Consider the following 139,230-nt stretch of genomic DNA (forward strand, 5'->3'; position numbering starts at 1 on the left):
CTCTTTCACTGTTAACTGATACAACCAAGGTTATTGAAACGCACATAAAACTGGAGGACATTACAGTCAAGGTCTTCAAGAGGAACATGTGTTCCCAGAGGAAATGAGGGTGTTTACTTTGACTATGAACAGACCCGAGGAGAGCGGTACTAATCCTACTGGAGTGAAAGGTCAAATTCTGGAGTTACACTTCCTTGGACCAACTTGTTTGGATGTTCACCCGGCCTCGCTCAGTTTGGATGTTCACCCGGCCTCGCTCAGTTTGTGGAAGCTGATGCAACAACCTCCGTGTGACAGTGAGCTTCTGATCATCCCTGTTCCCTTTGGGACTACAAAAGAAATGAAAAGACGTAGCAGTCTTCTTCAGGGTATGAAGACTGCTATGTCGAAATGTTGCTAATTTTCTGTAATAAAACTCACTGACTACTACTATGAGTTTGTGACTGCAATTCATTCACATCTGATTCTTCCCTGTGTTCAGCACCTCCCTGTGCATTCCTTTGACATGCGGCAGTGCGGCACCTTAACTCAATTAACTCAATACTCGGCAATAAAGTGATTCTGAGCTGGAGTTTTGAGCTTTAAAAATACACTAAATTATAGTTCAAGTTCAGTAAGAAGAGAACTTGGTGCCAAACTTTAAATAGCTATAAACTGTGCTGCTGTTCAAAAAGCTTACTGAAGCTTACTTACTGTAGTGATCCTATAGTGACCCAATTTTTACTTGGTGTGACTTGGGCAAAAAAGTTTGAAAACCACTGCATTATAACATACACGGTTTTATACCGATAAACTGCTCCGATCATATGCTTTCTATAATCACAAAACATTCTAGTCTGTACTGAGCCGATAAAGGGACAGATCAAACCCTGTTAGGACATGTGTTAGGTGATGCTTAGGTAAATTAGTTGTGGTGATAATGCGCTTGTTTGCATGTGTGGTGGTCCAGGCGGTCTATCTGTATCTAAACCTCACCTCAACACTCATCCTCCTAATCCTGTCCCCAGACAGGCTGATGGCAGATCAGTAATGGCTGCGGTCTGCAGAGACCCCCCTCTCCACAAACAAGCCTCCTGCCAGGGACCCCCTCCTCCCCCAGTCTTCTTTTGAACATATATTTGCTGACCATGCAGTCTTTTCCTAATGGAGTGGGCAGTCATTTTTATTGTCTTTATAAATACAGACAGGAGGAGATGTGAGAAGAAGAGCATATATACCAATGAATGGCTTTTGAAATGACGTCATATGGCAGCCAAGTCTATGGACTTTTAATGTTTGTTTAGGGCACTAAAAGACGGCGTGAGACGACATGTGGCCAATATAAATACATATCGTGACTGTCTTTTGAGGGGCGCTAGCCGCTCCTATGCCCAGCTTTCCGGGTTTTTGTGAGCACAAACATTGGCTTGCGATTGGCTGATCCCCCCATAGCAATTCTATTGGATGAGCAAAGTACATATTGAAGATAAAAGGGAGGGCAGAAAATTGAAGATGGAAAAGTGAGGACGCAAATTGTGATTGGCCGGAATGAGATGACGTATGATGATGTATGATGATAGGAGTGCCCCTCACTTCAAACGGATGTGATATTATAACACACTGCATTTATGTCTCGTAACGCATATAGCGGCATTGAATGAATGTCCCCCCTGACGTCATGTGGCAGCCACAGTGGGCGCCCCTCACTTCACATGAGTGTGATTTATTTTTACAGCAAAGTCCTCCTAGGCTCCTACACAGTCCTACAGAGGCACATATTCCCACCTGGGTGCAGCACAGTACATCAGTGTCTTCTCTTGGTCTAAATACTAAATAAATTGGTCTAATACTAAATCTTACAACAAATAGCAGAAAAAAGATGATCTACCAGCTCACAACACATTGTGACATTCGGAATTGTCACATTGTGATAATGAATTATGATTATTATTATTGATTGTAGGTCTGCTATTCCCCTTTTTTTTAAATCTGTGAGAACTTTTTACATGCACAAAATAGGGACACAATGTTAAAAGCTAGCGTATGAATGGCACCTGAAAGGCAGCTTTATACTCACAAACACTTTCCAGGCACAAATTTTCCAGCCGATTATAGGGATTTGAACCAGTGACCTTTCAATAACAAGCCCGCTTCTCTAACCTTTAGGTTCTCCAGGTTAGCTCAGGGGACCCCATGCTGCTCTCCCCAGACATCCATAACATCTAGAACCTGACAGACATCTAAATCAGCCAGAACACACAAAGCGTTCCATACCCTTGGATCAATTTCACCTCCTGACATTTGGCTCTAAGAGACGTTGATTGGCTGGCTGGCAAATAAGAAATGACACTTCAAGTCAGCAAGAAAGATTGAAATTGAGAGTGGAATCACACCCTTAGACTTGAACGCAAGAAAGAGCAAGCCCTGCGTGAGCGAGAGCACAGATCAGACTGGCTATAAGTCATTAATATGGCTGCAGTGCAGTGTGCACTGTGCTCATTAAAAGTTCCAGGTACTAAAAGTACATCTGGAAGGACTGGGGGCTAAGTGACCTTTGGGAAAAGCTGTTCTTTAAAAAATATAAAAATAAAATAAAACCAAATGGCAGACTTTTTCGCTCACGGAATTGACATTATATATTAAAGTGTCTGACAGCTTCTGTTCTCCCTCTGTCTTACTCTATTTCTCTCTCTCTCTCTCTCTCACACACACACACACACACACACGCATGCACGCACGCACGCACGCACACACGCACGCACGCACACACACAGTTCAAAAGAAAAAGAAGCTTCACTGGCAATTGCATGGTAAAATCATATCCATCTTTGTATTTCTCTATTGCCATCTCTCTCTGACAAACACTTCAATTATTTATTGACAGCGATAAAAATCTTTCTGGACTTGCCAAAGCATGAGTAAGTATTACAAGATGCTGCTGTATACCACATCTCAACTAAACACATAAATGACAAGGAGGCTGTAAATGGCTGTTTGTTTCTCAAGGTTTTATTCACAGCACACACATCGGCTGGGGATTCAATATCATTCCGGAGGCATGCTTGGAATTTCTATGAGGGGCTTCAGTGAAGCCCCCCCACCTCTCACACACCATCCGTCACCTCAATTCGACACAAATCTCACTCAGCGCCTCATGGTCGTCATCCCCGCCACATGCCACCATATCACCATCCCGTTATTATAATCCATTGTTTGATAAGCACACAGCAAACTCTCTCAGATCAATGTCTGATCACACTGCACACACAGAATAACATATTGCACTGAAAAACCTCTGCGTTGAATGTAAAACTACAGCTAAGAGCCTAAGAGTTTTAATCTGCTAATCCCAGTCAATGAAAATAAAGGGGTAAAACACAGCACACATGCAAACCCTTTTTAGGAATGCACCTCCATCAGTAGAAAGTTTGATTGAATACTGCCAATGTGCTAAGTGTGCAGGTGCGTGAGCAGGCACACACCTGCACCCACCTAAACTATGCATAATTTGACAATTTATGAAAACATGGCCAGTACGAGACATGCAGATCGATAGAGTCTGCATCGTGGCATTGTGGTTTTGTCAGCTTGATTAGTGTCCTAGGGAAAGTGGGTTGATGGGTACTGGATAGGCATGACAGCATCAATATTGCATGAGATCAGACATCCAACAGAACCTCCCTTCTTTTATGTTTGAAAAAGATATGGGTCATATTCTCTTAATACTTTCAAATGAAACCAGGCACTTTTTTCAGAAACAGTTTGATGCAGATCAATAATTCTACACAACTACCCAAAACAACCCTGAAAAGTGCTTTGCACGTAATTTCACAAAACAATAAATTACCATCGTACAAACAAAATAAGCAACAACTGAAAATGAAACAGCTGGTGTATGCCTCATAACTTTGCTCGTACAAATGCATGAAAAGAAAACAAAAGTCTACCTTGTTCAGAAGAAGCCAGAGCACTTCAATGGCATTGTCAGTGCTGTATAGCTGAAGGGTGCTTGTGATTCCCTAGTGAAGTGAAGCAGATGTCACCACAGACACCTGCTCCTGCCTCCAGTCTCCTCCTCTGCCTTCCTCCCGGCCTGCTTTGCCCTGCCCTCAGCTCTCGGGGGTCGATGTCCTGCCCCAAAATAGACCCCATCACTCATCCCACCACTGGCATGCTATTGTCTTAAGCAAGTCCCGGATTAATATGAGCAAAAAAAGTCATTAAGCCATTTTCACATATTCTTTACCATCAGTTGGTGAATATAATTAAATGCTGATCAGGTTTGATGTTCCAGCAAAGATGATCTGTATCGCTGTGAAAAATAGGAACATAGCTTTGATTGCTTTGATGAACGTACTGAAATTAGGAATAGGCAGGGGAAAAAACTAAGGAGATTACAGGCTCTTTACCAAGGGACTGGCAGTGGGGGCTGTGTGTGGGGGGGGATGCACGCTCATGGCATTGGCCGGCCATCTGTTTGGTATGTTTTATGTTGGGCTTTGCCATCAACACCCACATGATTGACTGGCAGTTGGGTAATCCAATCTCTGCTGCCGCAGGCATTGGGGGGTGGAGGGAGCAGGCCTAAGCTTCTGGGTGGTAAATGATATCAAATCACATGGCTCATCGACTACAGAGCAAGCCCCAGCATTTGACCATGCAAAGGGTTGAGGGCAAGGTTCTTTGAGTCTCCACAATCTCTACAGTTAGGCCCAGGCTGACTTGACCAGCTGGGGGACCCGCTTGGAATTCAGGGCCCTGCATGTGACGACACATCACACTATTATTCAATCAAATCTATGAACCATGGCATGTTTGAGGGTCCTGAGATTCCAAGGGATGGATCGTTCAAAGTTTTCATCCATATTCAGCGCCAGTGGGCCTACTCCTTTTTCTGTAGGCATCACAAGGTGATAGATTGCGGTCTTTAATCACGGCATGCTCAGCAAAGCCATGAGGAATAGTGACCTACATTCCCTCTTCAGCTGAATGGCAGATGTCCCTTGTGTTCTTTACTACAAAGTAGTAGTACTGTATGTGCTCATTCTGTGGTGATTAGAGCTGCTCGCCACGCAATTCAGAGAGTCACTCACTTCCGCTGCAGGATATAATTTGAAGTATTAGTAAATGTGCATGCAGTGCATCTAGAGTGGATGCACTGCATGCTAACTGTAGAACTGTGTAACAATCTCTCTAAGTCGTCCTCGGATGATCCCTCCAGCAGCAGTCTCATCTCAATCCTCCATACATCTGGCTAGCTCGGCAGTACTTTCTACATGTGTCTTTCTTTAGTATAGGTAGACAGGTGGGATGCTCCCGGACCGGTGTCCGTGTGGCAGTGACCGGCCAGCCTCATTTTCCTATACTATCTTCTCACTAACTATACTGGTAGCGCTAACGTGCTAACATCCTACCGGGGAAATTAACTCCCCCTGTCAGGTGATAAGAAGCAGCCTGCTCACTCCCCATGCATTTAAAGAAGCATGAGCTCACTTCCAGTGTTGTTTTTGGCAGCAAATTTCTATTTTAGTTTTAGTCATAGTCTTGCATGCAACCACGTGTAAAATTACTACTGGAGAGACAAGACAAGAGATTAATACTGGATCTCTTGTCCACTAGCCCCTTCCTGACAGTTTAGTCTAGTTTATATTTCTTGACGAAATTGTCGATACAGTATATTTTGTCTTAGTTTTAGTCATCGTAGCTTAGTTTTCATTTAGTTTCTATTTAGTTTTTCTCAGTGAAAAAAGGTAGTCGACGAACATTTTTCGTCTTAGTCGACGAAAACAACACTGCTCAGTTCGAGGACTTCGGGGCTCTCCCCAGGTTGGCAGAGGGAGGGTATTGTATCCCAGGATTACAACTTCCAAAAATGGGTTACAAAATCGTAGGATAATAATAAAAAAATATAAAGTAAAGTAATGAGACATTATGAAAAGACAGGTGTCTTTCATCAGATTAAGGTATAATAAAACTGTTGGTACAGAATACTCCTTTAGGCCTCCTATCTCTGCAACCACACAAAATCAAGCATTCATGATCTCCTTTATGGTCTTCCCTTATATCTGCAACCACACAAAATCAAGCATTCATGTTCTCCTTTATGGTCTTCCCTTATATCTGCAACCACACAAAATCAAGCATTCATGTTCTCCTTTATGGTCTTCCCTTATATCTGCAACCACACAAAATCAAGCATTCATGTTCTCCTGTATGGTCTTCCCTTATATCTGCAACCACACAAAATCAAGCATTCATTTTCTCCTGTATGGTCTTCCCTTATATCTGCAACCACACAAAATCAAGCATTCATGTTCTCCTGTATGGTCTTCCCTTATATCTGCAACCACACAAAATCAAGCATTCATGTTCTCCTTTATGGTCTTCCCTTATATCTGCAACCACACAAAATCAAGCATTCATGTTCTCCTTTATGGTCTTCCCTTATATCTGCAACCACACAAAATCAAGCATTCATGTTCTCCTTTATGGTCTTCTCTTGAGTAGAATCTCACTACTATAACACTCCCTGCATACACAATTACAACATGGGAGTGTACCCAGTATCCATGAAAATGACTGGGATGACTAAGAGTATCTAAAAAGTCACGTTGTTGTAACAGCATCATGTGACTCATTGTTTGATGTGGCTGTACTTCTGTTGTCTTCTTCACCTTTTTGTGTCATTCTGTGAGTGCCAGTCGAGACATCACTGTATTCACCAGCTGCTGGATGTGACAAATGGCTGAACTCTTTCATCAGTCTCAGGTCATTACAACAGAAATCTGTCTGTGCAGAGCGCTGACTAAACTTTGGGTGGATAATGTAAAACGATCACGTCTATCATGTTCCTCATTTTACTTGTCCTGCAGCACACCTGTGAAGCTGTTCCCGGCCATAAATGCAAGGTCAGGTTTCACTGTGCTGCTGAGCAAACTGTACATGGACACTCGTACACACATAAGTGAGATAACACACATACAATAAAGATGCACACACAGGCCTGTAACACAGACATTTACAGTACACACACAGTACCATTCAGCAGCATTTTATGTTTCCTTCAGCCTGCAGTCTATTGGAGACAAGCAAGAACCACAAGCTGCAGAAGTCTTGGACGGGGACAACCCAAGACAGGAACAATATTGTTGGGAATGCATGCCTCACCGAGTTAAAGTATTACAGAGTAGTTATGCTGTCAGAGTACTTGCTGTACACGGTGCGGTAACTGTTGCCACAGTACTGCTGCCAACTTGCGCATTCCGCACAAGTAGGCCATGTATGGCCTACTTGTGCGCAAGCAGAGCACGCCATGAGGTGCGCTCACCACTGCTGGTACGACTGCTGCTCTGAATCCTAAAGCTCTCTGCTGCTGTCTAGGTTTGAAATACAGCAGTGGTCAGTGGTCCCTCATTGCCTGGTGGAGTGACCTTATACCAATTTTGAAACGTACTTTAGTTACGTCATCGAGAACAGTGGTTTCTCATTGGCTGGTGGAATGTACCGACATACTGTACATACCCAGCCGATCGCTGTTCTTGATCCCTGATTGGCCGAGCGACGCCACCGACATACATACTTGGTCCCTGATTGGCCGAGCGACACCACCAACATACGCACCAGATTACAGTACTTGCGCGCTCTGCTTGCGCAAGTAATAACGTTAGATATTACAATCAATGGGTGATTTATAAATGGGCTCCGGGCTACTTAGGAACGATGCAAGTCAGTTAACAATCCAGGTTGGGAATGCATGCCCCACAAATGTATGGAATACCTGTTGTACTTGTCAGAGTACCCGTTGTACTCATTGTCAGAGTACACAGTGCTGTAGTCAGTACCATAATGACCGAGCGACCGAATATGGAGCTCCCTGATGATGTCCAAAACTGCATCGTGCCCACAGTACACCTACCCCCCCACAGACACAGAGATTGGGTGTGTCCTCCACAGACCCCATGGTCATCAGCAACACACACAAACCAAGTTTGAATGTCAATCGTTTAGACGGTGCCCAAGTTATGCTCGGAACAATGTCTGTTCCGTCTGTCTGTCCACCAGACAGACAGACAGATGGTTTTGGAATTTATAGATTATAGATAGATAGACTAGGCAGATGCCAGTTGGGAACGATGCCCATTGGGAAGGCATGCTCCCCTGGTTATGTAATAGCTGTTGTATCTGGTAGCCTCTGTCTGTACAGTATGTGCCTCTGTTTCCCAGCTGAACCCAGCCTGGAATCAGAGGAATCATCTGAAGAGGTGACTCTTCTTGGCAGAGTTTGGGAAAGCTTTGGTGACTTCTCTAATTCATGGCGCCATTAAGTACCTTCCCCACAGACTAGCCTCTGCCAGTCTGGGGAGGAATGCCCCAGCCACTCCCCACAACAAGGACAGAAAAGGAAGAGGTGCAAGCTCTGTGCCCCTAAGGACAATAGGGTGTACAAACGTGTACGTCACCAAGAGGGGGGCGGCGTCTGAATAGCTAGTGGTGCCATTCTTGTGGGCTTTAAACTCTAGCCCAAATCACTCAGAATAGAGTGACGGTGGTATGTTTTTGTAAATATTGAGCTCGTTCTTGGCGACAACATAGTGAACCAACACCAGGATGGATAGAAAGAACGTCAGGCCCAAATACCTTACAAGGACAAGGAAAATGTTGTGAACAAACACAGCTGTGCTTAGATACTTTGTTGAACGTTATGTCTCTGCGCCATAAGCCATTCTACGTCCAAGCCATTCTACGTCTTTTTGTAAACTCGTCAATCTGGGTTCCTTGATGCTGTCTCCTTGCTGGAAAGCTGAAATCCAATTCCGTTTTCTGGCTCATTCCCTCGACGTGACCTGCTGTGGCACTTATTTACTGAGCAAGTCTCCACCATTGTGAGGTCAGTTTAAAAAAAGAACGTATACAAGCACACCGGATAGTCGCTCAATGTAAACAAACCAGACAAGCCAACAAGTATGGCAGCCACTACCACGTGACACATATGTTGACGCCGAAACACACACACACACACACACACACACACACACACACACACACACACACACACACACACACACACACACACACACACACACACACACACACACACACACACACACACACACACACACACACACACACACACACACACACACACACACACAAAATGTTTTTGAAGCCAAACTGTTCAACATTTTATGTAAGATAATTTATATCAGCATAATACAAACCTAAATGAGGAGTTTAAGCCATATTCAATTCAGTATGAGGAATCTCTTGTGATAGTCTTTAGTTGGATAAATTGTTTTTGGCATTGCAGGCTGTTATCATCCTTGTTAGTGCATGTCATTGGTGTCACGACAGTCACTACCCAATCTGCTGAAGCAGATGGTCATTTGATGAAACAAATAATTACCCTCCATGCATTGTGCATACTGGGTAGGGGTTATATTAGCCAATAAAACGAGGTTCAGTCATGCAAGAGGCCTGTTATGCAGTTCATATGCCTGTTAAAGATCATTTAATAGCAGGGTGTTTTTAATGCTTCCTGAAATGTTGGTCTGACTTAGCAGAGCAAAAAGCAAGACATGCCCCCTACAGATGCACACACATGCTCTACCTCCATTATTGGGGGTTTTCAGCGTTATTTGCTTTGTTTTGTTTTCATAAAAAAAGATCATGACATTTCAGGTCATAACATTCCTCAGAATATTCTCAGGTCACAACCTCTGGTGACTCAGTTTGAATCCTGATAAATATGTTTAACAAAACCCTACACTTTATGCTACTGATTTTCTTTACCATGCAGTCATTGGTATAAATATAGATTTCACCATTATCCTTGTTGTAAATGTACAGAAAACAAAATCTAACAAGAACAAGAAGAAAAGTCTGGATTTGACCTTGAAAACTTCAACAGGACATATTTCCAATGTTATCGCTCTCAATAGGTTGACATGTTGTGGTCTTGACAAAGTGAATCACTGCTATCTGTGTGAGCAGTTGCACCTCTGACAGCAAACTTCAGAAGAGGCCATGCACATAAACTAATCTTATCTCCACAGCATTATTTCCTATAGTAAAACATCTATCATTCTTTACAACGCCTCAAACAAAACACATCATCACCACCAGGAAAAAAGACCTCACAGCACAACAATACAAGGAGTGTTCGAGAGAACAAAGCAACCCAATATGTGAAGTGCTCTCACCTTGTCCAGTATGTGGAGCAATTCCAAGATACTCATTTTGGAATTGCAAGCCTATAAATAGGCATTTGTTTGAAATCACTACGATCTCTTCTCCAATTCCATCTTTTTTTTTATGCCTGCAGTGTACTCGCATCAGCATTTCTTTAAACGAGCATGATCGCAACACACGCATATGCACACACACATGCATGCACTGCACGCACACATGTACTGTATGCATGCACACGCAATATAATAAAGGACTGTTGTTGAGCCCCAGGGGGATAAGTTTGTTATCTGGAGAAGCCCAGCTTGTGTTGCCACCAGGGGTTCCCCACCACCGCCACTACATCACAGCGCCAGAATTTCAGCCTTTGTTCGAATGTGGCCATCCAAAACTCATAAAGCATCCCTCCGATGGAAAGCTTATGTTTTTATAGGCATCACAAGATTAAATATTTGGTTGCCAGGGGAACCTGAGCCACCCGAGCATGCACCCTGCCTCCCAGAAGGTAGAGAGAAGCTGTAGGCTGGGGGCTGTGAGTGGTATAGTTAGACAGGACCATTATTCATGTCTATGTTAGGATGTGATGAGTAGGCATCGCTTCATGTTTCTGGCCATCTCAAACAGGAAAGAGTGCAGTTCTGGAACCATCACACGGAATTCACCCTCGTTCTAACTCACAATACAACAGGGCCCTCAGCGCTGCTGACAGAAACATTGCCGAATAAACCATGGCAATGACTGTGATTGCTTATGCCATTGCACTTCCAGATCAGATTAAATTGTGTTGAAGGAAGCTATGGGCGCGTACTGTTTATTGTGGAACAAGGATACGGTGGTTATGGTGCAGTGAGGAGAAATGAGCAGTGACACATGCTCACAGAGGAGGATCATTTCAGGGGCTCATTAAAATGAATGACGAGCCCTGGATTGGATCAAATGTATTTATCTATGGCCCAATGGGAGGACCAAATTGATTGACTGTGCTCAAAGAATGGGAGTTTCAAAGGAAAATTATTGGCGTTTTGTGTTCTTTGATAGACAAATCACTGCTAGCTATATTGCCACTGGAAAATTAATTTCCATTCACGGGTATTAAGGGTCCTTTGTTGAAATGAAAGGGGAGAATTGGATCATGTTTCATTGAAAGACAATGATGGATAGGACCTCTGTTCTTAAGTGGCTATGAGGTCTTGGAAAAAAAGACCCATATATGGTTAATCAAGTATATGCTGCAACCATTGTCTGCCTTGTCAGACCATGGTGCTTTTATAAGTGAGTCAAGACATTCTCATAAGGTTTTCTGCTTTATTTGTGGGAGCTCTCAATCATTTGAGTTACAAGTAATGCTCAGTGACCCAGACAGCACAACCTTATTCTCCCCACAACAGTGACTTCATGGTTTTATGAAATTATAGGCTCTGGCTCTTACGCCTAGGAGTTCTTCTTACATACAGTAGGTAAGAACCATTTCAAAGAGCTCAACTTGCTTCTAGTGGAATCAGTGGTCACACTGTCCAGGCTGACCATGGTTCAAAGACTATTCATGGAAAGGTCCCTAAGGCTGGATACAGAAATTTAATGAACTACTAATTTGAGGACATTTAAATATCTGACAAAATCATGGCGGTTGGACAAGGTGTGAATTACTATACTAAGTATTATCCATTTATTTATCAATTAATAAATTCATCAATGAATTAATATTTTATCCTGTGTTTTATTTTGTTTTATTCAATGTTATTGAGTAATGTTTTGTTATGTAAGTTTGTTTACTTTAGTTAGTTCATTTCTGTTTATGTGAGAGGATCACAATGGAAATTAAGTCCTGTGCACCAAGACTTGTGGGTTATTTGCAATTGAATCTTTCTTTTTGTCTCACACCCTAGGGACCGGAGGTACTAGATGAGACATGACCTCTACATGTCTAAATGTCGATCTAAATGTCTCAATAGAAGAGCAGGAGGACAAAAGTAAACCACCCCAATTGTATAAGTCATATTGTATTAACATACGGTAATTACATTTTATTCATAAAAAAGGTTACATAGTGGCGCTTTAAGTAAAGGTCTTTCACACAATTATTTCACATTAATTGGAACTGTTGTTTGTGTCATGAGTAAATCCACACAGAACAAAGACATGCAGTAACTAGAAAGATGCAATTCTTGAAAAATTGCAAAATGTGGTTGCCGCAATCGCTAATATAGGCCCCTCCCACTAATTTTGCTAGCCAATTGTCACGTCACCCCTGTGAACATTTGTAAGTAATTTGGATGGGATTTATCACCCCAAAAAAAAATCCTTTTTCTGCAACAAACGGTTACATTGTTGTCTCCACCAGGCCGAAGGCATGGGGAGAGAGTATGTTTTGCACTCCGTCCATCTGTCCGTCCGTGTGTGTGTGTGTGTGTGTGTGTGTGTGTGTGTGTGTGTGTGTGTGTGTGTGTCCGTCCGTCCGTCCATCCGTCCGTCCGTGTGTGTGTGTGTGTGTGTGTGTGTCCGTCCGTCCGTCCATCCGTCCGTCCGTCCGTGGACAGCTAATCTCCGGCACCGTTGGCTTGATCGCAGCCATACTCTGCACACACACTCCCTGAATGCCACAGCTGAACCTCTGCCCCAAGGTTTTCACATTGGCCTCTTATAGCGCCACCAGGAGGCCGCTTTGTGCAAAACAATTTTTTGGGCAGTACACCTATTGATGTTGTCCAAACATCACGCAAATTGGTACACAGTCTCTCTAGAGCCATTCAACGAAACGCGTCTTTCAGATTTTTCAGACTCCATCCTGATTGGCTCAGAGTGGAGTGCTCAGTTTCAAACAAAATGCCGCAAATCATGAACACATCGTGTGATTTACGTGAAATTGTGCACGCACATTCCCACTAGGCCGAGGAAAAAAAGCCACTGGAACATTTTCAACTCAGCCTCATGGTGGCGCTATAACTGGCCGATTAGTGTTTTTACCTCTAACTGCACGGATCTGTGTAAAACTTTGTATTCACACTCCCTAGAGACCAAGGAAAAACCTTTGCCTGGAATTTTTCACATCTGCTCTTTATAGCGCCACCAGGAGGCCGACATATGTAAAACACATTTTCTAATATTACTCCTTCAGATTTTATCCAAATTTCACGCAAATCGGTACACATTATCTCTATAGTCATGTGATCAAGAGGGTTTGTTTGATTTCTCATAATCCATCCTGATTGGCTATGATTGGCTTCTAAAGTTTTCAGGAGTAGCCCGCTTTGTACCCATTTTGTACAAATCGCCACAACTCCTCAACGCAGCGTCCGATTGCAGTGAAACTGTGCATGCATATTCCCACTAGGCTGAGGAAGAAATGCCACTTGACAGTTTTCAAATCAGCGTCATTGGCGCTACAACAGGCCAAGTTGCGGCGCGCGCACACACACACACACACACACACACACACACACACACACACACACACACACACACACACACACACACACACACACACACACACACACACACACACACACACACACACACACACACACACACACACACACACACAAAAACATGTTTATATTACTCCTAAACATTTTGCCAAACATCACACACACTCCTATCGTCCTGGTGGAGACCTGTGCCAGGGCACTTTTTCTAGTTTGCATTTGCGGCGCCCCCTATGGATAAAAATGGAATTGCTTTTGGCTCTGTGTTGATTGATTGATTATTAGTTTGAAAACGCATTTTCAGATTGTTTATTCATCATGCTCCTGGGAAGGACCTTAATTCAAAATGAACTTAAAAGCAAGTGAATATTTTACTGAATGTACAAAATCTAGTCTTTTTTTTTTGGACAAACGTGTCATACATATTTTCTTTTTTCCACAATGATACAAAAAACAAAAACAGGACAACAAAACAAAAAACAACAAAAACACCCCACCCACACCCCCTGTACAGTACAAGTTCCATCTTCACATTTGCATGAATGAAAACATGATACAACATTCAATTTAGTTATCACGGTGCAATCTAGTCTATTACTTTACTGATTTTGACTTACTTATATGTTTTATACTTAGGCCGACTTATATTGATTACTAATCAATTGTATAATTTATTATGGTATATCACATTGTTCCAGTCCCCTAATATCCACATCTAAACTGCTTGTCATACAGATTTACTGAACTATTTAAGTACCATGCTATTAGGACTCCCCACAACAGTAGAGACAAGAAACATTGGTCCTCAGGTTGCAAGGAGTAAATCAGTGGCTCTTGCAGTTACTGTAATACTGGACTTCTAGTTGACTTCCAGTCGTATTCTTTCTTTAGAACCTTGAAAGAAATGTTTCCATTGTGATACAGATAAATAGGATCTTAAAGTATACTTTGTTACTGTTAGTTTCAATGATCCAATCAATTGATAGATGTTTTTGTTTTTCCTGCCTATATTGATAGTATACAGTAGATACTATAGACAGAAGAGAGAGACGGGGAGTGACACGCAGCAAAAGGTCGTCGGGATCGGCATTGGAACCTCGGTGCCGGGATAGATCATTAAAACAAACATCTGATCTGACCATGAGTGGTCAGATGGGTGGGCCACAAACACTTTGGGGATTTTCAAGTGGGCCCTAATCCAGAAAAGGTTGAGAACCACTGGTCTAGAAGTCTACTGCAAGATTTATTTTCTTGCGTCTAACTACCTCTCCTAGGTCTAAATTGGATGCCGAATAGATGAAAACCAGAATAATTCTGTATCAGCAGGATTGTAGTAAATATATCTGCAATATATCAATGGTATTTTCTGGAGGGAACAATACAAGTATAATACATCATAATAAAAAACAACCATCAGTCCAGTCAGATGTCCATGTCAAGGAAACTGGAACTAAGGAACCGGGTCAGCTTTGGAGATGAGGAATCCATCTGGACATATTTCCTCAGTTCAGTCGTTTAACAGGTAATACAACACTAGAGTGTCCAGTCTAGCTTGAACAACGTTACACGTTAAAATACCCTATAAAGCTTTGGTGTGTTTCAGCTTTTAGACAACTTGACCCATGTACGATTACCACATTGTGTGAGTCACACATTCACTCAGTCGCTCACACACACACACACACACACACACACACACACACACACACACACACACACACACACACACACACACACACACACACACACACACACACACACACACACACACACACACACACACACACACACACACGACAACGGCCATGCACATCTCATCGTCACACATTTTAATAACCACAAATGTTCCACATTGAGCTCATTCTCTTATGCAGCTGACACACAGAGCGTTTGAACCTATAGCATAAAGGGTTACACTTATATCTGACATACCTTGTAGCAATTATACACAGCCTACAGTATGCCAACATTAACATAAATGCTGGAAGAGCGGTCTTTCTCTTTCCAGATGACTATTTTTGTCACGCGATAATAGGCATGACATGTCTAAGCACATGTGTGATGCATGGATCCTAAAAATACATACATGTGTAAGGAGAAAGGGTCGGGAGTGGGAATAAAACACAGACTGAAAAAAGGGAAATCATACTATTCTTGTTTTATTTTCATTACTTACTGTTAATAACAGTAAGTATTGTTCCTCACGCTCATTTGTGTCTGTTATCTGTTGTGTGATGTCTTTTTCCATGTCCTTTGTATTGTTTTATTATCCTCGACAGGTTGGGTGATGGATTATGTTTTCGCTCCTGTGAGTATTTCCGGGAGGAGTCAAATTTGCACATAATACCGCAAATCATTTAGGCTTCAGTCTCTTCATGTAATTTCAGACTGACTCAATGATTTTGAGATCAGAGCTTTGTGGGGGCCATACTGTACCATCTTTTGCAGGACTCCGTGTCCTTCTGTTCGCTGAATATAGTGCTTTATGACTGGTTTTATGTTTGGCGTCATAATGCTGCAAAAGGATGCCTCGCTGATGGTATTGCATGATGGATCAAAATCTGCCTTCTGTTAGAGCCAACATTCTGACTCATTAGTTGAGAGCACCTGCTGCCAAATGTTCTACACCATAGTTGTCTTTTCATGCATACAGTAGGTGAGTTTCTTATGCTCCCAATGGTTTCTGCCAGTTCTGAGCTGATGGTGCTGATGGACATCTTCCTCTCGTGAAGGGAATTCAGTTTGATGTGTCCTTCATCTGCTGCACTCATTTTCCTCAGACCAACCACTGCCTTTCCGGTCCTCAACCCTGCCCGTGTCTTTGTGCTTCTGCGGAAGTGCTTGGACAGAACATCTGGAAACACTTGTCTGCTTCAAAATCTCTGCCTGTCAGACCTTGCTGAGGCAGGATGACCACCATGTCTGCTGTTGCTATGCTCACTCTTGCCATGGTGTAAGATATTTTAGTCTTCAGCAACCTCACCTTTTTAGAATGGTTGTTCCTTAGCCAGTTTTATTCCCATTACACAACTGTTAATTCATTTGGTTCAACTTAAATATTATTTTGTTGATCATTGGCATCTCTTTGTTAGAATTGTATAATCATGCACTGGGCTACAACATCTGTGTTTTGTTTTGTTTTTAAAATAATTATAATCTGAAATATTTCACTATTTGAAAAAGGAACATTTAAAAATCTAAAATATGCAATAATTCTATGTTGACACCCTAAGGTGAAGAGATCAAATAATCATTTAAGACAAATGTTTTTTGTGAAACATCTAATGCGCCAAAGGCCTTTGCACATACAATTATGTTTTCAAATTGTGTTGTATCCTTATTTGTTGTTAGTTTTGGAACTATACTATATATCTGGTCAATGGAGTCTTGGCCAGGATAGCAGTGCATGCAACACACGAGAGTAGAGAAAGGAAGACCAAACAAGAGCCATTTGTTTTGTTTAGTACTCGGTGGCTCTGTGTTCACACACTTCTCTCTTCTCTCTTGTGTGCACTTTGGTAGTAAGAGGTCAAAGATCAAGGCCAGTGATGTGTCATGCATCTCAACTATGCACACCTCTCCATTGGTATTACAGAAGATGCCATCCGGTCCCGCATTGTTGTGCTCTGCTCATATGGTTTCATCATCAACTACACACCTGCTAGAGAGAGCAAACAGAAGACTCACCCATCATGTCGTAGGGGGACGTTCCAGGATAGCTTGGGGAGGCCCTGGGGAGACCTTCATCCTCAGGTTTCCTCTCCAGGAACAGGCTGAGCATAAGTCTCTTTCAGTATGGATACGGTGGGCCTGATTAAAGGCAGCAGGTACACTGAGGGAGAGAGAGAGAGAGAGAGAGAGAAATAGGACATCTGACATTGCCCTTTCAAAAAGAGCAGAAAGAAAAACAGTAATATATAGCCCTGTCCGGGTGGTTTAGGGGTAAAGTTCCTGCCCACCACCCTGGAGAATGGGCTTGGAGCGCTGCAGTGACACTTTTCAGTCGATCGTCGCAAATTGATAGAACTATATACAGTATGTAGGCCTATATAATTTATTAACCCACAATCCATATATAATTTTACTCTTTATACTTACATACATAATGGGGACATTTTTATTGTTACATGTTTATTGTTATCTGAAATGTTCCTTTATTTCATTAGATATATATTTATGAGTCTATTTTCTAACTGAAGCTGTAACTTGTATGAATTAATTTCACTGCTTTGTTCGTTCTTCATTTAAAAAGTTTGCCACTGTACAGTACACATGACGTCCACCGAGCTCCAGTTTGGCTTTGAATGCAGCAACTTTACCTAACAACTTAACCACCTGGACCCCAGTAGGCCTATCCCTATTCTGGGAGAAACATTTTCGCAAAATAGCAGATCTTCAAGCTGACAACATATCACGTTGCGAGTCTCTTGACTAGCAACGTCTCTTGACTAGCAACGTCTCTTGACTAGCAACGATTGTAGATCAGCTATTTTCTGCGAAGACATTTAATGTTTGTTTAGGGCACTTATGGCGTTAATCGTTTGCCAACCAAGTATATGAACTTTAATGTTTCTTTAGGGCAGTAAATTACAACGTAAGACGTAATTACGACATAAATACATCTTGTAACAAATTTCGTTTCATACAAGAAACAAGCCAGGATGGATAAAGGAAAGAAACACTACAATTGTAACCAATGTTGAAAAAGCTTCATAAGAAACAGTCAATTGAAACAGCACCAGAGAATTCATAGAAAAGCAAAAAAAAATAGCAAAAAGGCATCCCTCACTTCACACGAGTCCAAATGTATTCTATGCTGTGGTTTCACATAACTCACAGGCCACCATGTGATATACAAAATACTCCATTACAAACAAAAGTCCTGCATTAAGAATTCTGCATAAGTAAAAGTACATACGTATTAGCAGCTAAAAAAAAAACCAATTCCATTATCAGGTGAAAAGCATCTGACTGCATGTTAGGCAGAGCTACTGTAGACAGAGAGATAAAAAGAAACAGAATGACAGACAGAAGAATTTCCCATGTCTACCAGGTCACTGTCTGGTCATGCAGACGCAACAGGTTGTAATCCTGCTACTTTATTTTTCATCTGGCAAAGTCCCTCTGTCTGACTAACCAATGTGGTTGGCAAGCATCTGTTGAGTACGTAAAGGTTTCCATTCCATGGTACTCCTGCTCCCAGCCAGGAGACAGTGAATATTTTATGGGTTGTGATTCACCTATCCTCCAATTAATTTAACATACATGTGTTCATTGAATCTTTGGACATTCTGAATCATCTTGACTCAAGATTATTATCAAGAATGTCCAAAGACTCTTGGACACTGTCCAAAAGTACGACACATGCTTTGTGACTCATTCAATGAATGAACAAAGTGCCTTGTTAGACATATTATTAGAAACAAAATAAATATTTGCACACTGTAAGCTCCATGTTGCACATCTATTTTTGGTACCAACTGAGTGGGCTGAGCGACGTTTTGAGCACACTGCTCTTCTTCAGACTGGCATTCCGACGGACCACCTTTCCGAAATATCACCATTCCGACGTCCGCCTTTACGAACAGCCCCACACTCCGAAATCGAAACACTGCCACTCCGAAATTAGGTATAGGTCAACCTCCCCCCATCTGAAATGCACAGGCAAGCGTGCACACATTACAAAACAGGATAATAGCATTTATGATGTTTGGACAAAATGTGTAGGAGTAATATATGAAAAATCAAACAGATCTGTGTTGAACACATGAGTATAGAGATAGTGTTGCGTGATTTATGGATAAAATCTGTGCGAGTAATATAAAGAAATGCGTTTTGCATTTCTTTAATAGCCTGGCACTATAATAGCCTGGTGAAACCACTCCCCCTGCTGGACAACATTTCCATGCAGCCAGAAGGGAGAGTCTGGGCTCTCTCAGGCAGAGACGACTCCGAACCAGTTTTGTTCAGAGTGATATACGGCCGCTTACTCGAAATTATTATGGAGATATCAGATTTTTGTCCCGCTGTTTCCGGTTCATCGTTTCTGCCTGAGAGAGCCCAGATGCAGGCAGGAGGAGGGAACTTGTGAACTCAATACTGCCGCAATCTGGCAGAGTCAGGTTAGCACTATAACTGGCAGATGCAAAAAATGCAGGGCAAAGGTTATTCCTTGGCCTCTAGGGAGGGCGCATACAAAGTTGTAGATAGATCGGTGCAGTAATAGGTAAAAACAGGAATTGGCCTGTTATAGCGCCACTATGAGGCTGATTTGAAAATGTTTAAGTGGAATTTCTTCCTAGTGGGAATGTGCGTACATAAATGTTAAGATTCAAGGCAGGTTCGAGGCAGGCCTGGGCCGGCCGAGCCTGGTTTGGCACAACAGAGAAACCATCTAAATTTCAATGAATGCAATGCACAGGTCAAGTGATCACCTGATAGGCCATTGAAATGATTTGTAACATTTTCATACAAAGTGAACATACAAAAAGACATGAAAATACAATGTGAAACACAGTCAAGCCCACAAAAAAGTATAAATTGAACAGAATGTCATAAATAAAAGAAAATATTAACAGGATATCCCAATATTCCCAGGAGTATATCCTGGAAGTACATATATCAGCACCATCATCTATCTATCTATCTCTCTCTTGTGTGTGTGTGTGTGTGTGTGTGTGTGTGTGTGTGTGTGTGTGTGTGTGTGTGTGTGTGTGTGTGTGTGTGTGTGTGTGTGTGTGTGTGTGAGAGAAAGAGAAAACTACTGATAATGAAATTCATAATTTACATTTTCCTACATCAATGTATCCAGAATCTACAGCAACAAAGAGAAGTGTCTGGCAGTTGGAGGTATCTCACGTTCTGGGCAGACCTTGAATGTCATTGCACTTTGAGATATTTTTAGTACTACATTTTATCATTTTGCGATTATCATTTTGTCATCTGCATTTTTTGTTTAGCATTTTATCTACATTATCAAGCCATGCCTGTAATCAATCATCTGCAGTCTGAGGGAGAAGGACGTTCCGTCACCGCGGAGCAACGTTGTGTAGGATGAACCACAATAAGTAAATTCAATAGGCTGCCTTTTATGTTCTGCAAAGCTGCATTACAGACACATACTGTACTGTAGAACCAATAATGATCCCATGGAGAGCTGCAATTCAAGTTCCCATTCACAGCATTCTCCTGGGATAACGAAATGAACTTTGGTTAAACTGCTGCTCCCCTTCAAACTTCAACTTGATTATCATCATTGCACTGCAAGTCATTTACAGACATGCACTGACTATTCAAACAGTGGCCATTTTGCTCTTACGTCATACTTGAGGGGTAAGTAAAGAGGCGTAGCTTTTTACACCTCTTGCTGTCAGTGTTTGTGTTAAATATCCTATCCTCATGAGCAGAAAATCATCTCCACCTTTGTGGGTGCTGCACTGGTGCACTCAAAATGTCTTTTTGTCAAGGATACTTGTCTTAATCCTTCAGATTTATGAGTTTCAAAGCTTTTTCGTTGAACTAAGCCTTCGTTTAGCATTCAGTTGCACTGTTGACGAGATGGATTATCATAACCCGATTACCAACCTGTCCTGCCTCTGTGAGCAAGGTTTGTACTTATATACACATGAGATAAAGTTTGCAATTATTAATACTTTCACTGCCCAAAGGTTGCTTTGTTCTTATTAACCCCAAAGTACAGAATATGTAGATACAGACCAGGAACTAAACAGTGAGCACATCAGGAGCAATTAGGGGTTCAGCGTCTTGCTCAAGGACACTTCGACACCAACTCTGGGGGAGCTCGGTATCGAACTGGAAACCTCACGGTTTTCGCATCCGGCTGTTCTACCGGCCACTCTACCCCTGAGCCACTGCTGTGTGGCTTTAAGAAGGATGGTTGTGGTTTTGCACTTGGGGAGGCATGGTTTTTGGCCCAAAGGTGCATCATAAGATGTTTTGAATTGTTGATATGCACCTTGAGTCACAACTGGCACACCACTGCAGTTTTTGTGCCATGATTTTGTCATCTAAGAAAATAATTTGGACTTGACAGGAAACTGACGTTGCATAACTGGCACATTCTGATTTGGTTGGTTTCATATTGTCACATTGATTGATTTGTTTTCTGTGATCTTTTCTGTCACAAAATCATGGCACAAAAACTGCAGTGGTGTGCCAGTTGTGACTCAAGGTGCATATCAACAATTCAAAACATCTTATGATGCACCTTTGGGCCAAAAACCATGCCTCCCCAAGTGCAAAACCACAACCATCCTTCTTAAAGCCACACAGCAGTGGCTCAGGGGTAGAGTGGCCGGTAGAACAGCCGGATGCGAAAACCGTGAGGTTTCCAGTTCGATCCCGAGCTCCCCCAGAGTTGGTGTCGAAGTGTCCTTGAGCAAGACGCTGAACCCCTAATTGCTCCTGATGTGCAGGTTGGTGCCTTGCATGGTGTCCTCTGCCATCGGTGTATGAATGTATGAAGTGTGTGAATGGGTGAATGAAATGCACAATGTATAAAGCGCTTTAGATAACTACGCTATATAAATGCACCACGCTCTTGGCTAGCAACCACCAACGCCAAACAGCAAAGAATCTGACACGTCTAAGGCCTTTTACCAGAGTTGATCACATCAAGCTGTTCTGTATATACAGCTCCATCTCAATGAATTAGAATATTGTGTAAAAAAATCATTTTTTGTGCATACAGTGAAGTATTTAAAACCTTTTTTTGTTTTCATCTTGATGATTATGGCATACAGCTCATGAAAATCAATTTTTTTTAAACGAGAAATGCCGACCATCTGAAAAGTATATTAATGTATGCAGTCAATACTTGGTCTGGGCTACTTTTGAACTAATTTTTTCATCAATGTGGCGTGGCATGGAGGTGATCAGCCTTTGTCACTGTTGAGGTGTTATGGAAGCCCAGGTTTGCTTTGATTTGGTTTCTAATTCATTGAGATGGAGCTGTATATACATCACTGCAAGATATGTGATGGCCAGCCCACAACTCAAGGCAGCGCGCCAAATCCTGATCAGGTGACAACAAGTCATATGCACCCTTCACCTGATCAGTGCGGGCCATTTAAACTTCCCTGCCTATCTGATCATTCTTCACTTCTCCGCCTTGCTGCTCTGCTGCTGCTGCCGCCTCTGTCTCCCTGTCTGCCACAGCCCTATGAAGTTTCGCAATCCCCCTGTAGACTCCGTTTCTATATTGTCCTTATTTCACTCCCTGTCATTCTATTTCATTACAAAATGTCCATGCTTACAGGGAATTAATAAAGGCAGAGCCCCGACGCCAAACTATGCTTCAGATATAAAATGTTTTGCTCAACACATTTTTTGCTCAATAAAAGTATTCAATTCAATCCAAGAGTTAAGTCTTAACTAACACAAAGTCAGTATTTGACAACACTATGGGGCACATTGATGATATTTGGCTGTCTCGTGTCATCAGCGATATATCCATATATGGAGGCCATCAGCTGGACATCCAACATTGTGTTGCTGAATGGGAAATAATCAGTGGTTCTCCAAAAATGCACCACAACCCGCTCCTCTGGGAGAGCAGGAAGTCCCTGTCATCACCACAAATGTCTTGTTTTCTGCTTGTACTCTGGCCTCAGTAGTGACATCAACCTGGTTAGCATCTATACTATTTACACTCCATGTCTGGACTACTTCTTGTGTTGTGTACAGGCAGGAAGGAGGTGGTGCAACAACAGGTGAAGGAGATGACACATACAACATCCACTGCTCCCCAAAATCAGCAATCCTAACACCGCAGTCAGACTCTACACAGCACAGCACAACAAGACTGATAATGGCTAAATGCTACAGTATATATTTGTTGTTACTTGTTACTAGCATAATGCTATTTAATTTATTATTGTGGCCTAGTATGTACAGTTGTTTATTTGAGCAATGCATGAATCAACTCACCTCACATACCTAAATGAGATCATGGTGTGAGGAAAGCGGGCCAGAAGGAAAAACGTTAATCAAAGTTTATTACAGAAGGAAACTGTAACATGATACAATGCGTTACAGGGAATACATATACTGTATATGCAAACAAATTGCAAGCATGCATTGTGGTTTTCAGGGGCTTGCAGAATATGCTTGCGAGGCTATATCTCTTACGCTGGGTTTCCATGGAACATCTATTAGAGAAGGAGGTCAGTGACTGTGAGGAGAAGGGCCTTCATGATGCTTATGGGAATCAGGCAAGAGAGAGTGTGCTTAGTATGCAGTACGTGGCTCCTAACTTTCTAACCTTAACTTCACCTAGGAATGTTTTTATTTTATTATTGATGCTCATTTCTAATTCATCGTATTATTTCCCTTACTGTACATGTTGTTGTTTTTGTGTGGCTGAGAATTCTACAAATGCCTCCTAAATCACTTTTTTCTCACGCAGTTTTTCAAACACACAGAAAAAAGAATAGCACATGTACAAGGCACTTTGTGCCGCGCTGTGAGCTGAGCTTGTATCCAAAATGACACAGATGCTTTCCCGGTTTTAATGTAATGCATTCCAGTGCTTTTTATTTTATATTTTTTATGGAGGGACAGACAGTAGGCTGACAGGAAATGGGAAGAGAGATGGGGGGATGACATGCAGTAAAGGCCGTCGGGATCGGGAGTCGAACCTGCGGCACACTGCCAGACTGGGTTACCAGCCAAGGTGCCTGGACCGCTGAGCCACGGCCCAGATTCCAGTGCATTTTAACGTATGAAATCATTCCAGCGCATTCATGTATAAAATGTGCAATATAAAAAGGTTTGATTGATACATGAGACCTGCCATCATTTATCAACATATAGGGTCAACGGATACACAGTGCAGTCGTGTGTGCAACGCAGCGTCCATGGAGAGAATCAATCGGCACATCTCTCCCTTGTTCAATTAAAGGCAGCCCGAGTCTCATTTATCAGCAAAGCACGACCAAGGGCACTTCACCACCGTATCGTTCACTGCTCGTTAAGCCAGTATTTATCTTGTGGGGAGAGAGGGTGATGGTCGATTTTCTTTTCCCTCATCTCCATTGGGCTTAAAGCTGACACCATCGTCAACTTCCTAGAACGTCTGAACGAAAGACAAGCGTTGCCATGACAACAAGCATGTGGACATTTATTTTTCTAAACGCCGTTAGGGGTTCAGACTAGAACCCGGTGAAGGAAGAATCAGAACAAAGGGAGCTATTTGTGGTGTGTATAGATCAGGAAATGGTGGTAATTTCCTCTGGGCTCTGACCAGTAAAGACAGCTGGCTGAGATCGTCCCCAGTAAAAATTGCTGAGTGGCGTGTGAAGACTAGAGCCTTTAAACAGAGAGAGAAGTGGTGCAGTAATTGGACAAGGGTTAGCATGGGAGCTAGTGTCTTTTCTAAGCAGACCCAGCAGGGCCACTCAGAAGAATTTTCATTAGAGATGAATGACTCTTCCATGAGTGCACAGCGTTGGATGGTAGCACGGGAAGAACAGGGGCAGATTGAAGCGTTTTCTTTCTAATCATTTATTGAACCGGCCCCAGGGAATGACCTAATTCTCATTGTGGTTCCCCAGTGTGATGCTGTGTCTCCATCCCTACCCACTGTCCTCCCACTTTTCCCTTCACTCATCACGGCATTCAAACCCTTCACAAAAGCCTGAGTGTTGACAGATGTGAGTGAGGGGATGGGAGGTAAGCAAGCATAAAGAAACGAGAGAACTCTGTGCTTAAGAGAAGGGGATACCACTCTGAAATTGACCATTTGGACCTGAGCTCACCATCAAAGGTCTTCTGTGATGCGACGAGTACAGAGCAGCAATAGGCATTCCTTACTTGGAGAACAAATGAAGTATGTGTGATTGAGTCAATCATATTTTCTTAATGTGCCTCTTACACTTAGGAAAGCATCATCATAATGAACACAAATATGTCAGGAAACATAAGATTGACTAACTCATCAAAGATAATGACTCTTAAAAAGTGTCTCTGTTGTCTCTGTTCATTCAAACATGATATTATTTCCCAATCACATTGGGGATGTTTATGTTGAGGCTTCTCCTCAAGGCACTTCCTCAAGAAATAAATTGCACAGACTCCAGACAGCACTCGTCCTTTCTTCCTGCCTACAGCTGGTGCTAATCCCCTGTCTTCCCAGCAAAATCGTAATGGATGGCAATCCTCTGAGGCATGCCACAAACTAATATTCTCAGCGATGAGACTATCTTCAAAGGGAAGAAGAAAAGAAAAAAGAAAACCGTTGACACCCTGAATCCCTTATGCCCACATTTCCCCCATGAATCACATTAACGTCTATATACTCTAAATCCCATTTTCAGGGGCAGCACCGAAGGAAGGTTGGCACAATTATCGACTGCCACTGACAAAGTGTGTCAAATTGATAAAGAATATATGCATGCAAAATGGGAGAGCCGGTGTACAAAGGTGAGGTATAGTGTATCATAATAATCCTTTCATAGCTGGAATCCCATTAGTTACGGTTCTGTGACTTACAATAAGAGAGGTCAGATCATTGCTGCGATCCCCAGTGTCACAGGCTGTTGACACCACTCTGCCACAGATCCTGCTGCCCTCTGCTGCTGCATTACATATGGCACTGGCAATTTCTTTGCCTGTGTCTCTCTCTCACTCAGGAAGCTGAGAATAGAGCTGCGCCACGCTGTAACACATGCACAGGCTGGAATCAAAGCGTAGATGCTGTGAAGACATTGAGAACACTAGCCATTCACCCACTGGTGCCCCCGCCCCCAATGTTGTACTGCAGAACATCTGTTACGTACAGCACTGTTTCTTGACTTGTCGGCTACAGCCCAAAAGTGAGTTTTGAGTTAGGAAAAACATTCATCTTGTCAGTGTATCAGATTAAATGTATACAGTATACAGTTTGTTTTTGTTAGTTTTTCCTCATTTATTTAGTTCTCGGAGGATAAACTGAGCACTGGGGTCTTTTTTTTCCCAATGGTGTTTGTTTACACAAAATCTAAACAAAAGGAGAAAACACAATCAAAAACAACAAAATTATGTCATAAGTTTAAACTGTCCCAATGGAAGAAGTCTGAATACCAACTGAAGATGATTCCATGCGTGAGGGGCTTGGGCATTCAATTTAACATTTTTCAAACACCAAAGAGGTGAAATTTGGGCCCCAGAATGAGATAAGAGCTGCTGTACCATGGCTCCGTCCCAATGAATGTCTACCTCTCTTAATCCAGGTCGATTCTACGAATGCCTTCTAAATCAGTATTAAAAAAAGAAAAAGAAAATGACCCAGATACTTTCCCGGTTTTAACGGGTAAACTGAGAGGGATGTCATGGAACCAAAATGTCCAAGCACTATGGCAATTGGCAATTAATCCTTCAGAAACAAAGGCTACATCTCTTCATATATATTGTATGTGTCTTGCCTGCCAAATACCTGAAACCAAAGCACAAAGCAGCCTACTCATCTCCAAAGATCGCAGCCCTTGAGACCAGGATGTACAGAATGTAGAGGAGGCATTAGAAGCTAAAGCAAGGAAAGGATACTCTAAAATTACAGAACGATCGACTACTTCAGTAACAAAAGGACGGTCTTATAATAGAAAAGTTGAATTTCTTCTAAAATTGAAACATTGCATATCTGGATAATGAGACTACTGAAATTACCTTTCATTCAATGGGCCTTCGTACCAAGAGAAAGCCTTCAGGAAAAATGAGACATGAATAGCCAATTTACCTGCACGTAAGCTGCCTCACAATTGCCTGAACTCAGTGCACCTAGACAGAGTTTCACGTAACAGACTGTGTCACTCTAATAAGACCGGTTTCTCATTCACAGTGATGGCTCCCTTGATGGCTGTCTCAGCCTCTGCCTCTTTCCCAAGACCAGAAACAAAATATGGAAGAGCTACTGTAGTGGTTTGGTGGCAGCCGAGTCGGAAGCCCTGCTGTCTTGGGTGAGATGGAGAAGATGATTTACAACCCTCTATTCTCTCTCTGCTGGGATAATCACTGGACCAGACCTATGTATTGGGCCAAAGGCCAGGAACTATTAACCTGACTCCGCCAGATGGGGCAGCAGAGAGTACACTGGGTTCCCCCCTCCTGCTCCCATCTGGGAACTCTCAGGCAGACTAGATGCTCCGGCCACAAAACGGCCTGGCCAATCAGCGGCAGCTAGAGGCGGGATCAAGGCAGCCTTGGCGGAGTCAGGTTAAGGAACTATACGAATAGTCCACAACATTTTGTTAAAGTGAGATGGAACCTGTGTATTAGTATTTTCTCACTTTTAATTAATTGAATTCATTCATATTTACGCATATCATCATAATCATCATCACATACCTACTGCACAATACCATTCGATGCACCTTACATTAGTTTAAGTCAAATGAGAGGTTACCACTGGCTTCTAAAATGTGACCCCCATTAGATCTGCATATGACCGGCATGACAAAGCACATCAAAATGACAACTCATGATGCTTTGCCCACTGATAAAGCTGAAGCAAAGTGATTCATACAGTGATACATTTGTAGAGGCTCAATAAAATAAAAATAACTATAGATGGGTACAGAAAACATTTAACCTCAAAGAAGGGAACAAATAGACATCAACACAGAATCTAAACAGCTACCATATCATAGGTCCAGACAGAGATATAGATATACATATATTGTATGTCTGTCTGTTTGTGTGTGTGTGTGTGTGTGTGTGTGTTTGTGCGTGTGTGTGTGTGTGTGTGTGTGGCAAATTGAGTGGCAAAGTGAGTTTAACGTTGTTTAATGCAATCAGATTTCTTTCTAACCCTAACCCTAATTAGCATTGAGCTGCTCCTCCTTATTGAGAGCAAGTGGGCATTCAGCAAGTAGTTTTGTATAGGGGCGCTAGCCCCTTCAATGTTCAGCTTTGAGGGTTTGTGCACATTGTGTTAACACAAATATTGAATGCCATTGACAATGAATGGCCAGCTTTGAGGGTTTGTGCATTGACAATGAATGGCCAGCTTTTAGTATTTGTGTAAACACAAACATTGTGTAAACACAAACAATGAAGACGAAGCTGAGGACGCAAATTGTGATTGGCCGGAATGAGATGATGTATGATGATGTAAGGTGAGGACGCAAATTGTGATTGGCTGGAATGAGATGATGAATACTTTATTAGTAAAAAAGAAAAAGTTGTAACAGCACATTTTACAGGCAGACATATGGTTCAATGTCTTGCTTAAGGATACTTAAACTACATGGCTGCAAACGTATGACTTATTGTCATTGTTCAAATAGTAATTACATGACCCTTAGTGCACGTGTAGAAAAATAACAAAATATTAAACAATTAAAAAAGAATAAACAAGAATTAAAACAAACAATTAGAGCAATATCACCAATCCTACTGTAATTAAATAAAGTCAATATAGTTAATCGATAAATTATTGCAGATATGTCCGGCAGTAAATTACATATAGTGCATTCAATAATATAAAACGTATAGGCTTGTGGGTCAGTTATTGGGGCGAGATGATTGGGGGTAAAAGCAGCATTTTTTAATTGTACGACAGCCATGGGAAAGAGTCATTTTTTTTCCTGGAAGTCTGAGGTGTGATGTTCCTGTGTCTCCAAAAGGTGGAATGGATATTTAATGATACTAGAGCGGTGTCCGTTGGGCACCGTTGGTCTACTTGGAACGATGCAAGTTGGAAATGCATGTCCCACCCAGTTATTATGTCTGTGTCCCTTTTATGCCCATATATGGAGTTCTTTGTCAGGCATGCCCAAATATGGAGTCTATGCAGATGTCAGAACATATTGTGATGTCAGAACAGGCCAGCTCCATATATGGAGATCTAGGAGGGCCACTGTCCAGAGCATGGGCAGAGGCCTTTTGGGGCACTTCTGAACAACCGTGGGTCCGACCGACACTGCATTCCCTGTGGTGGTGTGTTGAATTTGAAGTCGGTGGAACGAACGGGGTTCTCGCGTTACGTGGATTATAGACGGACGCACAGTCGCACACACACACACACACACACACACACACACACACACACACACACACACGAGACATGGTGCATTTATAGATTGTGAGCGTGTTTCAAGCATCATGATTGAAGTCCAGTAGCTGGGTCCCAATGGTGTCCTGTGCTGTGTTCACTGTACGCTGCATGTGCAAAGCATGTGTCCTTTTGTGGGGAGTGTTCGCTTTCCTGGAGTCAAGGGCCACGTCCTTCCTTGTTTTGTATTTTGCCTATGTTGTGATCATTGCATGTCTCTTCTCTGTGTTTCATCATTCTTTGTTATCCAATAATTGTAGGGTAGTCTTTATTGAATTGAAACAATAAGCGGGGACAGTCATCTGTGAAGAGGGTGTAGTGTAGAGGGGTCAAAACACAACCCTGTGGTGCTCCTGTGTTCAGTGTGAGGGTAGATGGTGCACTTGTGACAGTCTAGCCATTTGGGTGCCGTCTGTTTTTGAGACTGGGATACCAGTTAGACGTTCTGAGATTGACGTCACTGGATTCCCGCAAGCTTTTGAAGATTGGGCCGATTGACAGCCAATGATGCTTGCAAATGTTCCCGCGCTCTGGGCGGGCGTATAAGCGAGCCACAGGAGGCTTTTGCTGGCCGGTGCTGGGAACTGGGAACAGGCAGGACAGACAGGACTGTCGCAGCTTGTTTTCATTGTAGCCAATAAATATATCACATAGTTGTTCAGTATTGATTAATATTGCATACCCAGCCTCTTTGTTTTCGCTGTGTCCACTCTGCCGGATGGAACTGTCTTTGTCACATATGCTGAATGTGACTGTGAATGTGCAATTCATGAAGAACAATATGCTACCTTTTTACAACTAGCAGTTGCACTAATTCTGGCTTTTAAAAGTGACAAAGTGTCGTCACTCTGCAGTTATCCATTGGATTTAACATTAATTTGAGCGCAAACCTTTCATTTTATAATGGAAAATGTACTTTTCAGTCAACTGGGCACCTTTTGGGCAAGAGCGCCTCTGGCTCTAAGACCTTAGTGTCAACCCCTGCATACAAATTGTGAAATAGGAGAAGTAGTAGTAAATTATGCAAAAACAGTACATTTCTTTACTGTTACGCATCTCTCACTTAGTATCTCAGAATATTCAACACAGTATATCGAGATGATCCATAATCTCATATAATCCCAAAGCTCTGTGGTTCTTAAGTAAATCCCTATTCAATATACCTCTAATCCTATGCTCATTGGTCTCAGAAGAACACATGGGAGAGGTCAACACACTAGAAGACTGAAGACTGAAGATTGGACGAGGGCCACAGACTGAAGAAGACTGACCAGCCACATCTTCCTTGCTCGTTTTTTCACTCTTAAGTGGATGAACAAATGCCTGGCCTGCTATGGCATGTGGAGACAGGGTTCAATGTCTTTCAAAGGCTGAGGAAGACACTGAGATTGTGGCTGGAAGCAGCAGTTAGCCAGTCAGACCTTCAGTAATCCCATGATATGTGTGTGAGACGAGGGGAGTTGAGGAAACAAGGTCTCGGAACAGTGACACAGGGACAATGGTGGCTCTGTGAGGCAGACAGCTGGGCTCCCCTGTCCCTCTCTGTGTCCTCCCCACCCCTTTCCCCGACATGGCTTTGTTCCACTAGCTTAAGACGGCAGACCAAGGGCTTCCCCCGGTCCAGTGACATCACCGCCCAGCTGATAGGAAACAACAAAGGGGCGCTGCTACAGAATGGGATGCCTTCTATTTATAAACCATGAATGATCAAGCGTTGTTATTTTGCTGCCTTGGCCATTTGTGCTACACCTTCGGGCACCAAACTAAGTACAGTATTTGGAAAAAACTGCCATAGTTGAGCGGATTGCAAACCAAAGTCACTTTCTCAGTACTGAATAGCTGGAGTAGTTCTGTTATTTTCAATTACAAGTTAAGTCATTGAGGCACATAATTGATAGTCATATATAGCACACACATTTCAGAAAAGGTTTAGTTTGCATAGAGAGAAGAGTGAATTTACGATTGTTCTTAAGGTAAGGCAATAGCCCAACATCAACGTGCCTGCATTTTCAATACGAAGAACAATGCCTGCTTCCATAAACACAGATTGGTACTTTCACTTGGAACAATACCATAGGAACAGATTGCTCACCAATAAGATAGATATATTTTAATGAACAAGAGCAAAACAAGAGCAAATATTGCTGAATCTAACAATCTGACACAGCTTGCATGATACAAATATACCAAATGCTTTTGGAATGTTTTAGCAGTGCCAGATCACTACAATAAACAGACCCAGCTGGAGTGCCTGTGTGTTCCCGATTTGAGAGCTTGTAAAAAAAGACAAGGGCCCTCCAGCTATTCACTTGTCCCTCAAAAATACAGTATGGTGAGAGTAAGTACAGGGCTGGTCACGGAGCTAAAGCTGGCTCATCTTCAATTACTTCACCACGTGAGGGAGGGAAGGTGAAGGCTGATCAATAAAGCTCATCTCCGAGTCGTCCTTCTTGGTAGGATGTAGTGCAGCAAGCCAGGCACTCTAATGATCTATCGAGGGAATTCATGCTCAACTTCAGACTGAGTCAATAGCTTTTTCCCCCCTGCTTCATTCTGGTATTGACAGAAAACCAGTAGATTTGAAATACAACAGAAACATTTGATGACTCAACAATCCCACAGTGCAAGGTGCAGTTGTTTGATTCCATTTGTTTCTTAAAAGTGTTACTTTTGTGCAATTGCAATGTGCACCGATCGCATCGCTCCACAGGCTGGGAGCGTCTGTTGCGCAACATCGAACAGTGGGCCGTCATCGAAAATGCCCCCCCCCCCCCCCCCCCGTTTAGCCGACGACTCTTGATCTAAATCATTCCGTCCAATTCTAAGCAAAGATTATGTGTTAAACGGCCCACCACGGTCCCATCGCTAGTCGCGTTAGAATTAATCATACCTCCCGTTGTTGTCGATCGCCTCTAGAGTGTTTTGGCTATACATCTAGCTGCTTCAGCCACATCCGGGATAACATCCGGTCCGTCTGTAAAAGTGCTCCGCTGCTATAAATCGCTAAGGCGCTATGATTTAATGGATTAAATAACCCCGGGCGTTCGGGGTGGTAACAAGAGTTACCTTGCAATCTGACTAGTGGGGCAATAAATGACCAAAAAAGGAACGTCGGAGGCCAGTTGGGGGGAAATATTGTACAGAAGGAAGTGATGAGCGTCGCGCTTGGCACAGACATGCGCAGAGCAAGTTGTCAGGAAACCTCAGTGCAGTTGTTAGCATTGGACCGCCTCAGCTCCACTCATGAGCAGTCCAACTTCCAGTTTAAATAGAGCGGTCTAAGATTGAAGTGAATGTGTAAATGACATTCACTTCAATCTTAGACCGCTCTATTTAAACTGGAAGTTGGACTGCTCATTCCTGCTTTCTACTGTATGCTGCTGCTCATCACTGCTGTCTTGCTCAAACACCAATGCCTGTCTTGCTCAAAGACCAATGCACTGCCGCGGAAGCAAGCAGGGTAACAGGCTTTAGTTTAGACATACTATTGGTCCGACTGTCATTAGACCGACAACCTAGCTCAAACCCTAACCTTTTACCTAACCCTAACCGCAAGCACGGGAGCAGCGCATTTTTGACCGCATGTCCGACTGTTGTTCCCGCATGTCAGTCCGTTAGTGTGTCTAATCTGCGTGTGCATCCCCAGCGAGCGGCAGTGGAGTGTCATAAACCCCCCACCTTCCCCAGCAGGTGCCGCCCCTCCCTGCGGCAGCGCCGCGTCTGATTGCCGCTGCCGAAGAATGCACTCGCTCCTTCTGCACTGTGGCTATCACATGACGTCACTGCATTACACACACAGTGTGTGTGTGTGTGTGTGTGTGTGTGTGTGTGTGTGTGTGTGTGTGTGTGTGTGCGCCCTGGGATCTTTTGGCTATGAAAAGTGTGCCCTGGCAGAAAAAAGAGAAACACTATACTAACATAAGATAATCTATTTGTTTTTTTTCTACTGTGCTCTTGTTTGTTCTACTTCTTGGATTGTTGTTTTTGTTTATAGTCTTCTGTCGGGGTCTGTTTGTCCTTAACATGCTGAAAAAATAAACACGTTGCTGAATATAGTGGCTCTGGCTCCATCATGTCCAGTAAATTCCAAATGACACAAGAACAATTCAACACATCCATCCAACATCCATGAATGTTTTGGAATGCGCATATTGAGAGGTCAACAATCAGTTATTGTGGTTGCATGGCCTTAAGTGGTCTTTCGGGTCCACATTTTAAGGGGAGTTGCCAAAGAGATATCATTATAATCATTTATTTCTGAGACATAGTGTCAGACAAATGTCAGACACCAGTACTCAACACCAGGTCCTGTCCCTATAGCACACCACGTTTAAAAGATCTGAGACCAACAATTACAACATATTCCAGCCCTCACTATTATTACTTTTCAAGAGTTTCTTTGCTCCCAGGAGAGTTGAGGAGAGAAGCCGGTTGGTCTCTGCTTAAATAGCCTAGAAATTCATCTCAATTTCACAAGAGTCTAAACTACAATTGCAGACGTGGGGAGAAGGGAGAAGGGAGGGCAGGCAGATTGGATTCCAGGACACCCCCCACCTCCTTCTTCCTCCCCGTAGGCTCTCTGACCTCCAGAGCAGTGAGAAAGCACATGACATCATCCTACATGGAGCTGTGTCTGCCACTGCCACGTTAAAACATCTAATCATTACAGAACTATCCTACATGGAGCTGTGTCTGCCACTGCCACGTTAAAACATCTAATCATTACAGAACTATCCTACATGGAGCTTTGTCTGCCACTGCCACGTTAAAACATCTAATCATTACAGAACTTCTGAAAATGTTTTCTGATGGCAGGCAATACTTTTGCCAAGTCACTGTACGTACGTGAGTGTAGACTGGAGGCAGTTATACGACTACCTCAACCACTTTCGACCGGGTGTCCCTATTGTGGACATAATTCATTATACGTGATATTAAAAGAAAAATCTGAAAAATAAATTGCAGGTCTATAAGCTCACAATGCGACACATTGTGAATATTGTAGATTGGCTATTTTCATGCAACTCCATCGTACAACAAAGTATCAACTATCAAGTAGAGCTGCAGTGGTTAAAACAAAGGAAGAATTGCCATTGTAGCACTAGGAAGATGATTGGAAATCTGGACTGCATGATAATAAATTATACTGACTATTTATTAAATAATAGCAATAGGCCTATAGGCCATAGCACCTTTTAGTAATAGAACTGTTACTTCTGGCTTATTAGCGCAGAGGTGACTGCTCAGCCTTGAGTGGAGGGTGTGTAGTTAGTGTGTGTGGAAGTGGGTCGGGGAAGGGGGTTAACTGTGATTAATTGCCGCAATTAAAGAGATGAAAAGAAGCTGGACGTGTAATGAATCCATCAAGCTTTTGGTTTTACAGTGTAGAGGGAGGCTTTGAAACAGGTCCCAGTGCCTGCCTCAACACTCCTAATTTGATAAGATAAATCACCTCAAGGCTAAAGGCAAGTGTTTTAGAGCCCTATTCAGCTGTAATGGTCATCATGACATGCCTTTAAACCTCCCCCAATTAGTGTTTCCAATTGTGAGAGGGTGATATATAATGATTAGATATGTTGTCTTCATTGTCTTGGAACTCTATTTATCCAAGATAATTTGACAGGAATAGCCTGCCCTACGTATGCAAACTAATTAAATGGTACAATAAAAGATCATCACTCAAATTTTAGTGAGGACAACATTGATTTACATTGTTTGTATCGCAAACAATGTAATAATAATAATAATAATAATACATTGAATCATAAGGGTTTCAGACCCTTAACCGTTACATTAAGGGTTAGTTACATTTACACTATGGATTGTAGGCTACTGAATGAGTATAAATTCCTGACTTTCAGATGTAAAGAAGAACAGCAGGAGGAAGATGCATCTTCAGAGAAAATGGTTATATTCTCCCTCAAAGAGAATTGACCCCTCTCTCCACTCTCCAGAGACTTTTGATGTAATGGTAAAAAATACTAAAGTTAGGAGGAGGTGCCACAGAGATAGTAATCAATCATGCCGTTCTGTCTTTGGGGGGGAATGACAACAGTGAATGGAAAAACAGACTTAGGGGAGGCCACAGGTCACTTCACATAGATGCACGAATAGGAAATAGTAGGAAATGACTAGCTGGATGGATGACAGAAGGCCATTCATCTCTTTCTCTTCATGAATGAGCTCACCATGACCACTTCGTCTAAACTGTGTATAGTGTTATGATGACATCAGCTAGCTGCCATGCTATTTACATTGCTAAGAAACAACATCATTTGGCAACAGATTCTGGGACCACTATTGGGGTCAGCGTTCCATTGTTAAGAATTTAGAAACAACCATATTTGGCCAAACAGGCCAAATATGTACCACATAAAATACGTCAACACATCCAGTTCTTTAGCCTTTGTTTATGCAAGGATGGGTTTGCTGAGCATGCTAATTTCAGTCTTTTCAGTAATGCCTCATTTATATTTTTTCATTTTACCACATTCACATCTGGAAGCTTCCCAGTACAACCACAGTTGGCCAGTGAAGAGCACCACTGACGCAAAAACAATCACTGCAGACATTTAACAACATCAAAATCACATCGTAAAACCCATCTGTTTATGACCTGAACCGTGTTCATTCCTCCCTACCGAGTTGTGTTCCTGTGTCATATTTTGTCCAGTTAATTATTACACTTAATTTCTGTCAGTGACCCTTGGATTCTGCCCTCCGGATCTCAAAAGACCCATTGTCACAGGAGGGTGAAGCGTCCCTCAGGGGATTAGGGGGCAGAGGGTCACTGTGTGTTATGTCACAGTTCACGGTTTACAGGCTAGAGTAACAAACACACCTCACACAAGATGTCTCCCATCACTAACCACCGGCCTTGCATAAGAGAGACAGGGTGGCAGATGCAAAGGTGAAATACCAAGACACACTACCCCCCTCATCCCAACTCCAACTGGGGTTAGACGATCCCTTTGGAGCTGTCAGCATATACAGGCTTATAAAGAGGTCACTTCTGGCTGAGAGGATGGAGGAACTCAGAGAACAGTGAGCCTCTGTGCTCCAGCTCCAGCATTGACCACAGGATTCTGTGGTGTACCAGAGGGTGTGAACATAAGGTGAGTGCACCCATGCTATTGCCACCACTCACTTTGTGGGTACAGAGCAGTGGTTTTCAAACTTTGTGTGCCCAAGGAACACCATTGGGCAAGTCAAAATCCCAAGACACACCTGTATTCACAGTGAAAATAGCAGATCCACAAGCTCACAACACGCAGCATCTCACGGTTCTCACCAGTGCCTCAGCACACCGTTTGGGATCCATTGATATAGAGAGCACCTTGCCATGTCATTGTTTTCTACTTACATTTTGTGTCCTAAAAGAGTCACTCATCATTACAGTAGAAAATGTTATTACAGTAGGCTACAGTATGTCCAAAAGGGTACCCAGAATCAGATTTTTGACCAGCGCAAAAACATGAATGCAAACAGATTTTTGTGAAGTAGATTTATTTTGAACCACATTCATAGGGGGTTTGAAATGCGATTCAAAACAGATTTCTAACGATGTGTGTCTCAGTCTGGATGCATAGCCACTACATTCGAGGTTAAACTAACACATAATGTAGATAATGAGGAGGATGTCATGTAATGTGAGGACGTAATATGATGTAATATGCTGTAATAAAGCAGGGGTGCTGTAATAAAGCAGGGGTCCCTAGTGCAGTTACGATCGCTCACCAGCTTCCCACCCACACAAACACTGTTAATTGTGTTAATTGGAATGCACCCATCTTGTAGGGAAACGTGGACAGAAAGTTATATTGTGAACCAGTGGTTCCACAAATGGTTTCAAACAGGGACCAGAATGTTTCCCCCACTGTACCAAATATTATAATATTCCTCCATTAAGTTGCTCTTTAACCACCATCCTATCCGAACTTTGTGACCCACTTTCCCTTGCAACCTCCTGTTTGAGAAACAATTTTCTATAAAAAGGTTAACCTTGCCTGTCTAGACTGACAAATGTCCCTAGTATGTACCCAAAATATCCAAAGAGACCACTGTCACAAAGTATATGCAAAATATAAGAAGAAATGTAAACACCTTCAATGGGGATCAAATCATTTCTCACACAGCCTTTACCACTTAACACAGCATCAAATTCATCAGTCTCGCTACACGCTGAGAGAGCGCTGCCAAGTCATACGTTTTATCATTGGAGCACAGGATGAAGGGGCTCAGCAAAGATAGCATCGCTGACGTTTTGACTGCTGGAAATGGTGCCATTTGTTTGGTCTGGAGAGCTGCCAGAGTCACTGGACTCCTAAATCAATTTCTACTGAGCGTGAGAAGTATTGCAACATGTAATCTCTCCTGGCAGACTTTGAAAATGTTAGTCTATCAAAGACAGCCAGGTACATCATGTATAGGTTGGACAGCATGGAGGTCAAGTGGAAAATCACAAGTTCAATAGTTGCATCTCCAATGTGTCCATCAGCAGATGTGTGACTTGATCTACAATCTGCTCACTGATTCAAGTTGCTCTGGATGAGCGTCCCTCATTGAATGAAATGCCAATAAATGGCGACAATAAATGGTGCATTTAGTGCCTTTATCCAAGGCTGTTACATAGATTGTGCATTGCATTCACCCATTCCCTCACACATTCATACACCTGGAAAACATGCAAGGCACCAACCTGCTCATCGGGAGCAATTAGGGGTTCAGCGTCTTGCTCAAGGACACTTCGACACTAACTCTGGGGGAGCCCGGATTCGAACTGGGAAACTTGCGGTCTACCGCTGAGCCACCACCGCCCCATGTCACATCTGCGACTCATAGTGAGCTTATAGATGGGATATATTACGAACACGACAACCATTGTACAACAAAGTATAAATCAGGCTTAAGTTGGCCATCACCTTGTCCTAAGTTATGTAAGCTAATGGTCATTCCCAGTTGTCTTCATTCCATGATAACACCTACCTTTCAAACAGACATAGATGTAAATAACTATTATTATCACTTTTGCCACATAACTTCAGCTTGTAAAGAATGAGGCAGATCCAGGTGCTCAGAGCACAGGAACCTTTAAAAACACAAGATCAAAGTCAACAGGTGGGATTCAAAACAGACCAAGAAGACTGACCCTTCTACTGTACAGCAGCATCATGGTCGCCAGGTTCACTGTACCCATTAACATGTACCCATTAAATAGAAAAGTAAAAGTTATCTCTGTGGTGTGGTGCAATACAGCACCGGCAGGTTTATTAACAGCAGTGCTATATAATAGTGGGACGGCCCAGGCTCGTATAGGTATGTTTTACTGGAGCTGTTAATGCCCAGACATGGTGATTTACTGAAAGTGGTGTAACCTCCTCAGACTTGTGGTGACTCTACTCTCCTGCTATCGCCAATATTTGTTCCATCAAATACGTTCAGTCTGACCTACGCTACCCGTCTCCACAGTACTCACCTCTGGAGCACCCACATATCACTGCACCCTTTCCCATAACCTCATGCTTCAGATATGTTTGCAACCAAACCACAAAACAGTGGGGAAAAGGCAAAGCAAGAGCCTCAGTGGTGGTGATAGTGAGGGGTTTGTGGGGAGAGTAGCATGTATTAGTAATACAAGTGCCCCAATGACCTAATGATTTTCCTGTCCCCTTGAGGACATTGCGTGTTAATTTTCAAATAAGCTGCACGCAGACATCACATCTGAAATATATAAAACACTTGGATGTGTCACGGGAGGGCAGCCATATTATGGCCTGACATCTAATTATTAGGCAGCTAAGGCCATGGAATAGGATCTCCTTTCAAACTACACACCACGCAACAGGACATCCATTCAACAAAATGCCAACATGTGTGGAGCTGCAGTCCATGTGGTGGTAAAGCTGGGAGAGTGGGTCATAAATTGAGTGTTTTTAATACAGTACGTGTGATAATGAGAACCATACAGTGGGGGAGTGTCCCTGCTCGGTGTGGTGTCATAGAAGGGAGTGCATTGGTGTGGGGGGTCATTTAGCATATGGCGGCCCCGCATCACCACCGCTCCATCACTGAGAGCATAATCCCCCTCGAAAGAAAACAGTAGCACCGATGACAAGGAAAACATGGCCCCCGCAAGAGGCCCTTCAGTGCTTCATAGAAACCCTGCAGCCAGGAATGAAAATAAAGACCGTGTCCAAGTCCCCAGGACGCAGACACAGACACGGAGGCCTCACCGCGGCCAACCACAAGGCTCTCTCTGAAAGAGATGAATGTTCTTATGGTTATAAAACCCACCAAAAGAAAAGAGGCATTGTGAGAACACCAGAACACAGAGAATGTACATTATGGGATTGTCTGTGGAATGGTATAGCTACCTGCAGACAGAGTGAAGACTCTGTCTTTTCAACCGCACACACATTACCCTCGTAATACAAACGGACCCTTTGTTGAGTGCAATTGATATGGGTTATTGATTGTGAGGTCTACAGAAAACTGCAGAGGTATGACCTTTTTTCACCATACAGGCGAATTAGATCTTAGATCAATACAGACCATCTAATATCTTAAAATAAATTAGTCATATGGACACGAAAATAAATATTTATTCAATTGATTATAGAGAAGATAGCATTGCAGGTTTCATCATTACAACCATGTCAGTCAAGGAACAGTGAGACACAGATCTATAAGGTCTGTTATGTAAGAGACACCAGTCATAGTGTTTCATTTAGTACCCATGGAACCTCACACTGCAGACTCAGGGTGAATAGCATTTTTTGCATGACTGTAAATTCTGTATTTCCTCTCTGGAATAAAAATACTTACTGAACCATTCATATTTTTAAAACACAACTGACTCATGTTCCACTCCAATAATACAATGTCACAAGGTCAATTAGTCTGCATCTAACTGCCATCGGTGTCAAGTCCAGTTATTCTAACCGCTGGCATTATGTATATATTCTTCAACAAAATTGTCTAAATGAGACTTCTGGCCTTTGGATTACTTACAACATGCACTACAAAGGGTGGGTTGAGTTTTACAACTAGAAATAAATTAAGGTAAAGTGGACCTCTAGGTCTTAGTAATTTAATAGCAGGTTATACACACAAACACATTTGGTTTCTGACAGGCGTCATTGAAATGCACACATCACTCAGGGGGTTAGTTCACAGACCATATGATCCTAGCGAGCGTGAGGACCAGGGTTTGAATCCGACCCCCATATCTCCTCTCTCTCTACCCTTGGTTTCCTGCTTCTCTACATTGACCTATGTGAAATAAAGCATACAATGAAAAACTAAATAATAAAATATGTATCATTCAGACATTTCTGTATTTACATAGGCCAGAATAAAAGCAAGCCAACTGACAGAGACCATATAATAAAAATGTCAGCTTGTCACTTTTATATTTCATAAAATGTGGCAAATTCTAACCACACTCCTTCAGTTCACACATGGGTCGAAGATTTTGACCTCTTCAAAAGCTTTCTGACAAGCCGCTCTACAAAAACCTAACATATATTGGTTCGTATGCACTCCAGGTATCTATGCAAATATATCCTTTAATCTGAATGTAAATTTGCATAATACTTAAGCACTAAGTATTTTGTTTATTTATTACTTGTGCAAGAAGAGTGCGCAAGTACTGTAATCGGCTGCATATGTCAATAAGGGACCACCATTAGGGTGCATCAAAATTTGCAAGTTTAACCTCCTGATCTGTTCCTTTGATAAAATGTGCCACTTCATGTTTTAAGAACATGTGCAAAATATTTTTTCAATATATGGTGATTTACAGGTCCAACGCAGCATGTCAAATTTGGGTAAAAGTGCAATTTTCGGTCCTTTTATAACTCCCATTTGCTATTAACATAACACGTCAATTCATCAAGTTTACAACAAATAGTTTTTGAGAAGATGTTTTTGGAAAGAGCTAAATGTGTTTACTTAAGAATAAACATTACATTTTCATTTAAATCATCACTGAAAAATGTTTGAAAATTGAGTCTAAGGGCCGATTCATACTCCTATTTTAGAGCTGAATAAAAGTCGGTTCGGCGCTGTAGAGCCTACAATGTGACGTCATTTGGGGTTCAGGGGGGCGGGTACCGTCCTAAAGTCGGCTCTTCGGTGCTACTGAAAATTTCTGACGAGCCGAAATCATTTCGGCACAACAGCAGTAAAATAGGAGTATGAATCGGCCCTTAGTCCTTCACTGTGTTCATGTTCAACTGGCGCTTGCAGCAGCGAAGATTGGGCTGCTCACAGCGATAATGCTCAACTGCTTGCAGGACCTCTGCAGATCTTGCTCACTCTTCACTTCTGCCACAAACTGTTGTGAGTTTGACCCCATGCTCGGCGCAGTCATTGACAACGTTGATAGCACACACATTCACCAGTCACCACACCTGCCTGGAATGGTAGCCTAATCCTCTGGTAGCCCAATCCTCCACATTGAGTGAGATAAATGCTGGATCGATCTGCAGCCGGTGTATACCGAACCAGTAGTCTGGGTTGGCAATGTCAGACAGCCTGGTGGTCGGCGAGAGGACTGGAAACTTTGGCTTGCACCAGTGCCAAAGCGCTGCTGTTAGCATGGGAAGATCATCCGGCTTGTTATCCAAGATGGCATCCGCAAGTACACGTCACTCTTCAGCTGGTACGTGTTGAAGAGTGCCAGGGGCAGCATCTCAGCAGTCAGGTACCAGAGGTGCCTCTCCAGTGCTTTCATGGCTGATATTGCAATGCCCTCATCAACAGACTTGTAAGCAAGTGTGCAAGTTGTGGTAGAGTGTGAGGTCATTCCATGCAGCATCTACGGCCGAGTCTTATGTCACTGGCTACACGGTTGAAGATCACACCAATGCAGCAGCAGGCTGCCTTCATGTGCGCCCTGATCACAGAGTCGGGTAGTAATTGTGAAATGATTTCAGCATCATACACAACAGTAGATCGATCACAGCGCAAAGTGCTGGAGGCTGTCAATAAAGAACACCACAAGCAGTGGACACCACCTCCTATGTGCACCCTGCACTGGGACGGCAAGTTGACACCGACGCTAAGCAATGTGCGCCAGTTGGAGGAGCGTTTGACAGTGGTTGTTGGAGATGCAGCCACATTTTCACTGGCCTCAAGGTGGAGTCCTCACGCTCACCAGAGGTTACCTTGTTTAGGCATCTGCAGGATTGCCGCACAAATACAGTGACCCATTGTACCGCTGCATTACTGCCAACGCCGAACTATCGTTCCTGGGCAGGTTACGTGCTGAACTCACTGCATGTGCTGCGGCAATGATAGACTACAAGCGAGGCGACTACCACGAGTTTGTGCAGCTGTGTCTTGTCTATCTGGGTGCAGATGATGCAGCACAGACTCCAGTAAACTTCCAAAGACCGGGAGCGCTGCACAAGGCATGCTGGATGGCCAAGTTACTCTACACTCTCAAGTTGGCTATGCTGGAGCGGCATATCACCTTGCTTCCCCAAGGCACCACCACCACACGGCAGCAGGTGCAGAAAATTTGGACGTTTGCCAACTTCATTACGCACATCTACGCAACATGGTGGCGGACCTGTGACACGGCCGTAGATGCTGCATGGAATGACCTCACACTCTATCACAACCTGCATACTTACAAGTCTGTTGATGAGGGCATTGCAACATCAGCCATGAAAGCACTGCAGAGGCACCTCTGGTACCTGACTCCTGACATGCTGCCCCTGGCACTCTTCAGCACCAAGGTGCCAGCTGATGAGCGACGTGCACTTTCGGATGCCATCTTGGATCACAAGCAAGATGATCTTCCCATGCTAGCCCCACAGCAGCGCTTTGGCACTGGTTTCGGCAAGCCAACGTTTCCAGTCCTCTCGCCGACCACCAGGTTGGCTGACCTTGCCAACCCAGACTGCTGGTTCGGTATGCACCAGCTGCAGATCGATCCAGCATTTATCTCACTCAATGTAGAGGATTGGGCTACCAGTGCATCATTCCAGGCAGGTGTGGTGACTGGTGAATGTGCGTGCTATCAACGTCGTCAATGACTGCGCCGAGCATGGGGTCAAACTCACAGACTTTGTGGCAGCAGTGAAGAGTGAGCAACATCTGTAGAATGTGCTGCAAGCAGTTGAGCATTACCGCTGTGAGCAGCCCAATCTTAGCTGCTGCAAGAGCCGGCTGAACATGAACACAGTGGAGGACTAAGACTCCATTTTCAAACATTTTTCAGTGATGATTTAAATGACAATGTAATGTTTATTGTTAAATAAACACATTTTGCTCTTTCCAATAACATCTTCTCAAAAACTATTTGTTGTATTTTTGATGAATTGACATGTCATGTTAATAGAAAATGGGAGTTATAAAAGCACCGAAAATGGCACTTTTTGGCATTTTACCTACATTTCACATGCTGCGTTGGACCTGTAAATCTGAATGAATCTTCCCCAAACTTTGCAAAGATCATTTCTATAGCCATTGGAACAAAATTCCAAAAGAACAGATTGATAATTTGTTGTTAAATTTTTTGCATTGAATTTTGATGCACCCTAACCACCATTCTTAACTAAGGTACGTTTGGTGATCGGCTGGGTATGTATGTATGTATGTATGTACATACGGTGTAAGAATGGTGGTCCCTTATTGGCTGTTGATGGTGACGTCACGTAACTAAGGTACGTTTCAAGGTTGGTATAAGGTCAATAACGGGTCTAATGGATTTAGATCAGCAGTTGCAATAGACATTAGTTAGTAGCAGTACTTGCGCGCTCTGCTTGTGCACAAGTAGGCCATGTATGGCCTACTTGCATGTCTCACATATTGTGTATGTACATCCAGTGTATAAAATATGCTATACAATACGGGCAGTGTCATTTTTGTTGACTAAGACTAAGACTAAAAGACTAATCTTTTGATATTTAGTCGACTAAACAATTTCAGATGACTAAATAGGACTAAAACTAAATCAGATTTTGCTGTCAAAATTAACATTGAAGCCGAGGAAAACTCAACTATACTTTAAATTTACTGTAACAGTCAGTGGATCCTGGTCAAAACAGGCCACAAATGCTTGAAATGATTTTCAGTTGAAGGTCTGTATTCTCTTTCCAAGGCCTGTGCCCGTTTCACAGAATCCAAGCAAAGAACATTCATAAATCACTATAACCAAGTGCGCCATTCCAATCCTTTCATTCACTTCTTTTTCCTCATGCTGTACAAAAATAACATTATATTTCATTTGACGTTATTGCCTCCTCTAAGCATACAATACTCTGATTGAAATTCTGCCTTCAATACAAATCCTGGAATATCCTGTGTTACATTTAAAGAGGCAAACACTCTGCGTGCACATTCTGGGAAATGTTCCTTGTTTAAAATACATAAATCAGAAAAATGCACACAAAGTGCACAAAGACCCGCACACCGTTTGCACTTGCAATACGAACTTTATTTAGGCAACGTTTCGGTCAAAGACCTTCTTCAGGCATCTGCTGATAATAGGTAGCCACATATATACGTACACATAGATCCACAATGACCAATCACAGTCGCCCTCTTTAATAGGGATGAGACCCATAGCAGGTGGTGAGCTCATTTGATTAAGTGATCACATGTCTATAAGCTTAATATACAGCAATTAATACACATCTTCAATTACCTATCATATATGAAAACTACGTACAGATCAATCCGTCAATTACAATACACCTCAATATATCACAATAAAGCAGAGAATTGTTATTTTTACAAATGTCAAACATAAAAATAAAATAAAAAAGAAGCTGTGTTCGGACAGGAGGTTATGTCCTAGTGGCTAAATAGAGAAGTGAAAAAAGCAATAATTAGAAAAACTACATTTGATTATAACATCACATTAAGTAGGAGTTCATCATTAAAGGAGCATTCAGTGATTTGGGTAATTTGGAAAACCCCCCAGTCCGCCCCGGTAACAAGTTGTGCACATGCACGCACTACAGTGGGGTGACACGTAGCCTCGGTCCCAGGCTCACTTAACTGCGAAAAAGAAGAGCCTGGTCACAACCTAGGACAAATAAGCTATCTAAGGCAGGACTTCCGCCGTGTAACCCCCCCCCCCCCCCCGGAAGTTAACGTTTTTTGACCAATCGCCGCGTTGTGTTCCCGAAAATGTATTCCCGCTGAAATGATCATTGGGTGGGGACTAGTAAACACAGCCGCACCGCGTGACGTAGTTATCTTACACGCAACACTTCCGCCACTTCCGCTGATAGTCTTTTCAGCTTAGGTCTTGCCCAGGGTGGGTGACACGCGACAGGCCAACAGCACGCACACCAAGGCCCGCCCCCACTCGATCATGATTGGCAGAAGGCCCCTCTCTATCCTGATTGGATGAAGGCTTTGCCACCTAGCCAAAACGAAACCTATGGTTTTTTGACCCCCATGGGGTTAACTAACCTGACTCCGCCAGATGGGGCAGCAGAGAGTACACTGGGTTCCCCCTCCTGCTCCCATCTGGACAGGGAGGAACTCCTTATATGGTCAGCACACTCTATAGTAGGGAGGATTAGTTCCTTGGATCTTAAACTGTTTACCTGTGTGCGGATGTTTAAAGGATGTGGTTTTGGTCGTGCTGTTGCATTGCGCACAATGACCACAGGGATAATTCCCCTTAGGGAGGGGAGAAAGGAGAGTCTGTCCACGCGCAGCCGGGCTGCGAGATTGAAAATCAGCATGTATCAAATGATCCCTCAAATGTTTACCTCTTTTAAAAGAAAATAGGAGGGTATTTAAACAGTTGTGCCAATTCGGGGTCAGACTTGAGAATGTGTCAATGTTTCTTGAAGATAGATTGGATCTTATGCGAGTTGGCAGAATAAGTAGTGACATTATGTAACAGAGAATTTCTTCTCCTTTTTGTAATAATTGAGAGCGGGTTTGTTTAGGGCCAATGTAAAGGCCTTCTTCAACTATTACCTGTGCCTCAACTAGTGTCGTATACCTTATACACTGTCCCTGTGGACTGGCCTACGTAGGCAAAACTTCTAGACAACTCAAACAAAGAATGAGTGAACACAAAAGTTCGATCCGTAGGAACGACCAGGATTATCCCGTCACAGTCCACTTTAATGATTTGAAACATGATATTTCTAGTTTTCGTTTCATTGGGATTGAACAAGTATACGCCTCCTTAAGAGAGGTGGTAACCTTGACGTTCTGCTCAGACAGCGTGAGGGGTTTTGGATACACACTTGCAAACCTTGACACCTTAATGTGATGTTATAATCGAATTCATAATTTCTAATTATTGCTTTTTTCACTTCTCTATTCAGGCACTATACTAGGACATAACCTCCTGTCCGAACACAGCCTGTTTTTTTATTTTTATGTTTGACATTTGAAAAAATAAAAATTCTCTGCTTTATTGTGATATATTGAGGTGTATTGTAATTTATGGATTGATCTGTACATAGTTTTCATATATGATGATCCACTATTTGTTGTATAGGTAATTGAAGATGTGTATTAATTGCTGTATATTAAGCTAATAGACATGTGATCACTTAATCAAATGAGCTCACCACCTGCTATGGGTCTCATCCCTATTAAAGAGGGCGACTGTGATTGGTCATTGTTGATCTATGTGTACGTATATATGTGGCTACCTATTATCAGCAGATGCCAGAAGAAGGTCTTTGACCGAAACGTTGACTAAATAAAGTTCGTATTGCAAGTGCAGACGGTGTGCGGGTCTTTGGGCACTTTGTGTGCTTTTTTCTGATTACATTGAGCCCTGCCTGCGCACCCGTCTCAGAGCATATAGGTGTGCATAAGACTTTGTTGTCTATTAAAATACATATATAAAATATCATTGGATGTATGCGACCCAATTAGGCCAGTCGATCTAAGATTAGACCCAAAATAAATTGCAAAAGTAATCATTCAAGGTTTTTTATGATCCTTAGGGTCATCCAAAGAACTATAAATTGATTATAATATAAATTGTGGATCATGGTAAATTCAGGAGTTGAAAGTTGGGGTACCATTGAAAACCTACATAAGGCAAGAATTTCAAATTTGAATTAAAGCTGCAAGCAGCGAAGACCGGGCCCTCGCGCGTGCAAGTTACAGGCAAATATCGACCAATCAGAACTGGGAGCAGAGCTAAGTAACTCTACTGAATGACAAGGATTTTCAAATGAGTCCAGTGAGGTGACTCATGACTCAAGACAATGGACCATCCTGCTTCATTAAAGTGTGACACGTGGAAATAGCATAAATTGCGCAAAAACACATTCAAAATGGCCGACTTCCTGTTCGGTTTACGTCATGGTGCCAAGACACTTTTTTGTAAGTTGGGACATGATACAGGTGTGTACCGATTTTCATACATGTAGGTGACATCGTATTGTGGAGCTTGAAGCACAAAGTTTTGTAGGGGGCGCTGTTGAGCCATTAGGCTACGCCCCTTTTTGAGACAATTAAAATACGTAATTTTTCGCCACTTGTGATGTGTGTGCAACGTTTCGCAACTTTTCGAGTATGTTATGCGGCTCAAAAACGCGATTCATTCGGGGGAATAAATAATCATTGCGATTTCAATAGGGACTCACACTGTTAGTGTTCGGGCCCAAATAATAATCATTACGATTTCAATAGGGACTCACACTGTTAGTGTTCGGGCCCTAATTATGCTTTAAGTAGCATGTGACATGTCAAACCCCAATTAAATTCTAGCCAACCATGAGCCTTAACCACATAAACACTACCAGAGTCCCAAAGGGTTCTATAAGGTCTGCTCCTTTTGTCCCATCAGGACTCTCTTTAAGACAATTACAATCACAGAATGTTTGTACCAGAATAGGGATGCTAGGGTTCATGTGGTTAATCAAAACCCAAGCCCCGAAGCTCTTCTATCAACAACATCCTATAGCGAATCAAAGGCATAGAGAATTCCTGGAAAAATCCTTGCACAACGTATGGCCTCTCTTTTATTGCTCTCTCTGTATAGTGATCTGGCCTTGGCTGCCTGACTGCCATTTGATAGTGGTCTTCTCCGGGGACTCCCTGGGCCCCCATCACAGATATATGACTGTCTCTGATCAAAGCTGGAGCCCACTGAGGTCAACCACTAGCACTGACCCTAGCATAACATTCCACCATCTGGCTCCAACAGGCTGGCTGGCCAGCCACCACGGTGGGGTGATATAGCAGGCTGACATAGCATGATATGTGTGATTAACATATGCCATGTGGTCAAGGTCAACGCCTTCGTCCAAAGTACCGTACAGTATGATCTATAAATGTCTCTTTTTAGCATGGGTGATCCCAGAAGGAGTCCAATGCCAAACACAGGTAGTGTTTTGCCTATAAATCTACATATTGTAAAATCGGGAAAGCTTCTGTGTTATTCTAGGGTTTTATTGATACTTCGGCTATTCCTCACCTTTGTCATACCATTGGCTATTAAGAAAATCACATTCCGTGTTCACCCAGCCAACCCCCCCCCCCCCCCCCCCCCACACACACACACACTTTGAAAAATCATGAAAATGTATGCAAATCTTTGTTTAGAGCACTTATGACGTAAATCGTTTGCCAGCCAAGTCTATGGACTTTGAGGATATTACAAGTCTATGTGACTTTAGTTTGTTTAGAGCACTTTAGAGCGAGGATATTACAAGTCTATAGACTTTAATGTTTGTTTAGAGCTGCTCTCAGCAACGTAAATCGTTTGCCAGCCAAGTCTATGGATTTGTTTAGGGCACTTAATTACAATGTAACATCATGTGCCCGGTATAAATACAGTGGGCACCCCTCACTTCACACAAGTGTGATTTCTTTACTCAAATATTTGAACTTAGAACTAAATATTTTGAGATAGGGGTCCGCGGCCAAATACATGGATCCATGAACCACTGAAATAGCAACACATTTTTCAGAAAAGTGGGTTAATGTCCTAAGCCTAAACTCTGTCGTACTCCACTGTCACCTGTCTAACAAAAATAGCAGATCTACAAGCTTGGCTATTTTCGGCACATGGTGTACCGTATAAATCAGGCTTTAGACTTAACCGAGCCGGAGAAGAGCATCAGGACGAGTCAACATCAGTCAGAGGATGTTTATGGGGTGTGTACAGTCCGACAGCTTTCACATTGTTATCGTTTTGCATATAGATATGAGGAAATCCTAGAATGTAAATAAATACACGCTGCTTCCATCTGAACATTCACAAATCCAGATGTCGGAGGATGGCCTCTCCACCTTGTGTGTGCAGAAAATACACACAAAGCCTAATTTTAAAAAGGCAGAGTGAGATGCTTACTCAACAACACTGATGCTGTTGCCATGGCACTGAATACAAAGCTAAGAAGCTTTGAAGGTGTGGAAAGATACAGTTTGTTCCATTCCCACAGGCCACCGACAGAGTGTGTGTGTGTGTGTGTGGGGGGGGGTTATCTGTGGTTGAATGTGTGATGTGTTACTTTGTGCTTGTGAGGCTAATGAATGGCATTAGGAGAGTGTGTACCACACCAGCAAAGGAACGAGAACCACATGAGGCAAGGATGGAAGTGAGCTAAGACCCCCAGTATGTGTCTCATACCAGTTAGGCACCACATGAAAGGGGCTTCTCCAGGTTTTTCAGGGAATCACTGCTTCTCCCTCAGTGGGAGTTTTCCAGCCGCAGGGTCGCTACGTTAATCATGGGTTGAAGAGCGTCGGTGAGTGACGCACATGGAAACATGCCCACTCAGATACCGTCTGTCTCACTGTACAGGTCTCCGAAGACCTTCCAATGAACACATTTAAGAACCGATGTGGTTGAATATTACGTATTAACCGCTATGCCTGCAGCGAGGAAGAAGTTGAGGACCAGCTCATTAGTGTGAGAATGACTGTGTGTGTGCCTACAGCAGGGCATGTCAACCTAGCCAAACGTATGGCACCGTTCTGGCTGATGTAAGTCCTACATCATCACCACAAGCTCCTTTCGTGAGTCAGGGCTGACTCTGAGAGGGAGACTTTTTAGAGGAGTCACAACTTTTCCACCAAAGCGGCAGAGAGTAGAGGAAAAAAATGAACACAAACACACAAGCTACTGGTTCACAGCCATGTCAAGCCCTATAGTTCAAAGACAGAGCTGATGGATGGGTTGACGGGGTGCATTCAGAGGCAGCCATGTCTTCCAGAGGGCATCTTTTTACAGTAATGATGAACAGCACAGCGGGTAGACCCCAAGAGCCCTGCAGGATCTAGTGAATGCGACTCACCGTTTCCCCGGTGTAGTAAAACGTTGCATGCCCTGAGCCAAATAGGCAAGAGAACACACACTGTGGTGTCTTTTTGCGTGCCTCTAAAAGCAATGGCAGTAATTGATACTCTGCTGCTGTGACATCCAACGCAAACACACCAAGAGAAGGAAGAGTTCAGCATTCGTCTGTCCAACTTGATAAGAGAGGGAAGATGATATAACTTCTCCCTAAAGGAAAACACTATAGAACTCTTATTGAAGATCACTTAGTTATTTATTGTTTATCACTGTTGCAGCCTCCATAAATCTCTAGTCTGCACAGTATGACACTCTCTTCCATGGGAATGTGTTATCTATTCTCTTACCGCTTGTAGATAAGTTCTGTTTTTAATAAGAACTTGGTGCATCGAGTAGCATTTATTATAGCAGTGCTTGGTAGAGGACCTCTGCCAACATGATAGAAATCAACCATTTCTCTAGTTGCAGGTCAATGGAAATGGTGCAAAACAAAACAAAACAAAAGGTATAAACTACTGTATAGCTCACTTTGCAGCTTGCAGCTTACTCTCACTGTCAAACAAATGGTTATCAGTAGCAGAAGGTTAATGAGGGTCAGGCTGTGCCTTCCTACTAGCACTCAACCCGGCTACCGCCCATACTCAACCACAATACAGGCAATTATTAGTCCCAATAATTCAATATATCTATTCACCATCCACAAATATGCAATGCAAATATAACATAAAATAATGAATGGGTATTGATTGTGCCTCCTATTTAATTACTTATGAAAATAATATTATGAAGTCTTCTGGGTGAGAAATAGTTTTTTAAGTCAACAAAATGTGTGTGTGTGGGGGGGGGGGGGGGGGGGGGGAATCAATGGCACATGAAGTCACATCCCTGGCCTCTCGTGTAAATCAACTCAGTGGGGGAAGGTTTTCAGAGGTCGCCCACTGTTTACTTTTTGAGAACACCTTCTTCTCGCTGAGGACCAACTTTATACTCTGCATCATTAGCTTGAAAATCGGTTATTTTTGGCAAGCGACACAGTTGTGCGATGGAGCATAAATTAGGTGGAAGAATCTTTGTCAGCCCAAACACCTCGAGGTGAACTATGAAGATAATCCAATGCTTAATAGGAAGAAGAGTTGACATTGAGATCATTAAAGGGGGAGAAAGAATGAGAGCTGCTCATCAAGACACACAGGCTTGATGACAAGCCCAGAGCCCATGGATGGATGGATGGAGAAAATGTACGTCAGATTGGGTGAATTATTCTCTTCACATGTCCATGCAATACATCTACAAGGCTATGTTTTCTCCTCAACATATCAAATTGAGAGTATTGAAGCATAACTGGGGACTATAGGGTTGTTTCAATTTCAGTTAAAAAATAAAATGTCACAGCGAAAGATGAATGAAATGAAACACTTCCATTTAATTTATCATATGGGTGGCGCGGATGTAGGTGGTGTGTTTCATAAAATACAATAATGGTACTGTACAGTAAAATCTCCCTGTATTTGCTGATGGGCTGCAGTGAAAACTGAAACAAGCCTGCCCTCTACAGAAGCACAGGAAACATACAGTATCTATCTCCAAGACATTTGGTACATACACGTAACTGCCAAAGTAAAGAAGCTCTGTTGAGTCTGTGATGTACATTTTTGCTGGCAAAGTAGGTTTTCTACCTAGATGCGAGTTTCTTCCAGGATTACAATGCCTCTCTCCGCAGGGCAGGAGAAGGATTTAATATTATACACATCAGTCATTAGATAACATCTCCACAGTAGAACATTAAATATTCACACCTGAACCATGCTGTACACTGTAGAATACCAGAAACTACTAGGCTACTGCCATTGTCCTACAGCTGAGAACTGTCCCACAACACTGTGATTTAAGCCACTTTTTTAATGAGATATTTTTTACTTGTACACACAATTTGTGTACATATGTATGTATTACACAACTTGTAATACATAATTTAAACTAGAATGATGCCATTTTAAAATGGTTTGCCATTTCACTTCACAATGGCCGTATGGGGTCCTCTGAGTGATCAGCATCATCTGATTAGGATTTACAGTTAAGCATGATTATGTGTGTCAAATCCTACCCTCATTCCAAATATCTCACACACCATTAGTGGATGTAGGAGGAAAATCCTGCTTCAGGATATTTATTCCTTGCGCTAATCCATGTATGTACTATTTAGATCCTTAGCTAGACTCAATGGATGCAGAAAGCATTGTCAAGATGCCAATCTTTAGAGTGGGCAGTTCACGCTCCTTTGTATTTTGATATACAGTAGAAGGAAACCTGAGGCAATGGAGAGGGACATAGGTCAGCGGAGTGTGTGTGTGTGTGTGTACACAGTCCTTTGCCTTTCCATAGACTAGTTGTGAAAAAGGCTTCCATGCGGTCTTGATTTCCAATTTCCAACTTTAACCATTTGAAAATGCATTGTTTCATATCTTTCCCCACATTGTGCCAGACAGACAAAAACATGAAGGGTGGTCGTGGACATATATCCATATCCATGCAACTGACCAGAACAACTTCTGAACTGCCCTGAAGCCTCTCCATATTGTTGCTGTCGGGTGGAAACCTCATTATGTCCAAAACATTACTCAAATTCAAATTCTAAAATAGCAAGAAAAGCAGAGCTACAAAAACACAGTGATGACACATTTTGAGCTTGTGGATCTGCAAAAAAGATTTTGTGTGACTGTAGTGCGAGGAGCTGAGGACGTTAATTTACGGATAAACATAAAAAGTTCAAATATGGTTTCTGCCTGACAGCAACGATATCCTTCCCATCTTGTGTTTCTTCACCCTTCTGAAGCACCTGGATCGGAGTACAATAGCAGCGCCGCATCTCACAAAGATCAGCCTGTGAGGAACAACCATGGGCTCATTCATACTCAAGTGAGGTAATGTTTCCTGATCTTTAAGTTGAACTTGACATATTCTTGAGTACCTGTCACAGGTCATTTCCTTGCTGCCCAATGGTGCTGCCTCTCAGCTTGAGGTCTGTCTTTGAACCTATCTCCTCAATCCACCGTTTGTGACCTACCCAAGGAAGAAACCAAAGGAAGCAAGCTGTGGTAAATGCTCTGCTGGTATCATTCATTCATAACAGAAGCAAAGTTTCATTATCAATCATATAACGTTGCTCCTGTCTCATCAATAATCACACCATGATGTGTATGGTATACAGTGTATATATGTAGTAAATAAGAGACTGAAGCCTGGGAAATTAAATACAAGTGAAAGGTTAGGAGAATTCAAAGGTCCCAAGGTTGACTTAGGCCCAGATTCCATGGTTTATGGATTTTATCGTGCGTACTGCGTAGGTATTAATGGCCCAGTCTATATCTCCTTATAGGGAACAGAAAACAGCCCCTCTGACAACAGTTAACAGTTTTCAACTTAGATCATCATCAGCATGTCAACACATCATTAAAAATGGCATCCCAATCCCCAGTGCAAAATTATACAGTAGAGCGATGTCTTAAATCATACATGCAGACGGGGACAGAGGACTAGCAACAAGGCCACAGTAGATACATTTACCACATGAAGATTAAGACTTTCCAGGGATTATTTCTACAGGAATCACTCCTAGCGAGTAATGAGGAGTCAGTGGTCTATGTATGTACAATGTACATCACATTAACAATGGAGAGAGCCATTTGCTACTGTATAGTCTTATGTCATCTAAGATGAGATCAACAAGCACCTCTTCTGGCATTTAGCCCACACACCCTTATCCAGGGTGGGTGAACCAGACCAGTACAGGTTCAATGTCTGCACTGCAGTGAGAACTGAACACAACATGTATGCAGACATTTGAACCACTTGTTCACTCAATATGAATTTGGTTCCTTCCTTCACACAATACGTCGTCAGTGGGTACTGTTCACAGGATTAGGCACATTATGTTGCAAATGGTGATAATGGTAATAATTTAGAGTGCAAAAATGGCAAGAGTGAAAGTGACCCAGAAGAATTTTGAGTGTGCTAGGAGAGGACCCAGAAATGCAAGCACAATGCGCTGTTCCGCTCTCTGCTAAAGACATCAGTGTCTTTAGCTCCTCCCATGCCTAGACTTCCTCTTACGTGACAGCTGAGGTTAAAAGACGTACCTGAGCCAAGACCTGAACTGACAAAATGTCAAAATGGTAAGAATGAGAACATAATAGAAATAGAAATTGATTGATTGGATTTTTACATCATGGTACCTACTACCTATATAGTACATAGCACATAATAGCAGTGGTGGACATTTTCTGGTTCCATCATTTCAGACCCCATTCATTTTTCCCATGATAGTTCCAAAAATATTTATATAAATTATTTTAAGCCTAGAATCAAGCCACCAATGATCCTGGTGAATCATTAGCATAAAACATTTGATTCTGTGAAAAAATAAAATATACATATTTAATTATATTATATCTCTGCTGTCGGGAAGAAACCACCTAACCTAACTAAAATGAAAAATATACATTTTTCAGGAAATTACGAAAACCTAAAACAAAGCAATACTGCCTCATCAACGTTGCAGGTGTTGTGACTTTATATTATTGTCAATTACTTGCATGAGAGGGGGAGAGGTGGTGGAGTTAGTTGCTTTAGCAGACAGTTTGATGGTCCAATGGAGTTAAGAGGTTTTGTCCAAAGCGTTTAACTACTTTCCATTGGTTCAATATTTTCGAAACACACAGATGTAAAGGGTGTTCAATAGCACTGATTTATGCAAAAAAATAAAAAGCCTAAAACATTTAGTTGGGAGGTTTCCTCCCGACAGCAACGACATACTATATTTAATAAACACTTTTTTTTTTATTACAGAATAAAATGTTTTATGGTTCTTGATTCACCAGGATCCTGGATGGCCTGGAAGGCCTAAATAATTCCCTATGGGAAAAACTAGACAAGCAGTTCCTGCATAAACTGCGTGGGCTTACTGAAAACCTGCTATGTCCAGTAGAAAATGTATTAGAGCTGAAGAAAAAAGGTTATGGTCATATACTAATGACATCAGGGATCTCCATATGGACATAAGGGGACACAGACGGGTACATATAACTCATGTACATATGACCATACCTATTGGTCGGCTAGGTGGAGCAAGCAACATACTGTAGGTGTGAAAAATACTAGCATAAATAACTGCATAGAGCTGAACATGTTGAAGATTGAACTAGATTTCTAGCACAAAGTATGTGGAAGTAGTTAGTATGTGGAAGTAGTGTGTGCTCGCTGGAGCGAGTCCACAATAACTGAATGTGGTCTGGTACGAAGGAACCAGAAAATGGCCACTGCTGCTATGCCCTATAGCCGTCTAGATGTGTGTGTGTGTGTGTGTGTGTGTGTGTGTGTGGGTGTCTCCACAGCTAATCTAAAAAACCACTCGTGTGAAGTGATAGGCACTCTTGTCATCATACATCACATTCCGTGCTCAGCCAATCAAATCATCACAAATGTAATTCCGGCCAATCACTTTTTCACTTTTCTCCCCTCACTTTTAATCCTCAATATGTACTTTGCTAATATGAACTAATTTCCTTGTGCATGCCATAATCACATGAATATTTGAAATTGTTTTGCTTTTTAGACGTTACACCTTTCTGAGGGGCACACAATACATATACCGAAGTAGGCCTACTAATATTGAGCATGTACACTCTTCACACAAATAACCGAAAGTTAGAGGTGAAAGATATGGAGATGACTGAAGTCATAGATGACTGACATCATAGACTGGCCACATAATATCAAGGAAGCCATGCAGTTATTAGACCCCATCTTGGTTTTGTGTAAAATGGTCCATCACATTTGCCTCTAGCTTTTGGTGATTTGTGTGAACAATATGCTCAATATTATATGTGTATTGTGTGCCCTCTTGTGGCAAAGCTAGGTTTAGCAGGCGGTGGTTTTGGGAAGAAAATGAGAAGAAAATGATTACTTAACTCATGCCTTTTTTAACTTATCTATTGCTTTTTCTACTGCATTCTATTTACTGATGTAATGTATTTGTATATGTTCATCATGCTCTTTTTATTCTGTATGTATGTTTTACACTGGAGCTGTTGGACAAATCAAATTTCCTTCGGGATCAATAAAGTATCTATCTATCTATCTACTTTCAGAAGAAAAGATTTAAAAAAAAGTTCATGTATTCAATTAATTCCAATATTATCCTGATATCCTTTGAACCACGTTTGAAAGCAAGGCACCAGCTTGTACATCAGGAGCATTTAGGGCCTAATATGCCTATATAACTATAATAGAAAAATATACCAAAAATGAACACTGTGACTGTACATTATATCTAGACACATGCGGCGGAAGGCGGTAGTTAGTTACAACAACTATGAACATCAAATAACAGCCGGCTGCCGACAGGATGTTATCTGATGTTCATACACGAGACGAAGTCGAGGTGTTTAATGATCACCCTTGAAGGGAGCATTATTTCTAAACAACTACCGCCGCGACATATTATCCCGCTTATTACACGGCGAATTAATTCCAAAAAATTATAAATTGACCCAAAAGTAACAAAAAAACAAAGTGATTCCTTGCTTACTCCATAAGTGTTGCGCTGGGCAGACACGGTTTAGTTGGTTGTCTCGGAAATCAAGGAAGTGATATAGAATCAATTTTCGGTTACTGGCACTGCAGCGTCTATTTCTCGCTTCAAATGTTTTCAAAAACATTCTTGAGCAACATCACATTGGATAAAGTAAATAGGCTACGGCATAAAATTCAAGCAGTGCAGCAGGTGCTCCCAGGTCTTCTTTGATTAGACAGCGCATCGGTCATCATCAATCAGCGATTGACCAATCAGAAATGAATCAAGCAAAGAGAGTGGTGACACGCTTTGATCTCACCGCAAAGCGGGTGCCTATGGGCTATAGTTCCAAATATTGCCCGCTGGAACTATTATATTGAGATAGAATGAGCACTTCCGCATTACATTGTTACAATGCGAGTCAACGGGAGTGTCATTACTCTCTTACTAGATTACTCTGATTCAACCAAGCCGTGTAATAAACGTAGACGTAGGTATTTGGTTGGTTAGTAACACAATTAAAAAGTTGAAGTCCAAAACATACATTTCGTTGTCATCCTCCTCATCCACCAGCTGCACCATCTGGAAATTGTTTGTCTGAAAAGTGAGTGAGATTTCCATCTTGCAAGTTTGGGAAATGCAGGCATTAATAATGCCTGCATTATGGTTGTCTGTCTGACTCATATGACTGAGACAGTTACTAGAAGTAAAGAAGAAATTAAAGGACCACTTCACCACTTTTCAACCTATGCTGGCTTGTGGACATTTGTCAAAAAAGATTTGCCACGGACATAGAGCACCGAAGTCTGACGTCACTTTCAGTAGAGGGCGCCTATACACAGGTTCATGTATTTTTTTTATTTGCAGTGAAATCTCCATAGGGCGATTTTAGGTCGCTGTCAACACATTGCGTTCCTGGGATTCCTCGTTGACGTAAGCTCAACTAGTGGTGACTCGACTCGTACTAACCACGGAACATTAAATATCAATAAAATAAAAATAAACGTAATTAACATTCAGTTTCTGTTGTGCGACGGCCAGATGCAGCCACCCTGCCTACCCGGAAATGTGGTCTCTGGGTTGTTTCTAACGCTTATTTTGTTACTCTTTGGGTATATTTGTACAGTTCCACCTTCAGTCGATGCTTCATATCCATATGAGTGAAAAGGCCGGGGTGATCGGTTTATTTTTCAAACACAGTTCTTATATGAGGCGATCTAAAATCCCCCTATGGAGATTACAATGCAAATAAAAAGTACACGAACCTGGGGACTGACGCCCTCTACTGACAGTGACGTCAGGACTTCGGTGCTCTATACAAAACGAGTGGACAATAATATTACCAGAAACACATAAAGAGCTAGTCCTGAATGACCACAGCAGGATCTGTATCTCTGAGTGTTCAAATGGAACCAAATGGACCATTATGGGGTTCTCAAATAAAACATTTGAGAACAACTAGTAGGACTCCTAATGTGTCATACATAGTGTCATAAATCAGTGTCATACTGTACAAATTCAGAAGAAAATCTGGAGACGGGGGTCACGGTGGCACAGTCGGTAGTGCTGTCGCCTCACAGCTAGAAGGTCCTGGGTTCGATTCCCGCTGGGGTCGCTGGGGGCGTGTTCCCTCCTCCGCGTCATGCCCATACCGGAGGAGGGGTGGGAACTGCCCATAGATCCGAAGTCCCGTTAGTCCGAACATGCATTAAGGTTGGCGAACATGCACTGCTCCCGTGCTTGCGGTTATGTTTAGGTTAGGGTTAAAGATGGGGATAGTAATTTTGGAACAATGAACCTTCTGACTAATGACACGGCAACGGCGGGGTTGGCGAAAGGGCCTTTCTGTGTGGAGTTGCATGTTCTCGCCGTGTCCCTTAGGGTAGGTACCCTCACAAAAAACATGCAGTAATCCTGGTCTCTAAACTAGCCGGGGCGCCTGATGGAGGGGAAAGGCCTGATGGAGGGGAAAGGAATTGGTCGGAATAATGTGTTCCTTCCACGCGCTACGTCCGGCCGGGGAAACTCTCCCGTCAGGTGAAAAGAAGCAGCTTGGACTCCTCATGCGTAGAAGGAAGCAATACAGCAATACACCACATATTAGACTTTTGAGGCCATCAGGCAGAGGCTCTGAGCCACTCTGCTACAGTTGCATTGCGATAATGGAAGCCATTGTTCTCACGATAAGAAAAATCTAAACATATATTTTTTTAAAAATCTTGTTTAAAATAAATCTGCCCAATGATGTTACTGGTGGGCGGGTTTCTGACCTGCCCACATCACCCCTACGAGACCTACAGACTGAGTAGAAATACATTGTGGTATTTTATCATGAACATTAGTGAGGACCAATTAAATGAAGATAGGTTGAAAAGTGATGAAGTGGTCCTTTAAAGAAGAAATCTTAAGAGATAAAATAGGGTTACAACAGCTTTGCCCCCCAAATAGTCCACTGTGTTGCATAGACATGTGGAAGTAATATCCTGGGGTACAAAGTTCTCACTATTTTACAATCCACATAATGCAGTAAACTGAAAACAACATTGCAGACAGATTTGTTTGATGACTAAATAGATGCAAGCTCTTCATAAATCTCCCCATGGACTTTTGAGAACAACAAAACAAATGAAAACCTTAAGTTAGTGAAAGGACCTGTTGGAGAAGTATGTTATGCATTTAAATCACGAGTTGTTTGGCTTATACTGTTGGCACATCAAGGCAGTATAAAGCATTCTAATGGTCAATATCTCAGTGGGAAGCAATGATTATCGGTTCTTTAGTTATGGGCTGTGAATAAATCTTGTTTTGATTTAAAAACAATTATTTATATGTACATGTTATCTCTTTGGTATGTTCCATATGGGTGTGTCACATATACTGTCATATTATTTGATTTACTGTATACCCTGAAATCTTGAATAAACAAAACTGTGAAAAAGGTTTTCCGGTTTTATCGATCGCCTAGCAACCACGAGGAATTCATATGTTGCATACGAGCACGATATAACTTAATCTTAATCAATATAAACCCTTATATGACGAGATATCTCATCAATGGCAGGTTTCTGGAGGCCCTGTCAAACAAGGCTGCAAAGCTGAACAGACAACCCCACACCTATAATGGTGAGCAGAAGAAAATGAAAAGAAATGACCTTTTCTCTTTTTAATTTTCAGTTATCACTCTCATTTCACATACAGTATTTTTTAAGACAAAGCAGAACCCCCCACCCACCCCAACTTTTTTTTTCTTTACCCTTTTTAAACTACACAGCATAACAAAAATATGCCCATCCATGTCACATCTCCAAGTGACAACCAGCACAAAGGCCAAGCAAGATTAGCAGCTCTTTTAGTTGTTCATGCAAAATGTGGTCTGCATAATGTGCAACAGTGACAACAATATATTTTGAAGAAATAAAATAAAGGAAATATATTTATGTACAAAACAAAATGTAGAAAAGTATGTAACAAATCATTTCAACAGAAATGGCCAAGCTGAGGCACATGAATTACAACCAATTGAGGTCAGGTTGTGTACCCTGAAAAGACTGCTTCAGTGAATCTTTTCTTTCCAAACTAAAACCAAGCATGCTTTTAAACCGGCTCAACATATAGTCTAACAATGCTTTAAAGTACATTAAAATGTATATCAGATATGTTTAATTAACCCTCCTGTGGCAAACGCACCTCATCAAAACTTGAGCACACCAAAGCTTAAGCTTTACACCGAAACAAAGTTATATACACCACAGTTATACATTCATATATAAAGTATATATTGATATGGAAATAATACAAAACTAAAATGCTGCTTTACAATATAAACCAGGGCTTATATTGATTTTGTTCCCATTGAAACATCTCATGCACAGAGATGTTTCAATATCGGTTGACAATAGTTTAAAAAGCATGCTGGTTTTGCTTGGATGTTGATGTAAAGCCAATAGTTGGGTAGCTTTGACCACATCAAATTTAAATTGAAATAGGGCAATATTGTATAACATTCATCGGTTGACTATCCCAATATAAAGTGGCAGTGAAAACATACTATTTTACATCACTGGCGATTTCAACACCTCAATTAGTCCACACAGGGGGACTAGCAAAGGTACAAAACACAATAATATTTAAACGTTTCACATTTGGATCCATCATATTCACTGGAAAGCACACCCACAGTTAAATGAGTTAATGTAATATAATTTAAACATAACTAATACAGGCACTTCATTTTCTATTTAAAAATAAGTCAGCTCCAAGCTGTGAATAACATTGACCATTACCCTTTTAATACCTCAACTAGACTCTCGTCCTGGGCCATAAACTCTGACTCTCAGTGAGGCCAGGGGCCACACCCATACAGACATACTGTATCACATATGTAAAGACCGAATGGCTGTGTACAACTGTACACACACACACACACACACACACACACACACACACACACACACACACACACACACACACACACACACACACACACACACACACACACACACACACACACACACACACACACACACACACACACACACACACACACACACACACACACACCTCTCTCTCTCTCTCAAACAAGAGAGAGAGAGAGAGAGAGATTTATTTAAACAATCAGCTTTAACAGTACGTTTTGGTCAAATAAACTAATATAGATGATAATATCATATATGTATATGCCACAATTCTTTCAATGTAAAAATGCGGTTCTTGCTAATGTATTTGTATGGTGTAGCACCGAAGGAGCCAACTGTCTAGAACAGATTTATCTGTATCTATTTCTATCCTCACAAAAGTAGACAAATGAGTGCAGCTCATGCTGGCATGTGCATACAGTGCACCAGACAGCTCAGCTGACACAGCCACAATAATCACAGTTCAGCAACTTTAGCACTCGGCTGATGCTTATGCCAATCACAGCTCAGCTCAGCTGCACTTGCATATAGCGAACCACACAGCTCAGCTGACGCTGCCAAGCTCCGTAGGCCACATTATCAACATTGGCACACAAAGCTCACATTAGCACATAATTGGTGATGATGTGTAGGTATTGTTCGTTATATGCAAATCACTATAGCACAATGTAAAAGAATGAAGGAAAGTAATGTCGACTACATGACATTTTTAGATGTAGGCCATTATATGTAGGAGGATTCAAGCCAGTTAGCCACATCTGCTAATTTAGCAAACTTTCTTTCAGTTTCACAGGGAAACCATGCCATTAGTAGAGGTTGTGTCTTGTTAGAGGATATTTGAACATGTATGCACAAATGTTTTGTTGACAAATAGGTCATTACATTTCCATATGGTTATATCAGCACTATTGCCACTGCCATTAGTAACAACCTAGATAGAAGCTGTTGCTTGAGCTACGGTGTATCTTCCACAGATCCAACATGCAAAAACACTGCAACTAAGAGCGAAGTGACACAATGGTAAACACACTCACACATGCTCGACAACATTCACAACTTAAATACTGTAATCTGAATTCATGGAATTCAAGCAATGTCCACCACTACAAACAATTACCAACAGAGGACTTGAGCTTGGAGCCCGGGATTTTCAGAAAAACAGCACACAACTTCAATATTCCTACTTTACTGCAAACTGCATGTGCACTGGTTAAGTCTGAAGGCTAGATGTGTCACGCTGCCATTATCGGAACTCAGAATGCAAAATTGCAAAAAGTAATTGATGTTTAATCAAATGTCAAGCACGACACACTGACAAGAAATAAATCAAGCATCTAGCGCAGCCTTATCTATCGCTTTGTTAGCATTAGTAATATAAGTAGACTATTACATCTAGATATAGCTACAGTGTCAGTGGCCCATGGCACAAGTTGAGCATGAGGCATGAGCACTGGAAAACAATCTAGTTCTTTAAATCAGAATTTTTTAAATACCTCTCATAACAGTTAGTCATATTCTATATCTTGGGAATGCTTTCTGTATGTCAGTCTAAATGCTACACTTTAGACTGGGTGTAGCATGGTGAGAAACTAACACCAGACAGCCTTTAGCTACATGCTGGTAAACTCTGGCTGTGACAGGTGATTGTGTCCATTCTGGACACTGTGGTAAGCAAGGTTAGTGTAAACATTAAAAAAATTAAAAGTAATTTATTTTTCATCCACCCGGTGGGGGGAAATGTCTGTCTGGCAACCTCAAACCCGAAAGAGCTAGGCAGAACCAAAACAGCTATGCCAATTACTATTATTGACACAAAAACAAAGCCTGTCATCAAACAGGTTAGTAGTAGCAACCGTGGTCAGGGTTATAGGTGCCACCCTTGGTGGTCAGTCTATAGCCCGGTGAGGTCTACAATTGCCTTGATGAAGATGGTGTCATCGCGGATGTAGGAGTTTTTAGAGTCCAGTTTGGATAGAGGACAGAAGAGTGGGCAGCCGCTAGCGATGTTCATATCACTGACGGGCCTCTGAAAGGATGAAGAGGAGATGTCTGGCCTGAACGCATCGATGATGTGTTCCCGGTTGTTCTGGTCCAGCAGCATGAGGGTGACCTGGGCATCAAATTATAATATCTAGACTTTACATTCCATCCGATAGGTAATAGATCATTTCATTTCCCTGCTTCCTCGTTTTATTAATTATTAGTGTGGTTGCAGACTATAGTAATTGTAACACTTTATTATTTATGTAATCTTACAAATGAAAATTGCATCTACTTTCCTATATTGTATTCTTAAAACAAATGTATACAAGTATATTTGACTTGACTGCCTGTCATACTGTACTGTACATGGGTGACAGACTGTGGTAATTGGTGCATTTATATAGCACCTTTTTCCAAGGCGCTTTACACAGATTGTGCATTACATTCACCCATTCACACATTCACACATACATTCATACACCAATGGCGGCACCAACCAGCACATCAGGAGCAATTCAGGGTTCAGAGTCTTGCTCAAGAACACTTCGACACTAACTCTGGGGGACTGGCAACCTTGCGGTTACCATCCGACCACTCTACCCCTGAGCCACTGCTCCCTGTGACATCTACTGTATGACTGTGACATCTATTAACATCTAGTGACCACTTCAGGTATGCAAGGATGCAAATGAAGCTACTACACTGTAACTTTTTTAGTAGTCTCTGTTTGACTGTTTATTCAAAGGAAAAGAGGGCGCCGTTTTTCTTTTATTTTTGACGATGGGTTCTCAGATTGCTTTTTTAGTGACTAAAATGCTATTTTGACCAATCTGTAGGACATATTAACAAATACAATATAACTAACAACACAACTGCAGTGGTTGTACTGTATTTGGTCTCCCTGCCCTTCTACTGAGAACTTTAGATCATGAGGTGGTAGGACCACTACTGGTTGACAAGTGGTACTGCCTGAAGGTCAAAATTCAATTTCTCCCCCGAGTGCGCAGGCATGCTCTATTAGCTCTGTCACCGGTCACCTCTGTCAGGCATGTTCTATTAGCTCTGTCGAGTAGGATGTCAAAGTTACAGAGCTATGATGGTGATTAAGGGTTTATTCAATTTCAAATGTATATTCACACTACAAGCAGTCAAGGAGAACTACCTAAGATATAATACATGTAAAAAGAATAATGCATAGAAACACACAATTCTAAATACACGGGGTACAGGTACTTGCAACATAGTCTAAGCTAAGGCAACTTAATACGCGTGAAAACTAAGTATACTGTATATTGAAGAGCTCTCTTGGACATCAAGATGATTCAGAATAGCCACACATGACATAATTTCGGAAAGCCATGCATTGGAGGGACTTCCAATGCATGGCTTTCTGAAATGATGTCATGTGGCAGCCAAGTCTATGGACTTTTAATGTTTGTTTAGAGTCTAATTAAAAATAACCGTTCGCCATCATTGACTGCTGACACCATCATCTGGTGGCTGAAATGTGTACTCCAGCAGCGTCATCCATTCATTTTAAATGGCGGACAGCTTTAGTTTGAAAGCCGTTTCAGCCAGAAACCGAGAGTCTGGAAGTGATTAATCAGTTATTTAATTTACCCAAAACATATATTTTGTAACCGGGGATCATAGCGTTTAGAGAAATGAGGCGCAAATCAAGCTTGTTTTGAGCGAAAAAGAATAATCTGAGATATATTACAATTCTGAAAACTGTGTTCCCAGAGACAGCATAGCCAGCGGAATTTTCATTTAAAGTTTTCTTCGAGTCTTACAAGCGCGTAGAGAACACAGTTGTGAACCGTAATCAATTATTAAAAGGCGAACTCGGTGAGGAGGGCGTTTGGACCAAGAGGCATCAAAAGGCGATATCGGAGGTAAATTAGTTAATGTTTGTTTAGGGCAGTAAAGGACAACGTAAGATGTCATCTGGCTGATATAAATACTGCCCTTGCTGTGCCCCTCACTTCACATGAGTGTGATTTCTGCCCCGTGGTGGACGAAAGTGCCAGCGCTTTACTGCCGACCCGGATCTACTTGATTTTAGTGTGACGCACGTCTGCTTTGCCAGTCCATTTTAGAAGCTAAATATTTAGCGCCAATGCTAGCGAGCTGAAATGAGGCCATCCTTGCTCTAGAACAGCGGTTCCCAAACTTTTTTGGTCGTGCACCCCCTATTTCCCCCTGACCTAGCTGATGCACCCCCCAATGTTCTATTGTTGTTCTATTGGCCGGAAAATAAAATAATATTATTGTGCATTATTAGTCCTGCGCATCTTTTCAGTTTCATTTCGGGGAGAGTGACACACACACACACACACACACGACTGGTGTTGTTCATTACTTAGCTTGCACTGCGCAGTGTTCCTGGTTAACATAGCCTTCTGACACGTGTGGATTACTGGATTTTAGTTAACTAAAGATACAACAGCAAAGCATGGACAAAGTAAGTGGTCTTGTCTTGAGTTCAAAACTAAACAATCTGCCGCTGTGGGGAGGGGGAGGAGCGGGGGGCTGGAATGTTGACTGCACTCTCTCTCAGACACGGAGAGTGTGAGACACGGAGCGGCTGCGGCTCTATACATCTCCATAAACGGTGTTTTACCGATTTTGCTATTTGTGTTAAATCAACACCATAAACTGTCCGCCATTACCCTTTTCATGTCACGCACCCCCTGGTGGCCACTCGCGCACCCCAAAGGGTGTGCACAGTCCGCGCACCACAGTTTGGAACCACTGCTCTAGAAAATGCCAATGTTCCAATCGGATCACCAGACAATCAGAAAAGACCTCCAAACATCGGGCGTTTGGTCAAAACCATGGAGAGCTCCGTAGATTTAGAGTTATTCAGATTTTAAGTCTGCCTGTATACAAGAAGTGAACAGCAGTGCGCATGCGCGAAACCGGTCTAGGATCGCTGAAGAAGTAAAGGCCAAGCAAAAAAAAGAAAAGAAAACAGCAATCCCGTTTGATATCAATAATAAAGCTTATGATGTTGGATTTGAATTGGCGGAACGTTCCGTCATGAGCAGTTTTTGTGTTAATCTGTCCATCCCTGGCTGTTACCAAGTAGAACTTAATAAGTAGATAATAATTATGATTTTTACCTTCTGGTTGAATGGCCACTTGAGGAGCGCATCGCTGTGTCCTCTCATCACCACAAAGAACAGAGATAGGTGAGTGCCACGCCCCGTCCCGTCTCCGTTCAGGTAGATCCGCAAGCACATTTTGTAGCCGTATTTGCTGGTGTAAAAGGCTGTCAAATAAAGAATATCAGCATTTAAATGGCGGAAAGGAGAATTCCATGCTATAAGGCTTTCTTCCCTTTATTTGTAGTTGTTACGTCCCTACCAAAGAGGTCCAGGTGTTATTTTGTGCAAAAGTGCATTATTGGCTATTTCCCCTACCATAACCCCTCAATGGGGGTTGGGTTTTTGTGCTAATTCGCTTATTTCCATCGAAATAAGTAGTAAAGTGTGCCGCTTGGGATACTATTTACATTATGAAGAGAGGATATATATAGAGGAATAATGCGCTTTTGCAAAAAATAACACCTGGACCTCTTTGGTGGGGACGTAACAACTACAGGTAAGAAAGCCTTTTAGTATGGAATTCTCCTTTAACCAAGCCAATGTGGATGTATGTGGATTACTATCAGTAGATTTGCAAAGACATCACAATAGATCAGACATGTATTTGAAGTATTTCACACTACTACATGATATCAATGAGCAGAAAAGAATACTAGTCAGTACAAGAAGTAGTATTTTACACTAACTCCACCTAACTCTGACATTAGATTTCATATGCATTTGTTACCAGGTGAGAACATGGCAGGGGCCCTCCCAGCCACCGCGTCCTGCCTCTTCTTGGTGAAGTCGGAGATCTTCCAGACAAAGATGCCCTCGAATGTAGCCGCAGACATCTCTCGCATCTTACCCTCCATCTCCACGATGGACAGATCCCTCAGCCCCACAGTCCTCTCTAGCTGGCGTACCTATAGCACAGTCAGAAACATTAAACTGATAAGCCTTGAGTAGTTCATAATGAGTAGGTGTCCAGTGTCCTGCTCATTTTGACAATAGGCTACAGCAGGTATAGTATCTGCGTTTGTCCTTGTGTTCATGAAAGCACCCTGCCCTGCATTCTCGATAAAAAGGTGCCATTTTAAGGTAGTACCCAACAAGAATACCAAACAACTCGCCCCATTACCAACTTGCCTCGGGCGTACAGCCGGCGGAACTGTGCGGCCTGGTATTCCTAAACTATGCCTAAACCTAACCCTATTTGTAACCTTATTCTCAGTAAAACAAAATAAAGAATACAAGAACCGCCGCACCGAGTGGTCGGCGTGAGATCGGCAGAAGAAAGCGGGGGCGATGGAATCGGGGCGACCGTACCTGTTACCTAACAATAATCTCTAATCTACTCACCTTGTTGTTGAGTATCTCGATCTTGTCTTGATCCAGGCGATGCTGGCGATTGTAGGCCTCCATGGTGGTGCAGGAGCGCTCCATCTCACGGTTCAGAACACACACAATGTTCTCGAACGTGCTCACCTTCAGCTCCAGCTCCTGGCAGCGTCGGCTCAGCTCAGCTACCTTGGTCTTCTCACTGTGCAGCTGGAGCTCCAGGGCTGCTCCCACCGTGCATGGCAACGGGGTGAATGAAGTGGTGGCAAGGGCAGGGGCACATGCTCCCTGCACGGGGGCTCCCCCGCCACTGCTACACCCAACAGCACCGCCTGTACCACTGCTGCTCAGCTGGCTTAGCTTCTGTTCCAGGTCCCTGAGGGACTGATGGAGCTCTTGCAGCTTATGGCTGGCCACCTCCAGGCTCTGAGGCTGCAGGCTCTCCAGGCTCACCTTGATGCCCATTATGAAGTGCAGGAGAAGGTTCAGGTGCTCATAAGAGCACGCCCGCTCATGGTCATGGATCTTCTCTTTTTCTACCTAAGAATGGATATGGACACAAAAACAGGTTTGTATTACTGTACTTAAGAAGGCCCAGCCACTGATTTCCCTTTATAGCAATAACTCTCATCACTATTATCCCATGGGTCAAATATATTTGGCCCACGCAAGATTACAGTAGATGTACAAGAGCACACAAAGTACACACACACACAACCACACACACAAGCAAAAAGTACTAAGAACATAAAGGATGGTATTATCCAATTAGTTAATAAACTCCACAGGTGAAAAATGAAGTCAACTTACAGACATATCGCAGCCAACGACATGAAATCTGCACGGGGCTTTAAATTTACTGCAAAACTTAATGTGGTCCACATACTGAAAAAAAAAAAAAAAAAAGAAAGGAAAGGAAAGAAATAAAAAGAAAAGAAAAGAAAAGAGCTAATGAGCCATAATCAAATACTAACAGTATTTGATCTCAAGTTAGTGAGTGATGAACAAGGTAAATCCATGACAGTACCATACAGAATTTCTTTCAACTTGATCACTTTTCTTCTTGTGTGTGTATACCTTTTCTCTGGGTATTTTTTTCTTTGCACATCCTTCACAAATCATTGGGTACTTGGGGCATATTTCATCATGAGCCTAGAAAGAAAGAAAGAAAGAAAGAAAAATTGAGACACAGTAGCACAAAGCCATGCTGAATATATGGTGAATGATAACATTGTGTGAAATGTTGCCACTGTGACTGTACCTACTTATGTTATAATTATCATTTAGTCATCCACATGTCCTGCACCAATATCATCAACAGACAAATACTGTTACGTTAAAAGTACATGCTTCTATTCTCAAATGTTAATACAAATGCAATGAGATGATGATTACTGACCTTGATGTTTTTGAAATGGAAGGGCTCTTTGCAGTATTTACAGTTGAGAGTTCTCTCAGGACATTCACGCTCATTGTGACGTTCCTGCTCATTGGCCCTCATCAGCTCTTTGCAGGAGGGACAAAGAATGATCATGAAGTCACAGTTGCCCTCATGGTTGGCCTGTGGGCGATTGAAATGTGCACCATTTTATTATGCAAGTATATTTTAATGACTTTCAGGCAAATAAAGCTGGACTTGACCAGCCAAAACAATAAGAAACATTAACAGGCCTTAACATAGTGCTAAGACATGTTGGCTGGCATCTTGTTACCCGTCAATGTGGGGTCATAGATTATGCATATTTACTAGCCGTAGTCAAAATGTACCATCATCTGGATGGTGGCTACTGATAATATCTCCTACAAAGTAATTTAGCATTGCACACCTCATATTCTTTGATGGTGCCCGTCCATGTGCATCCTTCATTGGGACAAACAGCTGGCAAGGCTTCAACTTCTCGTCGGGCTGCATTGTCTGGGAACGCCTGAATGGAGGAAAAAAAAGGTTGCATTTAAGCCACTGGCTGTCTGGCTCGTGTCTTTGGTTACACACAGAAGGCTAATGTTACAAACAGTGCGTCTTGTAACTGCATCAGTTTACTTAGGACCAGTGTGCTTCAACCTTTCCCCTTGCTCTTATGTCTTTGCCTAGCTATTCTCTACAATCTTATATGGTTATTCAATGGGGATACAGGAATATTTGTTACATCACTTGTCTGGCCTCTGTGGCTTGGAGCCATGAACTTGTTTACTATTACTGCACACAATGTTTACAGGTTTGGAATTTAAGCTCATTCTACTGTTGCACTTGCAACCCACACTGCATGAAGCATCAGCTTAAAGACAACATTGATCTGAACTGAAGCAAACAATGCACTTACACCACCTTGCTTGAGAATGGATGTGGGCTCCTCAAACAAGTCTTCATTTATGCATGCACTGCACTTCTGTGGTCCAGAGCTTGAAGGTAAAAATATGTTATATCATAATCAAATAGTCAGCTGCCATCTATTCTGTCAGTAGAGTGAGAAGACACTGGCAAATATTGGCTATGACAGGTAACTGGTACATTTTTCTATTGTACAGGCTGATTTAGCAAGTAATTAACCATCATTTGGAGGTTCTAGAATCCTCTTGTACAAAATAAAAATACATTTGCAGGTGAATTTTGTAATATATAACTGGCCATATCAGGTTGACAAAAACACAGATTTAGCCTAGTACTGTGAATATGGTTTTGCACTAATAATGAGCCACATTAACTTGCTTTCAGATAATGCAGTTAACGGTGAACATTAATGTTTTCCACACACACACACACACACACACACACACACACACACACACACACACATTTGTTAAATTAATAATTATCCAACAAGACACCTCACTAGAATAGCATTTAACTTTGGGTACAGTAAGCCTGCAACAGACAGACAGACAGGCGCACACACAGAGACAGGCACACAGAATACTAGTTTGCAGATAGAAGCATCAGGAGGAGTGAATACCACTAAAGTCGTTCACAAGAAGGGAAAGTGATGAAAGAAGAGATGACACATTGCATCTTGCTAGCTATAGCAACCATGACACTCACCTCACTATCTTGTTGAAACAGAATGAACAGAAGCGGTGACCACATTGGGCTTGCAATGGCCTCCTCAATATTTTCTGGCACGAATTACACAAATGCTTGTCTTCAAGGTTGTTGGCTAAAATGTTCTTGGGGAACCCGGGTTTGTTGCCCTCCAGTGAAGATGGTGGAGATGGCTCTTGTTGTGCAGCCATTATTCGCCGCGCACGATAGCGGGGTACCCAGCGGTGTGTGTTCAAGACAGCAAGCACAGCTCATTCGGTTTGGCAACATTTATTTAGCTGCAATGATTCAACAGCATTTGTCTGACTTGGACTGCAATTCAAATATCAGACATTTCACTTAAAGCGTAGCATAGGCTGGTGCTATTGCTGTACACTGACTGCTGACTGTACATAGTGGACAACAGCTGTACGAATTTTCAATGTGATGATTGATCGATCGTTGAGGCTGTCTGGACATTAAATTCTACGTTAAAGGCCCAATCAGCAATACAAACGTAAACAAAGGGCCCCGTGCACCACCAAAAATAAATACATAAATAAAATAGAAATTTACCATAACTCTTTTAATAGGACTAAATACTATATAATAGATACATTACATTATCTATGTGTTTATATCTTAATTGATTGATTGATTGACATTTTTACGTCGTGATTCGTGAACCATGGCTAGTAGGGTACATTTCAAACGAAAGCACAGGTCAATACAAAAACTGCTACTTTGAAGGACGAAACCGAAAAGCACTAGACTTGTTTACATCAGGGTAGTCCTCCATCCCCATATCAATATGATTATGCACATGAAACCTCAATAACTTGTTCAATACAAACCCGGATTGTGCCTTTAATATGTCGTCTGCCAAAAAATAACTGACCTACAAGCTAACAACGCGTCGAATCGCGACTCGATTTAATTTGTAGATCTTTTTTTTCGTTGAGGCTGCCAGCAGGGGTCGCCAAAGTGCAGACTGCTAAGTAAGCTTCGGGAAGCAGGCAGCCTTTCTTGCTCATGCGTTTGCTCAGCTGCTTCTGCCAGCCAACCAACCAGGCAGTCAGTCAGACCAGTGTTGTGTTGCTTCTTCTAGCTTTGCGATGGAATGTTGCTGCTACGTTTCCACCGCCGGCTGGATGGTGATGAACTGTCGGATGCTCGGAGACAATTATGCCACGGCAGCAGTAGTCACTTATTTAGTTTGCTAGCCGTGAGTATTTGCATGGTCTTTCTATATCTGTTTATCACTTTGGCAAAGAATCCTAGAGATGACAAGAGATCATGTCATTGAGCATAACGGTGGTTAACGCTAGGCTAATTGGTTAGCTTGCAGAAACTGAGCGGACGGATAACGTTACCTTGTTCCAAGATGGGTAACCAATGCAGTCACCAGGTTCTCTCGTGTGTGTTTTCGCTGTCTTTAGTGACCTGCTATACGCCTGTCACATGAACATGTATGCTAAAAACATTGGTTAGCATTGGAAGAAAATAAACATAGCGGCTGTAGCTAACAGCATATGTTAGCTAACGCTAGGTAGAGTTGACAAATAGTAAGCAGTCTGCTAAATTTGAAGTCTTAAGATATGATGTGATGTGGGCATGATGTAACTAGAGATCCGTACTGAAATGTCAGACTCTGTTTCTGGAAATGGCAATGTCAATCCCCAACAGTGGTGTTTGTTTTTGTTTTTGTTTTACAGATGATGCTCCAGACAGAATGATAGTAACCTCCACTACTGAATGGCAAAAATAGCATCTGATGACTTGAGTTAGATGACTAAACAGAACAGAAGATAACTGTATCTGTATTGAGGAACTATTATTGCTGCGTTAAATGACTATTAACCAGAACAGAAGACACCTGTATATGCATAGAGGAACTGTTGCAAAGCTGCTGCTAAAACATTAACTGAAACCTGGCATGCTCTGTCTGAAGTGCATTCCATTCTGATTTTAAATATGGATCCTTAACTTATATTTCTATTAGTGGTTCTGTGATCTGTTACACTTCCCAATTAGCTGTTGGGTTGTGTGTTCGGCCATTTTGGGGGCTTGTAACACCACATTTGTCTATATTGATTGAGTTAGTATAAGCCTCTTCAAGATGTTTTCAGCTTTGAAGAAGCTAGTGGGCTCTGAGCCAGGGCAGTTCAGGGACAAGAACATTCCCGCTGGCCTGCAATCCATGAACCAAAGTTTACAGAGACGCTTCGCAAAGGGGGTCCAATATAACAGTAAGTATTCAAACTACTGATATCATTTGTATGTTATATCCTCCCTTATGAGTGGGAAATGGTTTCATTTCAGTGTCTTGTTACACTAGGCTGAAGTTAATTGAGCAATGTTATAAATTGTAATGGACGGTATCCTAATATGCCCAACTGAGAAAGTATGGAAATTAATCATTACTGTGTCTTGACATTTTTTGCAGTAATTTGCACAAAAAGTCATATTCTCAGGGAAAATTAGGGATGTGAAATGAAAATTGTGTACTTTCCAGGTGTCATATGACATTTCTCACTTGTTTAGCTACCAGTTGTTGGTTTATTATTATAATTCTTTGAATTTCCTTTCCTCCAAGTGAAAATAGTCATCAGAGGAGATAGAAATACTGGCAAGAGTACTCTGTGGCATCGACTACAAGGCAAGAAATTCCTGGACGAGTACATACCCACGCAGGAGATTCAGGCTACGAGCATCCACTGGAATTACAAAAGTAAGAGTAAAGTCAAGATTTCTATGTCACAAGATTATTATTATTATTATTATTACTACTACTACTACTATAGTACTAGTCATTTGCTATATGACCTGGTTAATTTTATATATCATTTATTTTCCTTGGCTTGTTTTATTTCAGTGGCCCCATATCAAGGTAAACAGCAATTTAGAATCGGTGGCGGCTAACCTGTATATGCCATTTGTGTTTAGTATCGGAGTAGTTCCATAGCGAGTAACTTCCAGTCACCTGCCTCCCCCCCACAACTAAATTAGTTACCCAGCTTCAAACCTTGTGCTTATTGCTGCTAGAGCAACAGAATTGAATTGGTTACGGTATCATAATAATTACAGATAACAAACAAAAAGAGATTGCCTCAGTGTGAAATAACTGTGCTTGTCTCTCAGCTACTGATGACGTGGTCAAGGTAGAGGTGTGGGATGTGGTGGATAAAGGTGAGTGCTGATAAATGTTCTTTTGAAAGGAACTTGTATGTGGTGCTTATGAATGGAAGTTGCTGTAGCTACACATGGATAGTTGGTGTCAAGCAAGGGGGGGGGGGGGGGGTGTCCAGATCTGATTCTGGGCATAGAAATATTTTACATTGCTGCTGAGCCAGAGATAACTTTCGCTGTCCACTGGCGCCTGAGTGGGTGGTCTGTTACAAAATGAATTTACCACTTTATGCGTCCAATCCACAGGTCCAAAACAGCTGGATCTGTGCATTGCAGTAGTGTGTCATGACCACTAGTACAGTTCTTATTGTCTGCCATTACTGTCTATCTTGCTCTTTGAAATTATGTTATATAACACTTCAAATGACTGTGGGACTTACGGCTTGGACCCTGACTACAGCACGCTGGAATAAATAAAAACGCACCCAGCTCATGTTGCATCTCCTGTTGTTCCTTTTTGTCTTATAGAATAGAAAAAGTACACTTGATGGTTAAATAGCCTACCACCAGAATGGCTGATAGTGTAGTAGACAAATGTGCCAGCAGTAGTTGGCTGTTCATTTCCCACCCTGGATTACTAACATCATGGATAACAACGTACATGGTTTGTTTGTGTTTAGAACTTAATGTCTTAAGTATTCATGATGTTTTTCTTTGCACCTCTCTTGCACATGTCGCAGGCCAAAAATATCCTCTACCTGAAGGTGTAGGTGAGCACCATTGTATAGTATGTAGACATGGACTTGCTTGCTGTGCATAGGGATTGCCTTTCCCTGTTATCTGAATGCAAATATTCTCACGGTTGGTTGTTGCCAAGTTTGCAGTGTGGTTTGGCTGGTTTGCTTACTGTAAGTCAAATAAAGCCTGAGTGCTTGGATTGTTTAAGCTATGAACTAAAGTAGGCTGTAGCTAGCTATGTGTCCTCGAGGCTGTTAAAATTTGACTGAAAGATGCTTTTCAATAAGGAAAAGTGCTTTGCTGCTATATTTGTTTGTCTTCTATGATTATCTCGACTAAAGCAAAGAGTTGAAGATCACCGTCTCCAGAGTTCAACTAAACACATTTCTGCTGTCCTCTTGTTGCAGGCAAAGGAAAAAAGCAAGGAGAGAGTTTGAAACTGGAGAATGCGCCACCAGAGGTGATTATCACATGACTATCATGTGTTTTTACAATTCATCCCTTTATGTGGGTCAGTGATGGTGTCGGCTTCAGAAAGTCTTGGAAGCTGTAAATTATATATACAAGTCATGCCCAGTGGTGGTGTGGACTGTGGAGGTGAAGACCCCCAGTCTTGGTGTACCCCTTTTGGCACAGGATTGTGTACCGCCAGAGGTGTCTCTCCTGAGCCTCCACTATTGTGTTTCCCTCTCAGCTTTCCTGCTATCTATCTCAGTAAAGAAAAAAATACTGCCCTCCTACTAACCCTACAGAATGAACAAACTAACTAATGAATGTCGTCATCTTCAGTGTTTTATGTGTTAATGTAGGATCATATGACATAATTTGAGATTTATTTTATTAAGTCTGATGAGGTGGCCCTGGATGCAGAGTTCCTGGATGTCTATAAGAACTGTAACGGTGTCATCATGATGTTCGACATCACAAAGCAGTGGTGAGAATTCTCTGCTCTGTTTTTTCAATGAACACTTAATGCTACTGTAGCATACAAACAAGCACAACACCATTTGATCACAGTCAGCCGGCTAAGCTCAGATTTCTTAGTGGCCGACTGAGCAGAGAATGCTGCAGTTTCAAACAAGATAAACACTGAGATCCCTTCATTTAAACGACATTTAAAACATCTGTGCATCCATTGTTATGCCACACTAAGGGATTATTGTTTATAACACAGATTTGCATGGTTTTTTGTTTTATTTTCTTCGTTTTACAGGACTTTCAGCTACATTATGAGAGAGCTACCCAAAGTGCCCACTCACGTGCCAGTGTGCGTCCTGGGCAACCACAGGGACATGGGCGAGCATCGTGTCATCCTCCCTGATGACATCAGAGATTTAATCGCCGGGCTCAACAGGTAACAATAGCCAGAATCCCGTCGTCATTATGGCAATTTGGAAATATGGGGCTGCAAAGCTGATTGTTAATGGTACCCCAACTTTCAACAGCTGTCACAGATTCTCCTAAGGAAACTGAATTTCAATCTTTGTGAGATGTGTTACTATAGACACCTTTATAAACACATTGGTGAAGAAATTTATTGGTATGGAATTTATTCCCAGATTGTATTAATATCCCCTGACTACAGTATGTGCAGAACTCTTGTCTTAGAAGTTAAGTTTAATGAAAAATGTTCAATCACGTTCATATTTAAGTCGTTTTAATTACATTAATCAAAAGCCATAATGTCGCAACTTTTCACATTAGATTGCACATGAATGTTTCTCATCATATGGAAATATCAGTCTTGGCTGCTGATCAATTATAGGCACGTTAATAATTATAATAAACACCAAAAACACATTTCCAGATTACCCAAATACTCTTTCTCAAGGACACTTCGACACCAACTCTGGGGGAGCCCGGGATTGAACTGAGAACCTCACGGTTTCCATCCGGTCACTCTACCCCTGAGCCACTGCCGGAAATTATGGCCCCAAACTTGATTTAATCATGCGCTACACATTATTCTACACCCTCCAAAACCATAACTTTTCAATGTACTTACCTTTGACCTTTAAAATCTGTGACATTTTCCAGGCCAATGGGGGCATCTTACATTCATTACGCTGAATCCTCTATGAAGAATGGATTTGGCCTGAAATACCTTCATAGGTTTTTCAACATTCCTTTCTTGCAACTTCAGGTTTGTAGTTCTTAATGTTGGGTTAGTGTTACTATTAATGAATATGTGTAATATATAAGAATATGTATTGAATCTGCTGGTCAAATCAGTTAATTTCACTAGCCAATATGTTGGTACAAGAAGCAATAAGTATAACTCAAACTGCTATAGAAGGCAATCAATTTGTACATTCATTGTTGACCAGCATTTTTATCGCTACTTTATTTTATGAATGGCCCACTCCTCCACAACAGGTCTTCATATATTATTGACCCTTGCGTAGCCAGAAGTAAGCTTTAAACAAGCTACATCTGGACGGACATACTGGCATTTAAGGTTGTAATAAGCACTGTACAGCTGTTTGAGTGTCTGTCGTGACTACCAGCAGCACTTGTGACTCTTCTGCCTATTGTAAGCAAAAGTATTAGGTAACATACTGTACAAGGCTAAACAATGCTGATGGTCTCTTTTTTTCTTAATTTTCAGCAGAAATATTGCTCTAGATAGTGCTTTTTTTATCATAACAGGTGGACAGTGTGAACATACCCTAAGCTTGCTTGAGTGACCCACTCCCCGTGCACACTTTGCACAGCATAAAAATAGATCCTAATCTCTGAAGCTGGCAACTGATTCAATTCCGCCTTTATATCTGAGCTAAGTTTAATACGCATGCTGTGACTACTGTTTTCATGCACAGTTTGTCCATACATTTGTTGTTAATTTTGTACATAGTATTGTGCACAGTTTTTACTGTATGTATGTACTGTGCTGTTTGTGTATCTGTCCTTACTTTGGGTTTTGTCATGTGTCTGTCTTTACTGCACGTGTCTGCCCCATACAGAGAGAGACTCTTCTGAGGCAGCTCGAGACCAACCAGCTGGACATGGATGCCACTCTGGAGGAACTGGGAGTGCAGCAGGAGACTGAAGATCAGAACTACGAGATGTATGAGCTTTCCTGCACTGTGTGTGTGTGTGTGTGTGTGTGTGTGTGTGTGTGTGTGTGTGTGTGTGTGTGTGTGTGTGTGTGTGTGTGTGTGTGTGTGTGTGTGTGTGTGTGTGTGTGTGTGTGTGTGTGTGTGTGTGTGTGTGTGTGTGTGTGTGTGTGTGTGTGTGTGTGTGTGTGTGTGTCACGTGCGTGCATGCTTCCCTTCTTCCTCACTGTTTACTAATGGTCGCTTTGGATTCCACAGCTTCCTTGAGAACCTGGAAACGCGCACTAAAGCGTTTGCTTCTCCAGGCCCAGCCAATGGACAAAGTCCTTCCTCAGGCTCCCAGTCCCCCATTGTTCCTCCCAGTGGGGCTTCGACTGGCAGCTCCAGCCCCAGCACCCCTCAACCCCCCATCCCCACCCCCCCCACCCAGATCCTGATGCAGGCCCATCCTCTACCTGCCTCCTCTCCCCCAGGGACTCAAGCTCCTGTAGTCACAGCGGCTTCCCCTCCCCCTGACTCCCAGACCTCAGCCCAGTCCCCCGAGCATCCCTCCCAGTCCTCGGTGGCACCTGGAACTCCAGCGTCTGCCTCCACTGGAGGCGCTGGACCTCAAAAACGAGGCTTCATGTCCCGCTGGTTTGGCTCCTCCCCTGCCACGGATGCTCCCGCCACTGCATCCGGTTAGTACTGGTTAATATATTTATAGTATATACAAGTTGTAATATATTATGCATCCATCCAATATCCATGCTGCTATGACACCTGAATGTCTCTCCGGGGATCAATTAAGTTATTTCTTATTTTGGAAGACAATGAAACTGGGCACTGGACAGTGAAAAAGTATTGCACTAGGTAGCAGATGCTCTTCTTAACTGCAAATTAAAACAGAAATTGGATGAACTTCATCTCCTAGTACACAAACATAAGCGAAGGAGTCGAAGAGTGAGTGCAAGATACTGTATATATTTTTATTTCACCATTTCCACTTCCACTGCATTTTATATCGCTTTTCCAAGTGCTCAAAGCGCTTTACAATGGTTCATTCATTCATACATTGGGAGGTGAAGCAGCGAACAGTCGACGCCAGCGTCCTCACTTCCCACATTCACACACCAATGTTGGCAAGCTCACACCGACCGACTCATTGGAGGCAATGTAGGGTTCAGTGTCTTGCCCAAGGACACTTTGACATGTGGAATAGTGCAATAGTGATATAACTACAAAGCCTTTTTTGAAACTTTGACTTAGCTTAAGTCAATGTTATGATTCGGATCCTTTGTGTACTAACTGACCGGAATTGGAACTGATTGATTCCATAAAAAGTAATCACAAGATTCCAGCCACATGAGTTGAGAAATGCAAAGCTTTGAAAAGGATCGAGTCACCGGCTGGTATTGGAATTTCATGTGATTTCACTTTTTCATTATATGAATCGTGCTGAATGTAAAAGGACACTTGCTCAACCCCCCCCCCCCCCCCCCCCCAAAAAATATACCCTATTTACTTTAAATAGATTGTCAGTTTAAACAATTCACAATTAATTTAGTGATTCACTACATACAGTGTGGTAGTCATTGTAAAGGGCCTCTTTGGTCTACTTTGCTTCAGTACTAACAGTTCTTTGTTATTCTCCGTCTTGGTTTCCTACAATGCATGCGTAGTAGATATCTGCATGGTCAGGGTAAAGATTTAATCCCATTTTTTATGGTCAAGGTGAAGCTTTAAAGTTTAAACCCTGTTTTTGTGTCAAAGATTCAATGTATTATTCTGTCTTCCTCAGAAGATTCGTCGGCGCCAGTGTGTCCTACCAACATTCACAGTGTGGATGAGTTTGTCCCCGACGAGAGACTGGACAAGAGCTTCCTGGAAGACAGCCTGCCCTCCAAGTCTAAAGGGACACGGCCTGCACCAACCCATACTATGGACAGTGACAGGTATATCTCCCTAAATTAATTCATTCATTCAATACTGTTGTCTCATCTCATTAGCTATGGTTAAAAGTCGTAGGAGCTGAGTACTAAATGGGTAACACACCTGGACCATTCATATGCTGCCATGGCTGTTCCTCTTGTTAATAATTCGCTGTGCCACTCCCTTGATATGATTTGTTGGATTGACATTAAACTAGCAAACCTGAGTGTGTTTGTGATTGCGTGCAATATGACGTTTTTTTTATTGATTGTCAAATAGCCCCGTCCAAAAAAGTGTGTCAAGTTGCCCACCCCTGCTGAAAAGTTATTGTTAGGCTCATTTGCATAGATATTACAAGGAATTAAGGGGGGTAATGTATGCTTTATTTTTTTCAGAAGTGAGAACTCCACAAATATTATTCATCAGTTTATTCTTTTTTCTGCTCATTTCCAATTTCACTCGTTCTTTCCTGTATGAGTTTTCTCTCCATATTGAAATGATTTATTTCTACTGAACTTTGTAGAACCACCTTGAGTTGTATAGATCACATTCTTCATCCACATTGTGGCGATCTGCGTCTTTAACGCTACTGCTACGTCACACTTTCCCACGCCTCTCCAGGAATTTCCTGAATAGATCAAAGGAGATGGGCGCGTAATGCAAGCCGGCCCCTGTCAAACACTTTGTGTAAGCCCGAGTGCTGTCTGCTGTACACTGTCCCTAGTTGGCCTACCTCTGGGCTCTGGCCTGTGAAACCAGTCCGTCTTATTATTAATATCATTCCATTGGCCTTAATCGAAACGAGTCAGGGATTGGATCGTTCATCTCTTCCCGGGGAGCTGCGATTTTCTTCTCGCCTGACTGTGTTGTCCAGTCCTCCACAGCGCCAGGTAACCCGAGATCATGACAGCGGAGCTGTCATGATCTCGGTGGTGGACCCCACCACACTCGTTTAGTGGACCCCTCGGGACGGATGATGGGGAAATTAAGACCCCATCAACGTTCCCTATTAAGAAGTTCACAGCGCCTTGACGTGAGTGACTGATAGGCCGACATTTACATTTGACTTGACTGGGTTCCTATATTCACGGTGTAGGTTTAGCAGGGAAGTGAACGGGCCATTCATGTTAACTGCTGACTGTGTTTATTTGTATTGCAAACATACAAACATTTATTTCATTTTGGGTTTTGGTTTCACTGTTGAATTTAACACACTGCTGGTAAATGAATTACCGGTACTCTGTGCGTATTGTCTTTATGGTTTATTATGTGTTTATTGTTTGCGTCAGGGTTTGATATAATCGTTTGTCAGTCCTGTGTACAGGTGTTGGTGGTATTGTTATTTAAACATTTTTGTCAGACTGAGATGCTGACTGGCACCTCAGCAAACTGCTACATAATAAGTTGCACCCCAGATGGCCATACTGTAAAATTATTTACGGTATTTGGTATTCCTATTTTATTTCTAGTGAGCTCCCCAAAACACTTTTATATACAGGTAGGCCTCAACTGCCTTCATTTGTGAGAATATGAATTATTTGAATTTCACTTTATACTGGGTTGTATTGTCTTTTTTCAAAGATTTTCAAAAATGTTCTAAAATACAGAAGAACAAAAATGTGTCAAGCTATTAGATAGGCAATTTTTTTGTGGTTTTGTGAGAAACTGTTTTATGATGAAATACATAATAGTTTAGTCAAACTTTAGTCTATTAAAAACATAATTATAGACATATTTATAAAAATGTGCTTATCAATTATTCAAATATTCCATAGAATTTTCCGCTAAGAAAATACATAGTAGCCCTACTCCCTGTCCTCTCCTATTGCTCTTAAACTTCTCTCTTTTCGACTATTTCTCTATTATAGTGATGGCGAGGGTAGAGGTAACCCCATGGTGTCAGGTTTCCAAGACGAGCTGGACCCAGATGATTCAAAGCCTGTTAAGCCCCGAATCAAGTCTCTGGACTCGCCCAGTAAACACATCACCCTAACCAGTGATGAGGAGGAGGAGGCAGAGTTACAGGCCCCCACCGTCACACAAGACCTAGACTTGGAAAGTGAACCAGAACTGAAAAAGTAAGTTTGACCTGGGATCATCTAGCTCTATATTTCATCTGCCATTACGTTTACGTGACAAACGTAATGACTTGAGCTCAAGTTAACCAGCATAATACTTGTTACCTAATTACTATGAAGTTGAAGTTTTTTCTTTTTCTTTTTCACACTGTTTCAGGCCTGTGATCAATATAACAAAACCAAAGGGGGCATCCAAAGCTCCAGAGCCCAAAACGGCTACCCAGACCATCACACCTGTTTCGTTCACCTTGACCCCAACAACAACTGAGCCATCAGGCCGACACCAGGGGAAGAAGAAGGCAGGTACACCCAAAGCCGAGGACTCTGACACTGACCTAGAGGCGCCTGTTGCCCAGCAGATGCTCTCCTACGTTATGGACGACCCCGACTTTGATTCTGAAGCATCGGATTCACCAAAAATAACAAAGGTAAAAGTAGTAACTCGCTTGTGGTCATTTTAGGTCTTCATTTTAAGATTCCAGTTTTGCAGGAGTAAACTCCTACTGAAGTTCATTACACATATTGCATCAACATTTGTTTAGTTTGTATTTAGTTTTATTCGTCACATGCTCAGCCAGGAGCGTACAAACCGTTGTGGCTGCAGACCTAATGGTGGTAAGGAGAACAATGCAATAATGGTTATTGGTGTGTGTAGAGTATGTAGAGTAGAGTAGTAGGGCATTATGGCCTGTTCATAGATTGAGATGATTATAGGAAATCTTTTAGGGTTGGCATTAGATGATAGGGAGGGATACTTGTCTTAGGTTCTTAGGCAATCAGCCGTACATATAGAATATTAAGATATATTATATAAAATCTTGTACTGTGGCAGTAAGCGCAGTTAACTGTTAGTTGCCTACAAACCATGGCCATTTCCTCTTCTGCCTTCTATACAAAATTACAAATCAAGCATTTGCTAGATTGGTGGTGTTTGAAAGATGCTCCTGCACACCCCTACAGGACACATTCCCAGTCAGAGACGAGTTGCTGTCTGACCTTACTGACGATGAACCTCAACCGGCCACCGTCACTGAACCTTTGAAGCCACTGGGCATCTCTTTCAAACACAAGAACGAAACAGACCTGTTCGGCCTTGGAATCCAGGAAGAGCCTCTTGCAGCCATCAAAGACAGCAGTGAGGAGCAGGAAGGCAAGAAATGCACCTCAATCACTGTCTGTCACTCCATCTGTATGGTTTTCTATGGCTCTGTCCATCTTTCTCTTTGTGTCTCCCTCTTTGTCATTTTAAGTCACTTTCTCTAATTTTAAATGATCTTTATGTGTGATTTAAGTTTAACATATTTTGTTTTCTTCTAGAGAAAGAAAGCAAACCCTCCTCGAAAGAGAAGAAGAAAAAGAAGAAGAAGACTAAAGAGGTAATGTATCTGATTACATTCCATAAATGTGAGAAGCTGCTTTGTTCCTTTGACTTTTTGTTTTTGCTTTTGCCTTTATAGTGATTATTGCAATGCCGTTTATGCCGTTCATTAGTTTTGTGCAATATGAATATGATTATATAATTACAACAGCAATATAAAACCATTCCATTCTTCCCTCAGGAGGATGACAAGAACAAGAAGAAACATAAACATAAGAAAAAGGAAAAAGATGAGCTGGTGGCCGCAGATGACAAGGAGAAAGAAAAAAAGAAGAAGAAATCTTCCCGGACCAAGAAATCTGATGTGGATGAGCTGGAGGACTTTCTGGGTGGTGCAGTGGCTGCAACCAAAATAGAGGATGGTGATTATGAAGAACTCTAAAAGAGATCTCTTTAAAAATGAAGAAGTGAAAACATGCTTTCATTTTAAAACCTCAAGCCGTGGAACATCAGTGGCGACCTTAGTGGTCGCTTTGAATAAACTCTTGTGACTTGTTTGTGCATAAGTCAGCAGCTGCAAGCCATACAGCAGAGGTAACCAACGACAACCCTGTCAAACACCCCAGGACGGTGGTACTTATATGATGCTTTTCATTGGTCTGTCCCTCATCTGCACTACTGCTGTCACTTTCATTCTGACCAATACGACTGAAGTATGGTAAGACCGAGTGCTCTTGTGATATAAAGATAGTGCTGGGTAATATGACAATTATCTATGGACCAAACATCTACTGTAAGTCATAATATTGTCTTGTTTTCTAACTTAAACAATTCTGCACTCCTTCCACCATGCAGGACCCCAACTAGCATGAGGCTCAAAGTTATATGAGCAGTAACGGATTAAAAAATCAAAGAGTCGCAGGGACATAGAAGTAAAATGATAATATACTGTATCTATTGTATCAGAGAACTTAATATATTGCCCAGCACTATATAAACATTGATCATTGTTGGAGCTACCATGAATTCTCCCATATAACTAATTTGATTGAATATATTTACTTCATTTCGTTTTATTTTTCGTCGACACATCCTTTCTTTTGGGACCACTCCATTCCAGCTACTGTAGATGGGGTTGTCATTATGTCTGAATGTCTGTGTGTTTGGTGTAGTAATTGAGAGCATGCTCAAAGTGATGAATGACTCCATGGGCAAGATTAGGTGTTCTATTTTTGTCTCTTTTTCTTACTCAAGTGGTGTGGCAGTTAATGGCAGAAATCTGTTTAGCTCTGGTCTTGTCTGTCTTTATTCAATGAAAATAATAATAATTGCTGTAATTGAATGATAGATTTTGCCCACTATACGAATTTGTAGGAAACCCACACACTATGAAAGCTAGTGATGAGAAATATCATGACATTCTGATTAGTGCAGCACACATTGTGATAATGTTAGTGAGTGCATACATATACAGAGAATAGATTTGTATCTGAGACAAACATGTTTGCTTCACTAAGCTTCCTTGGTCTGCAGACTTCCTACCAATTACTATAATTTTATCATTTGAAACCTACTTAACCACTTAAGTCCTATTTTATGCTTGGGTGATTTGAAAATACGGTAGCTGATCTACAAGCTCACAATACATCACATTGTGAGCTTGTAGATGTACACTGTGAGCTTTTTTAAAGGTTAAAGAATTGTTGGAAAATTCTGAAATTTTAGATCATTTATGAACATTTCTGAGAAATCTTGAAAATGGTTGCCTATAATGAATGTCCCCAAATAGGGCTGTCAGGGTTCATGTTGTTAACCTTAATGGCTAAACGATCATGCTTAGCCTGTGTTGCTGAGGGCCAAGATTGTGGGATGAAAATACCTTTAAACTAAAGTGACATGGAATCCTGTATTTTCTGCCCTTCCCCTACTTGCCCATCAACATCTCCACCATGTAGATTATATATTAAACTTTTGTGCAGATGCCTTAAACGAGGTTCTTGCAATGGAGGGACGTGCCGCTATCCTCACAAATAATTTTAAGTGTTCTTACTGTAAACAAAGTCAGATTAATTGGAATACTAATTTCAGATGAGTTCAAAAATGGCTTTGGTCATTTTTATTGTTGAGAATTATTGCGCAATGCATGGCATCTTCCATGAAGCCTAATGTGTTAAATTGCAGTGTACCAATATGTGTTTGGTTGTGGGATTCTGCTTGTTTGTTTGTTTTTTCTTTGGATGTAAAAGCACACTACAATTTTAAGCAAGAGTATTAAAGAAAGCTGTTGTTAATGTGCAATTATTGTTCTCTGTGCAACTATTTGTCAAATGTTTAGGAGCCGTGTCCACTGATTTTCTTTTTCCCTACTGAAAATCTAAATGCCACGGCGCTTGCCTGGGAGTTGAAAATATTCTAGCTCGGCAGGCAGTCAGATGAAAGCGCCACACATGCACGCAAGGTGAATGGCCAGCGCCATGCCAAGCTGCTGGGTTCTCCAAAAACATGGTGCTCCCAATTATAAACCGTTAAAACAATGCTCTGCGCTCAGGAAAAAACATCTTGGTGGACACGGACACTTATCTTGTTTCTTTATACCTTTATTATTTATTTCTTTATTTTCGCATCTTTGTCTTTTATGGAAAAACATGCAGATCATGTTCCTGAAAACTGTTCTAAAGGTTTGGATTTTTCTCACATTCATACAGACGTTTCATGCTGCTTACTGTGGACTAAAACTGTCATGGGGTCTGACTTGTTATCACCCAAGGTTTACATAAAACATAATTTTCCCTCTCTGATACGGAACTGCTGACAACTTCACCTACCTTCATGCATGTGTTTTTTTCCCCCCTTTGGTCAGATCATGCCTCAAACTTAGTTGGGTTACAATAATTTTAACCATTTTCTAATCATGCTGATTAGAAAAAATGCTTTGCTGTTGATAAAATCAAGCCAGTTTGATAATCTTTTTGATTGAGGAATATATGCGGCGACCAATTACTATGGTGTATGTTTTGACAGCTGACAGATTTACATATGTTCTCTTCCACTTACGGTTCCAATCTGTTTACTCTGAAAGTTATGTTGAATATTTCAGAAATTGAAACTATGCAGCATTGATCCTAAATACTGTATGCTCCACTATTTTGTCTATTGTCACATGATGAGGATAAATGCTGAAAGCAGTTTCAAGTGAAGCATGAGACTTATGTGTATAGCAAGAAACGAATGTATAAAGTGGTACATTGATATGTATATATTGGAAGAGGTTTGTTCCAAAATGAGATGTTCTCCATGGGATATACACATTTTTACATTGAAATGGTAGAAAATTATCACTGAAACGAAAGCCAAACTCATCATAGATTATCAAAGTTATTGGCTGCCTAAAGACATTGGCTTACCAAATACTTAACATCTCTGATGCGCTGACCTGTGCTTTTGTTATTCAGTACTAAATTTAAGATGAGTGCTTTCAAAATGGATGGATAGCATTTTGGAATTAAACACTTCGTTTATTTTTCACCTCATGACATGTTTCCATCTTTACACTGTGTGTGAGTTTGCCGATGTTTGGTTGGTCAATAAATGCAAACTTATTTCTTCATAATTGGTGTTTATTTTAATGAAGAGATGGGGGCCTCCACCCCCTATCTAAGAGTCCTGAATTAATCCTTACTACAATTCCTTGCATTCTTGTAAGAATTAAGAAAGGAGTCAACATTTGACTTGCCACCAGGGTACAGAGGAACGGCACAGAGTTCAACAAACTTTGATTTTGTCACATATATGTCCAAAATGTTACTTTTCAAGAAATGTAAAAACAAACAAAATAACTTGTGTTGACTTAATATGTAGATATTAAGTACCAAGCTTTTTTTGTACTTTTCATTGGTCCAGTATTTATAAAACACTACACTTTAGCAAAATTAGAAGATCAGCACTGTATAGTATGTATGTTAGTATAGAAGTAACAAAGGTGTGATTCAATTACGAGACTTTTGTAAGCATTTCACCTCAAAGAGAAGATGCAACATGTTGTGAGCTTGTAGATCAACTGATCAACCAAATGTACAGTATACAGGGTTAAAGTGGTTAAAATGTTTTTGATGTCATAGTACAAATGGAACCAAACAGAACCGTTTGGTTCTATTTGTACTCTCATTTACAGACCCATGGACACTTATGTGTACACTTTCTACAAGTGCAATAATCAATATTATACACACTGCTAAACCAACCCACTATAGTGTACAGTACATTATACTTATACACTGTTCAGAGCTGGATCCCTGAATTAGCATGCAGGCCCTATAGAGCCCAAAGGTCAGGGGGCAATTGAGAAAATTGGGCCAAATGTTCTGAGACCCACTGAGCCGGTGGACTGGAAACAAAAATCAGCCTAGGATTTATACAGTGGCCCATCATCAAAGTAGTATGTGTTATTGATAGGTCAGTTAACTTTTTATTTTCAAACCATATGTGAAAAGGTAACATTCTATCACTGGTAGCCCGTGATGTGACCATAGGGATGTGACCATAGAGTAGATGTGACCTAAGGATGTGATCCAAACGCGTTTTATTTTGAAGGATAATTTACTTGGCTAGCAGTATCCAGACTTGCTATTGGCTGTTCTTCTTTTAACCAATGAAATCGACGCTTGTACCTTATCCTACTAGTAGCAAATATATTTAGCCACATGTGTGTGACTCTTGCAAAGGAACAACATGGTAAGTTGAAAGTTAAATACACGTATCGCATCGGGCTATTTATTGTTTCCATGCAATGGCATTTAATATTGGGGTTCTAAGGTAGTTACCTAAACAAAAGTGACGTCATATTAGAACTCCTACTTGTGGTTATACAAATTATTAGCCGTATCCATCCAGCTAAATAATCAATGTTAGCGTTTAGCAGTTAGCACACATTTTGAAGAGAGTCGGCTAAACTAAAACCCAAACCCAGAATCGAATCGATAAATACATCTACGAGAGTCTAAATCTTAGGCTAGATCAAGACCTTGTATTTAATAGATTTTGACATGAGTAAGTAAAAGTAAGTAAAGTAAAAGTCAGACTCGATTATGACAGGCTAGTTGAGCGGTATATTGACATCTCGGGTCCAAATCAACTTTCTTTACGTCAACAGTCCATGGTTTAATTTAAATCAACCAGTTGCCAATTTCACAACTACCATCTAGGTAAGCTGATTGTGTAATTATAGAGAGTGTTTCTGTTGGAAAGCACGTTAATTTTAGGTTCAAACTCATACCAGGGGGTCTTCATGTTGTTTAGGCCAAGGACCCTGAGAGAGATGAAGCAGAGACCCCCACTACATATTGTTGAAAACTATTTCGCAGTTGTAGATTAATATTTTTAACCTTGTGAGTCGTTTTGTAAATGTTTTCCCCAGAATAGGGATGCAAGGCTTCAACAACGATTTTTAATAATCTGTAATACCGTTGAGGACCCCCTAGTGTAGGCTATACTACTTGCCTATGGTTCTTTAGCCGACTGATAACGTACTGTGCCTTTGGAATGGGGAGCCCCGGTTCGCCTCCCGGCCGAGGCTACATTGGTGGCAGCGGTGTGTATGGGTAACCTCTACAAGTATCATGGTCCCGGGCGGCACAGACCTTAACCTAGGTAGTCGACAGCTCCGTCAGTCTCACTGTAGGCTATACGGTGCTGCGTTACTACTTGCCTATCGGGCCATGGCTCTTTAGTCGACTGGTAACGTACTGTGCCTTTGGAATGGGGAACCCGGGTTTGCCTCCTGGCCGAGGCTACTCTAGGTCTAGGAGTCCCGGACCCCCTGTTGAAGACCTATGCATTAAACCATAACAACGTAACATTGTAAATCACATTCAATGAGAACAGTTTGTGAGTATACTTCAACAGATCATGTTGGTTGTTTCTTTCCCTTGTCCAATGGTGTAGCTTCGTCGAGAGGTGAGACTGAGACGAGAGTACCTGTACAGGAAGGCCCAAGAGGACAGAGTCAGGACCATAGAGGAAAAAAAACATAAGCTCAAGTCTGCTCTTGATGGTATGGCATTTGCAAATGTACTCCTTATTTGATTACATCCAACAACTTTGATTGAACGAAACCTTTTGGAAGAACATTTCTGAGCAAAATGTAATTGTTTTCTTTTTCTGCAGAAAATCGCCTCATACCAACTGAAGTTCGTAAAGATGCGGTGCAGTTACAGAAACTACTGGAATATGATGATGAGGGAGCAGAAGGTTAGTGTCTTAAGTTTTTACTAAATGAATAGTCTATTATTACAATTGAGAGAATTCCACACCCACAATATTGTGCCCATGGAGTGCACAACTTTATGCGGCGGTTCAGGTGGCCAAGTCATAGACCGTGCCGTTCACGCCTGTGCTTTGTGGTCGTGATACGCCACTGCCTTAACCTCTGCGTTTTCAACCCAGCTTGGAGGCTCTTAGACTACTGGCCAATCACAGCAGGGCTTTCCTAGAACTGCGGTGATGCTGGCCTGGGCCGTGGCTCAGCGGTCCAGGCACCTTGGCTGGTAATCCAGTCTGGCGGTGTGCCGCGGGTTCGACTCCCGATCCTGGCGGCCTTTACTGCATGTCACCCCCCCCATCTCTCTCCCCATTTCCTGTCAGCCTACTGTCTGTCCCTCCATAAAAAAATATAAAATAAAGGCGAAAGCCTGAAAAAAAAAAAAGAACTTTGGTGATGCTCCCTGTACTTTCCCTACCTCTCTATCCTTGCTCTACTTCACCTCTCTCTCTCTGGTATGAACACTATTCTGAACCACTCATCCAATGAACTTGGGTTCTCAGTAGTACACACACAAAGTGTAGAGAACTGGAGATGATTGAATGAACGGTTCTTGATATACTGTGAATGACAACAAGCATATATAGATTCCTGGAATGTATAGAGAGATTATTCAATTATTGTTCCCTATGCAGGTGTTAGCTCTCACATGGATGATGAGTACAAATGGGCCGGAGTGGAGGATCCTAAAGTTATGATCACCACATCAAGAGACCCCAGTTCCCGGCTCAAGATGTTCGCCAAGGTCAGATATATTTCACTGTGACTGTTTGTAGGTAGCTACTTGGAATGATGGGGTGACTTGACTGATGGGTGCCGAGTAGAAAATTAAAAAATTAAAAAAAGATTTGTAGAGACATTAGTAGTTCCCTGAATCTGTGTGTATGATTTTGCCCAATTATCTATTTGCAAAACTGCAGCAATAAATACAATTTTGGCAGCTGACTCAGTGTTCTTGACTAACTTCTATTCTAACTTTTATCTTGTTCTAAAATAGGAGACAAAGCTGATGTTCCCTGGAGCCCAGCGGATGAACAGAGGAAACCATGAGGTTGACTCACTGGTACAGGCTTGCAAAGCAAATAATGTTACGGATCTCGTCATTGTGCATGAAACTAGAGGGCAGCCAGGTAAGCTTGTGTTCGTGTGTTCTTTTTATCAGTTGCTGCCTGCTAGGCAATGTGGCTGATACTTTCAAAGCTAGCTATTAATAAATGTTACAATGCTATAATATTGTAATAATGCCAGTAATAAATTATGTTTCAAAGTAAGCTATTTATCAATACTGTTGCGATGAGTTACCACTTATTCTCATACTGTGTATCTGACTCCTGTATGTGTATTCTCAGATGGTTTGGTAGTGTGCCACTTACCATTTGGACCCACAGCCTACTTCACCCTTTACAATGTGGTGATGAGACATGATGTTCCAGACATAGGCACCATGTCTGAAGCCTATCCCCACCTCATTTTTCACAACTTCACTTCACGACTTGGCCGGAGGGTGAGAAAATGAATTACTATTCCACTTTTTGCAAATATTCTCCTCTCCCAGTACTTGATTATGGATATAACTAATGAATACTGCTTCAAACAGGCATGCAGTATCCTTAAATATCTGTTTCCAGTACCTAAAGAAGATAGTAGACGTGTAATTACATTTTCCAACCAAGAGGATTTCATCTCATTCAGGTTAGTTTGTCATTTCGATAAATGTATCAGACATTGTGCTGTTTCACATTAAAAGGTTAAAGGACCACTTTTCAACCTATCTTCATATAATTGGTCCTCACTAATGATCATGATAAAATAGCACAATTTTTTTCTACTCAGTCTGTCTCATAGGAGGGCTGTGGGCAGTTCAGAAACCCGTCCACCAGTGACATCATCGATGGGGAATCCAAGCTAATAGAAACTGCAGGCCTTCTATTCCTGAAAAAGTTGCAATGCGAAAATGGAAGCCATCGTTCCCACGATAATACAAATCTAAACATATATTTAAAAATATTGTTTAAAATGTGCCTAACGATGATGTCACTGGTGGATGGGTTTCTGAACTGCCCACAACCCTCCTATGAGACAGAGTAGAAAAAAATGGTGGTATTTCTTTCATGAATATTAGTGAGGACCGATTATATGAAGAGATTTTGAAAAGTGGTGAAGTGGTCCTTTAACATCAACTTGCTATTGCAGACATCACACCTACAAGAAAACGGACCACAAGAACGTTGAACTAACAGAAGTAGGGCCCAGATTTGAAATGAAATGTAAGTATAAGTCTCTTTGCTAGTACCACAATTTCAATATTATCTTAAATGTATAGCTACGAGTAGGATTTGGCAGTTGTAGTTTGTAAAAGCAGTATTCAATATTGGCCCCTCCTCCCCAGCTCAATTACACCACCATGACTTACTTACTGCCCAAAGGTTGGTGTCCAGAACAAGTAAAATAAGAAAATACAGGCACTGATAGAATTACATAATTGTTGTATTAGTCTATTCATTGTTTTGAGGAAAATCCTACAGCCCTAAAATCACTCAGAAATCCTATACCTTTAATAACAACCGGTAGGCTAAATTCTTTATGAGCAGTAAACTCGGTTCAAGAACTTTATAAAATTAAAACAAATCAGTTGCCAATGCCCCTGTTCCCAGTGGAACCTTCCCACGACCCCGCTTTGGGACGTGGTCCATAGTGCTGCACTAGTTGAGTGCATTCATAAAACATTTGCTTTGCCTTTTTGTAATCTATTGATAGGCCAATTTAACTTTTACCAAATGTTTTAATATTCACTGTTTGAGACATAGTCCTGATAGAAAAAAGGTTTTAGCTTCGCTCTCTTTTGCAGTTATGTGGCTCTCTTCTGAAACATGGTGCTTAATATTTATTTTTATTTTTTAGTGTATATGATTAAACTTGGTACCCTGGAGAATGAGAAGACTGCAGATGTCGAGTGGCGACACCACCCATTTACACACACGGCAAAGAAAAGGAAGTTTCTCAGTGTGGAATAGGATACTGTGACAACAAAACACAAAATACTTTCATTTTGTTATGTTATTGATGTTGAACACGGTAGTTATTTGAAATCTTGTACAGTGTTTTGTTTAGTTAAAGAACGTAACTTATCCTGTAATACAGGATAACCAACCATACAGGACCTGTATGGTTGGTTAATGCCACAAATAACCCTTTTTACTTAAACTTAAATTTGGTTTTGGTAAATGTGATGGAACTCAGCACCATTGTGGGTTGTTAATTAAAGGAATTTGACATTGCAATATCTATTTTGTAACTTGTGTACTGTACTATAGTGTTTCGTAATAAAAATCTCCAATGAACTCATAAGCTTAATATTTGCATACTAACAAATGTATAATACTGAAATATCAGTGTAGTTGCATTGTCGGGCACCATTTGAAATTAAAGTGATTGGTTTTGTAATCTCAAATTGGGCTTGCATAGGCTTGTCACTTTCACAAAATCAACATTGCAATGAATATAGCAGGGAACGCAGCCGCATGTCCGTGACTTGAGGAAAATTAATGCTTGGCTACAATGTAGGATATTCCTTTAATTTACTGATGTGTTTGTAACTCCCGCCCCTGATGAAAATGTATAACTTGTGTTGACCAATGAGAGGCAATAGCTGTGGAAATAATCCAATGAGGGATGTGCATCACTGAGGTTTTCCGCTTTCCCAGAAATTCTTGACAGATCTGACTTCAGATTGAGAGAATTCAAGATGGCTGCTCCAGGTAAGGCTTTATCTTGGAGATAAACTCTTTTTAACAGTTCATTGGTACTTGATTTTGCATATATATTTGTAATCGGTATTGTCCGATTTGCTGTAGTGTTTTTCCCATTCTATCAAGTAATTATTGCGACTGTAAACAGACATTACAAGTGGCAAACAAACTGACGCATTGGTCAACCCCTCAAATTGGCTAATGAGAGCTGGCTAGCGTAGCATAGCATAGAATTAAGTTACCAAGGATTCGTCACTGATGTCACGACAAAGCGCTAAACCGAAAGTGCGAAAAAATAAAATGATACGTTTGAAATGAAAAAGTGTTATCTTTGTCATGTTTTCGTCCAGCGACACTTGTTTATAGCTATTACTGTACATATCGGCACCTCATGAAGCTAACAGGCTATACAAGTTTACGATTATTTTTGACGTCACTGATCCATCCTGTATGTTCATTCTAGGGATTTAGCTTTCAAGCTCTGGCTAGCTAGCCACAGAGTTAGCTACTAATCCCCTATCCCCATACTGTACTCTGCATTCAGTTACCCAGCGAGCAACATCTTCACTCGAGTTTGCCAAACTAGACAGTAATTGCAACACAGTACAAAAATAGTGCATCGTAGCCAATATGGTGGTACAGTGGCACTCCATTAAACTGTCTGTGTAACTATTAGCAGAAGTCTTCTCACTGGAATACTCAAACATGGCCTCCAAAATTTCGAAATGTCATATTGCTAAGCAGTCAAATCCCATGCTAAGCTAACCAGCGCAAGTATACGAGTAGTTTGCATATTTCACTTTCAAAGGCTGAATTGAATTCTAACATTAACGCCTGGCAAATACTTTTGATGTGTGTGCTAGTAGTATTTGTTTTGTTTCCTCAAGTGCAACTATTCGACGTGTACATCCTTACGCATACATATATGCACCGACTCTTTGATACGATCATTGCAGTCATTTTAACATACTTGATTATATTATAGCAGATGTACTAATATCTTGTCAGTTTACATTTACTTATTTAAACCCTGATACTATACAGGTAGGCTGTTATAAAGCTAAAAGTTACTGTTACAAAGCTTGCTAAAATAACATTGGGAAATAATTGATATTGTCATGCACATGTATATATGGATTGGTTTTAGATTAGAAATAGCAACTGTGTGGTAGTGGTTTGATTGATTGACTAATTTAATTATTAACAGTATGCACTATGCAGAATACGTACATTTCAAGCACAACTCAATACATAAACTGTTAACAGTGGACGACACCATAAAGCATTACACTTGTTTACAATAGGGTCCACCATTTTCAATTCATCAGAACATTTAGAGATGTACACTACAAATATACACTTCTATATAACAAAAAACAGGAAACCATCAAAGGAGGTAAAAAGGGAAAAGATAATATACAGTGAGGGGAAAAGGGTGTGAGGGGGGACTCAGACTTTTATACGGGGGCCAGTTTTGAATTGCAGCTGTCTGTAGGTGCCTTTTGAGAGCGGGTTTGAAGCAGTCAAGGGATTCACATGTCTTAATGACTGTTGGTAGGGAGTTCTCCATTTTGGTGGCATAGGAGCAAAATGTATTTAGTCCCTTGTTTGTGCTGAATCCGGCTTGCACATGGTTTGTTGAACTCCCTCTGGTGTTTTGGTTGTGGACTTCGTTGACATTAAGGAAGTATTGGTGTATTGGTGGTGTAGCGAATCTTGTGGACCGAGTTGTTCCGATACCTTACTCGGGCCGTTACCACCCTCAAGTACTCCGATACTTTGACCCGAGTACCAAAACATCAAATTGACACTAGGCTGAACGAATGCAATGGGAGCAAGTCTGACCCAACACTGCAGCAAATCGTCAAAAACAGCCGATCTACAAGTATAAATGACATTTGAGAAGTTTAGGTCGGAGATCCATCTGCATCTATGAGAAAAAGGGTGTAAAATAAGTCGTTACTCAACAAAAAAAAAGTACTCGTATCGGTACTCTGTATCGGTGAGTACAAAAAATTCTGAGTCTGAAAAAAATGGTATCAGGACAACTGTAGACCAGACCCATTGCAAGATGCTGTACTCTAGTCTGTCGTCAACCCTAAGCCATTCCAGGAGCCTTGTTTTAAGGGCATTTGAGGTGCTGTGGTACCAAGAGGTGCATGCATTGTCGAAGAAACCTTGTACAAGGGCTCCTGTTAGTGTCTTCAAGGTGTTTTTGTTGACGAGTGAGGACATCCTGTATAGGAATCTTGTTCTTTGGTTGACTTTTTTGATTGCTGTTGGTGGCATTATTATTATTATTATAAGCTGTATTCTAGGACCCCAGAGTTCAGAAGCTTTGTTTGTGTAGCACGTAAATGGTAAATGGTAAATGGTAAATGGTACATTTATATAGCGCCTTTATCCAAGGCGCTTTACATAGATTGTGCATTACATTCGCCCATTCACACACACATTCATACACTGATGGTAGCGGAAACCATGCAAGATACCAACCAGCACATCAGGAGCAATTAGGGGTTCAGTGTCTTGCTCAAGGACACTTCGACACTAACTCTGGGGGAGCCCGGGTTCGAACTGGCGACCTTGCGGTTACCATCCGGAAGCTCTACGCCTGAGCCACCGCCGCCCCTATATCACCTTATGATACATTTCCAAACCACCTTATCTTTTTTATTGATTTCATTGAATACTTTATTAACAGTTTGCTATTAGTACAGAGGTACGATTTACAATGATTGTTTTTTTTGTGTAGGGGCTTGTTACCATTGTGCATTTTTGTCCTGTGCATTGTGTTCCTGTGTATTCAATCCATTAACATCCAACTGAATTCTGTGCTGTTAGGTTCTTCTAGGTAAAGGACTATCTCTCATAAGGCCCTTGCGCATGAAGATCTTCTGTGGTTGACGTCTTTAGTGCTGCCTTCCCGTCAGCTCCTCCTGCCCTCAACATGTCCTCCACCTCCTCTTCGTGCTCCTCCTCGGGAGAGACCAGCCCAGAGGATGTGCCCAGAGGTGGGGGTACCATCCGAGCCTACCTCCCTAACAAACAGAAGACTGTGGTAAGGGTCTGCATGGCTACGTTTTGCAAAGTTGGATTTTGATCAGGATCAGGTTTAGTCGTCTACTAGAATTATCTAACTGTTTGGTTAACAGCCAAAGACCTTTATATATATAATAAATATGACTAAATAATTATGACGATTATACAAATAATAAGTGTGATTATTTCAAATAATTGTAATAAAATGTAATAATTGTGACAGGCCTACACCTGGGTACTATTTTGGATTCAGTTCCTACTTTAACCCATGTTATGATCATATTGTCTCTTCGCCTAATCAGAATTTGGAATGCATGCACTACTTGCTCCTATCTTCATGTAGTTGGCCACCAAATGTCATCTCAAAGTCACAGTTGTTCAAATATTGTCTCTCCATTCCCCAGCTGAATGTTCGTGCAGGACAGACTGTGTATGAGAGTCTCGATAAAGCTCTAAAAGTGAGAGGCCTAAATCAGGACTGCTGTGCTGTGTATCGCCTCCTAGACGGGTAAGACTGGCTGATGAGTTTGCATCATTGTCATTTGAATGCTCTCCCACTCTATATAGGGGCAGTAGGTTGCATTCCACATCGCCTACATTGAAGTTCAATTGGATGCTGCAAGCAATTGTTTTGAGTCACTCGGCTGGGTATTCATCTGAGCTTCTAAATATCATACAATACAGTTCATTGAGTTAACTACAGAAAATGTGGTGCACAGCCGTTGTGTGTTTGTGTTTCCCCTACAATTTCTTTCAGACCTAGTGGTATATGTGCCCCCCCCAAATTCTCTACACAACATGCAGGCCCGCGTGCGCAACACACACACACACACACACACACACACACACACACACACACACACACACACACACACACACACAGACAAGTGCTTCAGGATAGAGATCACGGGTACAGGAAGCATCGCCTCCTCCATATATGGCAACTGCCAATTATCGCAGACACTGAACAGAATTTTGCCAATGCCTTAGCTCTTGGCTTGGGCATTCCTGCAATCTACAGGCCTCTCACAACTGATTTATGGACATTACAGAGGCTTCCAAATATGAACACAAGCAGTTTACATTTGTAACCAAGCTGTATAATAGCATCCTTAAGACGTTGGTACTTAAGCACCTTGGTAAGGAATGCCTCTTCCAAACCGTGGTCAAATGTACATGCCACTTCCAAAATGGTCACTTCTCTACTGTCCTCATCAACAATAACAACATCTGGTGTATTAGCTGTGACGTCTGAAAAGGCATAATCTTCATTATTGTGCATGAACATGGCAGTTGAAACACATGAGTGCTTATACATTTTTACAGATGAACACACCCACCGACACCCAGGTCATTCTATACAATCACAGTGATTGGACTGGCAGATTGTATCAGCCAGTAGAGAGTATCAGAGTAAAAGTATAGGGCTCCAGGCTCCTCCTAGCTATGTGTCCTTTAGCAAGACCCTAAATCCCTACCTGCTCCTGATGAGCAGGTTGGTGCCTTTCATGGTTTCCTCCGCCATTGGTATGGTGAGTGAATGTGAAGTACATTGTAAAGTGCTTTGAAGGGTTGGAAAGAATAGAATCAAAATTACACTTACAGATGAACACACCCACCGACACCCAGGTCATTCTATACAAACACAGTGATTGGACTGGCAGATTGTATCAGCCAGTAGAGAGAGTATCAGAGTAAAAGTATAGGGCTCCAGGCTCCTCCTAGCTATGTGTAGGTTTGTGTAAGTGTCCTTTAGCAAGACCCTAAATACCTACCTGCTCCTGATGAGCAGGTTGGTGCCTTTCATGGTTTCCTCCGCCATTGGTATGGTGAATGAATGTGAATGTGAAGTACATTGTAAAGTGCTTTGAAGGGTTGGAAAGAATAGAATCAAAATTACACTATTAAATGCAGACATTTACCATTAAGGTATTTGGTCAAAATAATCATGATAATTATGTATATCGCCCAGCTCTATACGTATGTTTTGTGACATCCTTCTGGTCACATTTATATAGTATATGAATAGTAATAAAAATATCACCTCTTGTTGATCCACTATCCTTTTTGCAGTTTAAAATCACATAATTCTTCAGACCATCACACTATAATAATGTGTGATACAGTCCTTTTGCCAAGCCACTGTTACATTTCTAACACTTGTAGGAAACCTTTGCTCACTTTTTGGTGGTGTTTGTTCTGTTCACAGTCGGAAGAGACTGACAGATTGGAATACTGACATCACCCCTCTTGTAGGAGAAGAACTTCTGGTTGAAGTCCTTGATGATGTCCCTCTCACTATGCACAATTTTGTAAGTAGCACCAATAGCTCTGTTTCCATTGTGAAGATTCACAAATGAGAACTTCACAAATGTTGCAATTCATTTTAATTACAAATGATGTCTATTTATGTCTATATCTATCTTATGTATATATCTATTTAATATATTTAGCCCTTATATTGGTTAAGAACTTGCACATCTCATGTTAGTTGAAAGGTCATTATGGCGGTGTCAGATGCCCAAATTAGCATAATTAACATGTGTCACAGGCAGCACATTGTGAGCTTGTAGAGCTGCTATTTCTGACGTGCGACAAGTAGTACAATAAAACAAATTAAGGCTTAAAGGAGAATTCCATGCTAGAAGGCTTTAAAATGTCCATAGGCTTGTGTTCTTGGACAAGAAACATGCCATATTTATTTTCATTATTCAAATAGTGTAACTATATATATTTTTTTCATTCAAGTCAATCTTTTTGATGAATTGCTATACAATAATAAGAGGAAAAGAGACTTTAGAAAGAGAAGTTAGAATTGTTACTAGAAACTTACTGTAAGTTTAAGTCCAGTGCTAAACTGTGTTAAGTCAAGCCCTTTAAGTTATGTTATGTTATCAGTTTAAAACCCTGTCTAGAGAGCAGGCATCGTATTTGTTACTCTACTCTAAAAGTGCAATAAATGTTATAATTTTTTTCTAAAAAACATTTATGTAAGAAAAAAGTGATCTTAATTAATTTGAGCAAGAATTATGCAGGCCTATATGTCCATTTATCAAATTGTATAATCTAATTCATAATTGATCATTCACAATTACCTCACTTGAAACCGTTTTGAAATTGTTCTTCCACAATGTGTTTCCAGGAATTTAGAAAATAAATATTTTCCAGTTGGTTTCTATGACTATTGATGATGTTATGTTTACTTTAGCTATTGTAGTTCTGTAAATGCAGTGATAACATTAATTGTGGGTGTGTTTCATTGAAGTGTTGAAGCATGAAGTTACCTTTATCTGTCCATGTTGACACAGTAAAGGCTGCAGCATAATCAAAACAAAAAGAAAATTGTTCCTTAATAATTTAGCGTCTGCAAGACCTACCAATGCCAAACAAAGACAAAATCATTCTATACTTCCAGCTCTAAGTTCTGAACACTCAGTAATCTACCTAGCTTCACTCCCTCCTCGCTCAAGCCACAGGAAGTTTTACCACCTGGATCTCCTTCCAATGCACGAGGCAAATTTCATGGCGGTTTTGTGATTTCTTGAGACAGGTTGTGTTTATAATCACTCAGAGAGGGGCTCTTGACACCTAAATAAAACTCCCACAAGTTAATTAATATTAGCTTCTCTAGTGTTTTATGGGGATGTTTTTACTGTGAAAAGGGTCTGTATATACAGTAACGGCAGCAGTACAGTGGTAAACAGTGTATCATTATTGTTATATTAAATGTTTTAGTTCAACAAGGGTTCATCGTGACCTTATTCATCTGCACAGGTACGGAAAACCTTCTTCAAACTGGCCTACTGTGACTTCTGCCACAAGTTCCTGTTTAACGGCTTCAGATGTCAGACATGTGGCTACAAGTTTCACCAGCACTGCAGCAGCAAGGTGCCCACTGTCTGCGTAGACATGGACACCATATCAAAATATAAAACGTGAGTTTGAAGTTTAATACACTCTAATGCTAATCAAATTAATCATGTTTGCATATACAGTGAAATGTGTTCTCTGCATTTAATCCATCAGAAGAACCAGGCAGCGCCTTGGGGAGCAGTTAGGGGTTAAGGCCACTTTTACACGACAACGGACTCCATAGAAAACGGCTGTTGAAAGTGCTGTTGCGTTGTCAATTTTTATTCAGTATTTACACCAGATGCACCTGACCTGACTACACCAGATTAACCTGACTCCGCCAGATGGGGCAGCAGAGAGTATGTAGTAGCTATCCCGCCTCTAGCTGCTGCTGATTGGCCAGGCCGTTTTGTGGCCGGGCATCAAGTCTGCCTGAGAGTTCCCAGATGGGAGCAGGAGGGGGGAACCCAGTGTACTCTCTGCTGCCCCATCTGGCGGAGTCAGGTTAGCCTGGCCTAGCCTGTGTGATTTCTGGTCTAGAGGGGCCGGTGCTGGCACAAAAAATGCGGTAGATCCTATTTGTTCACCGATCTGAGGGCCCGCCCCCCACCTACCCGGTAGAAAACAGTGGAGAACACTGACGTCACCAAATTTGGACCGAAACGCCTCTGCACTGTTATTGGTTAACGAAATACAAGGAAGTGGGCTTCCTGTATGCCAGAATTTCCAAAGCGTTTCCACAGTTTTTTCCATTTTTGAGCCAAATGAAAATAAAAGCCTGGGTACCGAGGCTACACCAGACACAGCGATGATTAAAAACGCTGCAGTGTGCATGCCCGGTCGCTATGAAAGCCGTTGTCGTGTAAAGGGGGCCCAAGTGTCTTGCTCAGGCAAGCTTCGACACAGAGAACAGTGACGTTCTGATTCCCAGGCGACCTCTCTACTCACTCGGCTACATCCGCCCGATTTGTAGCCATAGTAGTGACAGCTGAACCACCGTACTTGGTCCAGTGATATTAACGTTAACATCATCCTGTTGGATTTAATATCAAATGTTGCTGGCCCCCGCAAAGTCACAGGGAAACACATCTTTGTATTCTGATCCCAGTTAAGTTTCCCTTTAGCTTTTAATCAAATACTTTCCTCAAACTGTAGCTAATGAAGAGACAACTAGGACACCCCAAAATGGCAAATGGTGTATTTATATAGCACCTTTTATATATCGTACTGGGGGTATAGAGTTAGGGTTTTTCTTTTTCAAAGATACTTTGATACAAAGCCACAAGGAGCTGGTTATTGATCATCTTCCAAGATTGCCCACTCTACATCTTGAGCCAGTGCCACCACCACAAGACTTTCCTGTGGTTCTCTGTCCTATTGATGACCTCAGTCTTGCCAAAATATGGAGCAACGGTGAATCTGAGATTGTAAATTCACAAAATGTAGAAAACTCCACACAAAAAATATATTAACAAAATATGAAACATATTTGGGTATTGAATTCCATTTGGCGCTGATCTGTGTATTTGTTTGCGAGATGAGACGTGGGTAGATTGATGGACATAATTACCCATGGACACACATTTGGGAGACATGCATAAAAACACTGTTCTCGATGTCTGACCCCTTGGTTCCCATGCTGTAAAAATACCCATCCCTAAAAATCGTAGATCACAATTTCAGTGTACCAGAAAAAGTCTAAAGTGACTGGTATAGCAGACAAAATCAGTCTAAAAAAAGAATCGTTGCATTGGTCCACTTCCCATCGTCATTTGACCCTCGTCTTATCAGGTCTGTCATGCCATGTAATTGTGTCACATTGTCCCCTTTCCCTTCTCATATGTGTGTCGTATGTGTGTTGTGATCAGGGTGGCCCTCGCCTGTCAAGATGAATACCCCCAGATATCCGTTCTATTGCCAGATAATTCCGTGATATCGCAGAGTGACATAGCCTTAACCCCAGATCCTGCTGGGTAAGCTCCTGTTCAACACTGAACTACGTGATTCACATTCTATAAGACAGCAGTATAGTCCTAGTCTCTTTGAGGTTGACTTTGAAATGCACCAATTATATTAAATCAAGCTTCACAGGGGGAATGACTAAAGAACATTATTTATTTTATTGGTCTCCCTCCCCAAATTCCCAAATTTGTGAAATCAACCAGTGTATGTCATGGTTGGTTGGATTAAAAACCTGGCCCTCTTGGTAGGCTACATGATAGGATACAAAGAAAAACATGATAGGATACCCAGAAAAACACTTTTATCTAATCCGGTCTTGTGTACCCTCAGGATGGGACTCCTGTCCCCAACCTCAGCCTTCCATTTCCCCATGCCAGGTGGAGAGTGCCAGTCCCTACAGAGGCATCGCTCCACCTCCACGCCTAATGTTCATATGATCAGCACTGTGGACTCTGCTGGTGTTAGCATCATAGAGGTCTGTTGGTAAAACATAACGTGACTGCACTTTATCAACATTACTCTTAAATGTACAGTGGAAGTCCAGCAAAACTTATCATATATTTCTCTGCATTTCTTTTCTACCCCCAGGAAGCACTAAAATTCAACAATACAATGGGTATGAAATCATTTAACTAAATCCTACAATGCATCCTTCTCTCATAGTGCTCCTTTTGAAATGCTTGTAATACACACACATTCCTTTCTCATTTTGTTCCACTACCTTTTATTCCCACAGGTCCAGAGCCCTCACCGAAACCCTCCACCAGCCCTCCATCCTCCCTAGGCTCCCCAGGCAGGAGGCCACCTAAATCGCCCTCAGAACATAAGGAACGGAAATCCTCCTCATCTGACGACAAAAAGAAGGTGGTACGTCGTAGGACAAGCTTGCCATTGATTATACTAATCTTTTTATGGCACTGACCAAAATACATATTATGTTAAAAATGCATTACAAAGATCAAAAAACAAACGAATCATAGTAAATTAAAGAAAAATAAAAGACTGAGGCTGGGGCCAATAAAAAGGGCCTTGTCCAAACAGGTGAGAGTGATCAACATAGGTGTGTGTCTGCATTACAGCACCGCGGTGGTTACAGAGACTCAAGCTACTACTGGGAGGTCCACTCGCGAGAGGTCACCATTCAGAAGAGGATAGGCGCTGGCTCCTTTGGAACCGTCTTCAAAGGCAAGTGGCATGGAGACGTCGCCATCAAGATCCTCAAGGTGACTGACCCCACACCAGAGCAGCTGCAAGCCTTCAAAAATGAAATGCAGGTCTTACGGTGAGTTGCTCCTGCCTTCAATGTTTTTTTCCACCATCTTAACCCATTTAGACCGTACGACGTGTGGTAACGTCATAACTAATCCAATCCAGGGTTTGATGAGGTCAGCGTCGTGATCTTCATATATGGAGATCCATGTGTTGTACCAACTTGGTTCATTTGCAAGTGTGACATATAGAATTAATTATGTATTGGCCATATATGGAGCGTGTCACAAGGCGTGACTGACTGACGGGAGATGTGGGTTTTCATAGTAAACTGTGACCTACAGTCGCAGTCAAACTCTGCCTGCATCATCTGATTCTGAATTGTTAATACAGCAGGCATGCAAATGTGCTGCTTTTCTATGGAAGTTTGGTGTTTTGTCCCCAAGTATTTTCAGCAATGGGATCCCTGATTATTATTTGCAATGTTACTAGCATTGCATATAAACCTCTCTCCACGAACCCAACTTAAACCACTCTCAACCCTCCGCCACAGGAAAACGCGCCATGTCAACATTCTGCTGTTCATGGGCTTCATGACAAAGCCCAACTTTGCCATCATCACCCAGTGGTGCGAGGGCAGTAGCCTGTACCGCCATCTGCACGTCAGCGAGACCAAGTTTGAAACCATGCGGCGTATTGATGTGGCCCGCCAGACAGCACAAGGCATGGAGTAAGTCCTACACTTTAGATGCTGTCTCAGTTCACAAGAATGCTAAACATGCACACATTGCAGCTTACTGTGTAAAGTACAAAGCCAAAGTGCAGTAACTGCGTTTTTGGACACACTGACTTATTTGTGTATCCCAAAGGTCAACTTAGCCTTTGTGTAATGTCACTTATATATATGCCGATATCTCATTTTGCTGAAAAGTTTAAATGCTTTTAAACCCATTATGCCAGTTTTACTGCACTTTGTAAGGCATACATTTTAATTGTCACTTTGGTAAATCTGAGATGCTTGCTGTTTCAGTTCACGTTCAAATACAGAAATTAGGAATACTCAGACCTATCTTAATGTCGGTACCAATTCCAGCTAGCCACGTACGCAAATGCAAGTGATATAACAAGATTTAAGACTAACAGCATTTAACTTTGAACTTCATAATTTTGTTCATCTAATCTGTTGCTGTGGCCTCATTTGTTTCCCTTACAGTTATCTTCATGCCAAGAACATAATTCATCGAGATCTGAAATCGAACAGTATCCTTTTTTCCAGAATGTATTTAACATTGACATAAATAAGTTAGTTGATAAATGAGTTAGTTAAGTTAGCAGCTTGCAGAAGCCTAAGTACAGTAACTACATTTTGGAGACGTTGGGTTACTTTCTGTCTCGCATGTCAAATCAGCCATCATGAGTTTGGGGGCCAGTTATAACAATACAGAAAAGTTAAATATTTTGATTCATTGTGTAAGTTACTGCACAGGGTTTGTAACCACAAACATGAAGCAGATTCTTTTTATTTTTTGCAGTTCCCTTATCGTTTTATATAATAAAATCCTGCACACGTCTTTTAGAGTGGTGCCATCATATATACAGATATATTTGACATGTGCATTAGCCTCCTGTAACAATTTCTGATGCTTTTAGTTGTCATTAACCTTTTTTGGAGATTTCTAGAGAATACTTTTCCTTAGCACTGCTGCTAGACATCTTTCTCCATGAGGGCTGGACGGTGAAGATAGGTGACTTTGGTTTGGCTACTGTAAAATCTCGATGGAGTGGTTCACAGCAAGTAGAACAGCCAAGTGGATCTATTCTCTGGATGGTGAGAGTTTTAATTTTTATGCCAATGTGACAGGTGTTGACAGGACATGTTCTACTTGCCCACAGGTCTTGCCCGCAAAGTAAATTGTCCATTATAAAATGATAAGTAAAATTTGAATTACCGGGCAATTTAACACTTACTTTCTACTCGTGAATTCTGTGGCTGCGCAAAAAGACTATTTATGCCAAATATATACAGTATGAATATGACTATGGGTTCACCGGTCACACTTGCCATTTCATATTTTTAAGTATAGCAACAGTGATGCCACAGATGCCATCAGTATGCCAAAGACCACAAGACACTTACTTTCTCATCATTTGACAAAGCGCTGTTATTAAGTCCACCGACTGGAATTCAAGGGTTTACGTTCGGCTAACTTGACACATGCTAACCTAGAGTTATAATATGTTGCATGCTAAGTTTGACCGTTACCAGTAGGTATTGGCATTGCTGTTTTGAATCTGACATAAAGAAAGGCTTTATAAGCTGCTTGCTGCATTCTTGCATTTTCACATGTTGGTTAAGAACTAGTAGGGAACCGCAGCACGTGCATTAAATATCTGCGGGTGTTTTTTTTTAAAAAATATCGTGGGTGGGATGTAGCCATGCTCATCTCACACATGCGCCTGCCCATAGAGTGAAATTGTGTGTGTGTGTGTGTGTGTGTGTGTGTGTGTGTGTGTGTGTGTGTGTGTGTGTGTGTGTGTGTGTGTGTGTGTGTGTGTGTGTGTGTGTGTGTGTGTGTGTGTGTGTGTGTGTGTGTGTGTGTGTGTGTGTGTGTGTGTGTGTGTGTGTGTGTGTGTGTGTGTGTGTGTGTGTGCAGGACCAAGCGATCTGGCCACGTTCAGGTGTTTAGACTGATATATCATGTTGTGCTTATAGCGAACTAAAGATGGTTGCGTCCCCACTCCATTGTGCACGTGCCCGGTGGGACAACTCCAAAGCAAACTCCAGCTGCCTGAAAGTTTGATTTACCTGCCACGGGCAGTCGGGCAACCGCTGGTGTCGATGCCTGTCAATGTAAAATATATTGACCAGCTGTTGAGGAAAATGCCTTTTAGGAATACCTGTGCTCTTCATTATAGGTTCAAATCAGTTGTTAATAAGCAAATTGAAACTTATTCTACTGTTTCACTCACTTTAACCACTTACGGTCCTTTCAAACGGGCAGCGATTAATGCACACGTTGTTGCCTGGATCTGCCAGGTCTGCTCAAGAGGTAAAAAAAAAAGCGTAAAAGAAAAAGCTAAACCGAATCCAGGTCTGTTGAGTCGCGGGTGTGTGCACGAAATGAGCACGCACGCGACAATTTCCCGGACAGTAGCCATGTAAATACCCTTGCGTTGTTGCCCCTTGACTGCTCCGCGCGTACAGAAAAAAACGCAGGTCTCATTGAAAATGAACTATAGGCGTTAAATTGCTTCCCGGCCCTTTAGACCCTCTATAGTTAGTAAAACGGACCTGAGTTGCACTGTACTAGATGCGCTCTTTTTTCGATCTACCACAAATCTCTTTGCCTCTCTTCGCCGAAAATAGCTGCTCTACAAGCTCACAACACGTCACCATGCGAAGAATATGGATGCTGAGGTTCAAGTAATTTTATGAATGGCTAGATGTAATGTAAAAGTTTTTCAACTGATCTGGTGGTATTTGTGCATTTCAGGCTCCCGAGGTGATCCGAATGCAGGATAATAACCCTTATACTTTTCAGTCTGATGTGTATGGCTATGGAGTAGTGCTGTTTGAGCTGATGTCTGGGACCCTGCCTTACTCCAGCATCAACAACAGAGACCAGGTCAGAAGATTTATCAAGGTTGCATAACAAAAATTCCAAAGGAGCCTTTATCACGTATGCTAATGGCAGGGGGGGGGGGGGGGGGGGGGGGGTGTTATAGTCGGTGTCACGGAGTTCAACTCGGCCGGTTTACTGTGTGTCATTCCCTCTGTCAACCTTTCCGGTCTCACTGTCACTATCAAAATAAAGCAGAGGGTTGATGCAGGGTTCTGATGTCACCTGAATCTGCGTGTACAACACATACATCATCCTCCTGGCTTGATGTTATGCTGCTGTGTCTCGCACACATTATGCACTGTAATGAGCCTCCCCTGTTGTAAACATGTCGGCAGACAAGCATTCAATTATTTTTTATTTTTTATTTTTCATTAAAAAATAAAATAATGAAAAGGTTAATTAAAAAAAACATATAGAAGTGGGGCATGCCGCATGTCTGATACAAAATCAGGAAAAAAAAATAAAACATTGTCTGGGTTGCACACAAAAGTCAGTAGTTCACACCTTAAAATGACAACAGAAGTTTTTTATCACCATCTCAGAAGAGAGTTGCTAAGAAGGAGTTGGAATGGAATGATTGTCATTGGCACTACTCATAGAAATGTAGCAACTGTAATACTGTATCCTCTCTTGCACTGTGTATATTGACACACGTTTCATTTCAGATCATCTTCATGGTTGGCCGGGGCTACTTGTCTCCAGATCTTAGTAAGCTGTATAGTACCTCACCCAAATCAATGAAAAGGCTCATTGTCGATTGCCTGAAGTTCAAACGTGACGAGAGACCCCTCTTTCCTCAGGTGAGGGCAGCATAAATGCAGAAAAGGCATACCCACAGCGAATGTGGTTTACTTGTCATGTGTTGCAGTCAACATACTCTACATAGAATGGATTGCTGCTTTAAGAAATATTTCCTTTGAACTCATCTCCTCTAAAAATGTCCTTTAAAGTCAACTCATCTCTAAATATATGTTGTCCATTATTATGTGAATGAACTAAACTTATAAATAGCAAATTAAAGATTGTAGCCTTCACCTAGTCCCAATTTTCAGTACATTGGTGTATTTGTAGAAATATGTTATGAAATAAGTAATTCCTAAACAAAGTACTGCAGGAAGCAAATCCCTCATGTTGAGTAAATCATGGAACCTTTCATCAATATAAAAAGGGTTTGTCTCAATCATTCTCTCTCTATAGATCTTGGTAAACATTGAACAGGTCCAGGACCTGTTGCCAAAAATCGAACGGAGTGCCTCAGAGCCCTCCCTGCACCGGGCCGTCCAAGCAGAGGACCTCAACCCTCTCCTGTTTCACACCACCCGAATCATGCCCCTCTGAGCTCCAACCACCTCCACCACCAACCATGCATGTACCACCACGTTGATGCCCCTCTGAGCTCCAACCTCCTCCACCACCAACCATGCATGTACCACCACGTTGATGCCCCTCTGAGCTCCAACCTCCTCCACCACCAACCATGCATGTACCACCACGTTGATGCCCCTCTGAGCTCCCCTCACCGCCCGCATGCCCAGTGCTGCAGTATGTCCCCCGGCACACAGACAGAGAGCAATGGGACTGTCCTAGCAGTCTAGCTGACTTGCTCATTCCCAACCCACCACTTCTGCAGACAAAGCCCTTGTGGGGTTGCTGGAGCACTCCAGCAGAAAAGACTGCTGTAGTCTGATGGAGCACAAGTCTTAACAAGGTATTTTAGTATTGCATCAGTCTTGATTTATTTTTGAGGGGCACTGGCCCCTCCCATGTCTAGCTTTGAGGGTTTGTGTTAACACAAACATTGAAGACAAAAGTGTGTAAACACAAATTGTGCAATTGGGCAACAAGGTGAAACTATTAATGCCCCTGTAATGAGTGTATACAGTGTATATGCATGTCACTATCCGCATATTTGTCCACCAGAGGGTGCTGAAAATGCTAAAACAATCTTGGTCTGAAAAGCCATGTGGCTCAACTTCACAGTCAACACACCTCTAGGTTGCCTTGTTAAAAGACACGCATGTCCAGTTATTTCCACACTTATAGTTATAAGACTTCTTGAATTGAGTGAGACAACCTCTAGACAAGTGGATAGACACTGCTCTTATATCATAATCAGATATTATTAAACTACAGAAATAAGAGAAACATACATTTGAAACAAGTGAAACCTAGACATTCATATTTTAGATATTTGCAGTGGCTCATCGCCGACCTTGATCTTTGACCACCTAATGTCAGATACTGTCTTAGAGATATGAAGATTTGTGGCGTGATTTAAATTGATTATGTTGAAATGTATTGCGTCATTGTGGACATAATGACATGCATACATGGATTACACGGCCTCATTACAATAATTAAAAAATTGCTTCGCGGTTCAAATTAAATTATCTCACCTCATCGGCAGATTATGCTTTCTGCTTGTTCAAGACTGAAGCAAAACTGTATCACTCGTGGACATATATTTAGCTCCACTGCAGTAGTTGGAGTTGTAGTGCATAATTGGCATAGAAACTGTGCAGAACCTTATTGTACTCACTCTCTGGAGTTTTGGACTCATAGACCACAGCATCCTTCATCCTTCCAGCTGGCAGCCATTCTGCATTCATTCTGCTCGTGCTCAGAGGTGTCCCACACATTCTGCGCTCCATTCTGCTCGTGCTCAGAGGTGCCCCACATTCCAACAGATACCTGGCAATGGATTCCTCAAGGCTTCTTTCCACAGGTTTACTCTTTATAGAATGTTACCGCGAGCTTCAAGATTGACAAATGCTGACAAGAGACTTTTGCTCGCTTTTTCTCTCTCTCTCTCTCTCTTTTTTTAAGTTATTTGGTAAACTGTAGTAAGATGCAGTCTTTGAATCAAAACATTTAGTTGTACTGCTGCTATACAACAGTGAGTTATTTTCCTTATTCTTTTTGTATGCCTCGGACACCTGCACAATGGAACTTCAGTGCAGTCAATGTCATCCATAGAACTTTTTTTTTCTCACCCCCCCTCCCCCCTCCCGAAATTCATTACAGGTCGTCTCATGAAAGTCTATGGCTCCTAAGTCTTAATAGAATATTCTCAGTCCTCACACACACACTTTTCTTCTACACATGCTTAGCCTCCCCACTCCCCCTTATTCCGAGAAGAAGATTGATTCTGACGTCTGTCTGGTGTTTTTCATCAATGCCATGCTTCACATTCAGTTACATTAACAATCATACCTGGGAGCTGCCCATCACAGTCACAGTTTTCACATGTTGGGCCACTGAGTAGCTCCACTGCAGCAGTTGGAGATGTAGTGCCTTGCCGAACGGCGCTTCAACATTAGGTTGTTAAGGGAGGTGTGTTTCCTATCGCCTACCAATCCAGGTTATCCCACGGCAGTTCTGAATTCAACCTTCCAGTCACAGGCCCATACTCTTTACATACTTCCTCTTTTCACCGTTGCAAGTGGTGTTTGGCTTAAATGTGTTAACGCATATCAGAAGCTGCTGTTTTGTCTGTTGACACTCACCACGGTTAGATTACTAGTCTCGAGGAAGAGACATCACGGTAATTGTTTCTCATTCCGATATTTACAAGATCAGGAGCAATGTCATTAAGACACTGGACATGATGACGATGTGCAGTGCTCAGGTGTATACTATATTCTGATGCAAGTGTGCAGTGCATGTACACCACCATTTTGACACGGAAAACGTGACATTTTACTAGAAGTTATAACACGCTGCCTTACGCAACTACAGGATGTGGTCAGAATAAAGGGAACAAAGACAGTTTGACAGTCCTACTCCAGGGTTAGTGTAATAGTTCACTTCTAACTTGCAATGACAGATATTGCAGAGGCCTTGACGTATGACTAGTAACGACCAATACCTTGACATTAGGGGCATTATCTTAGATCCTAGGTGATGACTAGATTCCTAGATCCTAGGAAGACTATCCCAATTACTAGCTATTAGGAAGAAATAGAATCGTTAAAAATCCAGGTAAAGATCATTATCTAAAGTTTGTAATTCAAGATACAATTATGGAATTGTAGTGATCATATTGAATCATTAGTTATTCAAATTGTCCCTTTAACGGATTAATGCCAGAGTGTACAATTATCCCCAGCCAAATGCATGCAAATAAGGGTTGTTTGTGATTTGGGGGATATTTTATCAGAGGGTATATTACATTTTCTTTTAGTTGAAAAAAGTACGTGGCTGTTTAATTTGGGATCCACAGTAACTGCATAGCGGGGTAAGTGTTTTCTGCACTGTTGAAAGGCTCGATATCATGAAAAAGCTTTATTAACAGTTTGGTTTTCTTTGTTTTGACCATACCCTGTAGTTTGTCCCTTTTCTCAGTTTAATGTGTGAACTTCCAAACGGTATGGAAGTTTTTGTGTGTGGCTATGGTGTACTTGAAATACGGACTCATCAAGACTGTTGAAAACAAATACAAGCCATATTTATTTAGTTTGTATTCTTTTTTTAACTCAAGTTTAAATCAAGTCAGTTTGTCCTGGTGTTAAATTGGAGTGACAGGCATACTCATACATGATAACTGCTCAGTACAGGTGGCGGTTACTGAGAGGAGAGTAAGCAAAGATTTCAGTTCCCACATTGCTGCAGACCATGAATCAGAATTTGAATGGGGCCCTTCCAGTCCTTTTTTATTTTGTTTTGTTTTAGCTTACAAAATTCAAGAAGAGTTACACTAGATGCACACAAAACCACCTATTCTCCTTTGACATGTTCTCCTTTAGTATCAGTCTTGGGAACTGTTTTGACTGTGCTCCAGTCAAAAAGGCACACATTTATTAGGACAGGATTTTTGTTTCATGCTTTGACGTTTGTGAATTGAACAGTGACTGTGAAGGTTGTACTGTATGCTTGATGGTGTGTGTGCACCGGGCTGCGGCTCCACATTAGAGGGCGCTATCTTTTTTTCCTTGTTTATACAGTAATTGATGCGATTAACTGCATGGTGCGGAACCTAATCAAGGGTCAGTGGTTACTGAACAAAATAGAACTGACAGCTTTCTGTCTACGCAGCAGATCCAGGTGTTTTAACCTAGGTGTTTTTAATGTTTTTAAATATAGGGGCTGGGTACCCTCATTGTTTTGCTCATTCCAGTTTTGTCAGTGGGTTATGGATTCTGGGTATGGCTTGGATGCAGGGTGGAAAATGAACACCAGCCACCAACCAGATGCTAATTTTAGACTGGCTGATTATGGCTTTGTTTTCTACTTGGTCAGCCACTTTTGCAGCTAACCAGCAGTTATGTTTGGGTTCTAATAATAAAAATCATGTTTTGCTACCAAACTAGTTGGAACGGCTGGGGACTTTGTGGATCCCATAATGCCGCTGTGGCCCGGAGCATGGGGAGCGTTAACTTCCTGGCTCGCTGGGTGTTTGTGGAGAAACATTGGCTTAGTTAATGGCTCTGTTTCTGTTCATTCTTATTTATTGATGTATACTTCTTTTCCCCCCAGATGTTCTTTGTCTGTAATCTTGGATCTTTTGAGGCAGACTAACTGTTTACTGAGAGAGATCACACTCTTTGCAGCATTTAAGTAATGGTTTGGGCTCTCACTCTTACAAGAATATTCTCTGAGGCATGGTACTGGCCCAGTGTTGCACCTCTTAATGAGTTTTCTTCCTGTCTCGCAGAGGCATTTGGTTTGCTTCTTTCAACAGCATCTTGGGTAGTTGGGCACTAAGTACTAGATATTAAACTTAGTTTCAGTGTGGTAGTTTAGCTCAGCACTTCACTACAGTGGCATTGTACTGCAATTCTAATGTTCTAATGATGTATATGGGTAGAGGAGAAGTATCTGTGTAGCCCAATAGTTATGGGATGACATCTATCTTTCCCCCCAAAAAAACATTTAAAAACGTAATGGCGCAATACGAATGGCAGAATGTAATTTAAAACTGAAAACTTCACACTAGACTTTGGGTTTTCTCATGCTCTCACTGAGTGTAAGATCTGAAGGAGATTCACCATAGCTGAGAATTTCCCTGCTTTATTTATTTTGTTGATCGTGTACAGCTGTCTAGACTACAGCGCAGTTGAAGACGTTACCTCTGTATCCCCCAAAGAGGACAGTTTTATCTGGTGACTTAATAACAGGAAGAGGAGTGGGATAAGTGTCACGCTTACTGGGATCACCTTGTACATGGGACAGACGGCAATAATGACATTATGTCAGAGAATATACCACTGAAGCCTAATTTATGCTTCATCACATGACTGTTGCTAACAACACCATTCTGTATGGAAGTATACATTAAGCTTTACGCTGCTGCTGTCTCTGGGTGCTTTCAGCGGACATTATGGGCGTGTTAAAAACAGATACAGCTGTCTTTTTCAGAGAGGAAATTGAGAGAGCTGTATCGGAGAAGGTTTTTTTTTTCTCCTTCGTCTTTTTTTCCCCTTTTTGGCATATCTCTCTAGGTGAATTGCAATAATTGTGTTTATAGTTTTCCGAGGTATCAGGGGTGTTAAGTTTGCAATAAATGGTATATTCTGCTGTGTACAGTTACATTTTTTTTAATGGCAAAAATTGTACTTGTTTCTATTTTTTGTGTGACGGTTTAAAAAAAAAGAACAAAATTATTTTAAAATGTAAAGGAAATCTTAGTATTTTTTTAGTTTTTTTTTTTTTGTCTTAAAATATTGATGCAGGATTTTATTCTATAAATAAAACTGTGGATTACTTACTGACATACGCCCAGTTTCTTTATTTAGTTATTTTTGCCAACATGTATCAACAACAGAGAACTAAAATGTTGAAGGGTACGTCTTTATATAAAAAATGTTTAGTTTAGAATGTACATAAGACGGCTATTTTGACGCATGAACCTGGCCGTCAGACTTAGTGCTATTAGCATAGTGAAACATGATGAAAGGGGAAGTAGATGTAAAACAGGAAGTGTCTACCTCCACAGGTTACCGTATATTATGACTCTTTCCGACTACGTGGGGTTCCTAGAACTCAGGGTTAGTACCACCTCCTGAGAAGGTCCCAAAATACTTTTTACTTACTTAAAACTTTGATCAGCCTACTATTACAAAACATACATTAACCACTTAAGCCCTATATACATTTCGGGCCATTTGAAAGTCAATCTACAAGCTCACAATGATCTTGTAGATTGATATTTTCACTTTTAAGTACATTTTGATAGCAATACTTTTGTACTTTTACTCAAGTAAATTTTGAATTCCAGACTTTCACTTGTAACAGAGTATTTCTACAGTATAATTGCAGTTCACTTGGTTCTTGTAGCTAAAAAGAGTTAGTGACAGCCAGGAAACCCCTATGCGTGTAGTGGAGTACCCCATGCAGGGCTCTATGCTGTATTAGGCCCCCTCCTTTTTCCGATCTACACTAAATATCTTCGCAGGAAAATAGATTGGGTAGTTTTGCCCCAGAATAGGAGTCAATTTAGAATCAATTGAAAATAATCGTGTGTACGGAAACTGCAAAGTGACCATGAAACACTAACATAATATACATTGGTGCATAATATTTTCACAATAGTGACATTAGAATAGCATGCGTGAACAACAGTATGCATTATAAGGTTCCAATAGTATCTATTTACAGAAACAGAATTTGATCATTTCCAGGCCTTGGAAAGCTTGAGAAATAATACAGAAAGGAAATAAATTAAAATGTTCAGCTCCAATATTAATACTGTATGACCATATATGAATATCATTTGATGTAATTCGGATATATAATACATAAAAAGCAAGTCTTTTGAACACCTACAAAGGCGACAGGTATGTAGGGGAATCCGAAACGAGGGCCCCAAAGTCCTGAAAGAAAAACTTCCGCACACTTCAAATGCAAACAAAAGGGGACTTAATGGGAAGATAACCCAGGTAAAACAGACTGAAATGTTATTGTATTCGCATTAAATCCTTTTTTCTTTCTTTATTTTTTATTTATTTTCCATTTGAAGTCAATATATATAAGATATAAAATGAAGTTTTGGAACTACACATAGATCAAATCTATATTCTTTCCTTAGAATGTGTACCAAACCTGGCAATAGGATTCACGCTAACATAAGAGTAAAGGAGATGTGATTCAAGAGTGTTTCTTCTATAACTTATAGCCAAGTCCAGATCTTCTGATGTGGCAGAACAGAGTCATAGCGAAACACATTCCCAAGACCTGTCAAAAGAGAGAGGAAGATATGATGATAAAATGTTCTAACATGGTTGTTGTAGAAAAGGGCTCAAGAGGGCCTTTTACTTCATTTTAAAGATGTGACACGAACATCACACGATAACAATACAACTCGGTAGCATATATGAATTGCTTCTACTGTCACACAAGCAATGTTGAAACATGAAGTAGATGGGTTATCTCAGTTGAGATAGAAACTCTGAATTTACATGTCATTATTTTCTCCAGGGCATCATATCGTATACGATATCATATTGTATCACTGATTTCCGTTGACCAGTAGTATTTGACCTAATATTAATTTACCAGTACTTAGAAAGTGAAGTAACTTTCCCTTGAACTATAAAAATGCAAATTATTCATACATTAAGAAGAATTCATAAACTGCAAGTAAGCATACCTCAATGATGCAGAGGACAATCACAGAAACCCCAGTATAGAGGAAGTTCTCCTCAAACCAGTTCTGCATTGTTTCCAAACAACCCTTAAATAGAGAGCATACAGCATTATTTATATCAAATGGATATTGTGGGATTTGTGTAGAATAGTGGTTCTGAGTTGATTTAAAATCGGGACCCACATTTTACACTGGCCATTAATCAGGGTACATTAGACCTGGTGTTTTGTGTCCTATATACTGTATACCCATTAAAACAAACAAGAGAGACTAACAACACAAGGTGAAGTCATTCTCTCAGTTGAATGTTTACCCGGAACTTTTGCGCTTTAATAGATCCACAGCATACCGAAGGAAGCACAACAAAACAAGTTCATATACATGAAACAATGCATATTTAAAAGCAAAATGCCTGTGCTGTGTTGTAGACTACTTGGCATTCACTGAAGAACAATCTCTAGCAAAAAGGTGCTGCCATCACTGACAAGGCAAGCTTTAATGTGGACAGGTACACTTTGTATGTTGACATGATGATCATAATATGGCTCCCAGACATCTCTAAAAGTGACCTGAGACAGCGGCGTCAACTTTGGGAGTGCCTGAGGGCTTGGGCGCCCACTGAAAAAATAATAAGCCAAATAGCACCCACTGAGATTAAGTTGAAGATCCCCTCCCCCTGGTCATTTTGTCACGTAGGCACACACCTTTACGGTGTTCACAGAACAGGTATTCAAATGCTAATACGGTGGCTTTGTTCCAGTGACCGCACGGTTCATTCACACTCCGTCTCCTGCAGCAACACAACACTAACACAGTCAGCGGAGAGGCTGCTGTCTGTGTACCGTCGGCCCGTCTGTAAAGAGCCATGACTTGAGACTTGACAAACAGAGCTGCATCTCAGCCAAAATATCCCAAAACAATGTCCGGGGAACAGAACTGTTCCTTTTCCTCAGACTACTTTTACTTTAAAAGGTAAGATGCAGTGGCTGTAATTGGGTCAAGGATCTTGCTTTCGTGAGCAATGGTGTACGAGATTGGTAATAAATTGGTCAAATCATGACATTGTTAGACCATCTGGGGGAAATAAATAAATAAATCTGCGTCGTCGTCGTCCCACCTAGCTAAAGGTAAAATCCACCCGCCGCTTATGGCTGAAACAATTTAATTATTTACTGTTGATCATGCTGAAATGTTGAAACAAGATGCTGAAACAATTTAATGTGTTCGTTAATTGTTGTGAACTGAAAGCGCGCACCACTGTATTTATTAGCAAACTGTAAATTATAAGTGGCGCTCATAGCGCGCCACTCGGTGGCGCGCTATGAGCTTGTAGATCTGCTATTTTTCAATAGCTAAATTATAACATAATGTTTAAAACACCAAAAGGGGTTCCCGCCCAAAATGGGTTAACTGTCCTTTTGCGCAGATCACGCAAACCTCAGCAAAAAGAAAAGGACAATATCGATGGCCTCCAACTGTATATAGTGACAAGAAATAGCATTCAATATTTCAGAGCTACTCTAAATGGGAATAATGGTACCAGTGTATAATATGTGTGACTTTGTTCTGCTTCTGGTTCCTGTAATAACCCAACCCCCAACCTGGAAGGCCAGTGTAATATTCATACCTTTTTCTTGTATCTGGGGTGTGCCTCGCATGGATCTGTAATGCAGCAAGATGAAGGCACTTTGTCACCCCAGTCAGATACGTTATAGACTCCACAGCAGGTAAACTGTAACACAGAATGGTTGGGAACATCATTTAAAACTAGAAAGATTGAGCTCTATGCAATTGTCGTCATTATACAGTATGCCATTCCACCCCTATTGTGACAGATTGTAGTTGGGTCATTTCTGATATTGACCGTGGAGAGAGAAGGCCCGTTTCTGGGTGGATTTGCCATCTAACAAATTGAGCCCCCATGCCCCTTGCAAAAATATGAGCAAAATTTGTGACCCAAATCCATATGGCCACCATTGCCTTAATTGCACTTAATTGCTATATAATTATGGCAACATTTTCTAAATGTACTACTTTAAGTAGCATGTGACATATCAAACTACGGGGTTTTCATGATTCTGAACCCATACCTCATCACATTTGTGATGACGGATATGGCTTTTAGCCCAATAAGGACTGTTTTTCGTGCAAAACGAATGCTTGGAATGGATTCACAATAAATTATGGATAATAATTTTAACCCTAACCCTAATTTTAATAGATAAGTCCTAATAATTGTGACCAATCAACCCATTAAAAAAACATATCAACAGAGCCTATAGCACGTTAACAGTTTTGGGTGTGAGGTACAAACAAGGAGGAAGGGCGGACACCAATAGCACTATTGGTGTCCGCCCTTCCTCCTTGTTTGTTGCAGAGGTGCTGAATTGCTGATCACGGTGCAAAAGCAAAAAGATGCAGTTTGATGCAGAAGAAACCAACCTTTCGACCTGGAAAAAGGTCTTCTTCAGGGACAATTTAGGTGCATGAGATAAGACATACAGTACACACTATGGCCCTTATTTATCAACGCAGTGTACACCCAAAACTGGGTGTACACTGTCTTAAAGACTTCATAACCACACTTTTCTGCGTGCGTGCGTGTGTGTGTGTGAGAGAGAGGTGTGGGATAGCACAGACAGTTCTTTTAACATCTATTTTAAAACTTTGTTATCAGTAATCTCTACTTACGTACGCTGTCTTTATGTGGTGTTGAGTGTAAATGCCCACTCCAATGTCTTAAAGGGTCAAAGTTGAACTTTTCTCAACTTTTCCTCCACAGTGGAGAAAGTAGCGGTTGCTCCTCTCCTCTCAATAGAAGACTTTGCATTGAACTTTGCCACATTCTCAGAACATGGCAGTGAAACGACACTATTAGTATTGAGTATATAAATGCACACATAGATCACTCACTGCGTTCTGAACCACATCCCAGTCACTCAAAGCAGCTGTCGAATTCTCCTTCTTGGTTTTGTCCAAGCTGGCCTGAAGGTCTTTTTTCACCATTTCACCAATCTAAACAATGACATTACTTTTACATTTGTTTCCTCAGTTTACCAAGTTGACCCATCCTTTAAAAACATTATAATAATCCTATAATAATTTGTATACTGTACATTGTGTCTTACCTCAGTTTCGTAGACCAGGAGGAGGCAGGCTGCAATCAGCTCCACTACCATCAGAATAAACAGCAGAAGGAAAAACTGTGAAGAGATTCCACTCTGTCAGTATCATTTGATATGTAATGTAACATATAACATTTTGTTATTAGGATACTGTTAGGATAGCCATACAGGATGTGATTACAATCTGCATACTGTCTAGAATAAACATATACAGGTTTCCGCAACACATGATCCTATCCTCTGCATCTTTATTCTATCCATATAGATAAATACATGTGTTCTTTCATATCTGATGTAGCATACCGTCAGGAGGAGGCACCGATTTTCTTTCAGGGCTCCCAGGAAACCCAGAAAGGACACACAGGTGATGATGATGCCGCAGATGAGCAACATGTTGGGTACACTGAGTTGAGCAAGGGTGGGGATGAGAGCGGACATCTTTAACTGCATCGTCATGTACACACCGAAGGCCAGCACTGCTGTGCCACACATCTGTGGAAAAAATAGATTATGATGTCTTAGTAATAGTGCCATCATAGACTGTCAGGATGACATAGGCAAGCCCTTATGAATAAATATAAATAACATGTATTCACAGGTGTAATTTACATATAGCTCATGATGTTCCTCTGTCTCAACCCTAACCTAACCATAACCGCAAGCACGGAGCAGCGCATGTTCGCCAACCTTAACGCATGTTCATCAACCTTAATCCGGTCGCCAACCTTAACGCTTGTTCGCCAACCTTAATCCGGTCGTTTTCCGCATGTCGGACCAATGCCTGATCGGAAAAGCGTACAGACCCCATCTTCGTTCCTACTCTCACCTATGGTCATGAAGTGTGGGTCATGACCGAAAGAATAAGGTCGCGAATACCAGCGGCCGAAATTAGTTTTCTCCTACGGGTGGCTGGCATCTCCCTTAGAGATAGGGTGAGAAGTTCAGTGACACGAGAGACTCGGAGTAGAGTCGCTGCTTCTTCGCCTGGAAAGGAGCCAGCTTAGGTGGTTCGGGCCTCTCGGGCGTCTCCCTAGGGAGGTCCTCGAGACACGTCCCACTGGGAGGAGACCCCGGGGCAGACCAAGACGCAGTTGGAGGAAATACATCGACTCACTGGCCTTGGAACGTCTCGGGATCCCCCAGAAGGAAGTCACTAATGTTGCTCTGGAGAGGGAAGTCTGGAGCACTCTGGTGGAGCTGTTGCCCCTGTGACCCGACTACGGATAAGCGGTGGATGGATGGATGATGTTCCTCCAAACAGAACTAATTTTAATAATACAGGGCTACTCTGTTTTGAATATCATTCAAGAAGACGTCCAGAAGGTGTAGTACTCGATCATTTTAGATAATTAACCTTCAGTTTGAGAAAATAAATGGTAACGTAGGTTGCTATAGGGTCAAGGGTGTGTCACAAATTATTTGGTTCTGCAATTTAGGCTTTAAAAAGATTAGCATAACATCTACATAAACATCAAGGCGTAGGTATAGCCATAAAAGTGTGTGTGTGTGTGTGTGTGTGTGTGTGTGTGTGTGTGTGTGTGTGTGTGTGTGTGTGTGTGTGTGTGTGTGTGTGTGTGTGTGTGTGTGTGTGTGTGTGTGTGTGTGTGTGTGTCTGCGTGCGTGCGTGCGTGCGTGGATTTAAATCCATGTTCTGACTTCTGGGCTATCACATGAAAACTGATCTATTCACTCATACATCCATTCCATACAGTATGTATAGAGAACACAAAATGTGAGCTAGATAACAGAAGGCGGTACATACAAAACACAGGAAGTTGACCGCACACATGGTGTACTTCAGGCACTTGAGGCAATTCTGGGCCATTGTTCAAATCCTCTTATCAAACCTAGGGGGACATTAAACAATGTTATTAAACATATGGAAAAATGTCCTGGTCAGAAAATGTTAGTCAGACTTTGGATTTCCCCTCTATCCATCTGGGTGGTGTCACTGTCACAAGGAAGTGATGAGTATGCTGCTGTGTCTCATTTCCTGTGTGATACGTTGTGTTTCCTCTGCATTTAAACTATTACACGATAAGATTAGTTACTTAAATGAGTGCAGTTGTGATACAAAATAATAATCAAGGGATATTATCAATTCCAACAAATTACTTGAAATGTACTCCGAAATTGTTCCAGAAAGTATAGAAATAAAAATAGGAGCTGAAAATCCTCTCTAACGCTTAACCATTTAAATGTAGCAGTTTAGCCATTCATATCAACTTATCAAAGTGAATGTTATATGTTATCAAAACAATAATCATGTTTAAAACTTTTCTCTGTTTTTTTTTCGTTTTTTTTTTTCACTTCTTTAATACAACTTGATTGAATGTAATAATCCCCCTTAGGGGAAAGATATCAATACAGAAAGATAACAACAGCAATTATTTACACAATAATAATTCCTCTTTTCAAATATACTTCTAAATCATTTTTTCCCTTTTCTAAAGAGCCAGTTGTCTTTATACTATTTCCAATTATAAACACTACAATAGAGGACTCCGATATTAAAGTCTCACCTGGTTGGTTGAATTGTAGGCTATACCCTCTATTTCTCGAGAAATGAAGACCACTTGTACTTGTACTTGTACTCTAGTGTGGACCTTGGTGTTGTCTGAACATTACATTCTCATGGTGCTGCTTAGCATTACCAAAAATAGGCTGGGGCTTTAGCCACCCTTTTCACTTCCTTATTTCAGAACAGCATGAAACATCTACTGTATGACCGAAAGTGTACTGCAGAGCAGAACACACAAAAATAACACCACTAGGGCAAAAAGGAAGAACAAGAGTCATGTCTGTGACAAGCTGCTTTTATATTTAGACACCAAATTGTTTTGCACACAGTACAGTGGAAAATATGAGAATTGCACAAACCAATAACAAAAAAACAAAGGTTCAAATATTGTCATACACATTACACATAATTATAATACAGCTGTATCTGAATTAAAGGCAGTGGAATTCTTGTACTTTAAGCTTCCTCAACAGTGGATAACGGTAAAATAATAGAATACAATACTACAAAGGGGTGCTCAGTGGAGCTCAAATCTCTGCCAGGAAGCGCAAAGCTCCTCCATCCATGTGGTTGTGCATGTTGATGATATTGTTTTGGCATTGTGTTTGTGTATGAAAAGGCACAGGGCAAGTTGGATATCAGATGAAAACAGATGATCTTAATATTTTGTGTCAATTAAGCTACAGGGCCAGACTAGGCACACAAAATATCTGTCCATATTGACAGTAGTCATTGTAGTTAAAGCAGGAAGCCAAAGCGTGGCAGTGACAAACACCAGCACTCACTTTTACGAGCTCTGATTTATTTCATGATCCACAGCAGCAACCTGGACGTTTTGGCTGGAGCCTTCTCCAGTGTGATTAAAGCATGGCAACCAGCTGAGTCAGTCTCTGAAAGTAATTAAAGAAGCGTGGTTGCCCTGACGCAAGTCGTGGGTTTTGCAACTACTCGAAACCCGAATCTGTGGACAAAATAGTGTTTCTACGTAGTAGGTAGTACGATATTCGGTTCAACGTTGACGGGGACGGGGACGGGGGCAGGGGGGCCCAGATAACAGTGAAGTGCCAATGAAGCAGTAGGCCTAAGGACTTTCAAGACCTTTTAATACATAAATAAGAGAGTAAAGCGAAAAAGACTGCATGAAAGGTAATAAACAAACTATACAAAAACTGGTCAAACATTGGCCAAATTGTCAAATAATGTAAGAAAGAGGCAAACATTGTGACACTATATTTATCTGTGGAACAGAGTCAAACTAAATAATGCCCCAACTCCTACATTCCAAGTGCCTATCAGAGTGGGGGGGTCCCCATGCAGTTCAAATATGAGGATCGCAGCCTGAAGAGGTTGAGAACCGTGTGTGTGTGTGTGTGTGTGTGTGTGTGTGTGTGTGTGTGTGTGTGTGTAAAAGAAGGTGATGTATTGGTCCAGTGAATCATGACGTGGTTACTGAGTAGAATTATATTTCTGGCTTGACAACAGCAGCCATGAACATTAGAGCACAGGTATAATTAAAAAATGCAAGGGCATTTTCCCCGGCCCTTTTTAACAAATGGGCTAATACTAAAAGATACAACATATTGCCAAGATTATTGTTGTTAAATTAAAAGGTTACCATTAAATTCACAGAGAAGAAGAAGAAATGTTTAGATATATCCCCCACAATGTGTCACGTCACCACAGATTAGCAGATATTCAGAGATGTGAGAGAATCCTTTCAGACCACATTTTCACTGGTAGCCAAGTCCATTTCGACTGAAGTGGCAAAACACGGGGACGGTGAAACACATACAAAGGAACTGTGAATAAAGACAAAGAGGACATTTAACAAATATATAATAGAACTATAAATAGCAAATATCTGCAAATGAGTTTTAATGCAAATAACGGGATATATGTACCAGTACCTGCAGCATAAACAGAGAGACAACACCTGCACCGGTGCTGAGGAAGTTTCTGGCAAACCAGTTCCTAAGTTTGAGATGACATCCCTGAAACAAAAAAGAATCTCTTCAAATGGACTGGTAAATACTTACAGTAAATATAGTAATTGGAAAAGAATAGGTGAATAATGTTCTTCACAGTTTCAAAAATACAATTGTATTAAAATATATACTGTATATTATTATGGAGATAAAGGTGTTTAGTCCACAATCCAAGCCAGAAATATAGTAGTCATGAAAGATTTAGCATGTATTTATTTTTTACCCCTTTTACTCCCGATTTAGTCTGCTTGTGACTGCTGCTGTACCCTACTGGCTCACCTGCCAGTGAAGAGTCATTCAGTAAAAAAAATTGTTGTTGTATTCAAATGTCCTTTTATAGTGTGTTTCTTTTGTCTATGTCTTAACGTCTTAATGCTGTTTTGTGAAAAGAACTGAATATCTTTCTTGTGGAATTGTGCTATACAAATAAACTTGCCTTTCCATGCTTATAAGAACATAACTTAGGTTATACTTCTATAACGTAGGCCTACTGTACCTCTTGCCAGTTGGTGTGGTTTAAAGCTTGACATGGGTCTTCAGTACAGCAGGATATTGGGACCTTCCCGCCCCAGTCAGCCTCACCATGGACTCCACAGCACTGAAACTGTAAATATGACAAAACTGATTCAACTAAACTGTAAAATACAACAATATTGAAAAACACCCTAGACCCTGTGAGGAAACCCACACACTGAACAGGAATGCAAGCCAGAGTCAGCTACATTTCCGTGGATAAATAAAGAATAGCTATACGAAGAAAAAAGGAGGAGTAGCAGTAACATTAACAGTGAGTGCACTGTGACATGGACATACAAATGAGCGGACAATTATATTACCAGAAACACATAAAGATCAATAGCCTTAAATAAATGACCTTTACAGGTCTCTAACTCTGAGGGTGCACACATGGAACCAAATGGGACTGCATTTTTGCAGACTGACATTAAGTAAATGGGTCTTATGATGAAAATGACAACATTATCATGTTATATGTAAAAAAGGAAAAAAAAGAGAAGAAAACAATGCCACAGACAAGGCCAAGTCTAGCCAAGGACACATTTGTCTATGTACGGACTAATGGACACCTTGGTGACCCCTGGGTATTCTTGCTGAAGACTTACTACGTATTGAACTTCATCAAAATCATCTTTGACGGTCATGTTGCCTTCTGGAGTGGAGAGCTTGTAGGTCTCCAAGCTTCGCCATAGGTCATTTTCAAAGAATGTGTCAATCTGTACCACATAAGTGCAAATCAGTACAAGTTACAACTGCCATTACAAATACATTACAGTATTATGAACTGAAAAAAAGTGTACTCACCACACAAGACAAACCTTTTTAAACTGAATATCTACTGTGCATAGAAAGTTAAAGTGTGCCCATAGGGGGCAGCATACTACTACTGTACTCTTATGCTCACTAATAAAATAATATGTATTATTTGTGTTAGCTATGTAGCTCATGTTTTCTATAATACTTTGAAATCAACATATTTACTAAATGTACTTTTTAGCATTGTGCACTGTACACTCACTGTTATACATTGGGTTATTAAATGTGTTTTGATGAATATATAAAAAAAGAAAATGCATGGCTCCATGATACTGTACCTCTCTGTCATACACCAGGAATACACAGGCCATGGCCAACTCCACTAGCATCAGAATGAACAACAGCACAAAGAACTGTAATCACACAAATCATATACGTTATGCACAACACTGGATGTTCTGGTATTATTTTAAAATGTATTGTACTATTATACATAGTAGAATAATGCAGTTCTACATTTTATATGCTTTTAAATGCCCTTTAAAACCTTCTGTGCTTTATCAAACTATCTTTGTGTGTGAAATACTATAAACTTGCCTTGCCTTACTAATAAACTTTAATTTAGCACCTTTCATATACCTTTCATATCATGCTTATAGTCTACAATGTAGACTATGCATGTTACACATAGGATGTAGACTCTACATCCTATGTGTAACATGCATGCAAGGTGTTTTTACGTAATACCAGAAATACAACACAAAGACGAGGTGCGATAAATGTTAAATAGATGTCACTGTAAATGAGAGGGCATGGTGGGGTTGGGATAAGCCCCAGCAGGGACCCTTGGTTTTAAATTGGCTTTGGTGTGATTAACTCCACAAGATGTTAATCACAGGAGATGTATTTGGTGCAAATACATCCCCACCCATCTGGCATGTAAGCAGACCAGAATATATGATGTCTGTTCCTTTGTGTTCAGTTTGTTCTAGACTAGTGTTTCTCGGCAGGGGTGGTAGAGCCCCTCAGAGAAGTTATGGGGGGCGGTAGAAGCAATATTATTATTTTTGTCTGAGACTGGCCATGATACTGACATGATACTGACATGATACTGTCATGATGATACAGACATGATACTGACATGGGACCTGCATATTGGATATAGTGGGCCAAAAATTGTTGAGAAACACTGCTCGATTTTAACAATTGATTATACCACTTCTAAGCATATTTTGAGTAGAAACCCCTTTAGATTATTTGTCTGTATATGTTGAGTGAGTTCAATAAACGTACAGTGATGAGCATGCAACGGTTCTCCTTCAGTGCTCCCATGACTCCCAGGTAACAGACACAGGTGACGATGGTCCCTGTTACCACCAGGGTGTTGGCAGGGTAGATAGGCCAGAAGGAGGTGATCAGTGAACCATATTTAGAGTGCATCATCTGGAACTCTCCAAACGCCACTATAAATGCACCACACAGCTACCACACATGGGAGGTAAGAGAGAACTTTTATCACATGACTGAATGATATTGGGTATTTCAATGGACATTATCCTAGAGAAGGAAATAAATAAATCTCTAAATCTAAAATAGAAATTGCGACAACGTATGAATTATTAGTCACCCAGCAAATGAAGTTGAGGAGAATCATCATGCTCTTCCAGCAGTCTACACAGGAGCGATTCATTCTTCCTTAACGATGATCTTCCTCCGTTAAGACCTATACAACTGAAATAAGAAGGGATGGTTTCAAATTCAACATTGTGAATATTTGCCTAAAGACAGAACTGCTATAACAGCATTTCACTGCCAATTCAGGAATCCAACACAAATTATTTCAAAGTAGCATTTTGAAGATTTTCATTCATGACAATATCTACTTTGGCCATTATAAAAAACACTGCATCAATAGTTTTGCACCTGAATAGGAATTCAGGGGAAAAAACTGTGATATGATTCATATATAGCATGTGTTACAACATGGCTTTCACTATAATTAGCCCCAAAAATCCAATTGATTCTTGTGTTGTAAATCTCTGCTGTTCAGGGGCCTCTGGCATCCAGGAGTCTTGCCCTTGGCTCCTAAAAACTGGCTGGGGTCTGCGACCCTTGGAGTTCAGAGGCCCCTGGGCACTAGCCCTAACCCTGAGAACTGGCTGGGGTCTGCGACCCTTGGACTTCAGAGGCCCCTGGGCACTAGCCCTAACCCTGAGAACTGGCTGGGGTCTGCGACCCTTGGAGTTCAGAGGCCCCTAGGCACTAGCCCTATTGGCCTGCTCTGTAATCCAGCCCTGTAAGTGGACTGTGTTTACACGACAACACTGTTTGATATGACAACACTGCCTGAGCCTGCATCTACTGTCATAATGTAGCCCCTTGACATTTAGACATGTCTGTTATTCCTTATTATTAGAATAGAATAGAAGATCATGCCTCACATTTAAAATCTTGTAAAAAATGACTTTCGTAGATTTTCGGAGAAGCTGTATTTTCACAAGAAAATAAAGCTTCTCAGCATGCATGAACTCAAATGTAAGCCAGGTTATTGTCTTCGTGAAACGCTATCTTTGGGTTTCATGGTAGCAAAAAAGCAGAATAGATGCAACACAGTCAACACAGTACGTGTGAGAGCCTAAAGTAAATATTTTTAGTCATATGAATTTGTCTAAGCATTTATTTTCTTCTTTCTTTTCATAACTTCTATACCTAACCATATTTAAATATTATATTACAAATATTGTTTCTAAGCATACAAATTCATCCCAAAGATGCATAGTTTATCTTCAGATCATGAGCAACGTATTTCTTATAACAATATAAAACAACTATGCAACCCATTACCCAGACTCTTTTTTATTTCACTTCATGAATAGTTCAATGATTTTTAGCGAAAACTGGTGGTATAAAAACAATTCAGTATAATAGCTGAATACCAGAATTCCAGAACACAGTATAAGACTTACCTTATCAACAAGTCTGCAGTAATATGAACTCCCAGGTGCTATGAGGCTAGTGCTATAGAGCTATAGATATAGTGTTAACTACAAGCAGGAAAAGGCATAACGGCACAGTGGCAGGATCTGCCTCAAAATACTGTAGTCTATACTAGAGACATGTCTATTTGTTTATTTACACAACTGACAACAAGGAGAACTATGGGAGTGGCACCCACATTACTTAACATGAACCCTAGCATCCCTGCATGTCAATAGGCTATACAAGCCTAGAGATGTAGAAAGTTTGTAGATCTGCTATTTTTGGCAAAGAGATTTGGTTGTGCAGCCCCCCAAGGGGCACACAGAGAAGTTTGGGGGGCACTAGAAGCAATACCGTACTTTTTAAAGGTGCTCTTGAGTCTTGGGAGAAGGGCACGGCAGTTTAATATAGCCTATACAAGTGCACATTCTCTTCATTTCATCCTAGACTTCTTTTCATTAACTCTGCATTCAAATGCATGGTTTCTTGAAGTGTAGTTGCACATGCAGCACAGGCCCCTGTCACAGCGGTGTGGGACTGGGATGTCAGGCCCTGTCACAGGGCCGTAACATATTACCATGGTAACATGACAGATAGGGCCTGTGGCAGGGCTATGACATTCAGTGCTGTGAGAGGGGGCTGATGTGACAGAGCCTAACATCCATTTACAACTCTTATTAGGGAAAGTTTTGGACCAATCTGGAATATAAATGCTTACCAATAGCTTTCTTCATACATGTTCATAAAGGTGTCTACTATCTCCTCTGAATTTGTTCCAACCCAACTCCTTTGGGATACTTTGTGACAGCTGCTGAAAGTTCACAACATATGTAGACACAATTTTCAAATTTTAATTCTGGTTAAAGTACATTACATTACATTACATTACAGTCATTTAGCAGACGCTTTTATCCAAAGCGACTTACAATAAGTGTATTCAACATAGGTAGGGAACAAAAACTACTAATCACCAGAAGTCTTTAGTGCATTTTCTGCAAAAACAAGCAACCAAGAGTATACCTAGCGCTAAGGTAAAAGTGCAATATATCAGCTACCTATTTCCTTAAACAGATGAGACAAAATAGCTAAATCAAATGAGCATGAGCTAAAACAATTAAGTGTATCGACTAAACAAGATCCAATAAACAATACAACAATAGAAAACAAGCGTTCGTACAACTAGTTAACAACAAGTAGGTCAGGCAGAGAGGAAGGGTAGTGTTTCCTGAAGAGGTGGGTTTTCAACCTGCGGCGAAATATGGGCAGTGACTCTGCTGTCCTAACATCAGTGGGAAGTTCATTCCACCACTGTGGGGCCAGAACAGAAAAGAGTCGTGACCGTGTGGATCGGCCAGAAGGACCCTTGAGTGACGAGGCAATCAGTCGCCCCGAGGTGGCAGACCGAAGTGGTCGGGCAGGGGTGTAGGCATCGACCATAGCCCGGAGGTAGGAAGGAGCTGTTCCTTTCACTGCCCTATAGGCTAACACCAGGGTTTTGAACTGGATGCGAGCCGCTACGGGGAGCCAGTGTAGAGAACGGAGAAGGATGGTTGTGTGGGAGAACTTGGGGCGGTTGAACACCAGACGAGCCGCAGCTTTCTGAACAAGCTCCAGAGGTCTGATGGCAGATGCCGGAGCACCAGCAAGGAGGGAGTTGCAGTAGTCCAGGCGGGAGATGACGAGAGCCTGGATGAGCACCTGGGCTGCCTTCTCCGTGAGGAAGGGGCGAATCCTCCTGATGTTGTAGAGGAGGAATCTGCAGGACCTTGTCACTGATGCGATGTTTGCCGAGAACGTCAGTTGATCGTCCAGGGTCACACCCAGATTCTTCGCAGTCCGAGTTGAGGTCACCACAGCATTATCAATGGTGATGGCCATGTCTCGGTGCGGACAGCCCTTCCCCGGGAGGAACATCAGCTCGGTCTTGTCCAGGTTGAGCTTCAGGTGGTTTGTCGACATCCACGCCGAGATGTCAGCCAGACAAGCAGCAATGCGTGCCTCCACTTGGGTATCAGAGGGGGGGAATGAGAGGATCAGCTGGGTGTCATCGGCATAGCAGTGGTAGGAAAAGCCATGGGAGTGGATGACAGCACCCAGAGATGTAGTGTAGAGAGAGAAAAGAAGAGGACCCAGAACCGAGCCTTGGGGAACCCCAGTTGTGAGCCTGTGTGGTTCTGACACAGACCCTCTCAGCATCACCTGGTAGGAGCGACCCGTCAGGTAGGATGCAAACAGGGAGAGTGCAGAGCCTGAGACACCCATCCCCTCGAGGGTGGAGAGGAGGATCAGATGGTTCACCGTGTCGAACGCTGCAGACAGGTCCAGGAGTATCAGGACGGAGGAGAGAGAGTTCGCTCTAGCGGCATGGAGCGACTCCGTCACTGCCAGCAGGGCAGTCTCTGTCGAGTGACCCACTTTGAACCCAGACTGGTTGGAGTCCAGGAGGTTGTTCTGGTGGAGATAGGAGGACAGTTGTTTAAAGACAGCACGTTCGAGAGTTTTAGATAGGAAGGATAGAAGGGAAACCGGTCTGTAGTTCTTGATCTCAGAGGGGTCAAGTGTCGGTTTCTTCAGGAGGGGGGTGACTCTGGCAGTCTTGAAAGTAGAGGGAAAGTAGCCAGATGTCAGAGAGGTGTTAATAAGGTGGGTTAAGAAGGGAAGAAGTTCAGGTGCAATAGACTGCAACAGAGTGGATGGGACCGGGTCCAGAGAGCATGAGGTGGGGCGACTAGAGGTAACAAGGAGAAGGACCTCGTTAGGGGAGAGGGGAGAGAAGTGGGATAGAGAGGGGATGGGGGGGGAAGTATCATGTGACAGGTCAAACTAGGGGTTTTTCATTATTCTGAATCCATTGCAAGCATTTGTTTTGCACGAAAAACACTCCTTGGGCTAAAAACGGCCATAGCCACTTTTCCAAATGTGATGACTGGATCACATTTGTGATGATGATGGATATGGCCGTTTTTAAACTTATATTAAGGTTACATTTTAATTGGGTGTGGGGGCGGAAAGAGTAGCCTGGGTTCCAGCCTGATTCGCTGCGTTCTGTGGATTTGTTTTGTCACTCTCTACAAAACAAATCCCCGGAACGCACCGAATCAGGCTGGAAACCAGGCTACGGAAAGAGACCTGGATATTGGATAAGGGGCAGCCTACTGGCCCCAAAAAATTGAGAAACACTGGTGTAGATAATAGATATAGAGTGGTTCCCAAACTTTCCATGCCAGATAGCCATAGCCTCCATGTGCCGTTTTGTGTTTGGTACATGATTCCAACAGGTTGCTGTTGTTGATTGCATGTGGCCAGTAGTGGTCTTCTGATCCAAACAGCACCCACAATGCACCCGTCTTGAAGACATGTAAATGCATCTATAGCCTATTCCATGAAGCCAGTTTAAGAGATAAGCACCAAAATATTTGGACAAATATAATCTGTTAGGTTTGTCCACTCTCAAAGACAGACAGAGACAAGATAGTGGCATAAAACTGTCAGCACAATAATCTGACACTAGTATCAGTTTTCACACTTTACTGATGTAAAGGCAAAATATATATGACATAATGTAGAAAAAATGTACTTTCTGTACTTCTACAGAACAGAACATACGTACACCTAATACAAGTTCACAGTTCAGAGACATACAGAACAGAACATAAATCTAATACACCTGAAAAAGAGAACCAATAACAAACATTCAATCGATTACAGACAATCCACACAAGACAGTTAAACAGTACACTGATGCATATAATTTGTCATATGATCAAAGCAAAACCAGACAAACAAGGTATGTATATACAGCACATCATGACATATCCCCATATTATGGTAGGTTTATATTTTCTATTATGACACTTACACAGTCAAAAGAGAATATTGACAGTATAATTTCCATTGTTTGCAAAACAGTTTCTTTCTCCAATGCATGAAAAAAGAGGCGATAGAGGACAATGGCCATTCAAGAACACTATAGACATTTTTATTGAAAATGATCTGACACGGTATAGCACAAAAAGTGCATATTATCCACTTACACCAACAAGAACTAATTACAGCAATAAGATTTAAAATAGAAATTTCAGAGCTTTTGATTAAAGTATTCACATTTTCACAGCCTAAATATCAATTAAATACTCTACTGTATAACCATTGTTTCTTCAAGAGGTCTTAATTTTAAGCACAATACATTGTCTTCACCGTGTGTGGCATACCACAAATACACCTACAAACCTTATCCACCCACATACACTTTGAGAAGAATACTAGAGATCTGTTGTAAACTAATAGAATGACAGCAACATGTTCCTCATCCTCACTTTGGGTTATTACCAAAAACAGGATTTCTCAGTTAACCAGATAACTTTAAATAATATCATCTCAGATATCAATACAATTATTCCTATTATAATTACAAATTCACAAATAATTGTCTTATTATAATTATGCATAATTAAGTATCTATATTAAATGTTTATACAATTATCTATAATAACAATGGCTGAGCAATTCTGTCACGTCTGATGGAATATGATGTTCAAATAATTAGTAAATCTCCAAATTTGTAGTGTATTGCAAATTGGAGAAATACACGTGCAGCTTAAGAACACTGCCATTTTGAGTCAGTTGTCACATTTACATTTATCTCGACATCACTGAATTGCCTGAGATAGCTGAAAGACTGCCTCACTTGGCTATGGTTAGATGTTGACATGACCATAAATATGGTTTCTTTCAGGCAATGTAATTAGATCACATTCAAGAATTACATCTTGCTTTAGAGCCTAGGGTAGATGGCCTAGTAATAGTTTAAGAGTGGCTGTAATGAAAAGGTCCAATTGACATATTCTACCACAGTGCAGCCTTGTGTCTGCAATACACTGAACCCCCTCCACTCAATACAAGTTAGATGAAATATTAAACTGTCAGTTCAGGACACTTGCTCCTTGCTGAATAGTTTCTGGTCTTAGATGTGTGAGTAAGGCACCAGCATATACATCATTAGAAGGCCAGCAATGTTGTCTTGGTAACTAAGGCTGCACAATTTAATTGCAAAAGAAAAGTCAACCACAATATTTACTGCAATTTCCAAATGCAGAGATGTATTTTTTTTAATACATTTGTTCATATGGGATCAACTGCATGTCAGAATTGACATAACTCAAATATGTTTTGAAAGATATCCCAATGACTTATTTTCTTTGACAATATTGTGCATCCCTCCTGATAACCAAATTATGTCACAGGTTTAACGGTTTATCACCCAAACAGTGTTCATACACAAACTCAAAATACATGTCAATGGACAGTAAAAAACATGTACTGTATTTGCTTTCATATCACAAACAATTGATCACTGGCAAATGTGACTGCTGATGTGCCATGTAACGACAAAGTGAAAACGGTGCATCAATGTTAATCAAATTCGACTGAATAAATGTTTCTTTTTCACAGGTTGAATGAAATTCTGTGGCAAGAGAAGCAAAAAATGAGTTTGAGTTCAGCGTGTTCTAGATGATTTAGTACAAAAACGTTTTTTCCTACGCAACAGTTAAAAATTGATTCAAGAAATGATTCTCAATAATAGTAACTTCAATATAAAAATGTGTGAGAGCAATGAGATGTCAAATACAAAAGGCAGGTGTATCCCAAACCTCAAACCTAGGACAGAACATGCATAAAGTAAGACTTGCGTAGTCATTATTGGTCCTAGCTAGGCACTTAGTTTGGATAGCATTAGCAACTCAAGCACACATACTCCTTAAAAGTACAAAATGGAGCACATCGTTCTCCCAAATGTACTTTTAAAGAAAATAGTTCAATAATAAAATAAAAATCATCTCATGGGTGCTTTGTACTGTATCAGTGCAACAAGAGATCTGCCCATGAGTGGCTCAGAGATCCACAGATCATTGTTCGTATGCTCAGCAGCAACTACAAATACATAACATTTCATCACTGAAGTGTAATATTGCAATTACCCTTAAAACTAAGAAAATGGCTGATTTTTTTTACATTTTAATGACGGATGTAGTCACCGCGACCACAAATGTCCCAAGAAACTAGCTAGCCTAGCCACCGAGTTTGCTAGCGCTCTGGGAAAACAGAGCAGCTGAATTCTTTGTTTTGATTAGGTGGTGAATGGTGCTGGTTTGATCCACGGCTAGAAGCCGTTTCAACCAATCAGATTGCTTCCTCGAAACGACCTGTTGTATAAATTCCAATCAAACACTACACCAGTTTGTTTCACAAATGAGCACACAACCAAGCAAAGTGGGGAAGTGATTTGTGAAATGTTGGCATTTGGTTGAAATGAATACCTGCATACACTTGACTGTCCACGAAATGTGTCTGGGTTAAAGCTACAGTAGGCTTAGTATTATTGAACTGCCTGTAAGAAAAACAAAAAAATAAACGCACACGAGAACTCTCACTCCGCCTGTGTTGTGTAGACTGTTCGGTCCATCTCTGCTCAATAGAAGCGTTTGCGGCTGTTCTCCTTCCAGCGGTTGTACACCATCAGGGCTATGGCCCCCAAGACACACAGGCCAACGATGGAGAAGAAGAGGGTGAAGAAGACCTGCACTCCACTCGTCTCTTCCTCCTCTACCTCTACTGCATGGCAAAAATAAAAAAGGTCACAGATATTGTGTTGGAATACAGGCCTGTTTAAAATGTGTAAAGAAGAGTAAGTTATCCTCTCAAACATTGCTGTTGCTAAAAGAAGATGAAGGAAAGAAAATAAGTCTACACATTCTGGGGGAAGATAACACCCTGTACACACCGGGAGCATTCATTTCGAGCGATTAATTAAATGAATCAAACTTCTGTTGTGTGATGAGTACTTCCACACAGATAGTGATGTGATCATTTTTCAAGTTGAGGTTGATTTTTTTACTGAGAAGAAAACAATCAACCTATATGATGCATTTTCGAATCGTTTAGTTGTCACGCTCCTGGCGTGCAAGGACATTTAGTTTTAGTTCATGCTTTGGCAGAAACGTGTTGTGCAACCTTTTACTTGACTGCACTTAAAGTCACACTGACGCTTGCCCAACACTTGATATTAACCATTTATGTTCTCTTGAGTCACACCTTTTTGAGTGTTTTGAAATATAAAACAACACTGCTGACTCGAAAAATGTGGCTTTGTAGTTTGTACCTTGGAATGGTGTCATGTTTTCAACCATGGGGATGATGACATCCTCCTCTTCCTCCTCCTCTGGAGTCCTCTCCGCTGTCAGCTGGTATAGTTTCATGGAGATGAGGTCATGGTTATCTATGGGGAAACGCATCATTCTTCAGGCCACATGATGGTGCTCACAACACTAAATCATTTTACCAGTATGATGAAATAATGTTTTGTACTATATCCACGCTTTATTCAATTTAGAGATGTCAGTTGAAAAGATGTCAGTTCTATATATATATATATATATATATATATATATATATATATATATATACAAAGAAAAAGAAAAATTCTATACCCGACAGGTCTCCTGTGGCAGAGGAGGCACCAAAATGGTAACCAAGAGGCAAGCGCAGGCCTGAGATGTCAACACAATCCTTCCATTCCCGCTTGCCATCGATGTCAATCATTAGCTGGAGGACAGAACACAGAACAGCATGAAGGCTGGGCGATATGGAATCAAATGTCACAACATTTTGGATCAAGAACACTCAATATCAATATTGTGACAATAATATACTGTTAGCTTGCAGATCAGCTATTTATATATATATATATATATATATATATATATATATATATATATATATATTCGAAAGTTTTTGACAGATTCTAAAAGTACTAGAGTGGTGCCTGTTGGGCACGGGCCTACTTGGAACGATGCAAGTTGGAAATGCATGCCCCATCCATTTATTATGTCTCCCTTTTATGCCCATATATGGAGTTCTTTGTCAGGCATGCCCAAATATGGAGTCTATGCAGATGTAGAACATCAATGTGATGTCAGAACAGGCCAGCTGCATATATGGACATATAGGGGTGATCAGGTCCAGAGCCCGGGCAGAGGCTTTTGTGTTGGTTCTGGACAACGGTTCTCGAGTTATGTGGATTGCAGACGTACGTACATACACACATATATACCTACAGAGACTTGGTGCATTTATAGATACTGTAGATATAATAAGGCTTTTAAATGATTAAGTAGCCGTGGTGGCATTAGCTGCTAAGATGACCATGCCATGGCTAATGGACACGGTGACAACATGGTGGTTGAATAACTAAAGGCAAATAAAATGTGTATTCCCACCGTCAGCCGGTTTCTGTAGTATCGGAGGAGGAAGAAGGTGTCGTGGTTGACGTTGCGCACTAGAGCTGTGCACCCGCCAAGCTCAGTGGTCCGTCCGTCCCGGCTGTGGTCATATAGCAGCGTTCCGTTCCCCAGCATCACTGATATGTATGGAAAACCCCTCTGTGAGAGACGGAGAGACAGGCAGAAAGAAAACAGAGGCAGAAAAAAGGATTTATGAAGTGCAAAGGAGAGGGATAGGGGGAGTGAGAGAAATATGGAGGAAGGAATGTTGAAATTGCCATAGTATTGGAAGTTTTATTTTAGGATTTCTCATTTTTACATTAATTAATTAATACTAAACTGCAGGCAATGTAATTACTTCTAGGTAATGGTGTTGGTTGACGAAGTAAATATTCCTCAAAATGGGTTAATATGGCACTGATGCTACCTGAGGTCCAGTGAACTTCTTCTGCATATCCAGTAGGTTTGCAAAGAAAAACAAAAAACAAATAGGAAACAATGACACTTGGGCCTGACTCACACGTGCACAACAGATTGATGTATAGCTGATGCATGAGACTTGTTTACTGATGCAAGCTCGCAATTCATTTCCAATGGGAGTCACATGGTTTGACACATTTTTGTTGTATGAGGGGGAGGGGGGCAGTTGGAACACAGCCAAAAGCCGTACAACAAAAATGTTGTGTCAAACCATGTGACTTCCATTGGAAATGCATTGGGGCAAGATGTAAACAAACCCTTTGTTTACATCTAGCATGCATCAATGTTGTATGCTAGATCGAAAGGTGTGAGTGAGGCCTTGGTTCTCAAAATTAAGATGACCCAATTTTCTACCTAGGGGACACTTTCACTTGTATTAAAGTGAGCTGAGTGAGTGAGTAACCGTGTGTGCATGTGCGTGAGAGAGATAGAGAGCGAGAGAGAGAGAGAGAGATGTGAGGAGAATGTCACCTCATGGTTCTTGTCTTGGTTTGGGTAGGTGTCCACAAAAACTCCAAGACCAGTAAACTGGTTCACGTTGCCAAACGCAGGACCTGCAAAAGACACAACCTTATAGACTCATAGAAAGACCAGAATAGCCTTGCTGTAGAAAGCAAAGCTAGTTCAACATATTTGAATATGTTTGTGTCATTTATCCTTTACTCTATCCTCAGTATTTGTCATATTAACATTTTTATAGAGAGATGACTTCCGCACACCCGGTAGGTTTGGAGCAGGTGCGATGATGACGAGGCATATACAATGTGAAAGGAGGCACAAAATATTAAAATTTTGAAATACATGTGTAACTTGTATGTTCATACATGTACAAATATAAATGTATTTCATATGCCATGAATGTAATCACCCCTGATTGCTGACACCTGTAGAGGGTATATAAACTAAGGCACACGCATACTCCAGTTTTAGGTGAGAAGCTACTCCGCTGTGACGGTGGTTAGTAAAAACAGAGAAAAGTGCTGGAGTCATGGAGTGCCGCAGAGGTCACCTTATCAACTAAAACTGGAGTACGCTTGGGCTTTAAGAGTCTGTATAGTTTGATGAAATCCTAATACATTATTTTACATAGACTATAATGCTCTCGCTCTCCACTGTAATGCTTGCTGGAAATACCGTCCATAGTTGAATGAATGAATCAGTTTTTTTTTTTAGCATGAACCCGTTTCTCATTTTTTGGGAAGATTTTCCAACATACTTTTGTCACAATTTTGGTGATAAACAATGCTAAGCTAGATTCAACTGTAAATGTAATACTACATGGCTGAAACATCTGGCTCAGTAAACCATTTAAAAAGCATTTTAGATTTTTGTAGTATTAACAAAACAAAACACAAGGGTTATCAATATCTTGAAATGCATCAAAACAATCTACGATAAAGACCTACCTACGTTCATGCGCTCTTTGGTGAACCAAAAAGCCATGCCATCTCCATTAAGGTTTTTCTTCCCTTGCCCATGGATTTTAAAGTGCACCTGCAGCTCCCAGTCCCTGATGTAACAAGGCTAGAAACACAGTGATTGAAGAAGAGGTGGATTTAGTTTACAAGTTCTGGATATTGCTATACATGCATTTTCCAAAATGCTATAAAAAGATTAAAAAGGTGTGGCAAGTGATATTCTTTGGTTACATCAAAAGGTTTTTTGTTTAAAAGGTTAAAGCACAATATTGTGATAGTAATCATTGCTATGGATTGGAATGTTTGTTCAGTAGCATGGGTTATATGTCTCCAGCTCTTTGAATAAACAAATTGTCAGGTGGGTGGCAAATCTTCAGCCAAGCCTTATCAGCTTCACATTTTATAGTGTTCCAGTTCCGATTTTGTCTGCTCATTTCTTTGAGTCATCACTTCCAAATGCACTTGTTTATCCTGTGTGGGGTCTCTCCTGATGGGATAAAATTGGTATCTCGACCTGAAAATACATTTTCTGTTAATAAAGAGCTGGAGCTGAATATATCACTACTTGTCTAGTAATCACTTCAGAACAGTACTGTTCAAGATCTAACACCTACCCTACAGTCTATCCTACTGTAACTCACAGCTGGTCTTTCTTGTAAGACGTAGAACATGCTTGACAGGTATGAGAAGCGTTGCATAATTACAGTGAAAATGTTAATGTCAGTTATGTAGCTTGATTTTGTGATGATGGTAATTAAACCGATGATTTTGGAGAATATTGCGTATATATATATATATATATTATTTTTTTCAACAGCAGGTGTTCCAAATTACATATTCCAATGTGTCAATATTCGTATTGTCTTGCTTACTGATGGTGGAAAGTAAAATCTCAACCCAAGTACACATGATTGACTGTCCTGGATGTTGGTTTTATAAACTGTGGACCAGTTGTGCCATCCCCTGTAGCATCGTAAAATCACAACGGTATTTGTGTTAAAGTACTGGTAAACACTGCTGTTCACCTAAAATGCAATATTTATAGGGACTTCAGTGTACACTGAAAATATAATTGCCTATTTTTGAGGGGCGTTAGCCGCTCCCATGTCCAGCTTTGAGTGTTTGTGTAAACACAAACATTGTGTAAACAAAACATTGAAGAAGGTGAGGACGCAAATTGTGATAGGCCAGATTGAGATGATAAGAGCACCAGTCACTTAAGTTGAGGTGTGATTATTAGATACCGTGTCTACATTTAAACCATGACCCAGTCGTGTCAGTTGTACATTCAAATGTATTATTTAATAA

The 139,230-nt window shown here is 41.3% G+C and overlaps 7 protein-coding genes across 15 annotated transcripts in view; 3 read left to right on the forward strand and 4 right to left on the reverse strand.

The window, feature by feature from the left end:
* Positions 1 to 17,391: 17,391 nt before the first annotated feature.
* traf2a (Tnf receptor-associated factor 2a) lies at positions 17,392 to 72,234 on the reverse strand. 5 transcript variants are annotated; one of them, XR_013791292.1, is made up of 11 exons: positions 71,318 to 71,709; positions 70,602 to 70,680; positions 70,107 to 70,205; positions 69,680 to 69,841; positions 69,358 to 69,432; positions 69,091 to 69,165; positions 68,302 to 68,820; positions 67,688 to 67,865; positions 66,976 to 67,124; positions 53,850 to 53,941; positions 52,412 to 53,762 (listed from the first exon to the last, which is right to left on the reverse strand). XR_013791292.1 is itself a non-coding variant. In XM_079516608.1 (11 exons), the coding sequence occupies exons 2-11, from the start codon at positions 71,506 to 71,508 to the stop codon at positions 63,759 to 63,761; spliced, it is 1,746 nt and encodes a 581-aa protein (XP_079372734.1). In that variant the 5' UTR covers positions 71,509 to 71,595; positions 72,151 to 72,234; the 3' UTR covers positions 60,700 to 63,758. The 5 variants fall into 5 exon arrangements, 4 of the variants coding, with proteins under 4 accessions (XP_079372736.1, XP_079372734.1, XP_079372733.1 ...); XM_079516608.1 differs by lacking the exons at positions 52,412 to 53,762; positions 53,850 to 53,941 and adding exons at positions 60,700 to 63,977; positions 72,151 to 72,234 and having other exon boundaries at positions 71,318 to 71,595; XM_079516610.1 differs by lacking the exons at positions 52,412 to 53,762; positions 53,850 to 53,941 and adding an exon at positions 17,392 to 17,418.
* A 79-nt stretch (positions 72,235 to 72,313) lies between these two features.
* Positions 72,314 to 85,824, forward strand: rabl6b (RAB, member RAS oncogene family-like 6b). 2 transcript variants are annotated; one of them, XM_079515351.1, is made up of 17 exons: positions 72,314 to 72,521; positions 73,012 to 73,545; positions 73,893 to 74,027; positions 74,438 to 74,485; positions 75,166 to 75,195; positions 75,571 to 75,623; positions 76,009 to 76,097; positions 76,377 to 76,517; positions 77,201 to 77,306; positions 78,127 to 78,230; positions 78,478 to 78,899; positions 80,000 to 80,153; positions 81,999 to 82,208; positions 82,366 to 82,636; positions 83,169 to 83,358; positions 83,526 to 83,584; positions 83,768 to 85,824. In XM_079515351.1, the coding sequence occupies exons 2-17, from the start codon at positions 73,416 to 73,418 to the stop codon at positions 83,966 to 83,968; spliced, it is 2,343 nt and encodes a 780-aa protein (XP_079371477.1). In that variant the 5' UTR covers positions 72,314 to 72,521; positions 73,012 to 73,415; the 3' UTR covers positions 83,969 to 85,824. The 2 variants fall into 2 exon arrangements, with proteins under 2 accessions (XP_079371477.1, XP_079371478.1); XM_079515352.1 differs by lacking the exon at positions 75,166 to 75,195.
* A 2,282-nt stretch (positions 85,825 to 88,106) lies between these two features.
* Positions 88,107 to 93,183, forward strand: imp4 (IMP U3 small nucleolar ribonucleoprotein 4). Its single transcript, XM_079516615.1, has 9 exons — positions 88,107 to 88,257; positions 89,467 to 89,575; positions 89,689 to 89,772; positions 90,478 to 90,587; positions 90,840 to 90,972; positions 91,192 to 91,346; positions 91,440 to 91,534; positions 92,036 to 92,109; positions 92,744 to 93,183. Exons 1-9 carry the CDS (start codon positions 88,255 to 88,257, stop codon positions 92,854 to 92,856), a joined length of 876 nt encoding a protein of 291 aa, XP_079372741.1. The 5' UTR covers positions 88,107 to 88,254; the 3' UTR covers positions 92,857 to 93,183.
* A 285-nt stretch (positions 93,184 to 93,468) lies between these two features.
* On the forward strand, positions 93,469 to 113,989 carry araf (A-Raf proto-oncogene, serine/threonine kinase). 3 transcript variants are annotated; one of them, XM_079516605.1, is made up of 16 exons: positions 93,469 to 93,600; positions 96,436 to 96,652; positions 97,038 to 97,141; positions 98,843 to 98,945; positions 100,408 to 100,568; positions 102,354 to 102,458; positions 102,778 to 102,922; positions 103,036 to 103,063; positions 103,184 to 103,311; positions 103,527 to 103,729; positions 104,210 to 104,386; positions 104,870 to 104,916; positions 105,366 to 105,484; positions 107,151 to 107,282; positions 107,945 to 108,079; positions 108,477 to 113,989. In XM_079516605.1, exons 2-16 carry the CDS (start codon positions 96,542 to 96,544, stop codon positions 108,615 to 108,617), a joined length of 1,839 nt encoding a protein of 612 aa, XP_079372731.1. In that variant the 5' UTR covers positions 93,469 to 93,600; positions 96,436 to 96,541; the 3' UTR covers positions 108,618 to 113,989. The 3 variants fall into 3 exon arrangements, with proteins under 3 accessions (XP_079372731.1, XP_079372732.1, XP_079372730.1); XM_079516604.1 differs by having other exon boundaries at positions 93,471 to 93,600; positions 103,184 to 103,314; XM_079516606.1 differs by lacking the exon at positions 102,354 to 102,458 and having other exon boundaries at positions 103,184 to 103,314.
* LOC306934132 (leukocyte surface antigen CD53-like) lies at positions 113,858 to 121,647 on the reverse strand. Its single transcript, XM_079516616.1, has 8 exons — positions 121,511 to 121,647; positions 120,751 to 120,835; positions 119,292 to 119,480; positions 118,992 to 119,066; positions 118,777 to 118,878; positions 117,491 to 117,595; positions 115,867 to 115,950; positions 113,858 to 115,451 (listed from the first exon to the last, which is right to left on the reverse strand). The coding sequence occupies exons 2-8, from the start codon at positions 120,811 to 120,813 to the stop codon at positions 115,380 to 115,382; spliced, it is 690 nt and encodes a 229-aa protein (XP_079372742.1). The 5' UTR covers positions 120,814 to 120,835; positions 121,511 to 121,647; the 3' UTR covers positions 113,858 to 115,379.
* A 1,223-nt stretch (positions 121,648 to 122,870) lies between these two features.
* LOC306934624 (leukocyte surface antigen CD53-like) lies at positions 122,871 to 126,491 on the reverse strand. Its single transcript, XM_079517273.1, has 7 exons — positions 126,394 to 126,491; positions 126,060 to 126,248; positions 125,105 to 125,179; positions 124,616 to 124,726; positions 123,991 to 124,098; positions 123,417 to 123,500; positions 122,871 to 123,308 (listed from the first exon to the last, which is right to left on the reverse strand). The coding sequence occupies exons 1-7, from the start codon at positions 126,454 to 126,456 to the stop codon at positions 123,240 to 123,242; spliced, it is 699 nt and encodes a 232-aa protein (XP_079373399.1). The 5' UTR covers positions 126,457 to 126,491; the 3' UTR covers positions 122,871 to 123,239.
* Positions 126,492 to 131,702: 5,211 nt separating this feature from the next.
* lman2lb (lectin, mannose-binding 2-like b) overlaps positions 131,703 to 139,230 on the reverse strand; it is a 9,477-nt gene continuing 1,949 nt past the window's right edge. Inside the window, exons 3-8 of one of the 2 annotated variants that reach the window (XM_079516823.1) lie at positions 137,911 to 138,028; positions 136,976 to 137,058; positions 136,022 to 136,183; positions 135,233 to 135,347; positions 134,905 to 135,021; positions 131,703 to 134,354 (exon numbers count right to left, since the gene is read on the reverse strand). In XM_079516823.1, the coding sequence (XP_079372949.1) occupies positions 134,215 to 134,354; positions 134,905 to 135,021; positions 135,233 to 135,347; positions 136,022 to 136,183; positions 136,976 to 137,058; positions 137,911 to 138,028 (735 nt within the window). In that variant the 3' untranslated portion in view covers positions 131,703 to 134,214. Of the gene's footprint in view, positions 134,358 to 134,904; positions 135,022 to 135,232; positions 135,348 to 136,021; positions 136,184 to 136,975; positions 137,059 to 137,910; positions 138,029 to 139,230 lie in introns of both variants that reach the window. The other variant, XM_079516822.1, reaches the window with a different exon arrangement.

The sequence above is a fragment of the Electrona antarctica genome (assembly GCF_951216825.1).
Source record: "Electrona antarctica genome assembly, chromosome: 12".
NCBI lineage: Eukaryota > Metazoa > Chordata > Actinopteri > Myctophiformes > Myctophidae > Electrona > Electrona antarctica.

Excerpts from the sequence above, each read along its gene's own strand:
- traf2a (XM_079516608.1), bottom strand. The coding sequence starts at position 71,508 with ATGGCTGCACAACAAGAGCCATCTCCACCATCTTCACTGGAGGGCAAC. Across the intron at positions 69,842-70,106 it reads GCACCATCAAAGAATATGAG|GCCAACCATGAGGGCAACTG; the intron begins GTGTGCAATGCT and ends AATCGCCCACAG. Across the intron at positions 67,866-68,301 it reads TCGAGATACTCAACAACAAG|GTACGCCAGCTAGAGAGGAC; the intron begins GTGAGTAGATTA and ends ACTGTGCTATAG.
- rabl6b (XM_079515351.1), top strand. The coding sequence starts at position 73,416 with ATGTTTTCAGCTTTGAAGAAGCTAGTGGGCTCTGAGCCAGGGCAGTTC. Across the intron at positions 78,900-79,999 it reads TGCTCCCGCCACTGCATCCG|AAGATTCGTCGGCGCCAGTG; the intron begins GTTAGTACTGGT and ends TGTCTTCCTCAG. Across the intron at positions 80,154-81,998 it reads CATACTATGGACAGTGACAG|TGATGGCGAGGGTAGAGGTA; the intron begins GTATATCTCCCT and ends TCTCTATTATAG.
- imp4 (XM_079516615.1), top strand. Across the intron at positions 90,973-91,191 it reads TGAAACTAGAGGGCAGCCAG|ATGGTTTGGTAGTGTGCCAC; the intron begins GTAAGCTTGTGT and ends GTGTATTCTCAG. Across the intron at positions 91,535-92,035 it reads GAGGATTTCATCTCATTCAG|ACATCACACCTACAAGAAAA; the intron begins GTTAGTTTGTCA and ends TTGCTATTGCAG.
- araf (XM_079516604.1), top strand. The coding sequence starts at position 96,542 with ATGTCCTCCACCTCCTCTTCGTGCTCCTCCTCGGGAGAGACCAGCCCA. Across the intron at positions 98,946-100,407 it reads CTCTCACTATGCACAATTTT|GTACGGAAAACCTTCTTCAA; the intron begins GTAAGTAGCACC and ends TCATCTGCACAG. Across the intron at positions 104,917-105,365 it reads TCGAGATCTGAAATCGAACA|ACATCTTTCTCCATGAGGGC; the intron begins GTATCCTTTTTT and ends CACTGCTGCTAG.
- LOC306934132 (XM_079516616.1), bottom strand. The coding sequence starts at position 120,813 with ATGGCCCAGAATTGCCTCAAGTGCCTGAAGTACACCATGTGTGCGGTC. Across the intron at positions 119,481-120,750 it reads CGGTCAACTTCCTGTGTTTT|ATGTGTGGCACAGCAGTGCT; the intron begins GTATGTACCGCC and ends TTTTTTCCACAG. Across the intron at positions 115,452-115,866 it reads TTGTCCTCTGCATCATTGAG|GTCTTGGGAATGTGTTTCGC; the intron begins GTATGCTTACTT and ends CTCTTTTGACAG.
- LOC306934624 (XM_079517273.1), bottom strand. The coding sequence starts at position 126,456 with ATGAATCGCTCCTGTGTAGACTGCTGGAAGAGCATGATGATTCTCCTC. Across the intron at positions 125,180-126,059 it reads ACCGTTGCATGCTCATCACT|TTCTTTGTGCTGTTGTTCAT; the intron begins GTACGTTTATTG and ends GTGTGATTACAG. Across the intron at positions 123,501-123,990 it reads ACCACACCAACTGGCAAGAG|GGATGTCATCTCAAACTTAG; the intron begins GTACAGTAGGCC and ends TTTTTGTTTCAG.